Source organism: Ascaphus truei, chromosome 10 (genome assembly GCF_040206685.1).
Source record: "Ascaphus truei isolate aAscTru1 chromosome 10, aAscTru1.hap1, whole genome shotgun sequence".
Lineage (NCBI taxonomy): Eukaryota > Metazoa > Chordata > Amphibia > Anura > Ascaphidae > Ascaphus > Ascaphus truei.
This window is the reverse complement of record NC_134492.1, coordinates 808,392-940,715: the sequence shown is the minus strand read 5'-3', so window position 1 is coordinate 940,715 and position 132,324 is coordinate 808,392. Positions and strand designations below refer to the sequence as shown.

At 49.6% G+C, this 132,324-nt stretch overlaps 1 protein-coding gene across 1 annotated transcript; it reads left to right on the top strand.

Moving 5' to 3' along the window:
• The first annotated feature begins 12,372 nt into the window (after positions 1-12,372).
• EPHX4 (epoxide hydrolase 4) lies at positions 12,373-94,433 on the top strand. The gene is made up of 7 exons (XM_075617139.1): positions 12,373-12,492; positions 20,313-20,398; positions 42,795-42,952; positions 68,610-68,738; positions 69,865-69,968; positions 89,410-89,558; positions 93,182-94,433. Exons 1-7 carry the CDS (start codon positions 12,373-12,375, stop codon positions 93,414-93,416), a joined length of 981 nt encoding a protein of 326 aa, XP_075473254.1. The 3' UTR covers positions 93,417-94,433.
• Positions 94,434-132,324: the final 37,891 nt, after the last annotated feature.

Genomic DNA, 132,324 nt, shown 5'->3' with positions numbered 1-132,324 from the left:
CCGTCGGGGGTTCTGGGGCACGTAACGTCGGGGGTTCTGGGGCACGTACCGTCGGGGGTTCTGGGGCACGTACCGTCGGGGGTACTGGGGCACGTACCGTCGGGGGTACTGGGGCACGTACCGTCGTGGTTACTGGGGCACGTACCGTCGTGGTTACTGGGGCACGTACCGTCGGGGGTACTGGGGCACGTAACGTCGGGGGTTCTGGGGCACGTACCGTCGGGGGTACTGGGGCACGTACCGTCGGGGGTACTGGGGCACGTAACGTCGGGGGTACTGGGGCACGTACCGTCGGGGGTACTGGGGCACGTACCGTCGGGGGTACTGGGGCACGTACCGTCGGGGGTACTGGGGCACGTAACGTCGGGGGTACTGGGGCACGTACCGTCGGGGGTACTGGGGCACGTACCGTCGGGGGTACTGGGGCACGTAACGTCGGGGGTACTGGGTCACGTACCGTCGGGGGTACTGGGGCACGTACCGTCGGGGGTACTGGGGCACGTAACGTCGGGGGTACTGGGGCACGTACCGTCGGGGGTACTGGGGCACGTACCGTCGGGGGTACTGGGGCACGTACCGTCGGGGGTTCTGGGGCACGTAATGTCGTGGTTCTGGGGCACGTACCGTCGGGGGTACTGGGGCACGTACCGTCGGGGGTTCTGGGGCACGTACCGTCGTGGTTACTGGGGCACGTACCGTCGGGGGTACTGGGGCACGTAACGTCGCGGTTCTGGGGCACGTACCGTCGGGGGTACTGGGGCACGTAACGTCGTGGTTCTGGGGCACGTACCGTCGGGGGTACTGGGGCACGTAACGTCGCGGTTCTGGGGCACGTACCGTCGGGGGTACTGGGGCACGTAACGTCGGGGGTTCTGGGGCACGTACCGTAGTGGTTACTGGGGCACGTACCGTCGGGGGTACTGGGGCACGTAACGTCGCGGTTCTGGGGCACGTACCGTCGGGGGTACTGGGGCACGTAACGTCGTGGTTCTGGGGCACGTACCGTCGGGGGTACTGGGGCACGTAACGTCGGGGGTACTGGGGCACGTAACGTCGCGGTTCTGGGGCACGTACCGTCGGGGGTACTGGAGCACGTACCGTCGGGGGTACTGAGGCACGTAACGTCGGGGGTACTGGGGCACGTAACGTCGGGGGTACTGAGGCACGTAACGTCTGGGGTACTGGGGCACGTAACGTCGGGGGTACTGAGGCACGTAACGTCGGGGGTACTGAGGCACGTAACGTCGGGGGTACTGGGGCACGTACCGTCACGGTTACTGGGGCACGTACCGTCGCGGTTACTGGGGCACGTACCGTCGGGGGTTCTGGGGCACGTACCGTCGAGGGTTCTGGGGCACGTAACGTCGGGGGTTCTGGGGCACGTACCGTCGGGGGTACTGGGGCACGTACCGTCGGGGGTACTGGGGCACGTACCGTCGTGGTTACTGGGGCACGTACCGTCGTGGTTACTGGGGCACGTACCGTCGGGGGTACTGGGCACGTAACGTCGGGGGTTCTGGGGCACGTACCGTCGGGGGTACTGGGGCACGTACCGTCGGGGGTACTGGGGCACGTAACGTCGGGGGTACTGGGCACGTACCGTCGGGGGTACTGGGGCACGTACCGTCGGGGGTACTGGGGCACGTACCGTCGGGGGTACTGGGGCACGTAACGTCGGGGGTACTGGGGCACGTACCGTCGGGGGTACTGGGGCACGTACCGTCGGGGGTACTGGGGCACGTAACGTCGGGGGTACTGGGTCACGTACCGTCGGGGGTACTGGGGCACGTACCGTCGGGGGTACTGGGGCACGTAACGTCGGGGGTACTGGGGCACGTACCGTCGGGGGTACTGGGGCACGTACCGTCGGGGGTACTGGGGCACGTACCGTCGGGGGTACTGGGGCACGTACCGTCGTGGTTCTGGGGCACGTACCGTCGGGGGTACTGGGGCACGTACCGTCGGGGGTTCTGGGGCACGTACCGTCGTGGTTACTGGGGCACGTACCGTCGGGGGTACTGGGGCACGTACCGTCGTGGTTACTGGGGCACGTACCGTCGGGGGTACTGGGGCACGTAACGTCGCGGTTCTGGGGCACGTACCGTCGGGGGTACTGGGGCACGTAACGTCGGGGGTTCTGGGGCACGTACCGTAGTGGTTACTGGGGCACGTACCGTCGGGGGTACTGGGGCACGTAACGTCGCGGTTCTGGGGCACGTACCGTCGGGGGTACTGGGGCACGTAACGTCGTGGTTCTGGGGCACGTACCGTCGGGGGTACTGGGGCACGTAACGTCGGGGGTACTGGGGCACGTAACGTCGGGGGTACTGAGGCACGTAACGTCGGGGGTACTGGGGCACGTAACGTCGGGGGTACTGAGGCACGTAACGTCGGGGGTACTGGGGCACGTAACGTCGGGGGTACTGAGGCACGTAACGTCGGGGGTACTGGGGCACGTAACGTCGGGGGTACTGAGGCACGTAACGTCGGGGGTACTGGGGCACGTACCATCGGGGGTTCTGGGGCACGTACCGTCGTGGTTACTGGGGCACGTACCGTCGGGGGTACTGGGGCACGTACCGTCGTGGTTACTGGGGCACGTACCGTCGGGGGTACTGGGGCACGTAACGTCGCGGTTCTGGGGCACGTACCGTCGGGGGTACTGGGGCAGTAACGTCGTGGTTCTGGGGCACGTACCGTCGGGGGTACTGGGGCACGTAACGTCGCGGTTCTGGGGCACGTACCGTCGGGGGTACTGGGGCACGTAACGTCGGGGGTTCTGGGGCACGTACCGTAGTGGTTACTGGGGCACGTACCGTCGGGGGTACTGGGGCACGTAACGTCGCGGTTCTGGGGCACGTACCGTCGGGGGTACTGGGGCACGTAACGTCGTGGTTCTGGGGCACGTACCGTCGGGGGTACTGGGGCACGTAACGTCGGGGGTACTGGGGCACGTAACGTCGGGGGTACTGAGGCACGTAACGTCGGGGGTACTGGGGCACGTAACGTCGGGGGTACTGAGGCACGTAACGTCGGGGGTACTGGGGCACGTAACGTCGGGGGTACTGAGGCACGTAACGTCGGGGGTACTGGGGCACGTAACGTCGGGGGTACTGAGGCACGTAACGTCGGGGGTACTGAGGCACGTAACGTCGGGGGTACTGGGGCACGTACCGTCGCGGTTACTGGGGCACGTACCGTCGGGGGGACTGGGGCACGTACCGTCGGGGGGACTGGGGCACGTACCGTCGGGGGGACTGGGGCACGTACCGTCGGGGGGACTGGGGCACGTACCGTCGGGGGTACTGGGGCACGTACCGTCGGGGGTTCTGGGGCACGTACCGTCGGGGGTTCTGGGGCACGTACCGTCGGGGGGTTCTGGGGCACGTACCGTCGGGGGTTCTGGGGCACGTACCGTCGGGGGTTCTGGGGCACGTACCGTCGGGGGTACTGGGGCACGTACCGTCGGGGTTTCTGGGGCACGTACCGTCGGGGGTTCTGGGGCACGTACCGTCGGGGGTTCTGGGGCACGTACCGTCGTGGGGTTCTGGGGCACGTACCGTCGGGGGTTCTGGGGCACGTACCGTCGGGGGAACTGGGGCACGTACCGTCGGGGTTTCTGGGGCACGTACCGTAGGGGGTTCTGGGGCACGTACCGTCGGGGGTTCTGGGGCACGTACCGTCGGGGGTACTGGGGCACGTACCGTCGGGGGTTCTGGGGCACGTACCGTCGGGGGTACTGGGGCACGTACCGTCGGGGGTTCTGGGGCACGTACCGTCGGGGCTTCAGGGGCACGTACCGTCGGGGGTTCTGGGGCACGTACCGTCGGGGGTTCTGGGGCACGTACCGTCGGGGGTTCTGGGGCACGTACCGTCGGGGGTTCTGGGGCACGTAACGTCGGGGGTTCTGGGGCACGTACCGTCGGGGGTTCTGGGGCACGTACCGTCGGGGGTACTGGGGCACGTACCGTCGGGGGTACTGGGGCACGTACCGTCGGGGGTACTGGGGCACGTAACGTCGGGGGTACTGGGGCACGTACCGTCGGGGGTACTGGGGCACGTACCGTCGGGGGTACTGGGCACGTACCGTCGGGGGTACTGGGGCACGTTCCGTCGGGGCTTCTGGGGCACGTACCGTCGGGGGTACTGGGGCACGCACCGTCGGGGCTTCTGGGGCACGTACCGTCGGGGGTACTGGGGCACGTACCGTCGGGGCTTCTGGGGCACGTACCGTCGGGGGTACTGGGGCACGTACCGTCGGGGGTTCTGGGGCACGTACCGTCGGGGGTACTGGGGCACGTACCGTCGGGGGTACTGGGGCACGTACCGTCGGGGGTACTGGGGCACGTACCGTCGGGGGTACTGGGGCACGTACCGTCGGGGGTTCTGGGGCACGTACCGTCGGGGGTACTGGGGCACGTAACGTCGGGGGTTCTGGGGCACGTACCGTCTGGGGTACTGGGGCACGTACCGTCGGGGGTACTGGGGCACGTAACGTCGGGGGTTCTGGGGCACGTACCGTCGGGGGTACTGGGGCACGTACCGTCGGGGGTACTGGGGCACGTAACGTCGGGGGTACTGGGGCACGTAACGTCGGGGGTACTGGGGCACGTACCGTCGGGGGTTCTGGGGCACGTATCGTCGGGGGTTCTGGGGCACGTACCGTCGGGGGTACTGGGGCACGTACCGTCGGGGGTTCTGGGGCACGTACCGTCGGGGGTACTGGGGCACGTACCGTCGTGGTTACTGGGGCACGTACCGTCGGGGGGACTGGGGCACGTATCGTCGTGGTTACTGGGGCACGTACCGTCGGGGGTTCTGGGGCACGTACCGTCGGGGGTACTGGGGCACGTACCGTCGGGGGGACTGGGGCACGTACCGTCGGGGGTACTGGGGCACGTACCGTCGGGGGTTCTGGGGCACGTACCGTCGGGGGTACTGGGGCACGTACCGTCGTGGTTACTGGGGCACGTACCGTCGGGGGTACTGGGGCACGTACCGTCGGGGGTACTGGGGCACGTACCGTCGGGGGTACTGGGGCACGTACCGTCGGGGGTTCTGGGGCACGTACCGTCGGGGGTACTGGGGCACGTACCGTCGGGGGTACAGGGGCACGTACCGTCGGGGGTACAGGGGCACGTACCGTCGGGGGTACTGGGGCACGTACCGTCGGGGGTACTGGGGCACGTACCGTCGTGGTTACTGGGGCACGTAACGTCGTGGTTACTGGGGCACGTACCGTCGGGGGTTCTGGGGCACGTACCGTCGGGGGTTCTGGGGCACGTACCGTCGGGGGTACTGGGGCACGTACCGTCGTGGTTACTGGGGCACGTACCGTCGGGGGTTCTGGGGCACGTACCGTCGGGGGTACTGGGGCACGTACCGTCGGGGGTACAGGGGCACGTACCGTCGGGGGTACTGGGGCACGTACCGTCGGGGGTTCTGGGGCACGTAACGTCGGGGGTACTGGGGCACGTACCGTCGGGGGTTCTGGGGCACGTACCGTCGGGGGTACTGGGGCACGTACCGTCGTGGTTACTGGGGCACGTACCGTCGGGGGGACTGGGGCACGTATCGTCGTGGTTACTGGGGCACGTACCGTCGGGGGTACTGGGGCACGTATCGTCGTGGTTACTGGGGCACGTACCGTCGGGGGTTCTGGGGCACGTACCGTCGGGGGTACTGGGGCACGTACCGTCGGGGGGACTGGGGCACGTACCGTCGGGGGGACTGGGGCACGTACCGTCGGGGGTTCTGGGGCACGTACCGTCGGGGGTACTGGGGCACGTACCGTCGTGGTTACTGGGGCACGTACCGTCGTGGTTACTGGGGCACGTACCGTCGGGGGTACAGGGGCACGTAACGTCGGGGGTACTGGGGCACGTACCGTCGGGGGTTCTGGGGCACGTACCGTCGGGGGTACTGGGGCACGTACCGTCGTGGTTACTGGGGCACGTACCGTCGGGGGGACTGGGGCACGTATCGTCGTGGTTACTGGGGCACGTACCGTCGGGGGTACTGGGGCACGTATCGTCGTGGTTACTGGGGCACGTACCGTCGGGGGTTCTGGGGCACGTACCGTCGGGGGTACTGGGGCACGTACCGTCGGGGGGACTGGGGCACGTACCGTCGGGGGTACTGGGGCACGTACCGTCGGGGGTTCTGGGGCACGTACCGTCGGGGGTACTGGGGCACGTACCGTCGTGGTTACTGGGGCACGTACCGTCGTGGTTACTGGGGCACGTACCGCCGGGGGTACAGGGGCACGTAACGTCGGGGGTACTGGGGCACGTACCGTCGGGGGTTCTGGGGCACGTACCGTCGGGGGTACTGGGGCACGTACCGTCGTGGTTACTGGGGCACGTACCGTCGGGGGGACTGGGGCACGTATCGTCGTGGTTACTGGGGCACGTACCGTCGGGGGTACTGGGGCACGTATCGTCGTGGTTACTGGGGCACGTACCGTCGGGGGTTCTGGGGCACGTACCGTCGGGGGTACTGGGGCACGTACCGTCGGGGGGACTGGGGCACGTACCGTCGGGGGTACTGGGGCACGTACCGTCGGGGGTTCTGGGGCACGTACCGTCGGGGGTACTGGGGCACGTACCGTCGTGGTTACTGGGGCACGTACCGTCGTGGTTACTGGGGCACGTACCGTCGGGGGTACAGGGGCACGTACCGTCGGGGGTACTGGGGCACGTACCGTCGGGGGTACTGGGGCACGTACCGTCGTGGTTACTGGGGCACGTAACGTCGGGGGTTCTGGGGCACGTACCGTCGGGGGTTCTGGGGCACGTACCGTCGGGGGTACTGGGGCACGTACCGTCGGGGGTACTGGGGCACGTACCGTCGTGGTTACTGGGGCACGTAACGTCGGGGGTTCTGGGGCACGTACCGTCGGGGGTACTGGGGCACGTACCGTCGGGGGTACTGGGGCACGTAACGTCGGGGGTTCTGGGGCACGTACCGTCGGGGGTACTGGGGCACGTACCGTCGGGGGTTCTGGGGCACGTACCGTCGGGGGGTCTGGGGCACGTACCGTCGGGGGTTCTGGGGCACGTACCGTCGGGGGTTCTGGGGCATGTACCGTCGGGGGTACTGGGGCACGTACCGTCGGGGGTTCTGGGTCACGTACCGTCGGGGGTACTGGGGCACGTAACGTCGGGGGTTCTGGGGCACGTAACGTCGGGGGTACTGGGGCACGTAACGTCGGGGGTACTGGGGCACGTAACGTCGGGGGTTCTGGGGCACGTACCGTCGGGGGTACTGGGGCACGTACCGTCGGGGGGACTGGGGCACGTATCGTCGTGGTTACTGGGGCACGTACCGTCGGGGGTTCTGGGGCACGTACCGTCGTGGTTACTGGGGCACGTACCGTCGGGGGTTCTGGGGCACGTACCGTCGGGGGTTCTGGGGCACGCACCGTCGTGGTTCTGGGGCACGTAACGTCGGGGGTTCTGGGGCACGCACCGTCGTGGTTACTGGGGCACGTACCGTCGGGGGTTCTGGGGCACGCACCGTCGTGGTTACTGGGGCACGTACCGTCGGGGGGACAGGGGCACGTATCGCCGGGGGTTCTGGGGCACGTACCGTCGGGGGTACTGGGGCACGTATCGCCGGGGGTTCTGGGGCACGTACCGTCGGGGGTACTGGGGCACGTAACGTCGGGGGTACTGGGGCACGTAACGTCGGGGGTTCTGGGGCACGTACCGTCGGGGGTTCTGGGGCACGTACCGTCGGGGGTTCTGGGGCACGTACCGTCGGGGGTTCTGTGCACAACTGGCTAGATTTGTATTCATTCTGCTACTGCAGCTATTTTATGGGGTTATGGTGGAACTTCTCAGTCCTACAATATAACGGCTTCTCCCTTTGGGAAACGGTGCTCGTTATTTAGCCATTTCTATTAAACCACTATCACTTTGCTTAATGGAATTCATATAAGCCGTTGGCTGCTGCATATTTGTTTCAAACCAGTCCTGGTTCTCCTTAATCATTCATAACATTCCTTTATCACAGGCACTATATCATTTTGTCTTTCAATAATTCCCATATAATTGTAATTGATCTACAGTAGCAGCAGCTGGATTAAGCGAATAATATCTACTCAATGATTACCTTATTTACTACACCGTACTCCATTATCCTTAACAATATTCCTCTACATACTGTATACAGAACATATAAACTTAACTTGATTTTAATAACAAAGCCTTCACATATCCAAAGGGCTGTTATCATGATGTTGCTTTTAAATAATTCTGTATAACTATCCTCCTCTCCACCTAAATAAATATTGCTTTGTTAATGCTGAATGTTTTATTCCTGATTTGTTTTTTTTATGCGACTGTTTGGGGTCGGAGTAAAATATTCTTCAAATGTACATTTTTTAAATTCAGCCTTTACCAAGTATAAATAAATTAACCCCTAGCATACTGGTGGAGCTTGTCCTAATGCCCCCTCCAGCAATGAAGGGGTTAAGTAGACCATTGTGTAACATGTATATATCCAGTCTTGTTCTGATGTTCCTATTCTATTTCTCTACCTCAATGTGTATTATGTGCTTTTTCTGCACTGAGCACGTAGCAGCTCTGTAGGTCGCCTTATACTGTGTGTTCAACACCACGTTAGTTGAATAACAATTTCAACTGCCAAGTTGACTGGAAACATGCAGCATGCCTTTTTATTTGGCAATTACTGCACCCAAATAGCAATTATTTGAACAATTGGCATCACAAGTGGAATCCGGCATTGAGGATCTGATAAAAGGATTGGACATGTGGATCAAATTATTGGAAAGCATAATATGGCTTAATTCCGTGTTATTTAGGAAATCCCCGTGCTTATTCAAGGTTACATGTATGTTATCCAGCAGGGTGCTACTCTGAATCTAAATTAATTGTGATTCGGTACTACAGTATTTAACAAATGCTGAATCTTCCACTAAAAGAAGCTGCTGCCATTTAGATTACATTTAATAGTGGTTCATGGGCCAATTCAGGTAAATGCACAGTTGGCATCCAGATGTGGTCACGAGGAAATTATAAGAATTTGGGCAGTAGACCAAATTATTGGAAGTCATAATGGGGTTTCATTCAGTGTTACAGTATCTACAAAGCCGCATTTCTTTATACTTGTATGTAAACTGTGTCCATTCCAAATATACAAACATGTCCGTAATATCTTAGTAATGAAAGAAGATGCAAAGAAAAATCTACCAACTAAAATAATGTTACTTAATATTAAATGTATCCTTTTAATATTTAATGACACAATCCAAGTAACATGATACAACAAAAATAATTAGGACACTGTGTGCTCATTTGCATGTCATTACCCAGAATCCCTTGCTGCAGTGGAAGTGCTGTATGCTGGGTGATAATGGTGAAAGACAGGGTTGCAGACCTGTCTAAGACATGCAAATGAGCATACAGTAATATTTCCATTTGCTATATGCTTTGCTGTGGAGGGTTTTTGTCACTTTTTTTTACTCACCATAACTTAACTACATATACATATACATATATACACATGTAGAGGTATCAGTACCGTGTTAGCCGAGCTTCAATAATCAAAAAATAAATAGATGATACCGTTCTGTGGCTAACGAAATGCTTTTATTTGTGCGAGCTTTCGAGATACACTGATCTCTTTTTCCGGCGATGTTACAATGAATGAAGCAAGCAAAGGGTATACTTAAAAACAGTGTCTCTTGGAATGTTATCTGTGCTTGTCTCTTCCCCCCCCCCCCCCCCTTGTGTCGATGTGATTTATGGCTGGAGGTATTAAATGGTTCCTGAAAGTTAGTGATGTAGGAGTGTGTGTGTGTATCTGTGTGAATATAAATGAATGGAGAGCCCACAGTGTATATAGTGCTTTACAAAAGGTGTGTGTGTGGAGTGGGAGTTAATATAAATGGTGTGGGTAGGTGTGGAAATGTGAGAGATTGTAGCAAAACTAAAAGTGTGTGTAGATACTATATGGTCCCTATTGGTGTATAGGGATGGAAAAACAAGGAGTATATGTATGTGTAAGAGACAGCTGTGTTTTTAAGTATACCCTTTGCTTGCTTCATTCATTGTAACATCGCCGGAAGAAGAGATTAGTGCATCTCGAAAGCTCGCACAAATAAAAGCATTTCGTTAGCCACAGAACGGTATCGTCTATTTGTTTTTTGATTATATAGATGTAGCCGTGACCCCTGATTCACCCCTAAGAACGGGAGGTTGCGCTTGCAAAGAATAGTCGCAAAAGCCCGCGAAGGAGGAGAGTGAAATTGGCGGGAGAGGAGCAGTCCCTTGACCCAGCAGCCCTGCGGGGAGGGTCAGGTGAGCGAGTCTAGCCTATGAGTGGAGGAGTTGCCAGAGATATAGGCAGTGTTTGCGCGCACGTGGAGTCAGAGCTGATTGGAGAGGAGACGGAGAGACTGTGAGGGGAGGTTGACCCACCCCGGCACAGACCATGTGCCCCCGGCCCAGTTAGCCCTGAGTCACCTTAGAGACAAGCTGAGCTAGGGATCGCCTTAGTCAGGTTCCTGCCCCCCCCCCCCCTAAGTACTGTTGGTTTTGACCGGGACTATTCTGTCGAGAGGGAGGTCTGGGATCAGACCCCTTTGGAGTTGCCAGAGTCCGGGTGGGAGCGCCCCGGACCCCAGAGAGAGAGAGATAGAGCGGTGTCGACGCCCAGAGACCCTTTGTGAAGATCATGGCAGTTCCGAGCCCCGGAGGGCTCAGCAGGTATTTTATAAAGTGCACCAACTATATCTTTCATTCACCCGAGACATAGTGGCTGCGCAGTCACCCATACACACACATAGGGCCTGCTGTGAGCGGGAGGACTAAGCCGTACGGATTGGACACGGGGTGGGATCACCCGGTGGCGGGTGTGGGGATTATTGTTGGCGTCCACCGAGGCGCAAGTTGTGGTGCGTCCGCCGTGGCGCCAGGAGATAGTGACGTCCGCCGTGGCGTGTTGTATACTGTGTTCCCGTATACCGGAATGTTATGGCCTGTAATGTACCGTGAGTTTAATCTGCCAGTAAACGAGATTGGTTTAGAACTTGATTGTGTAAGTGTAATTCTTGCATATACGTCCTACGAAGAATCACTCCCCCTTTGGCGGGATCTGTCGCAGGTGGAGGCGCTGCACCCGTTAGAGATATTGCGCGCACCCCAGGCTCTCCGTGGCAGAGACTTAGGCCCTTGTGAGCCAGCAGGTAACACAGCACATAGTAGCAGCTTGCTAGTGATAGGAAGCAGGGATATATATATATATATATATATATATAAAATATATTATCTATTATATGTGTGTATATATATATATATGTATGTATGTGTGTATATGTGTGTGTGTGTGTGTAGCCCTGTTTCTCCTACCCCTAAGTGAGATTGGGGTGGGTATGCCTTCTCCAGCTACTTCTAGGTGTTGGGCTGTGTACCTGTTGGCAAATAGGAGGGCTGAGTGCTCCGCGGTGGTGTGGGGAGAAACAGGAGGGCTGAGTGCTCCGCGGTGGTGTGGGGAGAAACAGGAGGGCTGAGTGCTCCGCGGTGGTGTGGGGAGAAACAGGAGGGCTGAGTGCTCCGCGGTGGTGTGGGGAGAGCCAGAACAGGGGTGCAGGTTACCTTATTCCTCAGTGGTGCAGCGCCTCCAGTCAACACAGGTTCTCTGCAGGGGCAGGGGATGGGCAATTCTGACACCTTGATCTTCAGTCACAGCAGGCAGCAGACAATAATGACAATGATGCTGGGTACAACTGGCTTTATTGCAGATAGGTGTTATCAGACAGCAACACAGAAGCATCCCTTTTCTCTCCTTGCTCCCATCTCCTGGTCAGAGCCCTGACTCAGGCCTTTGGCCCCTTTCAGGCCTGTTCCCCCTCCCTCCCATCCCCTGGTGGGATGGAGGAAGAGACTCCTCACTCATTCTAGAACTTGAACTCCTTCTTCTTCTAGACTTGAACTTATTTAGGAGAGTGTCAGGATTTATAACCTGAGATAGGGGGTTGGAACCCTGTCCCATAACAGCACAGGTTGAATACTGATTGGCTAGCACTGCTTTTTGGATGAACCAATCAGTGTCCATCTCTCAGGCTGACACTCTCTGGTGGTTGCTAGGCCTGCCCTTGGATACCAGAATTGTATCAAAGGCTGTTATAAACATACACAGCCTACAGAAGGAATTAACCTTTCCACTGCCTGCACCTAACAGGACTGACACTGGAAAGGCCCAGGAAAAAGAAGTAGCGGCCAGGAGGCTAGGCTATATATTTTATATATATATATATATATATATATATATATATATATATATATATATATAACAGTGTTTACCTCACCCGGTGGGAGATTTGTCCATTACTACGGTGTATGGTGCATGTACCTGCTGGCAACAGGAGGACTGAGTCATACGCTGGTGGTAGTGGGGTCACAGGCCCAGGCTTCTGGGGTTCATATGAAAAACAAATGGAGAAAAAACGAAGCACCGAATCCAGCTGTAAGTACAGCAATAACACCAATAGGGATACGTACCAAAAAATAAGCTGTTTAATTGGATCAGAACAAAGTAACAAACACACCTACGCGTTTCGGACCTCTACAGTCCTTTATCAAGGTGAATACAACAATAACCCATGGAGTGCAATTTATACTCACCACATAAGCGTGTAGGCCAGTAGCGGATTCAAATATTCATTTAAGGGTTGTTTTCCATTTCATATACCTATTTTTGGCTTTAAGTATTGTCTTGAGAGCACCACACACATCCCCTTTTTTTTCTGGGGTTCATACCCCACATATCTCTTTAGCAGTGCAGCGCCTCCATCTGCAGTAAGCTCCAGGAACTGAAGGTGATCTCCCACGGTAGAACTTATGACCTCTCCCACCAGTAAGGTCACGCAACAGGCAGGAGGTATATAACAACAGGAACGGTTTATTGTTTTCTGTACAGCACAGTTACACGGCAGGCTTCTGTCCGATGCAGTACTCAGCTCTCACTGAAGGATTGTCCCTGGACCGTCACTACAGGCCAAGGGCACCCACAGCCATCCTAGCTCTTTCCCACCTCCCAAGCAGAGGCAGAGGGATGTTCCACACTCATTCTCCCCCAAGGGGAAGAGGACTGGAGAAGGCCCAATCTCAGCCTTTCCACTGTTTGACCTGCCTTCCTGAAGTGGGAAGGACACTACTAAATTTATGGCGGTTCCGCCTTTAAGTACTGCCAGGAGGAGGGCACCAAATCTGGCTCATGATTGGTCATGCCCAGGCCTGATGTCACCGCCTCCCGCTGTCACTCAAATGCAGCTCCTCAGAGGGGGAAAACCCCATAGCATCTCATGGCAACCTGATTGTACCCAAGGGCAGAATAGTAGCCATCAGGTGACCTGGCTACATCTACATATATATATATATATATATATATACACTGAGTTAAGTTATGGTGAGTGACAAAAACCCTCCACAGCAAAGCAAATATGCAAATGTAAATACAACTGTATGCTCATCTGCATGTCTTAGGCAGGTCTGCAACCCCGCCTTTCCCCATTATCACCCAGCATACAGCACTTCCACTGCAGCAAGGGATTCTGGGAAATGACATGCAAATGAGCACACAGTGCCACTTTTTGCTTCTAAAACCATTTTTAACATGGTTCCCTATAGGCTTAAGCTTGCTGCATGGTCACAGCTTTGAGCACAGCCAGGGTTAAGGTGCATACCCAGAAAACCCACCCACAGACAGCTGTTAACCCTGGCTGTGCTCAAAGCTGTGACCATGCAGCAAGCTTAAAACAGCCCCTGGCTGTGCTCAAAGCTGTGACCATGCAGCAAGCTTAAGTCAGCATGCATTGGCTTGAGGACTGGCTTGTGTAATACGAACTTGAGACAAAAGGTGGCCCTGAGTGCTCATTTGCATGTCATTTCCCAGAATCCCTTGCTGCAGTGGAAGCGCTGTATGCTGGGTGACAATGGGGAAAGACAGGGTTGCAGACCTGTCTAAGACATGCAAATGAACATACAGTAATATTTACAGTTTATATATATATATATATATATATATATATATTGTGACAAACGGCTTACTCCGGGGCTCCGTCGTTTGTCCGGGACTGTTTAGAACACGGTCTTTTAGGGTAGGTTAAATGATGAGGCGTCACGTACTGTTCCTTTAAACAGGCTATGCCTGGTTTATTCAGTCCCAGGCACTGAGACTGCCACAGTGCATACAACAGAAAACAGATCAAAATAAAAGCTGCTCACCTGAGCGATAACTTAACTTAGATATCCCTGACTCAGGGTTGGAAGTGGCTTTTCCACTTCCAACATCAAAACACGGTACTTTTGCAGTCTTACACAAATGAACAGAAAGATTGAACCTGTTTGGGGAAGAGGCTTCTCCCCTCTGTAGTTCAGCAGCCTTCCAGCCTCCTGGCTCTTGTGGGGAGACCAGAGCAAACAGGAAATCAGTCTTTCATACCTGATTCCTAATTAGCATGACAGGTGACAGAAATCAGGCAGCAGACAAACTCTGGTCTGGATCTCTCATCCCTCAGTTCCAGCGCTTGCCAAACTGTGGGATGGAGTGTATGTATTATAAGGCTGCACTCCCAGGCCAAACAGGATAGAAACTGTCTAGTATCCTGGGAGCCCTATATACGGAATTTATTACCATCCCCTGGTTTCTGTCACATATCCTCCCCCCCAGCTCAGACCTCGAGGGATGAGCGACCATGGATATTAGGGAGTGCATCCTTGACAACCCGTCAGCATTGCCATGTTTGTGCCCTGACCTGTGTTCCACAGAAAATTTAAAGGGTTGTAGGCTTAGGAACCACCTGGTCACTCTAGCATTCTTTTCCCTGTTTTGACACATCCAGGTAAGGGGTGCATGATCTGTGACCAACCGGAATTTTCTCCCCAACAGGTAGTATTTGAGCGTCTCTACAGCCCACTTTATTGCGAGACACTCTTTCTCTACTATGGAGTAATTTTTCTCCTGGGGATTTAGTTTCCTACTTAAATAAAGGATGGGGTGCTCCTCACCTTGAGACTCCTGGGAGAGTACCGCCCCCAGCCCTACCTCAGATGCGTCGGTTTGGACTACGAACTCTTTGGAGAAGTCAGGTGTGACCAACACTGGTTGGGCACAGAGAGCTTCTTTCAGGCTTCTAAAGGCCTGTTCGGTTTCGGGGGACCACTTTACCATTAGCGGTCCTCTTGCTTTTGTGAGGTCAGTTAGTGGGGTTGCCTTAGTTGCAAAATTGGGAATAAACCTTCTATAGTACCCAATTAACCCCAAAAAGGTCCTTACTTGTTTTTTTGTAACTGGCCTTGGCCAATTTTGTATCGCCTCCACTTTGAGTGTTTGGGGTTTGAGTAAACCTCTGCCAATAGAATATCCCAGATACTTGGCCTCCTCCAGACCAATAGTGCATTTAGCGGGGTTAGCAGTTAGTCCAGCAGACCGGACTGCGTCAAGCACAGCTTGGACCTTTGGAAGGTGGGATTGCCAATCTTCACTATGGATTACCACATCATCCAGGTAGGCGGCAGCATACCGAGCATGTGGTTTTAAAATTTTATCCATCATTCTTTGGAATGTGGCGGGAGCTCCATGTAAGCCAAAAGGCAACACCTTATACTGAAAGAGGCCGTCTGGGGTTGAGAAGGCTGTCTTTTCTTTTGCCCTTTCTGTGAGGGGAACCTGCCAGTACCCTTTTGTTAGGTCTAGGGTTGTGAGATATCGGGCTTTGCCCAGTCTCTCTACAAGTTCATCTACCCTGGGCATAGGATAAGTATCAAATTTTGACACCGCGTTTAGTTTCCGGTAGTCATTACAAAACCTTGTTGTACCATCTGGCTTTGGGACTAAGACTATAGGGCTGTTCCACCCACTTTGGGATTCCTCAATTACACCTAGTTTTAGCATTTTTTTAACCTCTAAACTTATAGCCTTTCTTTTGGCCTCTGGGATTCGGTACGGTTTAAGGTTAACTCGGACCCCCGGTTCAGAGACTAGGTCATGTTCAATTACGCTAGTTCTACCTGGCCGTATAGAGAAGATTTCTTTGTTTCTTTTCACTAAATTCTGAACCTCTCGTTTCTGATGAACAGACAGGGTTTCAGCTATGCTAACCTCTGGGTCAGTTTCTTGATTCTCTGACGGACCTGGGGGTACTAGGGTTAACAAGACTTCTCTATCTTTCCAGGGCTTGAGTAGGTTTATATGGTAAATTTGCTCAGGTTTCCTCCTACCTGGCTGTCTTACCTTATAATTTACTTCTCCCACTCTTTCCAAGACCTCATATGGCCCATGCCATTTAGCAAGGAATTTACTCTCCACGGTGGGAACCAGAACTAGTACCCTATCACCTGGAGAAAAAATTCTGACCCTAGCACCCTTATTATATGTATTCCTCTGTGCTTCTTGAGCTTTCTCCATGTGTTCCCTCACTATGGGTAGGACTGCAGCAATGCGGTCCTGCATCTGGGCAACATGCTCTATTACACTTCTGTAAGGGGTAACCTCGTGTTCCCAAGTCTCTTTGGCTATATCCAGTAAGCCCCTTGGGTGTCGGCCATACAATAGTTCAAACGGGGAGAAGCCTGTGGATGATTGGGGAACTTCCCTAATGGCAAATAACAGGTACGGTAACAAACAATCCCAGTTTTTCCCATCTTTATCAACCGCCCGCCGTAACATGCTCTTTAAGGTTTTATTGAACCTTTCCACTAAACCATCTGTTTGTGGATGATAGACTGAGGTTCTGAGATGCTTGATTTTTAGGAGTTTACATAGCTCTTTCGTTACTTGGGACATAAATGGTGTTCCCTGGTCAGATAGAATCTCTTTAGGAATCCCGACCCGAGAAAACAGAACTACTAACTCTTTTGCTATGTTTTTAGCTGAGGTGCTACGTAGGGGAACTGCCTCCGGATATCGGGTAGCATAATCTAATATTACCAATATATGCTGATGTCCCCTAGCAGACTTTATTAGGGGTCCTACTAGATCCATAGCAATCCTGTCAAATGGTACCTCTATTATGGGAAGGGGTACCAATGGGCTGCGGTACGCCTTGAACGGGGCGGTGATCTGACATTCTGGGCATGAGGAACAATAATTTGTAATTTCTGCCAGAACCCCAGGCCAATAGAAGCTTCGGAGAACCTTTTCTTTTGTCTTTTCCACCCCTAGGTGTCCCCCCAATGGATGACTATGTGCGAGGTGTAATACTACGTTACGGAATGTCCGTGGTACCAACAATTGTTTAGTTGTAACTGATTTCCTTTTATCAACCCGATATACTAGGTCGTTCTCTACCTCGAAGTAGGGGTAAGCAAGTGACCTATCTGGTTGGCCAGGAGTACTATTCTGGTCCCGTATATTTCCCCTTGCTACCGCTAATGTGGGGTCCTCCCACTGGGCCTTCTTAAAACTCCCAGGACTGACCTCTAGGTCAGCGAGGGTCTTATCCGGTTCTGGGTTGGTAAGTGTCTGCTCAACATCTTGATTTGGGGTATTCCCTACCAAAGTAGTGATGGGGAAGGGAATTTTACAGCACTCCTCCTTTTCCCCCTTCTTATTTGGGCCCTCGTCAACCTCCATTTCTGAAAAAGCGAAAGGATTTGTTTCTTCTAATACTTCGTTATGGTCCGCTATTGAACTCTGGGCGCTATTCTGAGCGGGGGACCACATTTTTAGAAAATGGGGAAAGTCGGTCCCTATTAACACATCATGTGCCAGTTTGGGTACAATACCCACCTTGAAATCTAAAGAACCAAACTCTGTTTCAAAAAAAACATCAACAGTGGAATATTCATGATTATCCCCATGTATACAACAAATTGCCACTCTTTGTGAACTGTTTCCCTGTTTCTTCTTAATGGGCAAGAGGTATTCGGACACTAGTGTGACCATGCTCCCAGAGTCAAGAAGTGCCCGAACCCTCTTACCATTAACCTTTACAAATGCCCACAGATGGTTATTCAAGGGGTCCTCTGGGCTAGGGCCCATACATTGGGACAACAGCGAATAAGGTTCCACGCTGTTGCATTGCATGGGCTCATCATTTAGTGGGCAGATTTTTGCTGTGTGGCCCCTCTCATGACAATTTACACATTTAGGTACATAGTCTGTGTCCCACTTAGAGCCTTTTCCCGGCTCCCCATGTTGGCTATTGCCCTTAGTGTGCGAACCACTGTTGCTGGTGCTGCGTGAAGGTGGTCGCCGCTCTTCAGCGCCCCTTAACCCCGGTACCCTTTTACCGTCTCTGGAAGAGTCCTGGAACCTCGGGTAGTGGGGTTGCTCCACGACTGTGGGTTGCGGGTGCTCTTCTGCTGCATTGTACCTTTCTACGAGGGCCACAAGCTCATCCGCATTGTGGGGGTCACTCCGACTGACCCAACGGCGTAAGGCAGATGGAAGTTTCCTCAAGAACTGGTCCATGACCAACCGTTCCACGATGTGGCTGGCTGAGTTGATCTCGGGTTGTAGCCACTTCCGGGCGAGGTGGATGAGGTCATACATCTGGCTTCGGGTGGCTTTATCCATCGTGAAGGACCATGCGTGAAACCTTTGGGCGCGAACAGCCGTGGTTACGCCGAGGCGGGCGAGGATCTCGAACTTCAATTTTGCATAGACGTTAGCTTCGGCTGGCTCTAGATCAAAGTAAGCCTTCTGGGGTTCGCCGCTTAGGAAGGGTGCGATTAGACCAGCCCACTCAGCTTCTGGCCATCCCTCTCTCTGTGCCGTGCGTTCAAACGTGAGAAGATAGGCTTCCACATCATCCGAGGGTCCCATCTTCTGAAGGTAGTGGCTTGCCCTGGTCATTTTCGGAACTGGGGCTGCCACTGCCAGTGGAAGGTTACTGATAGTCCCCCTCAGGATCTCGAGTTCCTGCTGTAAGCCCTGAGCGAACCGCTGTTGCTCCTCTCTCAGCAAGCGGTTTGTCTCTTGCTGGTTTGCATTCGCGTTTTGCAGGGCTTCATTCGTCTGTTGCTGGTTTGCATTCGCCTGTTGCTGGTTGGCATTCACCTGTTGCTGGTTGGCATTAATCTCTTGCTGGGCTATTAGCAGCTGTTGCTGGGCTGCATTCGTCTGCTGCTGGTTTGCATTAGTTTCTTGCTGGGCTATTAACAGCTGTTGCTGGGTTTCATTCGTGTCTTTCTGGGCAGCGACATTGCGTACCAGTGCACCCACCACGTCTTCCATCTTGTTTGCAGAGGATGAAAAAAACTTTTTTTTTTTTTTTTTTTTTTTCAAAGTTCTTCAACCCGCAGACCCCCTAGTGCTCTGCCCGCATTCTCCACCATATGTGACAAACGGCTTACTCCGGGGCTCCGTCGTTTGTCCGGGACTGTTTAGAACACGGTCTTTTAGGGTAGGTTAAATGATGAGGCGTCACGTACTGTTCCTTTAAACAGGCTATGCCTGGTTTATTCAGTCCCAGGCACTGAGACTGCCACAGTGCATACAACAGAAAACAGATCAAAACAAAAGCTGCTCACCTGAGCGATAACTTAACTTAGATATCCCTGACTCAGGGTTGGAAGTGGCTTTTCCACTTCCAACATCAAAACACGGTACTTTTGCAGTCTTACACAAATGAACAGAAAGATTGAACCTGTTTGGGGAAGAGGCTTCTCCCCTCTGTAGTTCAGCAGCCTTCCAGCCTCCTGGCTCTTGTGGGGAGACCAGAGCAAACAGGAAATCAGTCTTTCATACCTGATTCCTAATTAGCATGACAGGTGACAGAAATCAGGCAGCAGACAAACTCTGGTCTGGATCTCTCATCCCTCAGTTCCAGCGCTTGCCAAACTGTGGGATGGAGTGTATGTATTATAAGGCTGCACTCCCAGGCCAAACAGGATAGAAACTGTCTAGTATCCTGGGAGCCCTATATACGGAATTTATTACCATCCCCTGGTTTCTGTCACAATATATATATATATATATATATATACATAAAAAGGTTCATGGTATATTATATAGCACCGCCCCCGTGCGCTATACTGCACATAAAAAGGTTCATGGTATATTATATAGCACCGCCCCCGTGCGCTATACTGCACATAATAAGCGTCATGGTATATTATATAGCACCGCCCCCATGCGCTATACTGCACATATAAAGGTTCATGGTATATTATATAGCACCGCCCCCGTGCGCTATACTGCACATAATAAGCGTCATGGTATATTATATAGCTAACTATAGAGCTAACTTTGGCTGACCCACTTCAATGTTTCTTTCAACTACTGTAAGCTACTCCTTCAGCCCATTATCAGTGACTAACTATTATTTCTGCTTCCTGCAGGATTCTGGCTTAAGATTCCACTATGTGGCAGCAGGAGAGCGCGGGAAACCACTGATGTTGCTTCTTCATGGTTTTCCAGAGTTCTGGTAAAACACAACACTTATTATCTAGATTCTAAATCAGACGTGATTCAACCAATATTCTGCATTCTGTGTTATTTGTTATCTTCTCATTTCATAAAAAGGATGGTCACTGCTTGTCAAACAAATGCTACTCTCTGATTGGATCAGGATACTTCGAATAATGCAACAAAAATAAAGACAAAAGCGCCCAGAGGAAAGTGTTTGATAATGTATTGAAAGTATAAACAAATGTATTCTCACTTACACATCAGTGAATAGAAATGGACTCTGCTTATGATCTGCAAGTTGGATAAGTCAAGTAGGAGGGTGACCCGCGTTGTCACCGTGCAGACGCCCAGGAGATGAAGAACTACAGTGAACGTGTAGCAAGATTGGAGATGCCAAAAATGATGTCTCTAAAGCCCAGAATGCCTTAAGCCTTTCGCACAACGATGCTTCTTCAGGGGTTGGGGTTTAGAGACTAAGTGCTATGTATTTGTACAACATATGTTCCCCTGGTTGTCCGATTATAGCGGGGATCAATTCTTTGACAGCTAATTTATCACTTTATGTTGATTTTTATTTACAGGATATAGTGCAGAAATGACCTGCCTATTTACTAGATACCACAGCTGTCACTAATATTTGACAAACTATCACTTGGAAACACAGTTATATATTGGCTACATTGGATGTACAATCATTGTACATTTCTATCCGGCATGATGAAGGTGTCAATGCATCATGTCATTGTAACAAGGGGTTCCCCTGTCAGATTGTGAGACGGGGGAGAAGTGTAAAAGGGGGGATCTTGTAGACGGACGTTCACAGAGGTACACAATTGGAGACTTTATAAGGTGAAATTATAACAAGGCTTTTTTGTGCCTTTTCCTTAACATTAGGAAACCATCCAAACAAGGGTGAAACAAAGCTTCTATTCACTTGGGAGTGGTTCTAGTGAAATTCTATGCAAGTCACAACTCCCTTAGTTAAGCATGTCTCCCAGCCCCAAAACATATAGCATGAAATAAGCAGATATAAGAAGTCTCTTAAGAATGAAAGTCTTATCTGTTTCTTGGAGGGAAAATCTTCTCAGTTCCTGGTTCAGCTCCCTTCCCTCAGGGTGTGTCAGCATTCAGGTTAAGAAGTTTTCCCTGTGTCTTGAAATCAGCTCTGCTGTGTCTTCTGGCAGAGCTCAAGACAGGTCAGCTCCAGAGATCTGTGTTCTCTTGGTGAGTCTCTCCTGGGAGACTCAAGAACCTCTGCTCTGTCTCCAAAGGTCAGCTCACATGTGAGCTAAGGAGTCACTTCCTGTCTCAACAGACAGGCTTCTTGTAAGCAATCTAAATCAGGCAGGTGGTGTTTATTAATTGACTACCAGCAGTTAACCACCACACTGCTTGATTAAAGGCACATTACTTGAACAGGGATTACTCCCCTGTTACAGATCCCCTGTCATAAAGACGGGGGAGGAGTGTAACAGGGGGGATGCCCTGTCATAAAGATGGGGGAGGAGTGTAACAGGGGATTCCCTGTCAGATAGTGAGACAGGGGAGGAGTGTAACAGGGGGGATGCCCTGTCATAAAGACGGGGGAGGAGTGTAACAGAGGATTCCCTGTCAGATTGTGAGACGGGGGAGAAGTGTAATAGGGGGGATCCTATAGCAAATAACATAGCAAAATCGCTTGAAAACATCTTTTTAACAGCGTTAAGACTCTGGCTATTACAAGCTGTGTGGTAACTGAAAAAATGCCCAAACGCACATTTTTTGCCAGTAACTGCTATTCATAAAGCTCCACTATGCACGGGTTAAACACTCGCATTCAGCTGGCGATATCGGAATCGCGATTTGCATCTGACGGAGTTTCTTTTATTTTACTGCATAGGATTGATGCCGGGTGTCTCCAGAGGTGACCTGCATTCATTTCAGCTCCGGAGACCCTAGGATTCAATCATAGGTAATGAAAATAAAATGACAGCCAGCTTAATTGCCTTAGAAGCTAACCGCTAAGGTAATGAAGGGGTTAAATGGCAGGAACTGCTTTGTTGTTGGTAGAGGGGGTAGGTGAAGCTTGTATTTGACCCAGGGTGGTTGTTTAGGGTTGCAGTAGGAGTTAACCCCTTCATTACCTTAGTGGTTACAACTGCTAAGGTAATGAAGGGGTTAACCCCTCCTGCAAAGCCTAAACACACCATGGGGCAACTGCCCCCTTCACAAACCCCCTCTACCACCAACACCACATAGGAATGGGTAAAAGTGCTATTAGCCAAAGATGGCCAATAGCGATTTTGCCCATTCAAATAACCATTACAGTGCAATACAATGAAATACATCACTATTATATATACATTACTATAAAACAAAACTCTAGCCATTTAATCCATTGATTGTCACTGTGGTCATCTATGCCCTCAACAGGTCAAAGGTAGTTACATTGGCAAGCAATGGCCACCCAATTGTCCCCCATCCCCTCCTCCATACCCTCCTCACCCCCCCCCCCCCCCCCAACGCACACTGTAATGGGCAAAATTCCTATTGTCCAGATATGGATTATCGCGCATTTGGCCATTAAAAATTCAATATTGGGGGACTTCCGGTATGACTGAGCTCCAGAAACAGCCCCACTTTGCACTGCAAAATCGTGCCAAAAAAAATAATAAAAAAGAAGAAAAAACACTGATCTACAGTGCAGACACTGGAGCACCATGGCCAGCTATCTGGGAAGCAAATCGGTTGGGACAACTAAGCAGAAAGAGCAGAGAAGAGTGAAAAGAAAAAAGATTGTCATAAATTGCCCCTGAGAAAAGAGTTAAAATGCAGGGAGAGAGAGAACAACAGGAGTCAACCCTTAAAGAGACAGAATCTGAATATGCTGCCCCGGCACTTCCAAAACAGTTAATGCCTGCATTAAATTAGAGATTTGACGCCCTGCAAAAGTCCCTTGAAGATTTTAAAGAGGAACTCTCCTTGCAAAATGTAAGATTGGGGGAGGTGTAGACCAGAGTGCGAGATTTGCCAGATGATCTGGGAGAAACTCGGTCAGAAGTCCAGGAACTAAAAAAAGAAAACCTTGGAGGAAAAGGTAGACAACCTGGAAAATAGATCCAGGAGGAGCAATATAAGAATTGTTGGAATACCGGAGTCTGTAAAATCATATCAACTTGGATTTTTGCTTAAAATGGCTCCCGGAGACTTAGGGGTTATCTTCAGATCTGGCTACCATCAAAGTAGAAAGAGTCCATAGACTGGGTCCAACAAAAAATCAAGTAGAAAGACTAAGAGCAGTAATGGTGAAATTGCAGGACTTTAGTGAAAAGAAACAGACTTTTGCAAGCTTACAAGGACTCGAGGAATTGTATACAAGGGATCCAAGATATTAATTTTCTAGGACTATTCAGTGTCAGTCTCTAACAAAAGGAGAGTTTGGAAAACTTTTTGTAGTTTTTGGTTTCAACAAAACAAGAGATTTACTTTGGGGTTTCCAGCCACTGACTTTTCACTACGAATGGAGTAAAAATATTCACTGAGGCCAGGGAAGCTGAAATGTACACTCGTAATCACCACCAAGACATTGAGGATAGGCGAGTGGAGCGTGATCAGAGACGTGCGCAGGATCGTCAGTCATCAACCCGGAGAAAGAGGTCGCAGTGAGGATACGATGCGGAGCTAATTGCAGCAGAAGATACCAGGATTAAGTATTAAGACTTAATTATGGGTCTTTTTGTTATAAAGAGTATATATGGGGGGCTGATTGTTCCTTTATAGTCTGAGACTCTATGTAGATTTTAACCATGCAGATATGTATGTTCAATATTTGTAGGGTTAATTTTGCAAGAAATGATATAAATATAGCAAGCTGCTATAATATAATTATAAATAGTTTAATGTGTTAGAAGCTCAGGTGTTACAATTAGATTAGACCAGTGCACTGTATTGTTCCATAAGTAGAAGGGCAGGCTGGGGGGAGCTGAAGGGAAAGTAAAACTGGATAGAATTTGTACTTATGGAAAAAAGGGAAGTCAACATATGTTAAGATTTCTGTTATTTATTGGTATTTTGGGGGGTTAATTTTGTGTTTTTTTTGTTTTTCTGTTATGTATTTTACATGCCACACTTGGCTGTTTATCCACATGGTCTCTCCACTGTGCTAAGAATTATGAATCGCTCCACTGGATAGATCCTTTGAGAGTGTAAGTTCCCTATGAGAATTATTTCATGGAATGTTAAAGGAATCAATTCCTCTATTAAAAGAAATACAATTCTGAAGCACCTTAAGCGTCGTTAAGCCGAAGTTGCATTAATTCAGGAAAATTATCTACATGCGACAGAAGATGAAACATTTAGGAGAGACTGAGTGGGTAAATGTATATATTCCCCAGCATTAGGGAAAAAAGAGGAGTAGCCATCTTAATAAACAAATCTTTACCATGCGAAGTTATCTCCACTGGAGGGCATGCGGAGGGGAGGGTGGTACAATGCATTGTCAGAATATATAATGAAGAATTAAAAATATATAATATCTATGGCCCAAATTAATATGATTAAAATGTTGTCCAAATTCTGGATTTTAATTGGGTAATGGATCCATTTATGGAAAAGTCGCTCCAGATTCAAGGAAAATCAAAGTTAAAACCAGTGCAAAAAGGCAAACATGGGTTTACGGATATGTGGGGACTGGAAAACTGCTGGTGAATGTTTAATTGTTTAGAAAGGGAATACACTTTTTACTCACACCCACATAATTCATTCTCCAGAATAGATTATATCTTTGCCAATAGTCAGATAACATAGACAGTTATTGGAGAGCTTAGGATATATGTGAGGTTTGACTGCATAGGAAAGAACAAAGGAAATTTATAGTTTAGAGATCTAAACTTTTACAAGTTTGGAAATAAAGCAGGGAAACTGTTGGGCAATATGGCTAGAAAACCTATGAAGTCAAACCATATTCTAAGAATAAGGTAAAAATCGGGAGATCTATCTATATATATATATATATATATATATATATATATATATATATATATATATATATATATATATATATATATATATATATAAATAGAGAGAGAGAGCGAGAGAGATAAATAAGGGTTTTCAACATTATCTGGAGAAAATGGAGAAATAGAATCGCTATTATAAATTACATCTGAAAAAAGAGTCAGTGGCTTAATTTGCCTAATATTAGAAACTATAATCTGGCTTGTGTAGCAAGACATGTAGGAGATTGGATAACTGGAAACAGCTATTACTCATGCCTAGCATTAGAGGAGCAGTTGGTATCCTCAGAGAGTCTCCCGGGGATTTAACATGTAAAATGGAGAGAAATACCAATGGATGCCAACGGAAACCCACTTATTAAGGATACATGGGCTACTTGGAGAATATTGAGAAAATGATTTGGGCTATCATATACTTGCTCAAAATGTTTAACTATACAAGGGAATTAAGTTTTCTCACAGGAAAGATGCAGGCTTATTTTCAGATATAAAGAAACAAGGGGATTAAAATTCTGGGCCAGTTGGTAGATGTGAACAATGGTAGATTCTTGACGTTCCAGGAACTGAAAGAACAAATGGGACTGCCTCAAACACATCACTTCCCTTATATATGTAGCCAGGTCACCTGATCGCTACTATTCTGCCCTTGGGCTGGCAGTACACCCTGGTACAATCAGGTTGTCAGTAGTTGGTATGGGGTTTTCCCCCTTCCTTTGGTACTGCACTTGAGTGACAGCAGGGGGTGGTATATCCTGTTGTAGCTGCGACAACGTGGTGCCCGCCTCCTGGCTGTACTTAAGAGCAGGACCGGCCTAAAGTTAGTGGGTGTTCCTTTCCTCTGAGGAAGGCAGGTCATACAACTGGCAGCCTGAGATTGGAGCCTTTCCATGTGCTTTTGCCTCCAGGGGAAAGTGAGTGTGGACCATACCACTGCCTCTGCTAGGGAGGTGGGGAAGAGCTAGGATGGCTGCGGGTGCCCTTGGCATGTAGTGACGGTCCAGGGACCATCATTCAGTGAGAGCTGAGAGTACTGCATCCGGCAGAAGACTGTCGTGTAACTGTGCTGTACAGAGTGAATAAACCGTTCCTGTTGATTTATACCTCCTGCCTGGTGCGTGACTTTACTGGGGGGGGGAAAGGTAATAAGCTCTACCGTGGAAGATCATCTTCAGTTCCTGGAGTCTATGGCAGATGGAGGCGCAGCACTGCTAAAGAGATATGTGGGATATGAACCCCAGAAGCCTGTTCCTGTGTCCCCACTACCATCGGTGGACGACTCAGCCCTCCTGTTACCAGCAGGGTAACACCCTATAATGGCCCACATCTGCGATCAGTGGGGGAAACACTGTTACATTTGGAGGCGCTGCTGAGATCTGTAACAGGAAAGCTTTCAGCTAAACAAAGCTGGAAGTAACAAGATACGCTTCCAGAGCAAGTATTACAAAAAGAGGGAGGCTAGGTATAGTGTCATGGGGACCCCGGCATACCATAACCATGGCTCACTTTCCCCGCCATGGAACTATGGTATAGACTGTCCTATTGGGTGAATGATTTGGAGACAAAGGCTATTGCTGTTCTAAGTCATCCTGAGGTGGGTAGTCGGGATGCCTAAAGGGGATGCTCTGGTTTACTAAGTCCCAGGGACCACCGGAGAGGATCCGCGATACTGGCAGCCAAGTAGGGCGGCGTAAGGGTACTACATAGGGAGTATCTTAGGAGCGGTGCCTGACATACCAGGTGCCTGAACCTCCTCTAGAAGAAGCCCAGAGTACTACTAGCCGCATCCAAATCATGGAGCCACAGAGTGCTTGCACTGGACTATAATCTTGTGCAGCGTATCGAGATGGAGCGTTGCTAGCCTGGGGTACAACCTAATCTTGGTAGACCGCAACCATGTGCTGTACAGATCCACAGGAAATGAGTTCCCACCAGAACTACACAGACCATGTGGCGGAGTTGCAAACTGCAGAAACCAGTGTTGCAAGTATGTTGTGGAATGTCGCGAAAGCCATAACCGCGCCCTTTTTGTGCTGCATAGGACTTCTGGTTCCACCAGAGGGAGCAGACAGTGAGGACATTGTGCTTATGGGTGGGGCTGCAGACGACGTTCCTGCTCTTCAGATCGAGGAGCTTGTCATAACTGTCCAGGTTCAACACACAAGTGAACTGTTTCAAAATGGCGTCCGGCCTCCCGCTGACTACCAAAGATAAGGGAGGAGTCAGAAGTGCCCGACCGCAGCCTCAGTTCTTCGGAGCCAGAAGCGACGGCGGAGCTATCCTACCTGTGCTCCTGCCTCCACACACTTTAGTCCAATCCAAAATGGCGAAATGTGCAGCAGGACATTGCTCTTTGCCTGGGGATACCTAGAAATAATAACCGGGGATGCCACCTGCTTGATGTGTCTTTGGCCAAATTGTACCTATCCTGCTCAAGACCTGGAATGGGGAGCAACGTGCCCTGCCTGTGGTGCCAGTTACTTCACACCCGCCTGGCATCGTCTTGTTTGCCTGGAAACAGGACCGACTCTGACACCAGATCAGACGATGGGGGAGCTTTCTTTCCGTACAGTGGAGGCTGGCTCAGTATCCGAGATGGGTCCACAGCCGGAGCCGCTCCCTAAGCGAGCGGAAGGGCCTAAATCTACATCCACCTACGATTCCGAGGACGAAGGCAGCAATCTTGATCGGGATCCCGTGATGCCGGAACCTAATGATGTTCTTCCAATGGTGCTAAGGTAGGGAATTGGTTAACGCCGACCCACAGCCACGCAGGCCGTCTAGGATGTAGAGTAGTCGTTCAAGCCAGGTCAGGATTATAGATAGGAGAATGGTTAAGGTACTTGCCAGGTTCAGGAGCGGAGAGTTGTGGATCATCAGAGTGCATAGCCAGGTTCAGGATTGGAGAGTATCGGATTGTCGGGGTAAGTAGCCAGGTTCAGGATAGGAGAGTGTCGAATCCTTGGACTACTTAGCCAAGGTCAGGACTGGAGACAGGAGAATGGTCGTACAAGCCGGATCAGGAATGGAGAGAAGCGGAGTCCAAGGTACTAGCAGGGTTCAGGCAACAAGAGGTTAACAGGCAGGCAAGGCAAGGTCTCAGGAACAAGAATGCAGCAAGGCACGGTGTCACACTGACTATGCTCAGCAAGGATAGAGAGCAGACTGAAGGTATATAAAGGAGGAGCCTCCACTAGCCAGCCAGGGCGGAACCAGGAAGTGAGTGCCGATTGGCTGCTCGTGCACACAGGTGTGCCCTATGATGCAGCCTAATCGGGGATGAGGGCAGAACTGCTCGTGCGCCGTCCCGCGAGCATCACGGTGGCCAGGGGGCAGAGCTTGGAGCATGCGTCACTTCCACCACGATTCTTAGGGCAAGAGGGGGCGGGAGCAATCGTGCGCCGACCCGCGTGTGTTACCGAGGTCAGGGGGCGGAGCCGAGAACACGCGTCATTCTCACGGCGATCCTCTCACCAGAGCGGGACTTGAATCGCGCGTCAGCAGGGAGGCTGGCCGAATGCACCCATCGTGCGGCAGAGAGGGGGCGGAATCCGAATCCGCGGGCGGGGAATCAGAACACGCAAGGTCTGCGCGCACGTACTGGGACCACGAAACTGCACATCCTGAGTTTCCATCACAGAAGGCTTGTTGGGATGAGGAGACTGTCTGCGACCGCCAAGATGGCGAATCCTCACAGTACCCCCCCCCCCCCTTAGGAGAGACCTCCGGGCGACCCCATGATGGTTTCTCCGGAAATTTGGCATGGAACATACGGACCAGTTTGGCTGCATGAACCCTGTGATTCGGAATCCAGGGTCTCTCCTCCGGGCCGAAACCTCTCCAATGCACCAAACAGTGTAGCGAACCTCTGGAGATCTTAGAGTCAAGGATAGATTGGATCTCGTATTCAGGTTGCCCTTGAACCACGAGGGGAGAGGTGGGAGCCACCAGAACTGAGAATGCATTCTGGACCACCGGTTTGAGAAGAGAAATGTGAAATACAAAGGGAATCTTCATGGAAGGCGGGAGAGCGAGACGGTACGCCACCGGATTGATCCTTTCGGAAATCTCAAAGGGTCCAAGAAACCTAGGTGCAAACTTCATAGAGGGTACCTTCAGCCTGATGTTCCTGGATGACAACCAGACCTTGTCACCAGGTTTAAGGTCTAGAGTAGGTCTGCGATGGTGATCTGCCTGATTCTTTTGCCTAGTGACTGCTTGCGTGATGTTGACCTGAATCTTTTTCCACAGGTCCTGTAAGATTTTTATCCTGTCATCGGCCACTGAGACCCCTGAGGAAGGTAAAACAAGAGGAAGAGTGGAAGGGTTGAAACCGTAATTTACGAAAAACGGTGACTCCAGGGTAGAGCTGCTTCGTGCGTTATTGTGGGCGAATTCTGCCCAGGGAAGGAGTTCCGCCCAGTCATCTTGGGAATCCGACGTAAAGCAACGTAGATACTGTTCAAGGGACTGGTTGGTCCTCTCCGTTTGACCATTGGTCTGTGGGTGGTATCCCGATGAGAAGTGGAGGGCAATACCTAGCTGGAGACAAAACGAGCGCCAGAAACAAGAAATGAATTGCGATCCTCTATCTGAAACTATTTCCAAGGGTACTCCATGTAACTGAAAAATCTCCCTGATAAAGATGTCAGCTAATCTGGGAGAATTGGGCAGGCCCTTGAGTGGTATGAAATGGGCCTGCTTCGAAAAACGGTCTACTACTACAAGAATCGTGTCCATACCCTTGGAACTAGGCAAGTCCACAATGAAATCCATAGACAAATGTGTCCATGGCCGATCCGGGACAGGTAAAGGTTGAAGGAGACCTGCAGGAGGTATCCTGGGAGTTTTAGTCCTGGCGCACGTAGGGCACGCAGCTGCAAAAAATGTTATGTCCTTTTGCATTCCTGGCCACCAAAAGGTGCGAGAGATAAGGTCCAAGGTCCTTTTGGTGCCGGGATGGCCTGCAGATTTGGACGAATTACTCCATTCGAGGACCTTCTTACGGTGTAGGGGTGACGTGAAGAGACGGTCCTGTGGAGGCGAGATGCCAGGCGGGATGTGGCTTTGTTATTTATTTATAAAATATTTTACCAGGAAGTAATACATTGAGAGTTACCTCTCGTTTTCAAGTATGTCCTGGGCACTGTCACGGGAGACTCCTGTGGCGGGTAGGATCTCGGTGGCCAGAACAGCAGGAGCGTAGTAGGGGTCGCAAGCAGAGATCAGAGGCAGGCGGCAGATAGCGAAGTCAGGTAACAAGCAGGGGTCCGAGGCAGGCGGCAGGTAGCGAAGTCAGGTAACAAGCAGAGGTCGGCAACGAGGAGACTGGAACAGGACAGGCGAGCAGGGACAGATCTGGGAGCAGGGACTGAGAACGGGAACCAACAGGGGCAAGCCAGATTACCAGCAAGGGCCTTTACTGCGAACAGACTCAAATACAGGTACAGGAACAGATCAGTATCAGAGGCATGTGCATTGGAGTCTGACTTGAAACAGAGGCAAGGGAGGAACAGGAAAGGGAGGTTTATATATGCAGGCTGAGAGGGAGCACAGGTGCAGAGGTGTCAGGTATCAGAGTCTGGAATGTTCCTTAGTTTAGTAGCAGCAATCCCAGTGGACAAGTATAGGTACTGCAGGCTAGAACAAGACATTGAGAGTAGCAGCAGTCCCGGTGGCCAAGCATGGGTACAGCAGGCTAGAGAATATGACATTACTCCCCCCTCCCAAGAGCGTTCTCCGGACGATCCTCCAGGCTCTTCCCGGAGGCCTTGATGAAAAGTGGACTCCAGGTGACCCACCTCTGGTGGTTTGTCAGCGGGCAGAGGGTACTCCACAGGTACATTGAGTGCTGCAAGGAACCTCCGAATGGGTGCGTTCAACCCAAATGCAGGGGCAGAGACATCACAGGTTGCAGAGAAACAAACTTCAGGGGAACTTGCAGAGAAACAAACTTCAGGGGAACTTGCAGGTAAACCTGAAACCTTAGAACCAATCATAGGAAGAACTACAGATTGCAGGAAAAATCACAGCATGCAGTAACAAAATAATGGAAGCACTCTTGTCTTTTGAAATGGGAACCCTGTGAACAGCAGTGGTCCAAACAGCAGTGGTCCAACCAGGGATGCAGAGACAAGCCTTGTCCAGGGAATGAAAAGTCAGAGTCTAAAAAGGTGGCAACAGGTACTGCAAGGGTTAACCCAGGCACAGCACAAAAGAAAAAACCTCAAAGAAAGGTGCACTGCAGCAACAGTTCTAGTCTCAGCAAAAATGTTTTTTCGTTATGAACGCAATAATTCTTGCAGAACACTTAGCAGCAAAAAAAAAAAAAAAAAAAAAAAAAGATCCCAACTGGGATTTTCAAAAAAGAAACGAAAGTACTTATCTTCAACCATGCGGATGTGGTCTGCTGCAGCAGGCAGGAAAGGGTGCAGGCAGAAGAAGAATCTGTTCCAGCGAGGTCCAGAAGTGGCCTCTGTTTTCTGTCACGGGAGACTCCTGTGGCGGGTAGGATCTCGGTGGCCGGAACAGCACGAGCGTAGTAGGGGTCGCAAGCAGGGGTCCGAGGCAGGCGGCAGATAGCGAAGTCAGGTAACAAGCAGGGGTCCGAGGCAGGCGGCAGGTAGCGACGTCAGGTAACAAGCAGGGGTCAGAGGCAGGCGGCAGATAGCGAAGTCAGGTAACAAGCAGGGGTCCGAGGCAGGCGGCAGGTAGCGAAGTCAGGTAACAAGCAGAGGTCCGAGGCAGGCGGCAGGTAGCGAAGTCAGGTAACAAGCAGAGGTCCGAGGCAGGCGGCAGGTAGCGAAGTCAGGTAACAAGCAGAGGTCGGCAATGAGGAGACTGGAACAGGACAGGCGAGCAGGGACAGGTCTGGGCGCAGGGACTGAGACCGGGAACAAACAGGGGCAAGCCAGATTACCAGCAAGGGCCTTTACTGCGAACAGACTCAAATACAGGTACAGGAACAGATCAGGATCAGAGGCATGTGCATAGGAGTCTGACTTGAAACAGAGGCAAGGGAGGAACAGGAAAGGGAGGTTTATATAGGCAGGCTGAGAGGTGGAGCACAGGTGCAGAGGTGTCAGGTATCAGAGTCTGGAATGTTCCTTAATTTAGCAGCAGCAATCCCGGTGGACAAGTATAGGTACTGCAGGCTAGAGAATATGACAGGCACAGAGTTAAGACAAATAATACATGGTTACAAATAGTTACATAAATGAACAGGGTATACATTATATACAAGACATTGCATGCACAGTTAAAGATAATAAATATTATGGGCGTATGAAACAGTTACAGACCAGATTAAAATGTGTGACAGCCATTGATTTGAAAGAACTTAAACTGGTGGTGGATGTGAGAGTCTCACAATGTCCTTGAGTGCTCCAAATGATGTGGCCGAGAAAATACATTTGGGCGGTAAAATGGGTTTTTGCTGATCCTCAGTCTTGTCGTCCAGGGAGAATTGTCGAGAAAGAGCGTCAGCTTTAATATTATTGGATCCGGGAAGGTAGGAAATTATTAGAGAAAAACAGTGACGATCTGGCTTGACGGGCTCCCAGGCGACGTGCACCTTCAATGTAAAGCAAGTTCTTATGATCCGTGAGGATGGTTATCGGATCTTCAGTGTCTTCAAGCAGGTGTCTCCATTCTTCGAGAGCTAGCTTCATGGCCAAGAGTTCCTGGTTCCCGACATCGTAGTTGCATTAGGCCGGAGAAATTATTTTTGAAAAAAATGCACAAGGATGCAACCTGGACAGGGAATTCTTCCTTTGGGACAGAACGGCGCCTACACGTAATTAAAGAAAGTTATTTAACACTGCTGGTGAAGGAGGGATATAAAAGGAAGGGACACCAGGACCTACTATACTTACCCCTGACGAAGGACTACCTTTGAAACGCGTAGGGTTGCCGGGAGGACCAGTTTCAGTGTGACACAAGAATACCGGAAGTGACGTAGAACGCTGACCGGATCGGCGGTGGATGTCGCGGAAACCAGAGGAAACAGTAACGCATGAACTGGTCTGTCCCTGGGTGTTTTTACACTGTTTGTGTATGATTTTATGCCTGATTTTATAAAAGCGGAGCTTGAAAAAGAAGTCCCTTTGAATATTTTACGGTTATACGGAGGCGGAAAACAACCTCAAAGATACCTTTACGTGCCTGGTATAGGCACTATAATGTAAGTGCATATCTCACCACTTCTACTTATGGATCAAATGTTGTGAACGTACTTCACTATTGTATTTTTCTCTTTTATCTCGTCTTCACTTTCAACGAGGAGCGCTGAATATCTTGAATATTTACTACAGCTGGGAATTGGGAACAATTTCGAATATTCAAGCTGCACCACAGAAAATTTCTTCAAAAAGTTTGAACTTCATTTTACTTTGTTAGAGCGCTTCCTTTATTGTTATTATTTGACTGAACGACTGCGTTTGGAAACATGAAAAAGTGCAGAGGAAGCACATACCTTACGGCCGGGTGTATCAAACACTTTCTGGAATTTCCGGGCAAAGGCTCCGATATCCTGGGTGAGGTCGGATCTTCGCTCCCAGATGGGAGCAAGAGCATCATCTACAGGGAGAGAAAAAATGTACGCCACCTTGGCAGAGTGCTTAAAAACACATTTGAACATATGGTAGAGCACTGTGCCTTTAGGATATGAGACACCAGAAAATAACAGGTAGAAAGCACTGGTAAGCTATTCCACCAAACACAGCACAAGTAAATAACTGTGACCACAACGACTGGATAATAAAGAGAAAGCACTCAATATATTCTCATATCTAAAAAAAAGGCATGGCAGGCAGTGGGAACTCACAAGAAAGCCCCATGCAAGGGCATATTGTGTTATACACGCAATGATGTCCGGTGGTGGGGTATGGAGAACCAGAGGATGGCTTGCTTCTATGGAGGGTCCGCTGCGCCGGCGTTGTGACGATGGGGAGGATTTGGCCCGGGATTAAAGGGGTTACACCCCAATTGGCCACCCTCTAACCTCACCAGGGAGACAAGGAGTTAACTGGGCTGAGGCCCAGAAATGTGATTTAACCCTTGTCATAACCTGAAAATGTATATGCCACTGTTCCCTGTTTGATTGTTATATCAGTGTCTGCATCACGCACACACTAGGATCCATCCGGGAGCACAAGGGTTAATAGTTGTTTAGTGATTATAGCCCTTTGTGTAATTTTCCCGCCTTTTCAGGCACCATTTTGCAGGCTCCCATAGGCTGCCATTGAGCTCCATGTATTTCAATGGCGAATCTTGCTGTTGAGTCCTGTTCCTGAGAAGACCAGCAGATGGCGTCCGAGAGGGAGAGCGGCGGTTTCCCATTGTAAGTCAATGGGCTCATTGACTTCAATGTAGAAATCCTCGAAAGAGCTTTCCAGGAACGAGTTGGCTGCCGTCCAAACCGTTCAACCGCAAAGCGGATACATTTTCAATAGGAGAGCTTTGATCACTTACATGTCAAGTTCAACGACAAGTGGCGTGGGAATAAACAGTTCAAGGGCACCTAAAAATAAAATTCTTTCTGTCCCTAGTTCCTAGACCTCCCCCCACTCGACCACCACCGGGTCCCCGTATCCTGGACCCCCGATAAGGGTCGAACTGAGAAGAGCGGGCCGCGCCATAGGTTCCAATGGCGGCGGCAGAAACAGCTCAGGAAAACGGCTAAGTGTCAAAAGCTGAAATTTGGTAATCCATAGCTCCGGTTCCGGAGGGCCCAGAGGATCAGGGTTTGGGGTATCTGTAGCCACTGTTCCGGCATCGCTGCAGAACCATCCTTGACCCTCTCGGACCAACCCGACGGAGTATGGACCCCCTTGAATGTTCGGGACATTTCCCATAGACTCCAATGGCGGCCAAACCCCATTGACCGGCTACGGCGGAAAAACCCCATTGACTTCAACGGCGGCGTCGCCCCGTTGAAAGTCTATGGCGGGGATTCCCATAGCCGCCAAAGGCGGCGGTTTGCCATTGAAAGTCTATGGCGGCGAAGCCCGATGTTTTCAATGGGGATTTAGTGAAAAAACGTGATTTAATTTACAGCGGAGATTTGTGTTTTAAAATGTGAAACGGTTTTAAGTGTATTTGTGTATCTCCGGTCCCAAGGTCGTAACAGGTCGCAAATTGGACCATAGGGGGTCCCAGTTCCGGCTTTGAGAACTGGGAAGTTTGGACCTGCTGGACCTAACGGAACCGGATATTTTGATATGTTCATGTTTTATCTTCATACTGTGTTCCAAGGTATGGGTAAAACCCAGAGGAAATTCCTTTGCATATCAGGGTAGCATATGGCCAGAAAGGCGACCCAATGTCTAGGACATACACTGGCGACACACTTTATTCGAGCTTGGCTAGTCCCACGAATTCGGGAATACCCGGTTGTATTGAGGTTTGTGACTGTTTTCTGCCCGAGTGCATTGAGTTATTTTCCAAGCAGGGATTGAAGCATTTTATTCCTGCTGGCTGCAATACTGCACAGTATATATATATATACTGCATTACAATTCATGAATTTATGCCATCTGGTAGACACGCGAAGCATTGCAGCCTATTAAATCCTAATCATTATCATTTAACAGATCATCCGCCCATCAGCCAGGCATGAACCCAGGCTGGGAAGGCAAATGCAACGGGGCTTGTCAGAGGTGAGGAGTGGCGCATTCCAGGTATCTGCCAGGTACATACCGGGTATTTGCTCGAATAAAGTGTGTCGGTGCAGTAAGTATGTTTCAAAGGATTTTGTCACCTCCACTGTTTGTATGAGGGCGGAGATTACTCAAACGAGAGCAGTCTTCAAGTGTTCCATTTCACACCTCACAACAAAGGGTTTCCTGCCAGATATTCCGTGGGGTAGACTGGCTGGCATTCCTGATGCAAATGGGGGATTACAGAAATGAGACCCCAGAGTGCTACTGCGCATGTACCAACTAGCAGGGGGGCAGGGATCAAAATGTGTTCCCATGTTAGTGAGTGGCTGGAGGTAATTGAAAACCAATCACCTGTACTTAAGGTTAAGGATAGGACCACAAAAGGTATATAATCTGTGGTCAACCATTTATCCTTGGTTCTGTTCTATACCATCTTAATTGCTGAGAGAAACGCTATGCACTGTCTTCCTGCCAGAGGTTCTTTCATGTCCTTCATGTCTTCATGCAAATGGCTTCATGTCTGAATGTCCTGCATGTGTCTTCATGACCTGCCTGTCTTGCTGTGATGTCAGCTGAAATATGGAAGAAATGGCCCATTCTGTATCCTGATGGCTTTCTTGTCCTAATCTTAAAGTAAGTGTCTATATTTTGCCTATTATTTGTATATCTGATGTGTTCACCTTTATCAAGGAATAAATTATATTTTATTATATATAAGTCTCGTCCCAATTCAGACCCAGTTATAAATATATATTATCTTTTATATATTTATGTGTGTAACATACAGCCTGCCACAAAGTCACCGTGACTGGCGTCTCCTCCGTTGTATAAACCACTGGTCTTCCGGGTTCTCCTCCTCTCAATATTGCGGAGCCTCACGTGATGGCTCCACAGATCTCCAGTTTTTTCTATTCCTGTTATTTTCTGGTGTCTCATATCGTAAAGGCACAGTGCTTTACCATATGTTCAAATGTGTTTTTAAGCACTCTGCCAGTTCTAGGTCTGCATTATTGTCTCCTGCATATTTGTGTGCATCCTTTTTAACACTTACCTGCCGAGAGGTCTGTGTTTATTTATTGTAGGCACCCCTCATTTCAGAGAGGTGCATGTTTAAGTATTACACAGAGTTGCACTATCTCTTTGTGTTCTGTGTTTTTTATGTTCACACCGGTGTCCTGCGCTCCCTGACTTCTTCACACTCTACTCATGACTTTAACCCAACCTGAAACAGTTCAATTTATGACAACCCCCTGTTGTCTACCCTTCAACCAGTTTTGAATCCAGGTGCATATATTTTTACTGAGTCCAATTTGCTTTATTTTGGTTGAACTTGATGGACATACAGTACGTTATTTTTCAGCCTCATCTACTATGTAACTATGCATGTAACTATGTAACCTTTTGTGAGGAACCGTATCAAAAGCTTTTGCAAAATCTAAGTAGACCACATCAACTGTATTACCCTGGTCTAAATTCCTACTTAACTCCTCAAAGAAACAAATAATGTTAGTTTGGCATTAGTTTGGCATAAATCCATGCTGACTATTACTAATCATTTTGTTTTCCATTAGGTATTCCTGAATATTATCCCGTATTAAACCTTGAAGTAGTTTCCCTACTATTGAAGTCAGGCTTACAGGTCTGTAATTCTCCAGTTGTGATCTAGCTCCCTTTTTAAATATAGGCACCTCATCTGCTTTATGCCCATCTTGTGGTACTGAGCCTGTGGAAATGGAGTCCTTGAATATTAAATGTAATGGTTTGGATATTACTGAACTTAACTCCTCTTAAGAACTTTTGGATGTATGCCATCGGGGCCAGGTGCCTTATTTACTTTAATTTTATCAATCCGCTTATGAACTTCTTCCTCAGTTAACCAATTGTTCGTTAATATAGAGGTTGTGGCTTCCTCCTGCGGCACTACTATTGAAATTGATTCTTCCCTGGTGAACACAGAGGCAAAGAACTTGTTTAATACTTCTGCTTTTTCCTTATCGCCAATAATCTGCCTACCCATCTCACACTAAAAGGGTCCTATAGTTTATTTTCTGATTTTTTTTTATTATTAAAGGTACTTAAATAACTTTTTAGGGTTAATCTTATTTTCTATTGCAATCCTTTTTTCATTATCCATTTTGCTAATTTGATTTCCCTTTTGCAATTTATGTTACATTCCTTATAATTCTTATATGATGTCTCCGTCCCTTCTGACTTCAAGTATCTAAACACCTGTCTCTTCTTTTCCATTTCCTCCCCTACCTGTTTATTTACCCACACTGGTTTTGCCTTATTTATTTTATACTTATTACCGAAGGTGTGGTTTTCTAACAATGTTTTAAAGACTGCCCATTTACCGTCTACATTTTTCCCTGCAAAAACATAATCCCAATGTATGCCTTGTAGATTAGTCCTCAGTTTATTAAAATCTGCCTTTCTAAAGTTTAAGGTCTTTGATGAACCAAAGTAATCTGTTTTTATAATGTATTTCAAATGAGACCATGCTATGATCACTGTTACTCAAATGTTCCAGGACTTAAATATTTGCTATTACTTCTACATTGTTTGATATTACCAAATCCAGTACTGCCCCTCTCCTGGTTGGTTCCTTAATAATTTGGGTCATATAATTGTCTTTAAGCACCCCCAAAACCTGTTTCCTTTTGTTGTAATGCTAATCTCATTTCTCCACTCTGTCTGGATAATTAAAATCACCCATTATGCAAACATGACCCAGTTTTGATGCCTTCTCCATTTGCAAAAGTATTTTAGCTTCCTTAATCTCACAGATATTTGGTGGTTTATAGCATATCCCTACAAACATTTTCTTTATACTTTTACCTCCGCTGCTAATTTCTATCCACAAGGTCTCTACATTTTCATCATTCCCTTCATAAACATCTTCCCTTTTAATAGGTTTTAGATCCGGTTTAACATATAAACATACTCCACCTCCCCTTCTATTTGTTCGATGCTTCCGAAAAAGGGAATAACCCTCTAAATTAACTGCCCAGTCATGAGTTTCATCCCACCATGTTTCAGTAATGCCTATGATATCATACTGCTCCCTTGCAGCTATTAATTCAAGCTCCCCCATTGTAGTTAGGGGAGGGGGAAATCCAGACAGACAGCTTAATACCAGATAGAAAGAATGGTTAAAACCGCTGAGATGGATTGTTATGTTAAATAAAGTTAAAGGTTTAAAAAAAAAAGTGTGTATTCTCAAAATGTGAAATTGTAATGATAATGTTGTATTGAAATGTTCCAATAAAAAATATATTTAGTGGAAAGGTATACAGGAATTTACCTAATAAGTACATGGGAAGGATGTTGATCCAGGGAGTAATCTGATTGCCAATTCTTGGAGTCGGGAAGGAATTTATTTTCCCTTTATGAGATATCATTAGATGATATGACACTGGGGTTTTGTTTGCCTTCCTCTGGCTCAAAATACTCTAAGTAAAAAGATAGGCGAATGTATCTGTCGTCTAAATTTAGCATAGGTTGAACTCGATGGAGATATGTATTGTTTCAATCTCATCTACTATGTAACTATCTATCTTTGTAACTATCTATCTATGTAACTATGTAACTATTTATCTATGTAACTACTGTATGTAACTATAACCGTTTTCCTTTTGTTTGTTTACATACATTTTCTTGGCCAGTAAAAAATGTAAAAATAATTTAAAAAAATAAGCCTACATTTAGCCTATAATAGTAATAATCCCCTCAGAACAGGGCCTTACTGGCCAATAACGCCCTGTTCTGAGGGGATTATTACTATTATAGGCTAAATGTAGGCTTACTTTTTATTATTTTTACATTTTTCATAAAAAAGATAGACACTTTTGTAGTCATATTGATTTTTATCAGCATGATCATCTACATTCTTTTACTGCACGTGTTTATTAAAAGGAAATTGTCATACACACAGCCCACTCATATATATATATATATATATATATATATATATATATATATACATACACACACACACACACACACACACACACACACACACACACACACACACACACACACACTGCAGCCCCCCCTCTATATACACAAACACACCCTGCAGTTCCCCCTACACACTCTGCAGCCCCCCCTCCTCTACACCCAAAAAACACACTGCAGTCCTCCTCCAACCTCTACACTCACAAAACACACACAGCAGCCCCCCCTCTCCACCCACAAACTCACACTGCAGCCCCCTGTAAACCCACAAAACTGCAGACACACACACCAAAACACACTCTGCAGTCCTCCTTCACCCTCTACACCCACTGATACACACACACACACACACTGCTGCCCCCTCTACATCCACAAAACACACACCAGCAGTCCCCTCTCTACGCCCACTGCAGCCCCCTGTAAACCCACACACTGCAGACACACACACACAACACTGCACCCCTCCTCCACCCACAAAACACACACTGAAGACACACACACTGCAGCCCCCTGTAAACCCACACACTGCAGACACACACACACAACACTGCACCCCTCCTCCACCCACAAAACACACACTGAAGACACACACACTGCAGCCCCCTGTAAACCCACACACTGCAGACACACACACACAACACTGCACCCCTCCTCCACCCACAAAACACACACTGAAGACACACACACTGCAGCCCCCTGTAAACCCACACACTGCAGACACACACACACAACACTGCACCCCTCCTCCACCCACAAAACACACACTGAAGACACACACACTGCAGCCCCCTGTAAACCCACACACTGCAGACACACACACACAACACTGCACCCCTCCTCCACCCACAAAACACACACTGAAGACACACACACTGCAGCCCCCTGTAAACCCACACACTGCAGACACACACACACAACACTGCACCCCTCCTCCACCCACAAAACACACACTGAAGACACACACACTGCAGCCCCCTGTAAACCCACACACTGCAGACACCCTCAACACACAGCAGACACACACACACACACCAACAAAACAGACTCTGCTGCCCCCTGTACACCCACAAAACACACACCAACAGAAGACACACACACACACACACACTAATAAAACACTCTGCTGCCCCCTTTACACCCACAAAACACACACACACTAACACAAACCTTTCCCCTCACTCTCCTGTGCAGAGCTCTATGCAGGCTGGGAGGGGGAGGAGTCAGTGCCTGGCTGCAGACAGGGTGGGGGAGGAGTCAGTGCCTGGCTGCAGGCAGGGAGGAGGAGGAGTTAGTGCCTGGCTGCAGGCAGGGTGGGGGAGGAGTCAGTGCCTGGCTGCAGACAGGGTGGGGGAGGAGTCAGTGCCTGGCTGCAGGCAGGGTGGGGGGAGGAGTCAGTGCCTGGCTGCAGGCAGGGTGGGGGAGGAGTCAGTGCCTGGCTGCAGGCAGTGTGGGGGAGGAGTCAGTGCCTGGCTGCAGGCAGGGAGGGGGAGGAGTCAGTGCCTGGCTGCAGGCAGGGTGGGGGAGGAGTCAGTGCCTGGCTGCAGACAGGGTGGGGGAGGAGTCAGTGCCTGGCTGCAGGCAGGGTGGGGGGAGGAGTCAGTGCCTGGCTGCAGGCAGGGTGGGGGAGGAGTCAGTGCCTGGCTGCAGGCAGTGTGGGGGAGGAGTCAGTGCCTGGCTGCAGGCAGGGTGGGGGAGGAGTCAGTGCCTGGCTGCAGGCAGGGTGGGGGGAGGAGTCAGTGCCTGGCTGCAGGCAGGGTGGGGGAGGAGTCAGTGCCTGGCTGCAGGCAGTGTGGGGGAGGAGTCAGTGCCTGGCTGCAGGCAGGGTGGGGGAGGAGTCAGTGCCTGGCTGCAGGCAGGGAGGAGGAGGAGTCAGTACCTTGCTGCAGGCAGGGTGGGGGAGGAGTCAGTGCCCGGCTGCAGGCAGGGAGGGGGAGAAGTCAGTGTCTGGCTGCAGGCAGGGTGGGGGAGGAGTCAGTGCCTGGCTGCAGGCAGGGAGGAGGAGGAGTCAGTACCTTGCTGCAGGCAGGGTGGGGGAGGAGTCAGTGTCTGGCTGCAGGCAGGGAGGAGGAGGAGTCAGTACCTTGCTGCAGGCAGGGTGGGGGAGGAGTCAGTGCCCGGCTGCAGGCAGGGAGGGGGAGAAGTCAGTGTCTGGCTGCAGGCAGGGTGGGGGAGGAGTCAGTGCCTGGCTGCAGGCAGTGTGGGGGAGGAGTCAGTGGCTGGCTGCAGGAAGGGAAGTGGAGGAGTCAGTGCCTGGCTGCAGACAGGGAGGGGGAGGAGTCAGTGTCTGGCTGCAGGAAGGGAAGTGGAGGAGTCAGTGCCTGGCTGCAGGCAGGGAGGGGGAGGAGTCAGTTCCTGGCTGAAGGCAGGGTGGGGGAGGAGTCAGTGCCTGGCTGCAGGCAGGGAAGGGGAGGAGTCAGTGCCTGGCTGCAGGCAGGGAGGAGGAGGAGTCAGTACCTGGCTGCAGGCAGGGTGGGGGAGGAGTCAGTGCCTGGCTGCAGGCAGGGAAGGGGAGGAGTCAGTGCCTGGCTCTGCCTCTAGTCCAATCACCTCCCCTGTCTGAGAGCTGATCTCACTCTTTGTGAATTAGAACTGAAAGCTGATTGGCTAAAAACTTGGGAGGGTGCCAGAAAATCTGGGCCATTACTGATAATGCCCGGAATTTTAACGAATCAGAGACCAGGAATTTCAATAATGCCCGGAATTTACCAGCTTTAGCCTATAATTAATTGTTAACGCATGTTTCCTGGAAGTATGTGATGCCTCGCGCACATTAACTTTCTTTCTGTGCTCTATCTGCACGCAGGTATTCCTGGCGCCATCAGTTACGGGAATTTAAAAGCGAGTACAGGGTTGTGGCCCTTGATTTGAGAGGATATGGAGAAACAGATGCACCTAATTATAAGGATAGCTACAAGCTAGACTGTATCATTGTGGATGTGAAGGAAATTGTGGACTCTCTAGGTAAGTTTGTATAAAATACAGTTTTGTAAAAGAGATGAATATAGCTTTGTCAGGCTTTTTGTAGGGACAGTAACAAAAGAAAAATGTAAAGTTTGAAGTGATTTAAAAGAGCAGAACATGTTTTTATTTTAATACTTAGGTGAGAAGCAAGGGGTCTCTGGAGCCAAACCCCATTAATTTAATCTCTGGGGACATCTTGCCTCCTGAAATACTTACCTTCCTAAGGGGGATGTCTCTGTGCAGTTTAAAGGTCCAGGTCATGCAGGCCAATAGGATGCTGCACCAGATGACGTCACGGCTTTCTATTGGTCTGTGTGATGCGGGAAATTTAAGCCAACATTCTATTAAAGAACACAGTTTCTCTGCCTGCACGGATACCGGCGCCCCCACTACAGAGGTAAGTATCTCTGGCAACAGGGGGTCCCCAGAGCTGAAATGAACACAGTTCAGCTCAGGAGACCCCCTGCTTCAATCCCATACTGCAAGAAAATAAAGAGGAAAGCAGGATTGCGGCTTTAAAAGAGCCGTCTGTGCTTCTCTGTCTAAAAATATATATATTTTTTGTTCGATGGCAGCCAAATGCTAATAGGATATTATCCTCCTCACAGCCGGTAGGACGAGCACTTCTTGTGATCACTATATGAGGGGGCATTAACCACCTTATATCAGTTAGGCAGGTTCCCGGACAGATTTATTTTTTCATGTATACTTTTTCTGAGGGCTGCATTGATACCACCCTAAATTGAGTGGGGGGTGATTTTTCTACCTTTTCCCCAGCTTACCTCAAGAACATCTGCCCTCATGCCACCGTGGTAATGTGATTACAAGCCACATACAGCCTGTTTCAGCGCTGCTAGGCATCTTCCCGCCGAGGCTGCGGGAGCCGCAAATAAACCCCCACGCTCACTATCACTATGTCATCTGACGGCGCGGAAGTGCTGCATCATGACCCCACGCCTCCCCTCCACAGAGAAGCGGGGGGCATGATGTAGCGATTTGGCACCATCAGATAACATCGTTATGGAGAGCATGGGGGTTTATTTGCACCACAGGTCAGTATAACGACGCTAGTCTGCGATAGGAAGCAAACCCGCTGAGGTAGGGGTATATGATCACCAAACAGAGCCAGGGGACAGAGTCCTGTTAGAGAAATGATAGTCGGGATGCTGGGAGAGGTCGAGGCAGGCAAGAATTGTCGGGTCCAGTTCCGAGGTTGCCAACAGCGAATTCACAGACAACAGGACAGGTAACACGGCTGGAATGCAGACAAACAGGAACAAGAAATGGGACGAGTGCACAGGAACAGACTGGGTCCGGGAACACACGGAATAGATTACCATGCTCGGGCAGGGGCTAAGAGTTACTGTCTGCTATTTAAAGCCCTGCAAAAGGGGCAGTCAATTACCAATTCCAGGAAGGGAAGAGGTTGCCAGGAACCAAGATGGCCACAACGGCAAGTTCCAGCAAAATCTACAGACCAGATGGTAAGAAATACACTGACCCCGCTAGAGGGTGGATCTTCCTTTAAGGATCCTATGTTTTATGCAAACAATACTGTGCTATTGGCATGCCGCTGAAACCAGTAACAGCCATGGCCTGTATCTCAAGAACAGAATTTGGATATCAAATCTGCAAGATATGATTGAAGTAGGATATCAGGACAAAAACGCTTAAAGGAGCTTTTAAATTTTAGAGATTCAATGGACTTTTTGTGTGTACTTCCATGGACGTCAGTAGGCTAGCAGCTGGATCCTCAGCATATCCTATAGAAGTGAGAAGAGCACTATGGCTTAAAATATGGGTCGTGGAAGCCATGTCCAAAAATAGACTAGTGTCTTTACCTTATGTAGGTGCTTATCTCTTCAGAGAAACACTGTATAATATTATTTCAGAGATTGCTGGAGGGAGAAAACAAATTTAACCCCAGCAAAGAAGGTTGTGGCTTTCATCATACGTCAGACCTTCAAGGCGAGGTTTACAGAATGCAAGGACCAGTGAGAACTTATAATCGGAATTTGAATTCACTGCAAACCCTGGACCATCAAAAAGCAAAACTCCTGAAGCAGACTGAGCCCCACCCAGGATACAATGCCGATTGGGGGCAGACTGGTAGGATTTCTGGACTGCTGGGTTCAAACACCAACAGACTCATGGGTCCAGCAGATTATAGCCCAGGAGTATTCCTTGGAGTTCCTTGAAATACCAGGAGTTTGCTTCAAGGAAATTGGCCTTTCAAACGATCCAGCGAATAACCTGGCCTTAAAACAAGCGGTTCACGATCTGTTAGCCAATATGGCAATTCAACCAGTTCCGGCTTCTCAGAGAGGCGAGGGTTTTTATTCAATCCTGTTTCCAATACAGAAAGCATCAGGAGGATTCAGAACGGCACTTCAAAATGGAATCCTTGAAGGCAGTCATAACAGTGATGGTAAGTGGAACATTTCAAGCATCTATAGACTTAAAGGATGCTTATCTCCATATTCCAATAAAAGAATTGCACCGTTGATTCCGGTGATATTGTCTAAATGACCATCCCTACCCATTTATGGCTCTTCCCTTTGGATTGGTCACAAAGGTCCTGGCGGGAATTGCAGCATTATTGAGCCACAAACGCGTTTTTGTGGTCTCATTCTTAGACAACTGGCTAATCAAGGCCCCGTTAGAGAATGTTGCCGGGGATCATGTGCGCATGACGGCTTGGTAGATCACGGGTGAATTGTCAATGTTAAGAAAAACAGCCTGCGCCTTCAGATACTTCAATTTTTAGGTGTCATATTCGACACAAGGAAAAATCTTATATCAATCTCGACCTCCAATATCCACATGATTAGGAAGGAGGTCCGATTGTTCAGAAGCCTTGCAAGACCATCAAGGGCTCAATTCATGTACATAATAAGACTTCTAACTTCAGTCACAGACATTAGTACCTTGGTCCACTTTTTAACTCAGACCACTTCAAAGAAATGTCTTCTGTTGTGGAGGACACCTAAATCTTACTCCAGAATTCAGGCTACCATTGTTACCAAGCACAAAGCTCAGTCTACAATGGTGGACCTCAGTCAGCAACTTGCACAAGGGCAAGTCTTTGATATCTTCGGTCTGGACAGTATTGAACACAACACTGACGCAAGCCTCTCAGGTTGGGGTGGAGTTTTTCAAGATCAGGTGATCCAAGGACTATGATTACATCAAGTAAGATGTTTGACAATCAATGTATTGGAAGTTCAAGCGATGTTTTACGCCATTCAAGGTCTTCAGATCTCGTTGAGAGGTTACCGTTAATAGTAGCATCTTCTTGTATAGCGCTGCTAGTTTTACGTAATTAATTAAGGGTCCTATCCAACAACATCACTGTAGTAGCATAAACTAACGAGGAGGAACAAGGAGTCCAAGAGTTCTTTTGGAAGCCTCCAGAATCCTACGCTGTGTGGAAAAAGAGATTCCATGTATCTCCACAGCATTCATTTCAGGAGTGAGAAATTACGAGGCTGACTTTCTCAGCAGGCATTCCATTCACCCAGGAGAATTGGAACTAGAGAAGAAAATGTTCGATTAGTTTGACAAATGGGGTCAACCACAGTTCAACCTCATGGCGTCAGCTGTCAACAAGAAAGTATAGATGTATGTGTCAAGATGGCATGACCCCAAAGCCATAGCCAGGGATGCGCTCTTGATCATCTGGCATTTTCATCTGTTACATTTCCCCCTCCCACCCCCCCATTCCCTCTACTTCAGGGGGTAAAGAACATAATCAAAATAGATAAGGCTCAACGTTCTCCCAATAGCCCCGGATTGGCACAGAAAGACATGGTTTTCTTACTTAAAGAACTTGTCAGTACAGGATTCGTGGGTTCTTCCGACAATCCCGTAATTGTTGACTCGTTCTCATTGCTTCCCCAATCTTCAATTGCTCAAATTGATGGTGTGGAACTTGAAAGGATGCCATTACGGGCACAGGGTTTCTAATGAAATTATATCGACACTTTTGCATTCCAGAAATCTAGTGACTTCTAGAACCTATTATCGCATATGGAGGACATTTATACATTTGTGTAAATGACAAAATATAGACCCCTTGCAGCTAGAAATCCCTAATATATTGGACTTTCTTCAGAAAGGATTCCAGAAGGGTTTAAAACCAGCATCTCATAAGGTCCAAATATCTACATCAGGTGCATTTTATCATAAACAGATTGCCTTAGATCTTATGGTTTCAGTATAGATGTAGAGCATGGTAAGAGTGCTCTAGTACAAGGCAAATATAAACAAATGAATCCAGGTTATTGGAAAAATGGATGAGACCATCATCATATATGCAATAGAATGAGTATTTCCATGAAGTACTTCCAGTGACAGATGATCCCTGAAGAAGGGGATAAGTGAAAAAATCACACATCCTCTATTTCATTGGGAATATCCAATTCAAATGGAAAATAATGTACTCACAATCACCCACTTCCTAGACTGGAGGAGACGTGCAGCTGCTGATGTGAAGTCCAGAGTTGAAGAATAGGGAGTAGTGCACAGCCAAAAAAGGTGAAGGAGAGGGATCCATATGATGCCAAAAGAATTTATTGGAATAACAAAAGCATAGAGGAAAGCATTTTTTTTGTTTTCTTTATTAATTAATTATGTTGTTGTTTTCATTTTCTGCATTAATATGTTTTATTTGGGTATAGATTTATTTATTTAGCTATTATGGTTTAGGATTATTTCATATTTTTTTATTATTATTAATAGTATTTCATTTTCCTTTCTTTCTTTTTAGTCATTTTGTTATTAGTTAAAATGTACATATATTATTATTATTTGCTATTTATATCTATTCATCAATCAATGAGTCACTGGAGATTAAGCATGAGGTATACTTTTTTACACATATATATTTTGTTTTTAGTCAAGTTTGTTTAGGTTTTTGTTGTGTTAGTTTTGTGTCTCTGCAGTCTTTAATGTTGTCATTTGGATGTAGTTTTTTGTATGGTTTGCGTCACAGTATCATGTGTCAGGCATTTATTGTGGTTCAGTTGTCTTCATTTGGGTTTCCTCATGACCAGTGACGGCTGACGTTGCCTTCTGCGCCTGCTCTTGTAGCAGGGGGGCGGGCTCTGTCTTCCGTCCTGGTATTGGATGCTACAATAGAGTGAGTTACAGACTCACTTTTTTCTTTTTGCTCTCCTTGTGGCTCCGTTCTTCTTTTCTTCTCCAGGGTAGCACTGATGTCAGGGGGCGGTTCAGAACAATGCGCGTGTGCTTTGGTAAGGACGTCATGATGTCATTATGCTTTTTGGTGTTAAACGGAGCACAGAACAGAGATTGAAAAGACTGCAGGGTACAAGCAATTTTAACTCCTTGATAAAGTACTTAAGGTACGAAACGCGTAGGAGGCTTTTCCTCTATGCTTTTGTTATTCCAATAAATTCTTTTTGCATCATAGATCCCTCTCCTTCGCTTTTTTTGGCTGTGCACTACTCCCTATTCTTCATCATTAGATCTTATGGTCTCTAGATTTCTTAAAGCCGTGTCTAGGATTAGGCCTTCCATTTTAGTAATATCAACAGTATCTTCATTTCAGCAATATTACTTTATCAACCAGTATAAGATAGTGTTAAGATAGAAATAGTCCAGATAGGGATATGGTGCTCAGAGAGTAGAAAAGACAAGTATTGATATTCTTGTATATACAAAAAGACAATATCAGGAAGTTTCCCATCGAGAGACCATTAAGGCATGAAAATGTGGCTAGTTGTATAGAATATAGTGCCTATCTGGAACTTTCTAAATAGAAAAAAACAGCAGCCAGGAAAAAGCATCAGAGGTTTCTTCTAAAACCATCTGGTTATAAACATAGCTGATATCAAAGTAATCCAAATAATAGTTATAGATGACCAAATACTCATGTGCTGTTGTTTGAGAGTGGATTGTGGATAACTCTGTGTCACGGTAGACCAAGCTTAATAACACTTTATCATCTGGATCCTTTGATTGAATACAGCATGAAATAAAATAAATTGCTTTTATTCACATAAAGAACACACACAGCTTGAATTACAATAATACTATGAATAACACACTTGTTGGGAAGGGGTAAAACGAAATAAAATGTCCACAGAACGAAATCCACAGAAATTACGTCTCTAGGCAGTAATTCCCACACGTGGGGTTGCTGCACAAAAAGAGCCATGTGGCAGTCTTTGGCTAGGGGTGCTAGCGGCAACCCCTGTTTCTTCGCCAAAAGTAATATTTTCGTTCCCCCCAATGCAGGATTAATTAGCCAATCCTTAGTCCTTGCGAATACTGGAAGCTGGATACAAATCTTTAGTGGCAATGAAATAGTATCTGTACCGCCCGCTGTAGTTTAGATGAATCTGCTTACAAGATGGAAATTAATCTCAGATGACTCTTAGATGGAACTGATGGAACTGATGTTACCACTGACTGCACAAACTTTTAAAAACTTCACAGGTCCTATTTCCATAATGTGCAGCCAATCTCTGGCGTGGGAATTTTATCCCTGGCCACTCACATGCTTTGACAGGTGGATAACTTCTGGCATCCCTGGCTTCAGAAAAGTGACAGAGCATGTGCACGAACCACCGTTTTGATCACTCACTACAGTATTCGAAACCCCCCCACCTGTCACTGGGCATAGGGCATCCTGGTTTCTTAATGAATGCCGATCAGTCTGCCTCACTCCTGCCTGTGAACAAAAGGTTTAACACCTCTAGAACAAATGTCCCTTTGAACAGAGGACACAGCCTTTCCTGCTAACACAACAGATCGCACCTCTGGGACAAATGTCTCTTTCATCTATTAGCCATAAGCACCCCTCTGAACAAATGCTCTCGCACCTCTATTTCTTTGAAGCTCAGAGGTTTCCTGCTAAACATTTCAAAACCCAGGATTACACACCCTAAGTGTCATCTCCTGTCTATAATGTTAATTTCCTTACTCTTATAACTTTAAAATACCAAAATTATAGGGGACATTCATTTTATTCTGGGGGTGAACATTAATGCTCAAAAACATAACCCCTTTATGTGTTCGTACCTCAGTAATGCCCACACCAAATATCCTCTTTCTAGGATGCTCCTTACTAAAGTTAGCTATCGGCTTTCATATGGTTTTAATCTTTTATTTTAATAAAACAGGCTCAGCCTTATAACTGACTGGAGTGTGGGGATAAACAGTAACCCCTTATGCGCCGTGTAGGTTGGGGGGTATTTTTCACACAGTCACAGTAATGCATACACAATGCCCGCGCCCAAGAGCTGACATTCTACATTTTAACTTAAACCCTCTATAACTCTCTTCACCTTATCCCTGGTGAGAGATGTACTGAACCCCACACTGGGGTCTGGGGTTTGGGCATATTCCGAGAACCTTTAATGCAATTCAGTTCCCTGCTCGGTTTTACTGTACTGGTTTGTGCTGAAGCAAGGGGATTTGGCGGTGAGCTGTAAACGGCATTCTAGGGGGGATTTTGTTCGGTGATCTGTGTTAATCGGGTTCTCAGGAATCTGGTGGAAATCCTGAGTACATGTTTCGGGGTACCCCGCAACAATGGCCCCCGTCTACCCAAACACACCCTGACAACATTTTACTGTAAAATCACCCCTGAAACTCACGCCCTGCACATCCCCCCTGGCAGGCACTCCTGGAACAGTAAAACCACATGCATCTTTATTATACCCACAGTTATAGACCACAATTGGGTTGAAGAACTGACACTTCACAGTCACCTTTTATGACTCAGGGGCCCCCCAGCTGGGCATAATGCTTTAATTGGTGGTCTGGGGACCCCTTCATCGTCACACTCTGTAAGTCAGGAAGGGAGTCTCCAGAGTGCGAATCCGCAGGAACAGTGACAAAAATTGATTAAATGCGACGCACCACCAGATCAATGATGGAGAGAGAGGGTGACTGTCATAAAAATATTTATTTGGTCATGAGCAAAACGGAAGTACAGAAAGCACCACCTACGCGTTTCGTGCCCAAGCGCTTTATCAAGATAATTGATCTGGTGATGCGCCACATTTCATCAATTCTTTTCACTAAGATAGTGTTAAGACTATTCCACAGTTCCAAACCAAAGAAGTATCAGACTTTCATATCAATCAGGCTATTGTAGTCCTCTCATTTTGTCCAAAACCTATTTCTCACAAAGAACATCAGTGGCACAATTGGGATGTACTGGAGTTAGCACTCTTAACAACATATGTGCAGAGGACTGATAGTATTAGGAAAACTTTGAAGATGTTTCTCCTTTTATGATGGACCCAGAAAGGGTCATGCAGCCTCCGTAGCTTCCATATAATGATGGGTTAAGGCAGCTATATTTGAAGCATATAGAAAAGAAGGAGACAATTATCCTGTAGGGTTAAAGTCCCCACTCTACTAGGGACGTTGCAACTTCATGGGCAGAAAAAGCTCAGGCCTTTGCCCAGGAAATGTGTAAGGCAGCAGCCTGGTCTTCACAAACACTTGCTAAGCATTACCGTCTGGATGTTCACTCATCAGCAGATGGGAAATTTGATAGATGGCGTCTAGGGATGGCTCTGGTACATCCCATTTGTGTTTTTTTGCCTTAGGGGACATTAAAAAAAAGGAGACCTGCCTTCCGACATTTCTGTTATTTAAAGTCCGCAATGGCAGCGCATGTCTCTCTATGTCAGCGGACATCACGCTCTTGAATCTTATATTTGGCATATGAATATGTTTACAAGCTCTGACAGACGTTAACTGACTTAAGGTGGATGATGCCCCCTCATATAGTGGTCACAAGAAGTGCTATCCCATTAGTATTTGGCTGCCATAGAGGACTTAAAGAAGGTAAATGTCCTTTTTTTAAATAACCTTATAACACAATTCTTTCACCTTTTATTTGCTTTCTAATATTCCAGATGTGACGGTGCTCGTCTCAAATCAGGAGGCGAACCAGCAGGGCTTAGGTAGGGATACAAATAAATCGAACACAACCCAGTGACAGAGTCCTGTAAGAGTATCCGTAGTCGGTATTGAAGCAGAGGTCAGGGCTGGCGGCAGAGGTGCAAAGTCCAGGGGACAGTAACCTAGGGGGTGGGGGAAGGGGTATGGACTGGGATTGGGATGGGTCCCCTGCTCAGCTTGTTTAGTGGTCGAGTATGGTGCTACTCCCAGGGTAATATGAGATGGATACAAGGAGAGGACAAGGACCCGGATTAACTGAGAGCACTCAAATACTGAAATGTAAAGATTGGTAAAATTAAAAATATAGTTTTAATAATTAAAATAAACAGGGTATATAACACGAACACGACAAATGCTAGTGGTGAAGAACCAATAATTGGTGTATCACTGGTGTGAGAATCGTAAAAAATTCAGGATCCCCACAGAAATATATCCAACTTATAAACAAGTTGGAGGGGATATAGTGCTATGAGAAGCACCAAAAGGTGGCTCCAAACCAGAGTACCTGTTCTATAGTGTGATTACAAGAGTATTGGTGTGGCTGAAGTTATTAGTCACTTGAGTCATCGTACTAAGTTTACCAATATTAAAAGAGTGACAAAGGGAGTTTGAAGTCCCTATAGCGCTCATGCACAGTCAGTGTTAGTTAGCTCACTAAGGGCCTCATGCAGTAAACACCGTAATTTTTTCACCCAAAATGCCTTTGCGATTCAATAAGTGCCGACAAGCTGCCGAAAACACAAAAAAAATCGGCATTTTTTTTTGCCGAAAAAAAGTTATCGGCAGCCGCGTGGCGTTAAGCCCCGATAAGCCACTTTTCGGCACTCATCGGCACTTTTTGAAACCGGCTTAATTCTAGTAGCTCTCCAGAATTGAGATTTTCCCGCCAATCCGTCCCGCCAACTAAAGTTGGCAAGTTGCTGGGGAGAAGTATCGGCACGGGTGGCGGACGGCACTTAGAAAATATTTTGGCCTTTTTCCTGCCTCGGATTGATGCCGGTGGTCTCCGGAGCTGATACCCATTAATACCAGCACCGGAGACCCCCGGCATGCATCCGAGGCAGGAAAAATGCATTTACAGCCACTTCATTACTTTAGCGGCTAACCGCTAAGGCAATGAAGGGGTTAACCACCCGTGCCAGGTTTATTGTTGCTAGCGGGGGTGGGTGAAGGGGGTATTTGGCCCTTGGTGGGTGTTTAGGGCTCGCGGGGTGGTTGCGGGTGGACTTAACCCCTTCATTACCTTAGCGGTTAATACCGCTACGGTAATCAAGGGGTTATCCCCTCCCGCTACCCACCCGCAAGCCCTAAACACCCACCAAGGGCCAAATACCCCCTTCACCCACGCCCGCTAGCCACAATAAAAAAAAAACACCACTATAGCCCCACAATAAATAAATACATTTATATGTATATTAGGTTTTTGTGTCTTCTATCAAATAGAGAAAAATTATGATTTACTTACCTGCGTGCTGTCCCTTGATGTCGTGTTGCAACTGGTATCGTATGGTATATATATATATATATATATGTAACGGGTATTCCCCCACCCAATCGCATATATGGCGTATGTAAGGGGAACCTATATGTTACCAGGTGTGGTGCAGTATACCTGTCAGGCTCACAGGAGGTCTGAGCCTCCGCTAGAATCCTCTGGAACAATCTTCTAATTACAGCGCCTCCACCTGTGCAGGATTCTAGGAGTGTAGAATGCCCCCTAAACAGGACCCACATATATGAACCACATACACCAAGGTATATGACACAGGTTTACTATATGGGCAGATAAAACACAATACACATGCATCAACAATATGACATCAACCGTATATATCTTCAGTGTCACCCTGTAACACTACTAAGCACAACTATCCACACACCTCGCAGGGCCTTAGCCCCACACAGTATTCCCAAAGTCCTTGTACCCAAAGTCCCAAGAGTCCCACAACACCACCCACGTGTGGGACAGCGCTGCCCACTAAGATGAAGTGTATAGGTGGTGCACTTGGTGACTTGGATAATACCTGCCACGTGCTCCTGCTACCGGGTGCGCAGATGACCTTTACTTGGAATCCCTTGCTCCAGGAGATGATCCAAGATGCCGCCGCCTCAACGGTGGGTGGCTCCCGCATGGAGTGATCCACCTTTATAATGTCTCTTATCCTTGCTAACGCAGAGGATGTATCACCTTCACAGCAATTGCCAGGATAGTCACGTTTCCTGGCTAGACCCTCACCTGTCTAGGTTCTACAGGACCCTGTCACTAGTCTAAGGGGAGTCCCTGTAGTAACCGCAAGCTGAGGTGAGTAAGGCCTAGCTGGGGCCTAAGGGGAGACTTCTGGCCTAGTGCATGAGGCTTCTTTCCTCCCTGCACAAACACACCCTCCCCTCTCTGTGTCCCAGCTCCTAACTGACAATCCCTGTCTTCACACAACATTGTTGCAACTTTGCAGCATGAGAATCTGTCAGCCTTATTGGCTGTCTGGCTGCCTGTGACCAGGGTGAAAGTGCAGTCCCCAGAGGCTTCTGGGAATTGTAGTCCTTGGTGGCTCTCTTTAACATTGGGGCCTCGTGCGTGCTGTGTAATTGCCGCCACCGCTGCTAACTGCGCATGTGCGAACCTGGGGATGTCCCTGACTATGGAGCGCCTCCTCTCACTCCCTGTATTGGCTGCCGTATCGCATCTGGGGCTATACTGCGCGTGCGCGAGCTTCCGCCTATGCGCGAACGCACACAAGATGGCGCCCTGTAGCTGATGTCGCCGGGAGCCCCCGGTGACGCGATCACCCCTGCAACTGCCCTCACGCTGTCGCAGGTAAGAGAGAGAGAACCGAATGTCTGGGGAACCAGAGGGGACATGGCTACATATATATATATATATATATATCCCCTGATGAAATCACCCGTGTGAAGAAACGCGTAGGGATACTAGTTTTTACTAGTGATGGTCACTGTACCAGACCTGTTCTATATCTGGGACTTTCAATCAGACTCTGGGACTCTGCGACGCTGCCTTGCGCTGACGCGCTGTTTGTTGGGACTTTGGGACGCCACCTCATGGTGATACATCAGTGATTTGGTCCCCTTGGTCCTACCTTCTCCCTTCCTCCTATCCGGAACCATTGTTCACCGCAGTTTGTTTCCGGCTGAGAATAGGAGTAGCTGCACATCCCCTGAGTTCCTGCTGGATGGTAGCTCAGAGGTGTCATACAACTTGTGGGAGCAGGACGTGTGAGCGGAGCAGCAATTTCCAGCGTCTGGCGAATGAGTATTACTCATTACATGCTTGGGCCAATATTTCTCGCCCGGGGGTTAAATCCACTCGCCCGGGGCGAGCAAATGTATAGGTTTGTCGAACACTGTATATATATATATATATTACACCACCAACCCCTGTGTCCTCAACATATAGTACATATATGTAATTTTGTGATGCACAGCAATGATACTAATAGGCCGGCAGTGGCCCTCGGGTGTTCCCCGCAGGTGCCCGGGGGTCCCCACTTGCCTGCAGTACCAATTCTGTGCCCTAAAAAAATAATTAAAAAACACATAAATACTTATAAATAAATACACCCCCACCCCTAACACATACAGTATAGTAATCCACAAATGGATAATAATGCATTTGCCCATTTAAAATACATTCATCACAATAAATAAAATAAATACATATTGCACTCACCCTTGTCCGGCTGCCACGATGAAGGCCATCCTCCTCTTCATCACCGTTCATGTCCCCCTCCGATGCTGCAAAACATACACAAGAATAAAAAGAGCCAATGTAATGTCTGCCTGTTTCTATTTCCAGGCTGTGGGCACTTATTCTGTACTGGCCCAGGGTCTGTCTCTGTTTTGGGTCTTTTACCTTCAGTAGGTAGGGTGCCAGAGTGTATTCTCTCTGTAGGCTGTGGTAGGTCTCCAGCTTCTTTGAGCGTTGGATATCATTTTCCCACATAGTCACATACTACTTCTTCATTTCGTTGGAGATTGAGTTGATTTGTTTTTACGCAGGTTGTTAATCTGTGTGGGGTTTTGTCCTTGGAGTGAGAGGACAAGTTGTTTGATGGCACAGGGTTTAGTGAGGAGGTCCTGGCTTCGCATTGCTCTGTAGCAGTAAGACTGTGGGTGACTGTTGTTTAGGTGAGCCCAGAATGTCAGTGCTCCCTTCTGTACAGTGAGCAGTAGAGGAAAGCGTCTGTCTCTCTCTTCTCTCTTCTCTCTCTCTTCTAAAACAAACCAGTGGCAATCACCAAAAAGACCCAGGAACAGCCTGAATACGTGCCTTAAACTAGCCCCAGCATTTCTGCATTGATTAATGGCCCATCAGATTAACAGCGGGGGTCCCTGGCAGTCCCATTCAAACGGAATGGGACTGCCAGGGACCCCTGCTGTGTTAATCCTATGGGTCGTTAGTCAATGCAGAAATGCCTCAAACTAGCCCAGCACATACTCAGTACATACCCTGAATGTAACCCAGCTAGTTTAAAGCAAGCTTTAGGATAGTCGTGTCCGCGCCTGTATATATATATATATATATATATATATATATATATATTTACACACACACACATACATGATTAACCAATATACAAAGAAATGTTTAAGGATAACCAAAAACATGCACAAATAAAAATACCACATCTCCAAATCAATACATCACATTGCATATCAAAATTTAAATATTATATAGCCACATTAAAAAAACAGAACATTTCAAAAGAAAATAACTCTCATCTCCCAATCAATATCTAACAAATGGCAATCAAACCATTGAATTTTACAGTGTATACATGATGCAATGAATCTGGGTATCATGTACACTATGCCAATCAATGTTAAAAATAAAATAAACTATTCCAAACAAGATACAATTCCATCCAAACAAGTATAATATTTAAACAAAGCAAGTAAACAGAAATCAATTACCATCAATTAATCAAATCCCAAATCAATTGCAATCCAATCGAAATCAAGTACACAATTAACTATTCAAATCGTTAAACCAAACCATTCATAAAAAAAGTTACCATCAGCCAAAATATAACTACCACAAATAATCCACTATTAAAAAGCAAGCCCCACCCTGAAATAAAGTACTGCAAACACCACCAAAAATTACATCTATCTAAATAAAAATTACATTACACACACATTTGTAAGCATAGCAGCAAAATACATTTTAAATACATCAAAACAAGCATTTCCAAAACAATCATTTCTTACCCTGTATGTATATCGATCTAGACATACATACATACAGTGGCAAGAAATGATTAAAAAAAAATACTATCCCATTTAAAAAAAAAAAAACCCGTAAAAGTAAAAAAAAAAACATTTCTTTTGTTTACTTACCATTAGATGACCCACTCACCGACTCCCGGTGAACCGCATACTCTCGAACCAATCCACAACCATAAAATAAAAATCCATAAAAAAATAAACCAAGTCTTTCTTTATTTTTGTAATCCATACCGTCACCGGGGTCTGCTGGGTCTTCTGTATCTTCATCTATGTTCTTCCGTCTTCTTCCGGGGTCTTCTGGGGCTCTTCTTACCTTCTGCTGCCACGCCCTGGTCCTATTCTTGGGAGGGGAGGTCCTCCCTCCTCGGCGTCTGGCTTAAAAATGAGACGACATAGGCTTTTATAGGCCTATGATGTCACATTTTCGTCATATGGTTCCCATGACCCTGATTGGGCCATGAAAACCATGTGATTTTTTTTGGGGGGGGGGAAACGTGATGACGTCTGTAGAGGGAGAGGGGGGTTGGCCCGGTATTAAAGGGGTTGCACCCCATATGGCCACCCCCTGACCTCACCAGGGAGGCAAGGGGTTAACTGGAACTGCGGTCCAGGAATGTGGTTTACACCTTGTCATGTCATGAAAAATGTATGTTCCCCTGTTCCCATGTTTCATTATAATCCTGTATTTTAATGTTTTAAAGTGCATTTCTGTATCTCCAGTTCTGGAGGTCGCAGAGAGTTGATATTTGGCCAATGTGTGGAGTCACTGTAGGCATTAAGAACTGGCAAATTTCGACCCACTGAGCCCACCAGAATGGAACTTATTAATATGTGTAGATATTAAAGTATATATGTATGGTATTTTGGATCTGCTCTGAAAATGCAGACCATCTGCTATGCTAATAGGTCATGAAGGGCAGCTGGCTGATTGAGCCTAAGCACTGTGATCAAAAGTTAACTGCCCGGATTGTTTACACCAAGTACTAATCAACAGACCAGTACTAATCAACAGACTCTGCCACTCTAATTGTTACCTGAGGGTGGAGAATCATCAAACTGGAGTGGTTTGTAAGTGTTATGTCTACACCTAAAAACAATGCTGATACTTCATTTGGTAAACTGGTCGTCGCCCCTGATTTAATTATGGGGCTACCCATAGAGTCCCAGTACACATGGGCTAATTAGCTGGGGGGCATGGGTTAATCTGTGTCTCCACGTCAGGGATTGGATACAGATAATTGTTCACCAATAGTCTGTATTCAATGTTAAGAATAGGGTTACACAGGTATATAAACTGTGTCCACCCTACAGTTTTTAGTTCTTCTTCTGATACCATCTTGAATGTCACCGGATTGCTGGAGAATTGCTAGCTGATACTTCTCCATCCCCCAACCCTAAGTAAGTGTTACCTTCTTGTCTGTTAATTGTACTATATTGCTGTGTTCACCTTTTTTAAGGAATAAATATATTTTATTATATCTAAGCCTCGTTCAGTTCAACCCAGATATTTGGTGTTCGTTATATCTTGTCATAAGTTACCGTGACAACGTCATTGAAAGGAAATGACGCCAGCCAATCAGAATTGCTGTGCTTCATATGCCTTTAAGATGACGTCATCAAAAGAAAGATGGCTGCCGTCACATGGTACGGTAGCCAATCAGAGCGTGGGAACTAACTCCCAACTCTGATTGGCTCTAGTAGACCATGTGACAGAGGCTTTGGGGAGAACGGATGTGACGTCATCCAAAGGCTGTCACATGGTACGGTAGCCAATCAGAGCGTGGGAACATCCCAGCTATGGTAATGAAGCAGCATGAATGTATTTTTAATAATATTGTGCGGGAGCAGGGGGTCTCCTGAGCTGAACCGCATTGATTTCTGGCTCAGGGACCCCCTGCTTCCCGAGTTACAGGCCCCGGTTTTGGGAATCGGTGCCAGTGTCGCCGCCATCTTTATAGCGGGCACGTCGCATCTTGGACGCTATAAAGATGGCGGCGACACTGGCACCCGATGCCCCATACCGGGGCCTGTAACTCGGGAAGCAGGGGGTCCCTGAGGCTGAAATCAATGCGGTTCAGCTCAGGGGACCCCCTGCTCCCGTACAATATTATTACAAATACATTAATGCTGCTTCATTACTATAGCGGTTAGCCGCTACGGTAATGAATTATTATTTATTGATATGGGTGTTTTACTCATAGTGTAGATGTAGAGGGGGTCTCCGGAGGTGAACCGCTTTGGTTTTAGGTCCGGGGACCCCTGCTTCCAGAGGTACAGGCCCCTTTATGGGGAGCCGGTATCCCTCTGCTTTGTTTACATCCCGCGATCACGTGATCGGGACATTTAAATGCAGAGGGATATGGCACCTCATAAAGGGGCCTGTATCTCGGGAAGCAGGGGGTCCCAGGACCTGAAACCAACGCGGTTTAGCTCCGAAGACGCCCTGCACATCTACACTATAAATAAAATGTTATTAAAAATATTTTTTTTTGCCGATATTTGCGCAGAGAGAGTGGTGAATCTCTCTCTGCTGCAGGCTGATCTCGGCAGGGGACGCCTTATCGGCAGGCAGAACTTATCGCCACCGGCAACCTGCCGTGTTTTGAAATGTTGCTCTTGCACGTATTCAGCAGGGATTCGGGCCTTCCTGCATACTGCGAGGGCAACACGCCAAAAACATGCCGAGTTTGAACCCCTGCCGAGAGTGCTTTTTCGGCGCTTACTGCATGGAGCCCTAATTGTCTGATCAGGACACAGCGGTGTGAGCCACTAGTCATAGGATAAAATCTAAGTGAGCCAGATGTCTTAGTATAAATATCACGGCTTATTAAATAGTTTTCAATTGTCTAAAGGTTGGTGTGTCCCTATGGTAAGCTGTATAGCTGGCTGAAGGGTAGTGTCATGTTTCTGTTTAAAGGTAATTCTTTAAACTCACTTGGCTGCTTGTCATTGTAAGTATTTATCCAAGTAAGGAATTGGGATACCTTGAAAGTATGTATAGTTGTACAGCAATGTAGTTAAAATACAAACTGTTAAAGCAGCCAGAAGTAGCTACAAAGTATGCAGGAGTAAACACACAGCCAGAGAAGCTGCTGGCTAACACACGCCACTGAACCCTAGCAGATTGGAGTGAAGCCCCTGCTTCAGTAAGTCTAAGAATAAATAGCTCATATATTTATCTCTTTCAGTAATATGTCTCTTCAGTGAGGCCAGTATATATGCATTTATGAGACTGACTGTGTTAATGATTAAAATCTGAGCGCCGACGGCCATTTCGCGCGCATTCGCGTGCTTTCTCAAGGCAAGTGAGAGTGCAGGTATTTGAGTGCTCTCAGTTAATCAGGGTCCTTGTCCTTTCCTTGTATTCTAAGTCCAGGGGACAGACAGAGGTCAGGACTGGCGGCAGAGGTGCAAAGTCGAGGAGGCAAGCAGAGGTCAGGGCAGGCGGAAGGCAGCGAGGTCGGGGTCCTACGGTCTGGGGTCAGCAACAGGAATTCAAAACAGGCAAGAGGGTCAGGCGTAACTGCAAAGACCGACCGGAGCTGCAAACACACAGAGCTTTGCTCGGCGACTCCCTATGGCAACTGCAGAAAGGGCAGGAGAGACTGAAAACCTTGACCGAAGTGAAAACCCGGCACAGATCGAGCAGAATCCTTATAGTACCCCCCTCTTGAGGAGATACCTCTGGGTGATCTAAGACAGTTTGGCAGGAAATTTCCGATGAAACGCCCAGACCAGGCTGGAGGCATGGATATCCCTGGACCTGATCCATGAATTTTCCCCGGGTCCATAACCCTTCCAATGGACCAAGTACTGTAGCCCGCCATGGGATCTACGGGAATCCAATATTTGATTTACTTCAAATTCCTCCTGGCCATCCACCAAGAACGGTTTAGGAATGGGGAGGGTAGGAGGAGAGAAGGTGTTCTGGACGAATAGCTTGAGGAGGGACACATGGAACACTGGGGGTATTTTTAAGGTATCCGGAAGTTCCAGTTTGAACGCCACCTGGTTGACTTGTTTCAAGATTTTATAAGGTCCAATGAACTTGGGCCCGAGTTTGGAGGAAGGTTGTTTTAAACGGATATTTTTCGTAGCCAGCCAGACCTGATGTCCCACTTGAAACGGAGGTGGTGGTCGTCGATGTTTATCCGTCTGGGTTTTTTGCTGTTGAGCGGCTTTGGTCAGATTGACCTGGATTTTCTTCCAGAGTAACTGGAGTTCTTGGATTTTGTCATCGTGCTTCATAGCATTACGGGAAAACTCGGCTCACAAGAGCAGATCAACCCAGTCGTCCTGTAGCTCAGAAATAAAACAGTGAAGGAATTGTTCTAAGGACTGGTTGGTCCTTTCCGTGAGACCAATGGACTGGGTATGGTAGGAAGAAGAAAAATGTAAGGAGATACCCATTATTATGCAGAAGGCCTTCCAAAATCTAGAGACGAATTGGGGTCCGTGATTCAAGGCGATATACGTCGGGACTCCATGGAGGTGGAATATCTCTTTAATAAAGATCTCCGATAGTTCAGATGCTGTGGGTAGCTTCCTGAGAGGAACAAAATAGGCTTGTCGTGTGAATTGGTTGACCACTACCAGTATGGTAGTCATACCCCAGGAGGGAGGCAGCTCCACAATAAAATCCATGGAGAGGTGGGTCAATGGGCGGGTGGGGACGGGTAAGGGTTGGAGCAATCCATAGGGTAACGTCCTTGGCACCTTCGTTTGAGCGCGTATAACGCAGTCTGCCACAAACTCCTGTACGTCTTTGCAGAGCTCTGGCCACCAAAAGATTTGTTCGAGGAAATCGCAAGTCTTCCTAACTCCCGGGTGACCAGCCATCTTGGAGTTATGACCTCATTGCAACACCTCACTTTGAAATTGGGGAGGAACAAATCATTTAGACGAACGTGTGGACGTTGATCTAGGATCCTCTGCCTAAGCCTGTGAAATATGTTGCAGAAGTGTTGAAGATACGGCAGAGATGATCTGTGCAGGTGGGATGATGGGTCCCTGCTCTATCTCCTTGGAGCCATCAGGAGAGAATTGTCGAGATAAAGCATCTGCTTTGGTGTTCTTGGATCCTGGACGATAAGAGATCACAAAGTTGAACCGAGTGAAGAAGAGAACCCACCTCGCCTGACGCGTCCCGAGTCTTCTTTTCTCTTCAATGTATTTGAGGTTCTTGTGATCTGTAAGGATTGAAATCGGAGAAGCTGTCCCCTCAAGCAAATGTCTTCATTCTTCAAGAGCCATTTTCATAGCCAGAAGTTCCCGATTTCCATCATCATAGTTCCTTTCATCGGTAGAAAATTTCTTAGAAAAGAAGGCACCGGGATGGAGTTTCCCATGAAAATCCTTCCTTTGAGAAAGAACGGCTCCAGCTGCCAGATTAGATACGTTCACTTCAAGCACGAGGGGTTTTCGTAGAATCTGGATGGATCAGCACAGGTGCCGACAAAAAGGTGGACTTCAGCTTCTCAGCGGGCCATATCTTAGGATTTGTCTCTTTATTAGTATGAGTCGTAATGGGTGCAACCACCTTAGAAAAATTCCTGATGAATCGTCGGTAGTAGTTGGCGAACCCAAGAAATCATTGTATCAGTTTGAGACCTAACGGTAAGGGCCAGTCCAGCACTGCCTATACTTTCGCATGATCCATCTCGAACCCATGGGAAGAGAGGAAGTACACAAGGAAATAAATCTTCTTCTGTTCGAATTGACACTTCTCGAGGCGTAGAGGGAGTGGTCCCGAAGTCTTTGGAGAACCAATCTAACCTGTGCCTGATGTTCAGTCAATGAACTGGAAAAGATAAGGACATCGTCCAGATATATCATGAGAAATTGGTCCAATAGATCCCGGAAAATCTCGTTGATGAAATATTGAAATACGGCCGGTGCGTTGCATAAGCCAAATGGCATGACTAGATACAATATTCGTAGTGGCTGTCACGGGTATTAAAGGCTGTTTTCCACTCATCACCCTCTCTTATCCGGATCAAATTGTAGGCTCCTCGAAGATTCAGTTTGGTGAAGATGGTAGCCTTGCGCAAGCGGTCGAAGAGTTCAGGAATGAGGGGTAGCAGATATCGGCTCTTTACAGTGATTTTATTTAGGCCTCTTTAATCGATACATGGCCTGAGAGAACCGTCTTTTTTGGAAACTAAGAAGAAACCCGCTCCAGGGGGAGAACTTGATTTGCGAATAAAACCATGCTGAATGTTCTCCGAATTGTATTCCCACATAGCCTTGGTTTCTGGTTCCGAAAGGAGATAGGTGCGGCCTCGAGGGGGGGGGGGTGACCCCCTGGGAGTAGATCGATTGCACAATCATAAGGTCGATGTGGCGGTAACTCATCTGCCTGTTTTTTGTCGAATACGTTGGCAAATTCCTGGTAACAAACTGGAAGGCATGATGCAGGAGTCTCAGTAGTTAGCCGAACCTCGGAGATGGTGCGAGACACCCGAAGACACGATCCACAGCAATGTTGTCCCCAGGCTGTCACTTGATTGGTCGCCCAATCGATCTTGGGGTTGTGGTGCCGCAGCCAGGAAAGTCCTAGAACCACTGGCGTCGAGGGAGAGCAAATCACATAAAATGATAGTGACGCCTTGTGAAGTGCCCAACCGTGACCAGCAAATGATTAGACTTGAGAGTGATGGTCCCAGGTATCAGAGGTCTTCCATCGATAGCCACTACAGGCAAGGGAATCTCCCTAGTACGGAGAGGAAGGGAGTGGAGTTTCGCAAATGCGTGATCTATGAAGTTCCCTGCGGCTCCTGAATCCACAAAAGCCTGAGTGAAAATGGATGCTGCTCCCCAGGATAGTGAAACCGGCAGGAGGAGCCGTGAAGGTTGTGGTGATGGAAGAATAGAAGAAATGTCCAGAAAATATTCCTCTATCTTCACTGGGCATTAAGGTTTTCCTGATTTAGGACAGTCTCTGACACGGTGACCTTTGAGCCCACAGTACAGGCACTGTCATATCTCCTAGTTCTCTCCTGCTCATGTAACTTGGTATCACCTAATTGCATCGGTTCCTCCTCAAGGAAAGGTGTAGTAAGGGGGGTCTGAAAGTGGGAGACGGAATGCAAGACGGATTTTAGGGGTCCTTGAGAACCGGTCTCGCTCGGTCTGTCGTTCCCGCATCCGGAGATCATTCTGATGCAGAGAGCAATTAATTCCTCCAGATCTTTGGGGGTGTCACGGCAAGTTAGTTCATCCTCTAACCCCTCAGAAAGCCCCTGCCAAAATGGTGCCAACAAAGCTTCATTGTTCCAGCCTGTCTCTGTGGCAAGGGTTCGGAATTCAATGGCATACTGGCCACAGTACGGATTCCTTGCTGGATTCGATGGAGCGAAGCAGAAGCAGAAGAGACGCGACCGGGAGCATCAAAAACTCTTTTGAATGTTTGGAGAAAGGCATTAATCAGTGGAGATTCCTTTTCCCAGAGGGCAGAGGCCCAAGTCAAATCCTCATCTGTCAGTTGAGAAATTAGGTAGGCTACCCTGGATCAATGAGTGCTAAACATGGAGGGTTGGAGTTTGAACTGAATCAAACGTTGGTTCAAAAATCCTCTACAAGTCATAGGGTCCCCTCCATATTGTGGAGGTGTCGGGATCCGTGGCTCTCTGGCGTAGGAGATGATGGAACTGGCAATGGGCAAGCTGCCAGCAATGGCGGTGCAGGGGTTGAACCCACCTGAAATGCATCCAGCCGGATGATAATGCCCTGAAGTCGGCTGGAAATGAATGTCATCTGTTGGTTTTGCTGCTACCTCAGCGGGGTCCATGTTTGGCCGAGCAAAATGTGACGGTGCTTGTCTCAAATCAGGAGGCGGACCCGCAGGGCTGAGGTAGAGATGTAAATAAACCGAACACAACCCAGGGACACAGTCCTGTAAGAGTATCCGTAGTCGGTATGGAAGCAGGGGTCAGGGCTGGCGTCAGAGCGGCAAAGTCGAGGAGGCAAGCAGAGGTCAGGGCAGGCGGAAGGCAGGAGATCGGGGTTACAGTCCGGGGTCAGCAACAGGAATTCAAAACAGGCAAGAGGGTCAGGGCGTAACTGCAAAGACCGACAGGAGCTGCAAACGCACAGAACTTTGCTCGGCGACTCCCTATGGCCACTGCAGCCTTATAAAGCAGGCTGCCAGTACCCAAAATGGCCACAGAGAGCAGAAAGGGCAGGAGAGACAGAAAACCATGGATCAAGCAGAATCCTTACATCAGAGAACGGTTTGTATTGGTGATAATAATAATAATAACTTTTATATACAGTATAGCACGTTTCTCCAATGGGACTCAAAGCTCTACAAAAAGTAAAAGAGAACAAAACATTTAAGGTTATAAAAGAGACCAGATAAGAGGAAAGTTACAGGATCGAACGGTACTGTATCTATTAAATGCTCCACAGGTTGTGGGTAAACCAGAAGCTCTTGAGCCTGTTTTTGTAGATTCCCAGAGAGGGGGCCTCTCAAACTGTATGAGGCAGACTGTTCCAAAGACTCTAACTAGAGTCTACAAAATAGAGGAAGAAAGAAGTCTGATATTTTCAGATGTACTCTAGGAGGAGCTGGTACTTTTTTTGTTGTTAAATTGCATGTATCTAAATTACCTCTTATTCCATAAAAGTATGATCTATACTAGTATGGTGCTATATACTAAAACACACATTTGTGTATCTGTTGCTTTTTACCAGTATTTGTCGTGCTGTCTTCTATTTTTCTATCTTTTCTCTGATGTTTAGGCACTGCAGAGACATATACTTGGAGATCTTTGTTTTTGTAAGAACAAGTGTAATCTTAGGCTGAGTCCCCGCTGGCGCGGTCCGCGCTTTGCGCTTGGCGTGCTTACCTTATGCAATGTATATCGGAACATCCACTGTCCCGGTGTGAGCGCGCCCTCATGCGCGTGCACACACGCTCTCCAAAGCGTTGTGCTTGGGGAGACAAGCAAGCTATACTTTCGAGCACAGAGCAGGGTCACATGGCCCTGCTCTGACCAATGGGAAGAGAGAGGGTGTGTTCTAATGTCCTGTCATTATACACCAAACACAAACATGGAATTTAGCAGAGAAGTGGAAGAGAGAGGGGGGGGGGGGGCAAACGGACTGAGAGACAGGGGCAAACGGATTGAGAAAGGGGGGGCAAATGGATTGAGAAAGGGGGGGGCAAACGGACAGAGAGGTGGGGGCAAACGGACTGAGAGACGGGGGGAAAATGGACTGAAAGGGGGGGCAAACAGACTGAGAGAGGGGGGCAAACAGTGAGAGAGGGGGGGCAAATGGACTGAGAGAGGGGGGGCAAATGGACTGAGGGGGGCAAAAGTACTGAGGGGGGGCAAACGGACTGAGGGGGGCAAAAGTTCTGAGGGGGGCAAACGGACTGAGAGAGGGGGGGCAAATGGACTGAGTGAGAGGGGGGCAAATGGACAGAGAGGGGGAGCAAACGGACTGAGAGAGGGGGGGGCAAACGGACTGAGAGAGGGGGGGCAAACAGACTGAGAGAAGGGGGGCAAACGGACTGAGAGAGGGGGGGGCAAACGGACTGAGAGAGGGGGGGCAAACGGACTGAGAGAGGGGGGGCAAACGGACTGAGAGACGGGGGGCAAACAAACAGAGAGGGGGGGCAAACGGACTGAGAGAGGGGGGGCAAATGGACTGAGTGAGAGAGGGGAAAACGGACTGAGTGAGAGGGGGGGCAAATGGACAGAGAGAAGGGGGGGCAAACGGACTGAGAGAAGGGGGGGCAAACGGACTGAGAGAAGGGGGGGCAAACGGACTGAGAGAAGGGGGGGCAAACAAACAGAGAGGGGGGGCAAACGGACAGAGAGGGGTGGCAAACAGACTGAGAGAGGGGGCAAACAGACAGAGAGGGGGGGCAGATGGACTGAGAGAGGGGGGGAAACAGAGTGAGGGGGGCAAACAGATTGAGCGTGGAGGGGGGCGGGAGGAGAGCAATGGGGAAGAGAGAGAGAGCAATGGGCAGGGAGAGAGAGCAATGGGGAGGGAGAGAGAGCAATGGGCGGGAGAGAGAGAGCAGTGGGGGGAGAGAGGAGGGAAGGGGGGAGAGAGAGGAGGGAAGGGGGGAGAGAGAGGAGGGAAGGGGGGGATAGAGAGGAGGGAAGTGGGGGGGGGAGAGAGGAGGGAAGTGGGGTGAGAGAGAGGAGGGAATGGGGAGAGAGAGAGCAATGGGGGGGAGAGGGAGCAATGGGTGGAGAGAGCAATGGGGGGGGGGGAGAGAGGAGGGTAGGGGGGGAGAGAGCTATGGGGGGAGAGAGAGAGCAATGGGGGGAGAGAGCAATGGGAGGGGGGAGAGAGACCAATGGGGGAGAGAGAGACCAATGGGGGGAGAGAGAGACCAATGGGGGGAGAGAGGAGGGAAGGGGGGGGGAGAGAGGGGGGTCGGGAGAGAGCCGGAAGAGAGAGGGGAGGCGGGAGAGAGAGGGCGCAGGGGGGGAGAAAGAGAGAGCAATGGGAGAGAGAGAGCAATGGGGTGGGAGAGAGAGAGCAATGGGGGGGAGAGAGAGCAATGGGGAGAGAGAGAGAGAGAGCAATGGGGGGGGAGAGAGAGAGCAATGGGGGGGGCGGGAGAGAGAGAGAGCAATGGGGGGAGGGAAGGGGGAGAGGGAATGGAGACACAGACAGAGAGACACAGAGACACACACACACAAAGAGACAGAGAGAGAGACACACACACACACACACAGAGACACACTGAGACACACAGACAGCCCCTATACAGCCAATGACACGCCCCTCCCATATTAGTCACGCCCCCTCCCATAATAGCCACACCCCTCCGCTCCTGCTCTAAAAAAATTGCAGGACACCGATCGCTCATGCTTGGAGAGCTGGTGATGTCACCGCTCTCAAGCAAGAGCGAGCTCAGCAGCAGCGGGGCCGCAGCCTTAGGCTGCGCCTATAGTGCCGTCAATGGCGATGGCGACACGACAGGTGACGTCACCCGTTGCCACAGGCGAAAGTTATATTTCGCCGGGCGTCGGCGTCGCAGGTTTCCTGATATTTGATTGGTTTACGGGCTGTCACATGAGGCGACAGCCCTTGAAAAATCAAATTTTGCCGGCTACCAGTTTTCGCGACGGCGACGTCGCTCCGTGCATGGTCACCATCGCGCTTACTATAAGCGCACGTGGCGGCGGCAATGCATTTGTTTTCGGGTGACGTCGCCGGCACTTTAAGCGCGGCCTTAGCCTTGTTCTAAAATACTTAAACGGCATCTGCATTATGCAGCACATCGTTAAATAATAGATTCATTGTTATCAGCTTAATATTAATTATTGTCAGCATAATACTTTTTCCATGCAGATTGTGGATGGATAACATATAGAAGTGTTTAGAGGTAATAATACATATACCTAGATAATTTATTTTTGTATGGATGTATTTTGCTTTCACAAGATATTAATTGAATGTCACTGTGGTAGCAATGAATTGTCTATCTATATTATAGGGTACACCAAATGTGTCCTTATTGGCCATGACTGGGGTGGAATGATTGCTTGGTTAATTGCTATATGCTATCCAGAGATGGTGACCAAGCTTATTATTCTGAGCTTCCCACATCCCACAGTGTTTACAGGTGAGTGGTAGAATGTATAATATTTTTATCAGTGGAATATTAAAGAGCCTAAAATAACCTAAACTATGGTAAATAATTTTGTATATTGCCTGGAAAGCAGCAGTGCCACCTAGTAAGTTATGCAAGTACTGCAAGTAAGATTCCTTGATTTCCTTCCCCAAGTCAACATGTCAGCACCCTTCAGATATTTATGGAAAAGTATAATGTATTCCTTGCCTAAATAGCAGGGTGGAAACGGAGCTAAAATAAACAGGAAAGTCCACATTACCCCGTTACAAAACCAGAAACCCTGCTTACCGATTTCTAGCAAAGTCAACAAGACAATAACAGTCAATAGTGAACACGAGGTTAAGATTGCTAAACCTAACTGTTACTTACAGAGTGAAGAAGACACATGGTTGAGGTCAGAACTTAGGATTGACTTTATTCAGATCTCTAATAGTATACAGTCAATTCACAGATCTTTCATGGACAGATATAGTTGGATAATTGGGTACAGGGGATAAAGACCTGGTGAGTTTGAGATTGAAATAGAGCAGCTTTAACATCACCAAACATCAGCGAACGGCAGCAAACAGCTCACATCCTTTGGCTGTGCCAAAGGCTGTCCACCTTTGAGGCAACGCAGATGTACACAGGGGTGGTTGAGATTCAATGCAGCTGTGAACAAACAGTTCTTTGTGTCCTCTTGGCTCATTAACATTCCAGTCTGTGGGGTTGACTTTCCACAAAGTACAAGCAAAAGTTAACCCTTAGCATGCTGGTCCTGTGCAGAGGAAAGAAAAACTGGAGTTGTTATCTCCAAAAATTTGTAAATTTTTGTTCAACTTGCATGCTAGTTGAACAACAATGTACAAATATTTGGAGATGACATCTCCGATTTCCCTTAGCACTGCTTCATGGATCGGGGCCTTTGAATCCCTTTCCCTAAGTATGTAACAGTGAAATGTTCACATTTGTCTTGTTATGCATTCAATGTATTGTTATCCTGTCCAAATATACCTGGTGGCATTACTGTTTACAAATACATTCTCTTTAGACTATAAAACTCAATTAAACGAACTAATATTGAGTATTTATTATTCAATAGGGGTTTTAAAATAATTCATGGACATTTTTGTTTCAGAATATATCCTGCGACACCCTTCACAATTGATCAAATCTGGTTACTACTTCTTTTTCCAAATGCCATGGTTTCCTGAATTCATGTATACTGTAAATGATTACGAGGTGAGTGGAATGCAATGTTAAAGACATTGATTGGAGCTTATCACACGACTTTATCTTTACAATGTTGTCTAGTGACAGATGCAAAAACTCAACATTTCCATATCCATGTTACATCTCACTTACAGAAAGTTTTACATAATGTGCTTTGGGCATAACGTGCCCGTTATGACAGTTCCGCTCATATTACTTGTATTTAACTATTTTATAATTAATTGTTTATCATGTTTAAAATCGGAAAAGTGCATAAAGGGGCATGGCTCATTGTCTCCTTTTTTCTAATTGTTTGTTGTGATAAAATTACAAAAGTGTATGACCATAAATGACTTCATGGTATACAACAGATTCTGTGATGTTACATCACTTTTTTATTTTATTTTGAATAACTAAATAGGGATCCTGTAGTGTATTGACTTAGAATACACACTGCCCACATCTAAGGCTACGCTTATAGTGACAGAGACAGCAACGCGACGTCACGGCAAAACAAATGCATTGCCGCCCTCGCGTGCACTTATAGTAATCGTGACGCGGCGGAGCGACGGCTTGGTCACGATCGCTAGAAGTCATCTCAATTTGATTTTTCCAGCGACCGTAGCCTAACGTCCCGTCTCCGTCGCCGTCAGTATAAGCATAGCCTAAAGCATAACATTATATTGTTTCTAACTTAGGGTAAGTCAAATAGTATCTATGTGCAGCACCACCAGTTATATGAAGGTGCGTCAGAACCGCATGGCACAGCTATTTATCAAAGTCTCCCAGTTGTAAAAGTGATCAACCTGATGTTGTTTCTAAGCAGTATCGCTGATTCAGGCTGGGAAACTTTATTAAACCATCCCAAATGTGGGTGCTAATAATAGTTTGAGAGTATAATTTCTCTTTAAATACTTTTGGAAGAAGGAGTGGCTCAGTGAGTAAAGACACTGACTGGCACTGAGTGTGAAGCAGGGGAACCTGGGAGAAGGAGCGGCTCAGTGAGTAAAGACACTGACTGGCACTGAGTGTGAAGCAGGGGAACCTGGGAGAAGGAGCGGCTCAGTGAGTAAAGACACTGACTGGCACTGAGTGTGAAGCAGGGGAACCTGGTTCAATTCCCGATGTCAGCGCCTTGTGGCCTTGGGCAGTCACCCTATCTCCCTGTACCTCAGGCACTAAAAAACATATTTTAAGCTCCACAGGGCAGGGACTGTGTCTTCAAAATGTCTCTGTAACGCGCTATGTAAACCTAGCAGCGCTATACAAGAACATGCTATTATTATTTAAAAATGTATTTTCCTTATACAATGAGGTAGGAACTTACAGAGCTGCTGGAACAGGACACAGTCACAAAATAGTCACAAGGACAACTTCAGAAGAGCCCTGAAAAGCTTTATTTGAATTTAAAGCAGCTAACAAAATAGTATAATAACTAGAACATTCTTGTGCAAAATCCACAGCATTAAGATGAATTAGATTTATGCATTGATGCTGTTTTAGCTCTGTGAGCTAAAGAAAGGGGGCATGTGTTTGGAGAGGACATCCAGATAAAGTGATAAGAATGTGATTACTTGGAAGAGATGTATTTTCAGAGATCTATCTACTGCTGCTAAATGTGAAAATATAGGCTGGAATTACAGTTTTTGTGCATGCATAATTAAATGCTTCCATTCAAGAATTGTATCTTTTAACAAGTTCATGGTATAAAGTCTCGTTTAATGTTTTGCTGCAGTGAAAAAAAAAAATCATAGCAGCAATAACGCTTTAAAATATGTTTATGTCAGGAATCCACTCCTGGCTTTGCCTGGAGCCCATCCATCCGGAGCTTTGCAGGTTCCAGACAAACTATTCCCTGCTTCTGCAATCCCCTGCCTCCTGCTGCCTCCTGTGCAGCTCTGGCCTGATTGGCCTCCTGTGCCTCCTGCTGCCTCCTGTGCAGCTCTGGCCTGATTGGCCTCCTGTGCCTCCTGCTGCCTCCTGTGCAGCTCTGGCCTGATTGGCCTCCTGTGCCTCCTGCTGCCTCCTGTGCAGCTCTGGCCTGATTGGCCTCCTGTGCTATTTAGTGCCTGCCCCGCCCTCAGGAAGTTGCTGGACATATACTTTGCAATCCATCTTGCAAGTAACTGTGCTTGTCACAGACTCTCTGTTTGGCCTGCTAGGCCTCCTGGTGCCTTGTATCCTGCGCCTAGTCCACTGCTGCCCAAGGGCTTCTTGCATAGTAGCCTCGACGCTGCTTCCTTGTTCCTGGCAGACTTCGACTTCGCCGGGCGGAAGCGGCTACGCTGGTTTCCCCAGCGTTTCCTGTGGCGTGTCTGCACCTCTGGTTCCTGCTTCCTGCAAGTAGAGTTTACTCCTGGCCTTTTCCTGACGCGCTGCAGCACCTTCGCTTAATCATCCCCACTGCAGTGGCTTCTCTCAAGGTTCTAGCCTCCTATGTTAAAGTACCTTCACCCAAGATTTCCTGTTGATGACCTCGGCTTGTTTCCTCGACCACCGCTCCTGTGCCGCCTGCCTTGACCCCTGCCTGGATAACGTTAACCCTGCTTTGTCCAATCCTGACCTGGCTATGTCTGACCATGGAATCTGCACTCCGGACCTGACTCCGTGGCCGAAGGTCGGTGCTTATACATCACCACCTCAGCCCCTCGGTCCGGTATCAGTTTGGGGCAAGCACAATTGTTACAGTTTACATTAAGTACAAGGCCATTTTTTTTTTTTTTTTTTTTTTTTTATTAAAATATTTTATTGGGTTTTAGCCATCAGTGGTCACAATACACATGTGAGAAAAACATACTTTGTATATTTGGTGGGGGGTGGGGAGGTAGGGAGTTGGTACAGAAATAAGATGATGGATGGGAAGGAGGGGGAAGTGGACGTAGGTAAGTGATATCTGCTCATTTAAACAACAATTCACGTTCAACATCTTTATAGGACTAATCCCTTTCATTGCTTACTTTTATGTCTGTCGCAGTAAGGGTGCCCACGTCTTATACAATGTTAACATTGCATCATTGACATAACTGGTCATTCTTTCCATCTCCTTGACATATGTAGCGCACTTTCCACCACCCCCTGGAAGATGTGTGGCTACGGTATATGTGTGGTGCTATACCTGTGGCATACAGGAGATCTGAGCCCCCGCTGCTGGGAACCTGGGGTATACCTGAGTGATGCTTGGTAGCGCCTCCACCTGTACGGGACTCTAGCGTATGGAATTCCCCCATTACAGGACACATAAAGAATACACAGTTGGTAAAGCAGAACAGTTTTATTATATGCAGCTAATATAGTAACAGCCTACCCACCAGGCCTCGCATGGCTGTACCTCCCAATACTCCACCCCCTCTCAATAGAGTCACCGTCCCCCAAAGTACCTAGGTGCCCTTGGGCACCCAACCAACCCGGTGTCCACAAGGTCAATACCCCCACCCAATGTGTGGTACAGCGCTGCCCACTAATGTGTAAAGGTGAGTTGGTGCACTTCATTGGGTACCTGCCGGGTGTGTCCACACCTGGGCGCGCAGATGCTGTATCTGATGATGGGATCCATGGATCCGTTGCCGTAACCCACGAAGCATCAGCCTCTACTTTGGGTGGTGTCCCGCCTGGACGGTGTCACCATGAAGAGTGTCCTTTGCTGGAGGTTGTGATCTGGTCCCGGACCACTGGATGCCAGGATGCAGCGTGTCCTGGCTGTGTCCCTCACTATTATGCTACAAGGGGAGTGTCTCTATCTATGAGCCTGTCCCTGCAGCAACCACAAGCTGAGTGGAATCGGGGCCTAATAGGGGGTATCTGGCCTAGTGCAGGTGCCACAGACACCTGCACACATAACCTACCCCTTCCTTGTCCCAGCTCCGACTGGTGCGGCTTCTCTAGCGCGCCAAATGTATCTTCTTCAGCAGGGGAATCATTGCAGCCCTATTGGCTGTTGTGCCTCACATGATCCTGCAGCCCCAGTGGCTGCTGGGGGTTGTCTTAGCAATGGCTGCCACTCTCTGCTCCGTTGCGCATGCGCGACTCTTCCCCTACTGGCCGCCGTTGCCTTGGACGCTTTGCGCATGTGCGCGCTTCCCAACATGTGGCGCCCTCGGCACTTGCTCTCTCTGGAGCTCCGGCGATGTGATCGCCAGCATGACCGCCTGCAACTACCCCGCTATAGCGGAGGTAAGCGAGGAGACCGGGGGACCGGGGAAGACCCTGCTATGCTCTCCCCCTTGTGAAACCCCAACGTCCCCACTTGGGAACAGCATAACATATCAAATTATATAATAAAAATGCAATCTTCAAGAGTACAACTTAAAACTTATAATGACTCTACATAAGGTTATGCCTTTCAGTGAACATCGTTATGACAGATTTCACCCTACCACGGGCTCGCTGCTGAGCCTCATAATGGGGTGCCCCAATTTGGTCATAGGTCATCCGATTGGGTGGATGCCTAGCTCTCTGACCCCGCCTGAACAGCTCTTCAGCGACTCCCTCTGGGGAGTAGTACACACAGTCCTGAGGCTCAGCCTCTCCCATTGAGGGTGTAAATGTCTACATAGTCTCTGCTTGGGATGAAGCATGGACTTCTGGGGTCCAGGGGTTGACTCGTTGGAGCCACCCTTGTAGACGTTGTGTATCGGGGCCCTTTACCCGTAGCTCCTCTGGGAGGTGCTCCGTGACTTTGGGGTCCCCCCATAGGATCCTCTACAGTCTCGTTGACCGTTTCTTCACCGTCTGCATGATCATTGGTGGACTCAGAGATAGTTTCATTTACAGTCTCTTGGCTAGCATTGGATTGTTCCGGCTCACCGTCTAGTGGGGTAGCCGGTATCTCTGGTTCATCGTCTCTTACTTGTGGGATAGGAAGAAGGTGGTTACGGTGCTAGACCCTTTCCCAGACATCCGTGTCTTTTAAACGGTAGACCGGGAGACTCGGCATCTGTGACTCGACCTCAAAGACACTGTTACGCTGTCAGCGAGTTTATGCTTCCCGGGAATCGCTAAGTTGCGGAGAAGCACGGCATCTCAAGGACGAATTTTCCGGTGTCTGACCTTGTGGTCATAGTGCCTCTTGTTGGCATTGAGTTGAGCAGCGGACTTCTTGGCTTGCTGGTAAGCCTTTTGCAGGTTTTCCTGAAGCCTTTGAACGTATTTGAAGTGCGTTGCGTTGTGTATCCCGTCTGTTGACACTCGCTGACGTTCATCCACCGGCAGCCTGGCTTCTCGCCCAAACATAAGGAAGTACGGGGGGAATCCCGTGGACTCGTCTCGGTTACAGTTGTACGCATGTACTAGGGCTTCCACATGTCAGCTCCACTCTGTCTTCTGAGGGCCTTTCAATGTGCCGAGCATGTCCAACATCCTGTTGTATCGCTCTGGCAGAGCGTCACCCTCCGGATGGTCCAAGACATGGTGATGTCCAGAATTTTGAGTAGCTCCCAGATCAGTTTGCTTTCAAAATCCCGGCCTTGGTCGGAATGAAGGCGGTTGGGCAGCCAATAATGCACGAAGTACCTTTCCCACAGCCTTACACAACTAAAAGATATACAGAAAGCTGATAAACAAAGACATTCCCTGAAATATGGGAGGAATACGGCTTCCCAAACGCACATTTACATAAATATCTACAGTTGAGGCAGTATGTCTCTTTGATACAGTCAAACAAAAATATAAATAGGCCCTTTACCGACTTTGAGAGTCTGTACCTAGCAAGAGAGTACCACAAAGGGACAATTGCACAACTTTACCAGATTTTATTGCTACAATCCAACGAACAGACATATAAATACATTTCAGAATGGGAAATAGACATAGGTAGACCCCTGGAAGACGAGGATTAGGAAGACATATATGACGGGATAGCCAGAACATCCAGATGTTCAGCAGTTAGAGAAATCAATCTCAAAATATTGCACAGATGGAATTACACTCCTGCCCGCCTACACTTTTTTCCCCCAACAACCTCTCGCCTGTGCTGGCGCAATTTTGGACAAATAGGCACATTCAAACACATCTGCTGGTCATGCCCTCAGATTATTTTATCCTGGGGAAAAGTTAGAAGGTTAATAAAAAAAAAGTCACGGGAATAGATCTACCATGGAACATGGAGACAGTGTTAATTATAAGGCCAGTGGAAGATACGGAAAGGAATATTGACCTCTTGATAAAAGAAAATCTATCGGCAGCCAATACAGTGGTGGCGAAACATTGGATGCAAAATGATTCACTGACTCTCACAGCTGTCATACACAAACGAAACAATATTATGATTATGGATAAACTCTCCAGTTTACCAGTTTAACCCAAGGCAGATACAATAGATTCCTGACAATATGGGACCCATGAGTGAGCTACTGGGAACAAAATCAAATCTGACTTCTGACAGTTGCCCCTAGTGGATGATACACGATCTGAAAAATTGTTAATAAATCAATGAATGTCGGATTGTATGCTCCTTGTTTGGAGACTAATTGGATGTAACCCAGCCCCCCACCCATTCCCCCTTCTCTACTTTCTGTACCCCCCCCCCAACTTATAATTTGTAAAAAATAATAAAATACAAGTAAAAAAAAAAAAAGTAACCCTCTAGTTGTTCTGGATGTACGACTCTGGAATGCACTTTATCCGCAGGTTGTTATGTCAATTTTCGGTTTTCGGAATCCTCTGCTCTTTCTTCTAGATAATCTACCCTTCTGTTATGGGCCTGTATCTCATTGTCTGCCACTGATTGGAACTGAGCTGCTTCATCAAGTCTGTTTTCGACTAGACTCGTATGTTCTTCCAGGGTCGCATTTTCCCAGCTTGGTCATAGATTTTTGGAGCTCCCTTTGAAATGTGTTCTTTAGAACTCTCTGGCAGAGAAATTGTCGGAAGTAAAAGCCCGCCTGTTCAGCGTCTTCGCCTGCTTCAGAGTCTGGATCGGGCTCTTCTTGTGAATTGTTGCCATTTTCTGGCTGACTCGTGCCACGGGATTCCCTCCTGGAAAATTGGGAGACTTCTTGCGTATTGGGTTTCTTGACTTTAGGCGTCATAATGAAGAATTATAGTTGTTGGGTGTTTTATACCTATTGTCCTATGGTTTTGGTCCGATTGGACGGATTTGTAGGGCGTTTTTATGGTGGGTTGTCACTTCATGGGTTAGAGCAGGGGTGAGCAAACTTTTTATGCCGAGCCCCGCTTTTTATCCATGAAATTTCTCAGGCCCCCCTGCCTGATGTAATCAAAATCACATGACGTCAGCGCACGTTAACTGGTTCAGCCAATGAGGTCGAACCAGCTTTGTGACGTTTCCGCCACGCGTCTACAATCTCCTGCAGCCAAGTTCACAAATCGCTTTGGCTGCAGGCGTGCGCGCAAGCGTATACTAGTGTAGCCCCGAGGTAAATTTGAGCTTTCTGGCCCCCCTCCGCGAGTGCCGTGCGGTAGCGGGTGCCGCCGGAGGCTTTGACGGACCCGCCGGCACTTCGCGAGGGTGGGGGCCAGAGCAGGGAGCAGATCGGAGCTGTGGTTGCCGGGGACGCGATCGGGCCGTCGCTAGGGCCGCGATCGCGTTGCCACCGGCTGGGCGGCTTAAGCAGAGTGCGCCGCCATTGCGCGTTAGCTCGCGCATGCGCAGTAGGACAAAAGCGCGCGATGGGTTCCCTAGAGCAGGAAGAGATCGCGCGAGAGTAGGGAAGAGGATAGGAAGGTTGAGGCGGCCATTAGGGGTTCGCGCATGCGCGAGGGAAGCGCGCACGCGGCCCCAATGCATTAGGCAGCCCCTGGGAACTACAATTCCCAGGAGGCTTAGGGAGGCAGAGGTCAGGTGCTCCCTAGTGGCCAATAGGGCTGAAGAAAGCTCGGCCCGGGAATATAGATACATTTCCCGGGCTTTGCAACAGCAGTCAGGCAGAGGAGAAGGAAGGAGTAGGAAGGGTGCAGGGAGCGCGTGGCTCCTGCATCAGGTAAGGGTCCTCCCTAGATTCCCAGGCAGGCCCCAATTCCCGGGTAAAGGGCAGGGGGTAACTGAAGAGGGACGCCTTAGCTAGGGAGGTGACCCTTGAGTGTGGAAGGTGCTGGTTTGGCAGTGTCGCAGCGGAGAGAGCTGTGGGCACTGTCAAAGAGGCACAGTGTGCTAGCAGTGTGTTTGCTGCGGGATCCAGGGGCTGTGTGTGATTGCAGCTGTCTGTGAGTAGTGTCGCTGTATGTGCTGGGCGCAGTGCGTGCAGTGTGTGTGAAGTGTGGATCCCTGCAGGCTGACAGAGTGAGCTGTGTGTCAGCTGCAGGTGAGTTGGGAATAGCTAGTTAATAGCTAGTAGCAGTTACAGTTAGGACTGGGTAGCTAGGGGAAGGGGGGGCAGGTTATGTCCACAGGCCCTAGGAGTTTCCCTCAAGCCATCCCAGGTTGCGGTTCCTCAGGGACAGGCCCTAGGTTAGGGTTGCTGTCGCTCTAGCAGTGGTTAGTGATAGGGATAGCGGAGGTTGCTGTTCCCACGCGGTTGGTGTTGCCGTGGTTCGGTTGCAGTTCCCGTTGAGCGGTGGGACCCTCGTTGGGGTCCACCGGCAGAGTACCTGGAAAGGATCAGATGGACGTCTGACCCTTTTAGAAGAGAGTTGCGGTCCCGAGCATCGGAGTGCTCGGAAGGTATCTTCATTCTTATAAAGTGCACCAACTGGGCCCTAGCTTAATATAGTGACTGCGCAGTCACCCACGACCTCCGTAGGAGTTACGAGACATTGGGTGTGGGGTGATCACAGGACACTTGGTTGGGGAACACCAGACATTGGGTTGAGGTGATGCGGGTAGAGCATCAGGTTATGTTATGTGATGTTATGTAATGAGTTATATGTGTGTGCTAAGTAAAGTGTTAGTTATTGTTTTATCGTATACGAGTGTCATTGTATTTCTTACTCAGGGCTATCTTTCCTAACGGGGGATCCTGGGTAAGTGGAGGCGCTGCACCAAGTAAGGGTAAGGGTTTTCCCCAGGCTCCCAGCTAGCGGAGGCTCAGATCTCCTGGAGCCACACAGGTTATGCAGTACCAGTAGTCCTTTAGAGCAGGTGTGTTGCAGGGAAAGGGACCGGTTAGACCACGAGGGGCCAATGTGATATTGGATGGGTCGGCCGGTTCACAAAAAGGGCTACATTTGGAGGCGCTGCTGAGATATCAGACCTGGGGTGCCCTGTACTTGTTTTTGCTAAATTGTGTCCTATTTTTGTTCCACCATGTGGGTGCTCTCAAAGCAGGAGGTCTACGCGTGGGCCTTGAAAGTAAACGTGAATCCTAACCGCGTGGTTGCCGTGGGGGCAGTCCCGGCTGGCGTGCCCTTGTTAGAAGTCCAGGCGCAGGTTCGGAAGCTCCCTGGACTGTCGGGTACGTGGGTCAGAGGGCGAAGGTATGATGACACCGTGCAATGGAGTACTGTCCTGATATATGTAGGCCAGACCCTAAGCGAGGAAGATGGCCCTAAGTTCTTAAATTTGCCCGGGGGTCCGACTGATGGGTGCCCCTTTATCTACCCTGACTTGGCAGTTTCTACCTGCACCGAGAGCCCTATAGACATTGACCGTGAGCCCCACCTAAAATGGCGGCTCCCGCCAAATCAAAATGGCACGTGTGCGGCTGACTGCCAGCCTGCACAGGAAAATGTTGCAACCGGTTATCCAGGACTGGCGGGAAAGCCAGAGCCCCGCCCCCACACTGTGAGTGACTCAGAACAGAGTTTGCAACATTCCCCAAAAGACTGTGCTGCTTTTCCTCTAGAGTCCACCAGGGGGAGGGAGTGTCGTGAGCAGAAATCAGCCAATTCTGTTCCCACTAAGGAAAGCGAGGGATGCCGAGAAAAGCACCCTTGGCTGTATAGAATCGTACGGGCCCCCCATTTAGACTTGTCAATGGTGGTGTGCCCATGTGCATTAAGAGACTGGAAGGCGACTGGTGGCTGGGCGGACGGGTCCCCTGAGTTAGCCGTTGCCCTCACGATGACCGTGGTAGACGGGGAAGAATGCCTGCACGGCCGTCTGCATGAATGTGAGTGTCCTGTGGGTGAACTGACCCGAGGGCCCGAGTGCCCTGACTGTGCGGCGCAGTTCCTGCAACCCAAACTGCCGCAGCCTACCGAGCTGCCAGTGGGGGAGGACACTGTAGCAGAACTGGATTATTCTTTCCCTGAGAAGGAAGAGCAGGAACCTCTGAGGGCGGAACCTGCGGAGAAAGAGGCGCCTGATGGTGATACCGAGGTGGGTGAAGCCGCTACTAATTTTTCCACTTCAGCGATGGAGGTGGTGGAGGGCCCGTGTGCCCAAATGAACTTTCTAGACGCTGAGGCGGAGCCGCTGAAGGCGGAGCTCCAGAAGTTGGGACCCCAGATGTCGGTTCCAGACCCGGTTCCCGAGCCAGAACCACAGATCCCGGAAGGCCAGGGTAAGGTGGTTATACCCCCGCCCATGTGTGGTGATTCTAGCGACCAACCGAGCGTGGTGATGCGCCTGCCGGCGGACCACTCCAGTGAGGTGACTGAGGCAACCACCTCCACTGATACAGACCATGATGTGGGCCCGTGTGCCCTGCAACTGACAGTCCGGCCTATCAACGAGGTACCAGCGGTCCCAGGCTTGGGATCAGTACCTGGCGACAACGACAGGGGTAAGTTGACTGCCCCAGGGGTGTCGGGTGTGAGCTCCCCGGTGATCGTGGAGCCTGGTGACTCCAAAGGTAGGGTCACCCGGGCGATGGGCTCACCCCGGCATCGCGTCCTGGTGGAGGTGTCTCCCCCAGAAGATCTCTGCGGATCATGGAACGACTCCGACCTCATCAAGGGATCCGGTGTAGCGGACCGGAGCGACCCCTACTCCTGTGAGAGGAGTCTCCAAACGGGCCTACCCGAAGAAGTGGTGCCGTCCGCGGACGAAGTCACCGTTAAAGGGATTGTTGGAGCGGACAAAGACTCTGTTGAGACCGCTCTGGTAGTTGTGGCCTCTCCCAGGTGCGCGATGGAGCGCTATGTTCGCCATGTGGTGGATCGAGGCAAGAGACTGAACCTCCCTGTCTCCCGTGAGACGAGACCGGAGGATCCGGCAAGGGTCGATACCCAGGACCCCTTACTATTTTTTTCGCGAGGGGGAGGCGGTGTTTTGACAGAAGGGACAGGTCTTGAACTTCAAAAGACTCACAGGAGTCAAGGTGGGATACCCTCACCCAGTCTGTTAGGGGCACTCCAATCTGAGACTCAGCTGGCCTCGGGTATCCATGGGATGATGTTGGGTACAAATGGGGAATTGCTTGTATGTGATGTATCGGTTACAATGCATTTTCCATTATATAATCATCTGTTGCATGGCTGCTACCCAAGCGAGGGCGTTGGGATTCTGCGAGGGGGAGAGTGTAGCCCCGAGGTAAATTTGAGCTTTCTGGCCCCCCTCCGCGAGTGCCGTGCGGTAGCGGGTGCCGCCGGAGGCTTTGACGGACCCGCCGGCACTTCGCGAGGGTGGGGGCCAGAGCAGGGAGCAGATCGGAGCTGTGGTTGCCGGGGACGCGATCGGGCCGTCGCTAGGGCCGCGATCGCGTTGCCACCGGCTGGGCGGCTTAAGCAGAGTGCGCCGCCATTGCGCGTTAGCTCGCGCATGCGCAGTAGGACAAAAGCGCGCGATGGGTTCCCTAGAGCAGGAAGAGATCGCGCGAGAGTAGGGAAGAGGATAGGAAGGTTGAGGCGGCCATTAGGGGTTCGCGCATGCGCGAGGGAAGCGCGCACGCGGCCCCAATGCATTAGGCAGCCCCTGGGAACTACAATTCCCAGGAGGCTTAGGGAGGCAGAGGTCAGGTGCTCCCTAGTGGCCAATAGGGCTGAAGAAAGCTCGGCCCGGGAATATAGATACATTTCCCGGGCTTTGCAACAGCAGTCAGGCAGAGGAGAAGGAAGGAGTAGGAAGGGTGCAGGGAGCGCGTGGCTCCTGCATCAGGTAAGGGTCCTCCCTAGATTCCCAGGCAGGCCCCAATTCCCGGGTAAAGGGCAGGGGGTAACTGAAGAGGGACGCCTTAGCTAGGGAGGTGACCCTTGAGTGTGGAAGGTGCTGGTTTGGCAGTGTCGCAGCGGAGAGAGCTGTGGGCACTGTCAAAGAGGCACAGTGTGCTAGCAGTGTGTTTGCTGCGGGATCCAGGGGCTGTGTGTGATTGCAGCTGTCTGTGAGTAGTGTCGCTGTATGTGCTGGGCGCAGTGCGTGCAGTGTGTGTGAAGTGTGGATCCCTGCAGGCTGACAGAGTGAGCTGTGTGTCAGCTGCAGGTGAGTTGGGAATAGCTAGTTAATAGCTAGTAGCAGTTACAGTTAGGACTGGGTAGCTAGGGGAAGGGGGGGCAGGTTATGTCCACAGGCCCTAGGAGTTTCCCTCAAGCCATCCCAGGTTGCGGTTCCTCAGGGACAGGCCCTAGGTTAGGGTTGCTGTCGCTCTAGCAGTGGTTAGTGATAGGGATAGCGGAGGTTGCTGTTCCCACGCGGTTGGTGTTGCCGTGGTTCGGTTGCAGTTCCCGTTGAGCGGTGGGACCCTCGTTGGGGTCCACCGGCAGAGTACCTGGAAAGGATCAGATGGACGTCTGACCCTTTTAGAAGAGAGTTGCGGTCCCGAGCATCGGAGTGCTCGGAAGGTATCTTCATTCTTATAAAGTGCACCAACTGGGCCCTAGCTTAATATAGTGACTGCGCAGTCACCCACGACCTCCGTAGGAGTTACGAGACATTGGGTGTGGGGTGATCACAGGACACTTGGTTGGGGAACACCAGACATTGGGTTGAGGTGATGCGGGTAGAGCATCAGGTTATGTTATGTGATGTTATGTAATGAGTTATATGTGTGTGCTAAGTAAAGTGTTAGTTATTGTTTTATCGTATACGAGTGTCATTGTATTTCTTACTCAGGGCTATCTTTCCTAACGGGGGATCCTGGGTAAGTGGAGGCGCTGCACCAAGTAAGGGTAAGGGTTTTCCCCAGGCTCCCAGCTAGCGGAGGCTCAGATCTCCTGGAGCCACACAGGTTATGCAGTACCAGTAGTCCTTTAGAGCAGGTGTGTTGCAGGGAAAGGGACCGGTTAGACCACGAGGGGCCAATGTGATATTGGATGGGTCGGCCGGTTCACAAAAAGGGCTACACTAGTATTGGATCACTGTTTATTTTATTGTTTGCTGGCATCTGGTAATATGTTTTTTTCTGGTGCACAAAGGCAATTCATTTGAGGGGGCATTCACCCACCTCTTTGCTACATCCCTTCCCTCTCTTCCCCCCCCCCCTTTTTTTTCCCCTTCCCCTCCCTTTTTTCCTTCTCCCATTTGCTTTCCCCAGTGTCATCCACTCCTACCTACCAGTTTTATGTATTATTTATTTCCGTTTTAAATGTTGCCCAGGGATCAGGGATCCCCATAACCAAACTCAAGGGGGCTACTGATAGATCTCCCCTGCTGATCAATACTCCCAAGTGATCCCCCCTGACCCAAAGAATAACCCTCAGCCCCCCAAAACTCATCCTCCTCCCAAGCCCCTAAATTCTGGCATCTCTGCCTGACCTTCATCCCTCTGTTTAGCTGGGGGTAAGGGGGGATATTTGTCCAATAGCGTCCCCATTTATGCTGTATTATTAATCTCTCCCCACCACATCAGGACCTCTCTCCCCTCTTCCACAGTCTCACACTCCTCTCCCCCAGTCTCTCCCTCTCCCAGTATTTCTCACTCCCCCTCCAGTGTCTCTCTATCCCTCCCCTCAGTGTCTCTCCCTCCTCCCACTCTTTCACTCCCCCCAGTGTGTATGTGTCTCTCTCCCTCCCCCAGTGTCTCTCTCTCACCCTCCCCCATTGTCTGTCTCTCTCCCTCCAGCCAGTGTGTCTCTCCCTTCCCTCCAGTGTCTTTCTCTCCCCCTCCCCCCATTATGTCTCTCACCCCCATGTCTCTCTTTCACCTCCCCCCTCCATAACATACTTTCACCCTCCCCCTCTCCATGTCACACTGTCAAACACTCACCCTCCCTCCCCCTCTCCATGTCACACTGTCCCACTGTCACACACTCACCCTCCCTCCCCATGTCACACTGTCCCACTGTCTCACACTCACCTTCCCTCCCCCTCTCCATGTCATACTGCCACACACTCCCCCTCCCCCCTCTCCATGTCACACTGCCACACACTCACCACCATCCCCCCCCTCTCCATGTCACACTGTGACACACTCACCCTCCCTCCCCTCTCTCCATGTCACACTGCCACACACTCACCACCATCCCCCCCCTCTCCATGTCACAATGTGACACACTCACCCTCCCTCCCCTCTCTCCATGTCACACTGCCACACTCCCCCTCCCCCTCTCCATGTCACACTGCCACACACTCACCACCATCCCCCCCCTCTCCATGTCACACTGTGACACACTCACCCTCCCTCCCCTCTCTCCATGTCACACTGCCACACTCCCCCTCCCCCCTCTCTATGTCACACTGTGACACACTCACCCTCTCTCCCCCCTCTCCATGTCACACTGTCCCATTGTCACACACTCACCCTCCCTCCCCCTTTCCATGTCACACTGTCCTACTGTCACACACTCACCCTCCTCACTCCCACTCTCCATGTCACACTGTCAAACACTCCCCCTCTCCATGTCACACTGTCCCACTGTCACACACTCACCCTCCCTCCCTCCCCCTCTCTCCATGTCACACTGTCACACACTCACCTTCCCCCCCCTTGGCCAGCTTCCCGCGCACCCACCTCCCACGTGCCCCCCCCGGCCCACCTCCCGTGGCTTTGCCCCCCCCCCCGAGCCCACCTCCCGTGCCCCCCCCCCCCAACCCACCTCCCGTCCCTGGCAGCTGCCGCGGGGATATTGGGGGCAGAAGGGGATATCGGGGGCAGAAGGGGATATCGGGGGCAGAAGGGGATATCGGGGGCAGGAGGCAGAAGCGTCCGGCGACAAGCTGCACCCACCCGGTCAAGGTAAGTCACCCCACCCAGTCACTGTCCCCCACTGTCACGGTCACCCACTGTCACCATAACCCACTGTCACTGTCATCCACTGTCACCGTTACCCACTGTCACCATTACCCACTGTCAACGTCAACCACTGTCACTGTCACCCACCCACTCACTGTCACTCACTCAGTCACCCAGTCACTGTCTCCCACCCACCCAGTCACTGTCTCCCACCCAGTCACTGTCTCCCACCCACCCAGTTACTGTCTCCCACCCACCCAGTCACTGTCACCCAGTCACTCTCTCCCACCGTCATTCACCCACCCACATTCAACATTCACCCACCCACATTCAACATTCACCCACCCACCGTCATTCACCCACTGTCATTCACCCATCCACCCACTCACTCACTCAGTCACCCAGTCACTGTCTCCCACCCACCCAGTCACTGTCTCCCACCCACCCAGTCACTGTCTCCCACCCACCCAGTCACTGTCTCCCACCCACCCAGTCAGTCTCCCACCCACCCAGTCACTGTCTCCCACCCACCCAGTCACTGTCACCCACCCACCCAGTCACTGTCACCCAGTCACTCTCTCCCACCGTCATTCACCCAGCCACATTCAACATCCACCCACATTCAACATTCACCCACCCACCCACTGTCATTCACCCACCATCATTCATCCACCCACCCACCATCATTCATCCACCCACCGTCATTATCCCACCCACCCACCCACCGTCATTCAACCGTCATTCACCCACCCACTGTCATTCACCCACCCACTGTCATTCACCCACTCACCCACTCACCCACTGTCATTCTACTGTCATTCACCCACTCACCCACCCAGGCAGACAGACACATGTCTTTTGTTGAAAATATAAAAATAAACAGGTTGCATTGTAATGTTTTATTCTGTATCACAATAAGAAAACAGTTAAGTAAAAGTTTCGCTCTAAAAGATATTTTTTTGTGGTAGGTGCGCTATGGGTTCGGGGGGGGGCGCTATGCGTTCGGGGGGGGCCTGCTCCTTTCATTTGTCCTGGGCCCCATGATTTCTGTTGGCGGTTCTGCCTGGATCACTCGCAGTCCTGGGCTGTTTTTGGCATTTATGGCGCCGTACAGTACGTTTACGGCGCTATAAACGCCAAAAACAGACTCTGGGTGGACCGGGACGGAGGTGGGTGGACGGGACGGAGGTGGGTGCCCCTGGCGCCGCGACAGGCAGCTAGTGGTAGGCTAGCCTATGCTGCTACGCAGGAGGAAGCGCAGCGCACTGTCATTGGTAGCACTCGGGAGTGATGCGGCTCTCATTGGTAACACTACCTACCAATGAAAGCCGTCTCACTCCCAAGTCGGGACCAATCTGTGCCGCAGCCGGGACCGCCATTGTGCTGTGGTTATAAATTATGCCCCCCCCCCCCGAAAAAATTTCTGCGGATGCCCATGCCCCTCCCCCTCTCCATGTAACACTGTCACACTCCCCCTCCCTCCCCCTCTCCATGTCACACTGTCACACACTACCCCTCCCCCTCTCCATGTAACACTGTCACACTCCCCCTCCCTCCCCCTCTCCATGTCACACACTCACCCTCCCTCCATGTCACACTGTCAAACACTCACCCTCCCTCCCTCCTCTCCATGTCACACTGTCAAACACTCACCCTCCCTCCCTCCTCTCCATGTCACACTGCCACACACTCCCCCTCACTCCCCTCTATCCATGTCACACTGCCACACACTCCCCCTCCCTCCCCATCTCCATGTCACACTGCCACACACTCCCCCTCCCTCCCCTCTATCCATGTCACACTGCCACACACTCCCCCTCCCTCCCCTCTATCCATGTCACACTGCCACACACTCCCCCTCCCTCCCCATCTCCATGTCACACTGCCACACACTCCCCCTCCCTCCCCTCTATCCATGTCACACTGCCACACACTCCCCCTCCCTCCCCATTTCCATGTCACACTGCCACACACTCCCCCTCCCTCCCCTCTATCCATGTCACACTGCCACACACTCCCCCTCCCTCCCCATCTCCATGTCACACTGCCACACACTCCCCCTCCCTCCTCTATCCATGTCACACTGCCACACACTCCCCCTCCCTCCCCATCTCCATGTCACACTGCCACACACTCCCCCTCCCTCCCCTCTATCCATGTCACACTGCCACACACTCCCCCCCCCTCCCTTCTATCCATGTCACACTGCCACACACTCCCCCTCCCTCCCCCTCTCCATGTCACACTGCCACACATTCCCCCTCCCTCCCCTCTATCCATGTCACACTGCCACACACTCCCCCTCCCTCCCTTCTATCCATGTCACACTGCCACACACTCCCCCTCTCCAAGTCACACTGCCACACACTCCCCCTCCCTCCCCCTCTCCATGTCACACTGTCACACACTCACCTTCCCTCCCCCTCTCCATGTCACACTGTCACACTGTCACACACTCACCTTCCCTCCCCCTCTCCATGTCACACTGTCACACACTCACCTTCCCTCCCCCTCTCCATGTCACACTGCCACACACTCCCCCTCCCTCCCCACTCTCCATGTCACACTGTCACACACTCACCTTCCCTCCCCATCTCCATGTCACACTGTCACACACTCCCCCTCCCTCCCCCCTCTCCATGTCACACTGTCACACTGTCACACACTCCCCCTCCCTCCCCCCTCTCCATGTCACACTGTCACAATCTCTCATCTCATCGCGCTGCAAGCAGCAAGGCAGACGAGTTGCTGCATGAGATGTGTAGCACAGCGCCACCTAATGGATGGAAGAGAAATTGCAGCTTCACACTGCTTTGTTCTCTGCTGCCCCCAGTTTGCGCACTGCTGAGCTCTCCATTCATGGGACTGCTCTCATCTGTGCCACGCATGTGCCACGCATGTGCCACAAAGCCATTTCTAGTCCTTGGTGGCGTTAATTTATCATTCTTCCCATCATGTTTCAGAAAGAAGATCTAGTGGCCTTATCATGAAGGACAGCTCATCATTTTGTCATGGGTGAAAGAGTTGTTCGAAGATGTATCAATGTTGAACCTTTGTTTCTAGATTGGACACAATCCCTCCAAGAATATTACCATACAAAACCTATATATATATATCTCAAAAGTTTATTTTTTTGGTTGTTTGTCCGTGCCTCTGGACAATCTGATTGGTCCGTCCGCCCGGCCACGGCCCGACCCCCCACGGTTGTCATTGGCCTGCGGGGTTCGCTGACGTCACGGACACCAGCTACCCCACTGGCACACTCTCAGCACACTCACTCAGCTTTGGGAGTACACTTAGCCTGGAGATTTGGGACAGCAGCCTGCTCTCACTTCTGACTCTCACCACGGACATTTTCCCGCCTCTACGCCTGCTCTCACCTCTGAGGATCCGTCCGCTGCCGCATGACAGCCCTACTCTGTCACACCCCTCCCCTCCCACACACCATCCGGTGCCGCGTCTACCTCTTACCCCGCCCCCTCTCACCCTTGCGGACAAAAAGTTCAACACCGTCCGGTGCCACACCCCCCCCCGCACACCATTCGGTGCCTCACCCGTCCCCTGCCATACACCGTTCGGTGCCACACTCTCTCCCGCACACCGTCCGGTGCCTCACCCAACCCCCGCCATACACCGGTGTCCGGTGCCACAATCAGAAGTTCAACACTGTCCGGTGCCACCACCCCCCTCCCGCACACCGTCCAGTGCCTCACCCGTCCCCCGCCAACCAACACCGCCGAAACACAAAAACCCACCCCCCAAAACCCTCACCACTGTACATACACCGTCCGGTGAAAGTTTTTGGGTACTATGCTTCCCAACCACATTTTCCCGCCTCTACACCTGCTCTCACCTCTGAGGTACCGTCCGCTGCCACGTGTCAGCCCTACCCCAAAGCCCCCCCCTCCCCTCTCGCACACTGTTCGGTGCCGCGTCTACCCCCTACCCCGCCACCCACCCCCCCTCTCACCCCTGCGGAAATCTCACGTTTTCAACATGTGCCACAATCACAACTTCAACACAGTCCGGTGCCACGGGGGAGAAAGAGAGAGGGAGATGGGGGAGCAGAGAGATGAGGGAGCGGAGAGAGACGGGGAGCGGAGAGAGAAGGGGGAGAGAGAGGTGAATGGGGAGAGAGAGGGGAGGAGCAGAGAGATGGGGGAGCGGAAAGAGAAGGGGGAGCGGAGAGAGAAGGGGGAGCGGAGACAGAGGGGGGGGGGGGGCTGGAAAATTACATCCCGGGCAACGCCGGGTAAATCACCTAGTACACCATAAAAACTAGAGCTTTTAAGCACACTTCAGTTTTCATGGATTAGGTAGATGTGTAGACTGCAATCAGATGGCACCAACCAGTTTCATATTTGACAATACAATAGCTTCAATCATAGGGATGTTCCAACACAAATCCACGGTCACTGGATTAGACAAGAGACTACAGTAGGAAGGGAGAGAACATGCATGAGGACTTTTCTGTGAGCTGTTTAATATTTTTGGTGCTTCCCCCCCCCCCCCCCCCAATTTCCCTACAGATTATTAAAGAGCTTTTTAGCAGTGAAGCCACTGGCATAGGACAGCATGGCTGCAGATTCACAGAAGAGGATATGGAAGTGTATCTCTATATATTTTCCCAGCCTGGAGCACTGACTGGCCCATTTAATCACTATCGGAACATTTTCAGGTTAGTAGAGTAAGAATCATAACTATAAGAGCCAGAAAAAGCCATGCCACCCAAATGCTTTTTTTGCCAAGAAGGGAAGATAGCCCCCCCCCCCCCCATGTTAATTTCAGCACCGGGACCCCCCGGTTCCTGAGATATGTAATGGGAAAGGTGCCGCTGGTACGTCCTGGTCATTTCAATCCCTCGCATCATTCTAGGCCAATAGGATACAGCGCCAGGGGTGAGCAAACTTCATCCATGAAGTTCCTCAGGCCCCCCCTGTCTGATGTAATGAAAATCACATGACGTCAGCGCACGTTAACTGGTTCAGCCAATGAGGGCGAACCAGCTTTGTGACGTTTCCGCCACGCGTCTACAATCTCCTGCAGCCAAGTTCACAAATCGCTTGGGCTGCCGGAGTGCGCGCAGGCGTGCACGCAGGCGTATACTAGTATTGGATCACTATTTATTTTATTGTTGGCTGGTATCTGGTAATGTGTTGTTTTTCTGGTGCACAAAGGCATTTGAGGGGGCATTCATCCACCTCTTTGCTATAACCCTTCCCTCTCACTACCCGCTTTTTCCCTTCCCCTCCCTTTTTTCCTTCTCCCATTTGCTTTCCCCAGTGTCATCCACTCCTATCTACCAGTTTTATGTATTATTTATTTATTTCCGTTTTAAATGTTGCCCAGGGATCAGGGATCCCCATAACCAAACTCAAGGGGGCTACTGATAGATCTCCCCTGCTGATCAATACTCTGACCCAAAGAATAACCCTCAGCCCCCCAAAACTCATCCTCCTCCCAAGCCCCTCAATTCTGCCATCTCTGCCTGACTTTCAGCCCTCCGGTTCGCTTGGGGGGCGCTCCGTTGATCTCTTCCTGGTCCTGCTGGAGCTCCCTGGGGATAGGTGATCATGAGGCGGGGGCCTGCTCCGGCTCCTCCAGGTGCTGGAAGGCCCTGCTACTAGTGGGTGTGCAGCTCATTAGTCTGAAAGGGGAACCACCTTCTCCCCCACAAGAACTTCCCTCCCCTCCCCCCACACCCCCAGCAGCAGCAGACATGGCAAAGCGTGCAGCTGCAGCTGGAACATCAATCACTCCACGGTGCCGGCCAGACCTGCAGCGCGTTTGATGTCACTGCGCTGGGGCGTGCTCCTCCCCTGGTCTCTTTGGAGCCATTTCTCTTCAGCCGCCGTACCTCGGCAGCCCCGCGCGCACCATGATGTTGGCCGCCAGCTAGGGTGACCAGATTTTCAAAAGTAAAAACCAGGACACATCAAAAAAAAGTATTTATAACACAAATGACATCACTTAAAAATAAATATGATGATATTTGTCCAATAGCGTCCCCATTTATGCTGTATTATTAATCTCTCTCTCTCCCCACCACTTCAGGACCTCTCTCCCCTCTTCCACACTCTCACACTCATCTCCTCTAGTCTCTCCCTCTCTCAGTATTTCTCAGTCCCCCTCCAATGTCTCTCTATCCCTCCCCAGTGTCACTTCCTCCCCCACTCTCTCTATCCCTCCCCCCAGTGTGTCTCTCTTTCTTTCTCCCTCCCCCCAGTCTCTCACTCCCCCAGTGTCCCTCTCACTCTCCCTCCCCCCAGTGTCTCTCTCACACTCTCCCTACCCCCAGTGACTCTCTCCCTCCAGCCATTGTGTCTCTCTCACTCCAACCAATGTGTCTCTCCCTCCCCTCAGTGTCTCTCCCTCCAGCCAGTGTGTGTCTCTCCCTTCCCTCCAGTGTCTCTCACCTTCCCCCAAGGTGTCTCCCCTTCCCCCCCCAGTGTCTTTCTCTCCCCCTCCCCCCAATATGTCTCTCACCCCCATGTCGCACTTTCACCCCCTCCCCATGTCTCTTTCACCGTCCCTCTTCATGTCTCTTTCACCCCCCTCTCCATGTCTCTTTCACCCCCACCCACCTCTCCATGTCTCTTTCACCCCCCTCCCACCTATCCATGTCTCTTTCACCCCCTCCCCATGACACACTCTCACACCCTCGCTCACACACACACTCTCGCTCACACACACACACACTCTCGCTCACACACACACACACACACACACACACACACACTCTCGCACACACACACACTCTCGCTCTCACACACACACTCTCGCACTCACACACACTCTCACACACACTCTCGCTCTCACACACACTCTCGCTCTCACACACACACTCTCGCGCTCACACTCACACACACTCTCGCTCTCACACACACACTCTCGCGCTCACACTCACACACACTCTCGCTCTCACACACACACTCTCGCTCACACACACACACTCTCGCTCACACACACACACTCTCGCTCACACACACACACTCTCGCTCACACACACACACACTCGCTCACACACACACACACACTCTCGCTCACACACACACACACACACTCTCGCTCACACACACACACACACACACACTCTCGCTCACACACACACACACACACACACTCTCGCTCACACACACACACTCTCGCTCACACACACACACTCTCACTCACACTCACCTTCTCAAGCAAAGGAGGTTCTGCATGAGCTGTGTAGCACCGCGCCACCTAATGGCCGAAAGAGAAAATGTAGCTGACTGCTTTTCTCTCTGCTCCTGCCAAATCGCCGCCCGCCCGTGCGCAGCATGTTTTGGTGTCTGCCGCCTGCGCCCCCCTAAACAATCTTGCGCCCCCCCGTTTGCGCACCGCTGGATACGCCACGCTTCCTATTGGCTTGCATAACGCATGTTAGATTTAAACTGCGATTTGGTTTCCCCTGGAGGGGATGCTACCGGTGGAACCTTCCCTGGGAAGTATCTCAGAAACCACAGGGCCCCCGTAGCTGAAATGAACACGGATCAGCTCTGGGCACCACCTGCTTCCAATCTGTCCAAATAAAAAGGAACTAAGAATGTCAGGAGAATCCATGGCGCAAGAGAACATTTAGAGGGATACACAAAATACAACTTTAAACCTAAATAAAAAAAATAGAAACATTACTATTCAGGTTACAGTGAAATAAAGAAAAATAAGTATTTTAACACTAATTACATAGTAAATCAGGCATAAAAGTAGTCAAAGAAAATCACAGAGGGCAATGGCAAATACAAAAGTTTGAGGGCTACTGTTTTAAGTAAATATCCCAAGAAAGAAAAATTCCAATATTGTGCTCAGCCACATTTATTAATTTGCAATAGTTTCAAATGTAAAAGTATATATCTAATTATTTATAATTTAACTGATACATTCGCTTTTATGGGTTACTCCTAACTTGGCTTTCTTATCACTACATCCATTTTACATAATTAAAGTTGCTATTTATAAAATTATCCTTACGTAACAGTGTTGTAAATTATAGCATGTACTTACTGCAGGTGTGATACACAGGGGATATGAATGGTGTATCAGAATATCAACATAGTACATTTTATTAAACCAAATAAACTTGCAAAAGTTGTCGAGACCACATTCTTCATATGCAATAGCGTATTACCAGTAGGTCAAGTACTATTTAGTTATAACAGATGCTACAACCTACAAATAATCCAATATACTATAGCTGTTAACATCCTATTACAAAAATGAATGTGAAATGTAAAAAATTAATATCATTGTTTTATATTCTCTCTTTTTCTAATAAAGCTGCCTGCCTTTAAAACACCACCAGGTGACGATGGCAACCCTGTTATTATGGGGCGGACAGGATGCCTTTGTTGAAGTGGAGATGGCAGAACTGACCAGAGTCTATGTTACAAATCATTTCCAGCTATCGGTACTGTCCGAAGCCAGTCACTGGCTCCAGCAGGATGAGCCTGAACGGGTCAATGCGTTGATATGGACCTTCCTAGAGAAAGAAGAATTAAAGAAGAAAAACTGACTTCTAATGCTGTTATTTATAAAGGTCTACACTATACGCTCTTGTTTTTAACCCATTCACTGCTCGGTATTACAAACCGTCTGGCAGTTAGGGGTAAAGGGGTAAACAATAATGAAAAAGGCCATTACTGTATCTAACAAAGGGCCATATTTAGCTTGTCTCAGTGCACATGGTCTCTATACTGTGTCTATTATAATGTCACTGTGTAATCAGACAGAGCGGATCGGCCGTAAACTGTGATAATTGTTAATGCCAGTTTAAATTGTAGTGTTATACTTTGCACATGCACCTGCCTTAACATTTCTTACTTTACACTGTACAACAAAAAGATCACGGAAATCTCGGATATTTAACTTTCTTTAAAATTGTTGTGTGGTGCGTTGTACACCTTTATATACTATAATAATACAGGGCTGCTGTATGCCAGCTGGTCATATGGATACAATTTTATTTTTATTTTTTTACTACATTTTATAACATCAGTAAAAAAAATGCATATTATATTAACATTACTACATGAAAAAGGCATGTCCTGAAAACGTAAGTTCTTGTTCTGAAATGATTAATGGTATATTTGTGTTATTTCATTGTTATTATTAGTGGATATGAGGATGTGTGAATGACATATTGTACCTTATCTGAATCCTTAACACAATGTGCAGAAAAAGTGTTACCCAAAAGGCGCTTAGATCAAATACTTTCTTATCATAAAAAACATATCCCGTGATAGTTCAAGTGATAATAATACAAATCCAAATGGATAGTGCAAATAATGTGCAGATATCAGTGATATACAATTAGGCATACTTCACAGCTCAAACCCTTTTTGGATTGTTTTTTCTCTCAATCCCACGTAAGCAGTAGTCTGGATGTATGGGGAGCGCAGATGTATGCAAATAAAAGAAACATACAAAATATAGTGCGGTATGTATAAACAAAAATGTGTTCTGTTGATCTCGAAATCCTGTGAAGTGTGTACTCACAAATTTCCCATTCTTTAAAAGCATATCCAAAACATTGTCAGTGTTGTGTCTTTATGCTGTCTGTCTCAGATATTTCTTTAGCCCATAGGATCTGGTCACCTTAGTGGATGAAGTAAAGAACCCAACATAGTGTGTACTTGTAAAAACACTTTTATCTATAGATGAAGATAAAATATACTCACATGGTGTCAATGATAAAATCGCATTTAGAACAAATAGTAGAGCACAACCGGTCAGGGTGTATAGGCGTTCCCTCTGCCCTCCTCTGCTTGGCTCGCGTTGTTCTCTCACGTCCCGCACTTCCGGACACAATCTCCTGGCTGAATCACAGGGTGGGGGGGTTTTAGGCAGCGTGGCGTTCTGCGTCCTACACCAACAGATCAGGTTTCCATTCCATACGTTTCACCGGTTTCCTCAGGAGTGGTGCTACACATCTCAGCTGCTACGAAGTACCATGTTTCCTAATCTCATAGGTTGTCACAAGATGAGATCGTGTGTTCTTAATCAAACATTACTTACTCTGTAACCAATAGTCTCTTGTCTAAAAACTCACAATGTAACAAGAGACTTTACTAGAGTTAATACATAAATGCGTTTATACAAATGCGCTCCCCATACATCCGGACTACTCCTTAACACAAGGGGAGCGCAATCTTTTTCCCCTGCGTCCCCTGCCGGCTATCCCCCTCTCCTCGCGCCACCCCTGCTTACCTTGACTCAGACGTCCTGGCATCATGAAATGACGCGGCGTTGCCATGGTGACGCATCCCCGCCTGAATCAAGGTAAGGAGAAGTTTACAGTGGCCTTGCAGCTCCCCCGGCATTAATTTAAATGCCTTCGGGAAGCGTGCGGGGCCTCTGTAAACCTCGCACCCCCCCCAGCGAATCTCCTGCCTTAACACAATGTAATATAGCACATGTACCCCCACCCTCTGGAAGATACTGTTGTGGCTACAGGTGTCAGTGGTGCCGCCATACCTGTGAGGGTCCAGGAGAGCTGGGTTGTCTACGATGTAGTGAAGACGGAACAGGCTTTTGGTGATCATGATGTTCCTCAGGGTGTCAGTGCCTCCAGCTTCAGTGGCTCAAAGATGTCCATAGTTAGCCCCACCAAAGCATAGTTCTTTCCTTCCTTGCCCAATGGACTGAACACTCAGACAGGGTATATAAAAGCAAAGGGGCTTTATTGGAAGTCACTGCAGTTGTTATTCATACAGCGAATGCAGGGGTCTCAGGATCCCAGGCCTCTGGATGGTGCTTGCTCTCGCATTGTGGAGCCCTAGATCGTCCATGACCAGCCAGCCCATGAGGGGCTGACTGGCCTCTCACTCCCAGCAGGGAGGAGATAGCACACACTTCCACTCCTTAGGAAGGGTGTAAGCAGACTCACTCCAATTTCTCACTTCCTCTCTGAACAACCCGAAGAAGAGGGCTCAAGGTCTGTACCATGATAGGCTGTACACATACCATGAGTCACCGTCACTCAGAGAGTAGCATGAGGGGGGGTGGGGTGGGTGTCAAATACACACCGGATGGCCAGTCACAGCCTGTAGCTACAAAGGATTTATTTGACGGGGTAGAGAGGCAATCGGGACCAGGCCTGTAACAGTAACTTATGAAGAACTGTGTTTTTATCTGTCTCTTGTGGAAGACTTGGGTTTTAACCCATTCCCTGCTTGAGTGGACTGCAACACAGTGCAAAGCAATCTAATAACATGAAATGTATTTCAGGCCCTTCTTGCAGCAAAGGGATTACAATATATCAACGTGTTGCTTGTGGTTAAAGCAATAAATGGATTAACAAACATGCAGCTTTCCAATGTATATTCAGATATTACAAAAGGGTCCCGATTATTGGAGGTAATTTACAAATGTCATTTAGAAAAGTCTGTTCCCCCTGTCATGGGCATTTACAGCAAAAAATACATATATATATACCAGCTTGTTTAGGTTGCATTTAAGCTACTGAGTACAGCACAGTGTATACCAAGTGTAACGGGTATTCCCTGTGAATACAGACGCTACTGGTGATTATTTACCTCTGTGGCCCTCAGGAGCCTAAGCCTCTGCATGGAGAGCCTGGGGTACATATATATATCACAAGATCTCGTGGTGCAACGCCTCCACCTGGGAGGGATCCCGACGGAGCGGGAGGAGTCCCTCTCAGGACACAACACAATAATACTCACTGGTATAAACAGAACGGTCTTTACTGAACACAAGCGCATAAGTATACTTATACTCTATATGAATCACAACAATACTTGCTCTCGTTGAAAGTATTATCCTTTCCAACCACCATGTACCCCCACACCGTGTCCAAATGAACTATACAGGGCCCTTGGTCACTCTACCACGTAAGTGTCCCCAAGTAATACCCCCGCCCTTTAGGCGTGCTCCTTGCGTTGCTGTACAGTATTGGTGCACTTGTTGAATGATACCTGCCTGGGGCTCCAGCCCCGGGTTCCGCAAACTACAACAGGGATTTCGTCCAGTCCGACGTTGTCATCCGCCACCGCGTGGGGTGAATTCCGGCGTCGATAATATCACCGTAAGTCTCTGTGTCTTTGGTGACGTTCTGAGCCCAGAACCCACCTTGCAGCGCTGCGCTGCGTAACACTGTGTCCCTGACTACCAAACAGATAATCGGGCAGAGTCCCTATCTAGGGCCTGTCCCTACAGCACAACAAACTGGTAATATGGATCAGGACCTCACTGGGGCCTAGGGGGCTGGTGGCCTAATGCAGTGGGTCACAGACCCCTGCACTCACCTCCTACCCCTAGCTCTTCCTGGTCCTGACTGGCGTGGCTCAGCACGCGAAAATGTATCCATCCCTGAGGGCAGGGAGATACTTCAGCCCTATTGGCTCCCTGGCGTCATGTGGGTCGCTGCTGATGCTCATGGGACTTGTAGTCCCTTCCAAGAGCCTTCGCTGGTAGGCTAGCCCTTCGCGCGCTTGTCCTCGCGCATGCGCAACTGGTACTGCCGCCGGAGCTCCAACTGCGCATGCGCAAACTCGCGCAAGATGGCGGCGCCCTACACGGGAGCCGCCGGGAGTCTCCATCGATGTGCACACCCTGTGCAACCACCGGCTGACCCCTGCAGTCCCGATTTTTAAAATCATGGGCAGATGCGGGCCGTTTGACAATTTTGGGCGCCTGCGGGCAGTTTCATTTTCTAGCGCTATTAGCGCTATCTGGTGATTTCGGGGCCACGCGGAAAAGTCCGTGAGAGACGGAAAACATCCCCGAATTTTTGGGGGGATGTTCGAGGTTAAAAGGGGCCGCGACAGTATGTTGGAGGGGAGGCGTTCCTTACCTGTCTTCTGGGTTAGGGGGGATTCCGATGTATCCCGTGTGAAGCTTGAGTCAGATATGGAAGAAAGCAGTGTAGGTTATTTATTTCGGTGTAGGTATAGGGCAGTTAAGATATATAAAGGGTAAATAAGATATCCAGATCCAGAGTGGCAGACAGAGAGTGTGGGTGAGAGAGAGAGAGACAGAGAGAGTGTGGGTGAGAGAGAGACAGAGAGAGTCTGGGTGAGAGAGTGTGACAGAGAGAGACAGAGAGTGTGACAGACAGAGAGAGAAGGTGACAGAGAGAGAGAGGGTGACAGAGAGGGAGTGGCAGAGAGAGAGTGACAGAGAGAGAGAGCGACAGAGAGTGACAGAGAGAGAGTGACACATGGATAGAGAGTGACAGAGAGAGAGTGACAAAGAGAGAGTGACAGAGAGAGCGTGACAGAGAGAGCGTGACATAGAGAGAGTGACACAGAGAGAGAGAGTGACAGAGAGAGTGACAGAGAGTGAGAGTGACAGAGAGAAAGAGTGACAGAGAGAGAGAGTGAGTGACAGAGCGAGAGAGAGAGTGACAGAGAGAGAGAGGGAGAGAGTGACAGAGAGAGAGTGACAGAGAGAGAGTGAGAGTGACAGAGTGACAGAGTGAGGGAGGGTCAGGAGGTGGGTGGGTGGGCAGTGACGGTGGCTGTGGGTGGGCAGGTGACGATGGCTGAGGGTGGGCAGTTGACGTGGCAGTGGGTGTGTGTCTGTACACACACACTCATTCACAGAGTCAAACACTCACACACTCAATCACAGAGTCACACACTCACACTCAGTCAGAGTCACACACACACTCAGTCACACTCTCAGTCACAGTCACACACACACACACACACACTCAGTCACAGAGTCACTCAGTCACAGAGTCACACACACTCAGTCACAGAGACACACACACACACACACACTAACAGAGTCACACACACACTCAGTCACAGAGTCACACACACACTCAGTCACAGAGTCACATACACACCCACACACTCAGTAACAGAGTCACACACTCGGTCACAGAGTCATACACTCAGTCACAGAGTCACACACTCAGTCACAGAGTCACACACTCAGTCACAGAGTCACACACTCAGTCACAGAGTCACACACTCAGTCACAGAGTCACACACACACACACACACACACACACACACACAGTCAGAGTCACACACACACATTCAGTAACAGAGTCACACACACACACACACACTCAGTCACAGATTCACACACACACCCACACACTCAGTCACAGTCACACACTCAGTCACAGAGTCACACATTAGGTCACAGAGTCACACACACACACACACACACACACACACACACACACACACACACACACACACACACACACACACACACACACACACACACACACACACACACACTCAGTCAGAGAGTCACATACACACCCACACACTCAGTCACAGAGTCACACACTCAGTCACAGTCACAGTCAGTCACAGTGTCACACACTCAGTCACAGTCACACACACACACACACACACACACAGTCAGAGTCACACACACACACACACACACACACATGCACACACACCCTCAGTCACACACACTCAGTCAGTCACACACACTCAGTCAGTCACACACACTCACTCACTCAGTCACACACACAAGAAACGGAGCAGCGCGAAACATCAGAGGGCCGCGTGGGAGATCGGAGGGCTGCGCGGGACATCGGAGGCATGTAGGGGGGCATCAGAGGCATGGGGGGGGGGATCAGGCATGTGGAGGGGCATGTGGGAGCATTGGATGGGCAAGTGGGAGCATCGGAGGGGCATGTGGGAGTATGGGAGACACAAAGGAGGGGCATGGGGGGGTATAGGAGAGGCATGTGGGGGTATGGGAGACGCATAGGAGGGACATGGGAGAGACATGTGGTGTTGTGGGGGTATGGGAGAGTACTTACGTGCTCAGGAAGGATCAAGATTGAAAAGGAAGGCCGCTTCCATGCAAGCTCATATAGAGTCTGGATGCGCGCCAAAAAAAAAAAAATTGTCAGTGTGCCAAGTCGCGTCAAACCAATCAAATAGGAGGATTTTTTTTTCCAGCAGGGAAAATTAAAAAAAAAAACACGTGCGCTGCTTGGGCCAATAGAAGGTCGCCACGATGTCAAATCCAGTCGCCCGGGAGGTGCGGGCGACCGAATTTGTCAAACACTGTATATATATTGTTATGTCCACACCACGTTGTAGCATCTTTTAGACCCTTCTCTGGGAAAAACAGTCTCTCAGCATGGCAGCTTTCTGTCTGTCTTTTAAACCACTTCCTTGTTTACTCGGACCAGGCTGATTAACTCCATTAGTTAGCAGCTGCTGCTGGCTTCTCTTTGAGGAATTAACTTTCTGTGGACTGGAAAGCACACTTACTGCACTGTTCCAGCCCGTAGAGGACAGTGATGGTATCACATATCCCTCCCCCCAACGAAACATTGTCCCGTGAGCGGACCGTGCAATATTCCCGTGCACCAGCCTCTTTGTCAGAGACACCTGACATCCATCTTTTCTTTTTCCTTGCCTTACAGTTGAATACTTTTATCTTCGGTGCAAGTACTAGGCTTTCTTGGCCTGCAGATTGGTCCTTCGCTACCTCTTTATCTTGCGCTGGCTGGAGTCTGGGGTTGAAGCTCCGCCTTTGTTGTGTCCCCTTTTGCAAAGGTTCCCGAGCATTCTGCCGTCTGCCAGCTCTCTCTGCCAGTACTCTATGCCGCTCCGTGACCATGATCTGCAAATCCTGGAGATGTATCTGTTCTCTTTCTCTTGTGCTCAGAGTCTCCCTTACTCTGTAGAAGAGCCTTGACATTGTTGTTCCGCTCATTGCGTTCACTCGCTAGTGGCTGTTTGGCCTTTCCTTGTGAAGACAACTCTCTGTGGACTGGAAAGCACACTTACTGCACTGTTACAGTGATGTTATCACAATATATATACGTTTTAAGTTATGGTGGGTGAAAAAGGCAACAAGAAACCTCCACCGTATTGCATATAGCAAATAAAAAGATCACTTGTGAGCACATTCCCATATCTTAGGCAGGTCTGCAACCCTGCCTTTCACCATTATCACCCAGCATACAGTGTTTCCAATGCAGCAAGGGATTCTGGGAAATGACATGCAAATGAGCACACAGTGTCACCTTTTGCCTGAAAAAACATTGTTACATGGAGCCCATATAAGCTAATGCTCGCTGTTAACAGCTTTAAAGCACAGCATGGGAATCAGATGCAAAGCCAGAGAAACCATTCAAAGACATGTTTCACCCTTAATAGGTATCATCAGTGTGAGGCTGGGTGTACTGCTGGCTTTGCCATTTTCAAGGCTGTAGGGTTTACCATCACGTTTTAAATTATGGTGGGTGAAAAAGGCAACAAGAAACCTCCACCGTATTGCATATAGCAAATAAAAAGATCACTTGTGAGCACATTCACGTCTTAGGCAGGTATGCAACTGTGCCTTTCACCATTATCACCCAGCATACAGTGTTTCAACTGCAGCAAGAGATTCTGGGAAATGACATGCAAATGAGAACACTGTTTCACATTTTGCCTGAAAAACCAACATACACACACATATACGGTTGTGTGAAAAAGAAAGTACACCCTCTTTGAATTATATGGTTTACATATCAGGACATAATAACAATCATATGTTCCTTAGTAGGTCTTAAAATTAGGTAAATACAACCTTAGATGAACAACAACACATGACATATTACACCGTGTCATGATTTATTTAACAAAAATAAAGCCAAAATGTAGAAGCCATGTGTGAAAAACTAAGTATACCTTATGATTCAATAGCTTGTAGAACCACCCTTATCAGCAATAACTTGAAGTAATCGTTTTCTGTATGACTTTATCAGTCTCTCACATCATTGTGGAGGAATTTTGTCCCACTCTTCTTTACAACGTTGCTTTAGTTCATTGAGGTTTGTGGGCATTTGTTTATGCACAGCTCTCTTAAGGTCCAGCCACAGCATTTCAATCGGGTTGAGGTCTGGACTTTGACTGGGCCATTGCAACACCTTGATTCTTTTCTTTTTCAGCCATTCTGTTGTAGATTTGCTGGTGTGCTTGGGATCATTGTCCTGCTGCATGACCCAATTTTGGCCAAGCTTTAGCTGTCGGACAGATGGCCTCATATTTGACTCTAGAATACTTTGGTATACAGAGGAGTTCATGGTCGACTCAATGACTGCAAGGTTCCCAGGTCCTGTGGCTGCAAAACAAGACCAAATCATCACCCCTCCACCACCATGCTTGACAGTTGGTATGAGGTGTTTGAGCTGATATGCGGTGTTTGGTTTTCGCCAAATGTGGCGCTGTGCATTATGGCCAAACATATCCACTGTGGTCTCGTCTGTCCAAAGAACATTGTTCCATAAGTCTTGTGGTTTGTTCAGATGCAACTTTGCAAACCTAAGCCGTGCTGCCATGTTCTTTTTAGAGACAAGAATCTTTCTCCTGGCAACTCTTCAAAACAAACCATACTTGTTCAGTCTTTTTGTAATTGTACTGTCATGAACTTTAACATTTAACATGCTAACTGAGGCCTGTAGAGTCTGAGATGTAACTCTTGTTTTTTTTGCAATTTCTCTGAGCATTGCACAGTCTGACCTTGGGGTGAATTTGCTGGGACGTCCACTCCTGGGAACATTGGCAATTGTTTTGAATGTTTTCCACTTTTGAATAATCTTTCTCACTGTAGGTAGAATGAGGGACTTTAAATTGTTTGGAAATGGCCTTATAACCCTTCTCAGATTGACAGGCAGCAACAATTTCTTCTCTAAGATCATTGCTGATGTCTTTCCTCCTTGGCATTGTGTTAACACACACCTGAATGCTCCAGATCAGCAAACTGCTATAACTTCGGCTCTCCCCTGTTCATGATTTTGATTACTCCTAATGGTTCTATTTTTATTCCAATTCCTTTGGTTCATCCTTTGTATAGTCTTCCTCATCCCTTTTTAGTTTTCTCAATTTTATATTATTGATATCCCTTGCAGAAAGGAACCTTTCCTCTGCCAAAAGGGCTTGAGGTCTTGTGACTGGATACGAACACACAGCACCGCCCTGCTGCAGACTCCCCCGGGAAGCTTTATCACGCACTAGCACTGTTATCTCTAATCTGATTAACGTACAGGCCCGGGAAAACCAAAGAACCGACACACAGACAGTGTTTCAATCCTTCCACCTCAGTTTATTAAGCATAGGGTAAAGATTTTTATACAGAAAAAAGAAAGGTTTGGTTAGAGGTGTAACGTAGGTGTAACCTAGGTGTGGCTTGGATGTGGCTTAGATTAGAGGCGTGATTTATGGGCAAGACATATTAGTGGAATGATTTTGGGGCGTAATTCTCCCTATACAGGCACTGTCTAAATACATAGCCTGTTCATTGTCTGTTATAAAAAAAAAACCTTGAGCTTCTCTAGCAACTTTGTTAGACGATTTTACCTCTCTCAGAGAACCAGTCGATTGTTTATTAAAACAGCAGGAAGCTGACAACATAAAAAGTATTTTAGCAAAATCCTAAGGAAAGAGGAAATGTAATTTTGGCAGAAGCTGAATACATTAGAATTTATATTTCAGCAAAAGGCTGACTACAGAATCTTAACAGGTTATGAATAGACAAAATGGATGGTTTAACACAAATGCAGTTTCTGGCCTTACCTACTTGTCCCTAACACTCTCCAACGTATCTAGTTTCTTTTTCAATGAATTATCTTTTTCTTTAAATTCATTTATGTTTTCAAATGGGATCAATTTTTCTTTATGAGATTGATGTCATCGTCCAGCTTTCTCAAGTGTTTTTTGTTTATTGATTATCAGATCAATCAGTTCAAAAGAACATTTATCTAACACATTATTCAAGCTTGCTAGAAATTCATCATCCTCTAAATCAAATGAGGGACTTTTGATCATTCTTAAACCTCTCGGTATCCTGCCACAATTTTTATATTGTTCAAAAAAATAACATCTAACCACTTTTTAATATCTTTAACCATTAGTTTTTCTAATTTAACAAATTCATTTGTTATTACATTTTCTACATCATCATCAGTTATTTCTTCCTCATCAAGTGTTTTATCAAAATTCAAATTTCTCAACAATCTCTTTGAAAAAACATTAGAGGAAATCCCACTTCTTTCCATAATAGCATTTAACTTAAAGTGTGCTGCCCAATCACCAGAAAACAAGTGACGTATACAAGTAAAAAGTGAGAAAAGGCGCGAACTCCAATAAGTGCTCACTTAGAAATAAAGTGAGTATCTAATGATGTTGGATACAACCAATCATACAACGTGCAAGTGAAACAATAATTAGTATATATCTTTCAGTGATAAAATATGTGAAATATATAAAATACTCCCAGCTCAAACCCTCTGGTGGGACCTGTTTTCTCTGGTTCCAAAAGTGCGAATAGGTTTTACGTACAATCCAGGGGGAGCATATACTGTAGGGAAAAAACAGTGAAAAACACAATATAAGTGCAGATGTAATTCTAGTGTTGGAAAAATACTACACCTGCTTTTTTACATCTACCATCTTGTGAGTAGGCTGTGCATAGAGCCAAGTCTGCCGCAATATTTTTCCAACACTAGAACTACGTCAGTAATGTGGAAAGAGGCAGTAGGGCCAGGTTTGAGGGGAAATATGAGGAGCTCCGTTTTTGACATGTTAAGTTTAAGGCGGCGGAGGGCCATCCAGGATGATATCGCAGAGAGAGATTCAGAAACTTTGGTCTGTACAGCAGGTGTAAGGTCAGGGGCTGAAAGTAAATTTGTGTGTCATCAGCATAGAGGTGATATTTGAACCCAAGAAATGTGATTAGGTCACCTAGAGATTGCGTAAAGAGAAAAGAGAAGAGGTCACCAGGACAGAGCCCTGGGGTAACCCCACAGAGAGATCGATAGAGGAGAAGGAGATGTTGGCTATAGAGACACTGAAAGTACGGTGGGAGAGGTAAGAGGAGATCCAGGATAGAGCTCTGTTACGGATACCAATATGGAGTATGTGAAGGAGAAGAGGGTGGTCCACAGTATCAAATGCTGCAGAAAGATCGAGTAATATGGTCTGAGTGTAATGACCCTTGTTTTGGCAGCGTGTGTATGTGTATATGTATGTATGTGTGTGTATATATATATATATATAAATGAAGCCCTGTTTCCCCCTGAACACAGGAACTACTGATGCTGCCTTTCTACCTGTCGGCTCACAGGAGCCTAAGCCTCTGCCACAGAGAGCCTGGGGTGATACACTTACTAATCTGGTGCAGCGCCTCCACCTGGGAGGGATCCCAACAGAGGGGGAGGAGCCCCTCACAGGACACAATCACAGTGATCACACACTTGCATAAAACAGAAAGGTCTTTACTGAAACACATATATATCTTATTACTCTATAAGCTCCCAGAGTCAGTTACCCATGCCACATACAAAGCGTGCCCCCACCACCGTGTACCCCACACCGTGTCCACAGTACAATCCTTCCACCCTTGCCCCGTGGTTAGCGCTGCCACTATGTGTGAGTACTCAGTTGGTACACCTGTGTAACGATACCTGTCCAGTGCGCCAGCACCTGGGCCCGTAGATATCTTCAAAAAGGATCCGCCGATCCATGATATCCTCAGCGGCGTTCTGGACTGCTGGGCTGTCGTCCCTTAGGGTGGTCCCACCCTGAAGACAGTCTCTCTGAATTCTGAGTAGGCCTGGTCCCAGACCTCTCTAAGATCTTCAGCGTCCGCTGTATCCCTCTCTGCTACTGCAGTACTAATGGGGCAGGGTCCCTAACCTAGGGCCTGTCCCTATAGCAGCCACAAACTATAGTTTGACTCAGGGCATATATGGGGCCTAGGGGGTTCTGGCCTAGTGCAGAGGCTACTTGCCTCTCTGCACCTACCTCCTTCCCTTATCCTCTCCTGGCTCTGACTGCCTAGCGTGCTCCTGTATCAGCTTCCTACTTCCTTGCTAAAGAGAACTCTCAAGCCCTATTCACGATCAGACTGCATGTGACCTATTCTGAGGCTCATGGGACATGTAGTCCCTGCTTATAGCCTTTTCTGATTGGCCCGGCTACGCGCGAGAACCCCGAACAACATGGCGGCGCCCTGTAGCAGCTACCGTCAGGAGCCCCCAGCGACGTGCCCGCCCCCGTAGCTCCCCGGCACACAACAGGGGTCCCTGCTCTCAGCGGCGGTAAGGGGGGACCGGAGAACCTGGCTACATCCTCCCCCTGGTGAAAAATTCAACATACCCGCTTGGGGACAGCGTCACACAGGTTTATATAATAAAAATGCATATAAACTATATACAACTTATTACTCAAACTTTAAACGATATTATAAAGCTCAGTAAACATATTAATCACAGAGGCCAGCTTAGCTTTAGCAGGCTGCTGAGACACATAGTGAGGTGCCCCTAATTGATCGTAGGCCTCTCTACTAGGTGGACGCCTCACTCTTTGACCCCCGACGAGTCTGTCTCTGTGGTGTCTTCATAAGCAAGCAGTTCTGGGTCCTGAGACCCCATCTCTCTGACAGGAGAGGAATCGGATAGAACATAGTATCTACTAGGCACAAAGCTAGGACTACTGGTGTTGAGAGGCAACTTGCTGAAGTCGCTGGAGACAGGTCTTAGGCTTCAGGCCCATTACCCGGTGCTCCCTTGGGAGGTGCCCACCAATCATTAGTGGATTCAGTAGATGTTCCCTCCATAGGATCTAGACCAATTATAGGAACAGAAGTGCCTGTAGATTCTTGTGATTCAGAATTATTAGTTATAGTCTCTGATTCTGACTCATCCTTGTCAAATTGGGGTATTGGCAACAGATGGTTCCGATGCCAAACCTTTACCCTGCCTTCTCGATCCCGTATCCGATACACAGGGAGAACCGGCATCCGGGACTCTACTTTAAAGTTTCCTTCTCTCCATCGATCCGCCAGCTTTTGTTTGCCGGGGATCCCTAAGTTACGCAGTAGAACAGGGTCTCCAGGCCGAAGTTCTCGATAGCGTACCTTATGGTCGTATCTCCTTTTATTATTAGCATTCACTTGAGCTGTAGTCTTTTCTGCAAGTTGGTATGCACGATGCAAACTGTCTTGGGCCACATTGGGTACCCCCTCGGTAGATACCCTTAGACGAATGTCAACAGGCAGACGTGCCTCTCGCCCGAACATTATGAAGTAGATTTGTGCCGAGTGTAATTGTAGGCATGCACCAGAGTTTCCACATGCTTGCTCCATTCCCCCTTTTTGTAGCCACTCAATGTACCTAACATGTCCAATAAGGTGCGATTGAATCTTTCAGGAAGAGCGTCCCCCTCTGGGTGGTAAGGGGTAGTTCTGGATTTCTGAATATTCAGCATGGTTAACAGTTCTTTGATTAGTTTGCTTTCAAAGTCTCTCCCCTGGTTGGAGTGCATCCGGTTTGGCAGTCCGTAATGCACAAAATACTTTCCCCACAGTATCTTTGCTACAGTGGTAGTCTTTTGGTCTTTGGTGGGAAATGCTTGGGAGTAGTGAGTGTAGTGGTCGGTCACTACCAGCACATTACCAATGCCTCTGGAATCAGGTTCTACACACAGAAAGTTAATGCAGACTAAATCCATGGGACCAGAGCTCTTGAGATGACCCATTGGTGCAGCACAGGTGGGTAGTGTCTTTCTGCAAATTAGTTAGTGTGTGTGTCTGTCTGTCTGTATGGGGGAGAGTGTGTGTCCGTATGGGGAGGGTGAGAGTGTGTGAGGGGGAGTGTGTGTGTGAGCGGGAGTGTGTGTGTGTGTGTTTGTGTATATATATATATATATATATATATATATATATATATATATATATATATAGAAGAAAGAGGGGGAGAATAAGTGTAAGGGAGAAAATGTGGGGGAGAGGGAGCATAAGGGGGAGAGACATGAACGACAGGGGTGAGGGGTTCCCCAACCAAAAAAAGGTTGCAAACCACTGCATTTGGTCACTATCCCAGTAGCACTCCAATTGACACAAATACATGTACAATGTTGTGGGGTCTGGGTTTTGAGCTTGCAAGATTGTGTATGTCTGGATAACTATACCACTCAAAATGTGTGCTCTGCCATATTCAATTAACCGGTATGTTACATTAAAACAACAATGAAAGTAGGGTAAAAATAAGACATAAACCTGCAATGTCACAGGTTACTGGGCAGAATCAGATGCAGCATTGTTCCCCAGAGTATCTGACTTTGCAGGCAGCTGTCAGACAGGAAGGATCCAGTGAAGGAACCTGTGCGTGTGCTTAAGATGGCGTTTCACCCCTCTGGCGGCAGCAGCAGCAGCTTCTTGTTCACACCGGGTATAATATAATGGCGCAGAACGGGAGGCATCATACACCTCATCCGCTAGCCAGGCAATCACACCGGGTATAATATAATGGTGCAGAGCGGGAGGCATCATACACCTCATCCGCTACCAGGCAATCACACCGGGTATAATATAATGGCGCAGAGCGGGAGGCATCATACACCTCATCCGCTAGCCAGGCAATCACACCGGGTATAATATAATGGCGCAGAGCGGGAGGCATCATACACCTCATCCGCTAGCCAGGCAATCACACCGGGTATAATATAATGGCGCAGAACGGGAGGCATCATACACCTCATCCGCTACCAGGCAATCACACCGGGTATAATATAATGGCGCAGAGCGGGAGGCATCATACACCTCATCCGCTACCAGGCAATCACACCGGGTATAATATAATGGCGCAGAACGGGAGGCATCATACACCTCATCCGCTACCAGGCAATCACACCGGGTATAATATAATGGCACAGAGCGGGAGGCATCATACACCTCATCCGCTACCAGGAAATCACACCGGGTATAATATAATGGCGCAGAGCGGGAGCAATCACACCGGGTATAATATAATGGTGCAGAGCGGGAGGCATCATACACCTCATCCGCTACCAGGTAATCACACCGGGTATAATATAATGGCGCAGAGCGGGAGGCATCATACACCTCATCCGCTAGCCAGGCAATCACACCGGGTATAATATAATGGCGCAGAACGGGAGGCATCATACACCTCATCCGCTACCAGGCAATCACACCGGGTATAATATAATGGCGCAGAGCGGGAGGCATCATACACCTCATCCGCTACCAGGAAATCACACCGGGTATAATATAATGGCGCAGAGCGGGAGCAATCACACCGGGTATAATATAATGGTGCAGAGCGGGAGGCATCATACACCTCATCCGCTACCAGGCAATCACACCGGGTATAATATAATGGCGCAGAACGGGAGGCATCATACACCTCATCCGCTACCAGGCAATCACACCGGGTATAATATAATGGCGCAGAGCGGGAGGCATCATACACCTCATCTGCTACCAGGCAATCACACCGGGTATAATATAATGGCGCAGAGCGGGAGGCATCATACACCGCATCCGCTACCAGGCAATCACACCGGGTATAATATAATGGCGCAGAGCGGGAGCCGGGCAATCACACCGGGTATAATATAATGGCGCAGAGCGGGAGGCATCATACACCTCATCTGCTACCAGGCAATCACACCGGGTATAATATAATGGCGCAGAACGGGAGGCATCATACACCTCATCCGCTACCAGGCAATCACACCGGGTATAATATAATGGCGCAGAGCGGGAGGCATCATACACCTCATCCGCTACCAGGCAATCACACCGGGTATAATATAATGGCGCAGAGCGGGAGGCATCATACACCTCATCCGCTACCAGGCAATCACACCGGGTATAATATAATGGCGCAGAGCGGGAGGCATCATACACCTCATCCGCTACCAGGAAATCACACCGGGTATAATATAATGGCGCAGAGCGGGAGCAATCACACCGGGTATAATATAATGGTGCAGAGCGGGAGGCATCATACACCTCATCCGCTACCAGGCAATCACACCGGGTATAATATAATGGCGCAGAGCGGGAGGCATCATACACCTCATCCGCTAGCCAGGCAATCACACCGGGTATAATATAATGGCGCAGAACGGGAGGCATCATACACCTCATCCGCTACCAGGCAATCACACCGGGTATAATATAATGGCGCAGAGCGGGAGGCATCATACACCTCATCCGCTACCAGGAAATCACACCGGGTATAATATAATGGCGCAGAGCGGGAGCAATCACACCGGGTTTAATATAATGGTGCAGAGCGGGAGGCATCATACACCTCATCCGCTACCAGGCAATCACACCGGGTATAATATAATGGCGCAGAACGGGAGGCATCATACACCTCATCCGCTACCAGGCAATCACACCGGGTATAATATAATGGCGCAGAGCGGGAGGCATCATACACCTCATCTGCTACCAGGCAATCACACCGGGTATAATATAATGGCGCAGAGCGGGAGGCATCATACACCGCATCCGCTACCAGGCAATAACACCGGGTATAATATAATGGCGCAGAGCGGGAGCCGGGCAATCACACCGGGTATAATATAATGGCGCAGAGCGGGAGGCATCATACACCTCATCCGCTACCAGGCAATCACACCGGGTATAATATAATGGCGCAGAACGGGAGGCATCATACACCTCATCCGCTACCAGGCAATCACACCGGGTATAATATAATGGCGCAGAGCGGGAGGCATCATACACCTCATCCGCTACCAGGCAATCACACCGGGTATAATATAATGGTGCAGAGCGGGAGGCATCATACACCTCATCCGCTACCAGGCAATCACACCGGGTATAATATAATGGCGCAGAGCGGGAGGCATCATACACCTCATCCGCTACCAGGCAATCACACCGGGTATAATATAATGGTGCAGAGCGGGAGGCATCATACACCTCATCCGCTACCAGGCAATCACACCGGGTATAATATAATGGTGCAGAGCGGGAGGCATCATACACCTCATCCGCTACCAGGCAATCACACCGGGTATAATATAATGGCGCAGAGCGGGAGCCGGGCAATCACACCGGGTATAATATAATGGCGCAGAACGGGAGGCATCATACACCTCATCCGCTACCAGGCAATCACACCGGGTATAATATAATGGCGCAGAGCGGGAGGCATCATACACCTCATCTGCTACCAGGCAATCACACCGGGTATAATATAATGGCGCAGAGCGGGAGGCATCATACACCTCATCCACTACCAGGTAATCACACCGGGTATAATATAATGGCGCAGAGCGGGAGGCATCACACACCTCATCTGCTACCAGGCAATCACACCGGGTATAATATAATGGCGCAGAACGGGAGGCATCATACACCTCATCAGCTACCAGGCAATCACACCGGGTATAATATAATGGCGCAGAGCGGGAGGCATCATACACCTCATCTGCTACCAGGCAATCACACCGGGTATAATATAATGGCGCAGAGCGGGAGCCGGGCAATCACACCGGGTATAATATAATGGCGCAGAGCGGGAGACGGGCACTCACACCGGGTATAATATAATGGCGCAGAGCGGGAGCCGGGCAATCACACCGGGTATAATATAATGGCGCAGAGCGGGAGACATCATACACCTCATCCGCTACCAGGCAATCACACCGGGTATAATATAATGGCGCAGAGCGGGAGGCATCATACACCTCATCCGCTACCAGGCAATCACACCGGGTATAATATAATGGCGCAGAGCGGGAGCCGGGCAATCACACCGGGTATAATATAATGGCGCAGAGCGGGAGGCATCATACACCTCATCCGCTACCAGGCAATCACACCGGGTATAATATAATGGCGCAGAGCGGGAGGCATCATACACCTCATCTGCTACCAGGCAATCACACCGGGTATAATATAATGGCGCAGAGCGGGAGGCATCATACACCTCATCCGCTGGGCAATCACACCGGGTATAATATAATGGCGCAGAGCGGGAGGCATCATACACCTCATCCGCTACCAGGAAATCACACCGGGTATAAAATAATGGCGCAGAGCGGGAGGCATCATACACCTCATCCGCTACCAGGAAATCACACCGGGTATAATATAATGGCGCAGAGCGGGAGGCATCATACACCTCATCCGCTACCAGGCAATCACACCGGGTATAATATAATGGCGCAGAGCGGGAGGCATCATACACCTCATCCGCTACCAGGCAATCACACCGGGTATAATATAATGGCGCAGAGCGGGAGGCATCATACACCTCATCCGCTACCAGGCAATCACACCGGGTATAATATAATGGCGCAGAGCGGGAGGCATCATACACCTCATCCGCTACCAGGCAATCACACCGGGTATAATATAATGGCGCAGAACGGGAGGCATCATACACCTCATCCGCTACCAGGCAATCACACCGGGTATAATATAATGGCGCAGAGCGGGAGGCATCATACACCTCATCCGCTACCAGGAAATCACACCGGGTATAATATAATGGCGCAGAACGGGAGGCATCATACACCTCATCCGCTACCAGGCAATCACACCGGGTATAATATAATGGCGCAGAGCGGGAGACGGGCACTCACACCGGGTATAATATAATGGCGCAGAGCGGGAGACGGGCAATCACACCGGGTATAATATAATGGTGCAGAGCGGGAGGCATCATACACCTCATCCGCTAGCCAGGCAATCACACCGGGTATAATATAATGGCGCAGAACGGGAGGCATCATACACCTCATCCGCTACCAGGCAATCACACCGGGTATAATATAATGGCGCAGAACGGGAGGCATCATACACCTCATCCGCTACCAGGCAATCACACCGGGTATAATATAATGGCGCAGAACGGGAGGCATCATACACCTCATCCGCTACCAGGCAATCACACCGGGTATAATATAATGGCGCAGAGCGGGAGGCATCATACACCTCATCCGCTACCAGGAAATCACACCGGGTATAATATAATGGCGCAGAGCGGGAGGCATCATACACCTCATCCGCTACCAGGAAATCACACCGGGTATAATATAATGGCGCAGAGCGGGAGGCATCATACACCTCATCCGCTACCAGGCAATCACACCGGGTATAATATAATGGCGCAGAGCGGGAGCAATCACACCGGGTATAATATAATGGCGCAGAACGGGAGGCATCATACACCTCATCCGCTACCAGGCAATCACACCGGGTATAATATAATGGCGCAGAGCGGATGGCATCATACACCGCATCCGCTACCAGGCAATCACACCGGGTATAATATAATGGCGCAGAGCGGGAGTCATCATACACCTCATCCGCTACCAGGCAATCACACCGGGTATAATATAATGGCGCAGAGCGGGAGGCATCATACACCTCATCCGCTACCAGGAAATCACACCGGGTATAATATAATGGCGCAGAGCGGGAGCCATCATACACCTCATCCGCTAGCTGGGCAATCACACCGGGTATAATATAATGGTGCAGAGCGGGAGGCATCATACACCTCATCCGCTACCAGGCAATCACACCGGGTATAATATAATGGGGCAGAGCGGGAGGCATCATACACCTCATCCGCTGGGCAATCACACCGGGTATAATATAATGGCGCAGAGCGGGAGGCATCATACACCTCATCCGCTACCAGGCAATCACACCGGGTATAATATAATGGCGCAGAGCGGGAGGCATCATACACCTCATCCGCTACCAGGCAATCACACCGGGTATAATATAATGGCGCAGAGCGGGAGCAATCACACCGGGTATAATATAATGGCGCAGAGCGGGAGCCGGGCAATCACACCAGGTATAATATAATGGCGCAGAGCGGGAGCCGGGCAATCACACCAGGTATAATATAATGGCGCAGAGCGGGAGCCGGGCACTCACACCGGGTATAATATAATGGCGCAGAGTGGGAGCCGGGCAATCACACCAGGTATAATATAATGGCGCAGAGCGGGAGCCAGGCAATCACACCGGGTATAATATAATGGCGCAGAGCGGGAGCCGGGCAATCACACCAGGTATAATATAATGGCGCAGAGCGGGAGCCAGGCAATCACACCGGGTATAATATAATGGCGCAGAACGGGAGGCATCATACACCTCATCCGCTACCAGGCACTCACACCGGGTATAATATAATGGCGCAGAGCGGGAGGCATCATACACCTCATCCGCTACCAGGCAATCACACCGGGTATAATATAATGGCACAGAGCGGGAGCAATCATACCGGGTATAATATAATGGCGCAGAGCGGGAGCCGGGCAATCACACCGGGTGTAATATAATGGCGCAGAGCGGGAGCCGGGCAATCACACCGGGTATAATATAATGGCGCAGAGCGGGAGCCGGGCAATCACACCGGGTATAATATAATGGCGCAGAACGGGAGGCATCATACACCTCATCCGCTACCAGGCAATCACACCGGGTATAATATAATGGCGCAGAGCGGGAGGCATCATACACCTTATCCGCTACCAGGCAATCACACCGGGTATAATATAATGGCGCAGAACGGGAGGCATCATACACCTCATCCGCTACCAGGCAATCACACCGGGTATAATATAATGGCGCAGAACGGGAGGCATCATACACCTCATCCGCTACCAGGCAATCACACCAGGTATAATATAATGGTGCAGAGCGGGAGGCATCATACACCTCATCCGCTACCAGGCAATCACACCGGGTATAATATAATGGCGCAGAGCGGGAGGCATCATACACCTCATCCGCTACCAGGAAATCACACCGGGTGTAATATAATGGCGCAGAGCGGGAGCCGGGCAATCACACCGGGTATAATATAATGGCGCAGAGCGGGAGGCATCATACATCTCATCCGCTACCAGGCAATCACATCGGGTATAATATAATGGCGCAGAGCGGGAGGCATCATACACCTCATCTGCTACCAGGCAATCACACCGGGTATAATATAATGGCGCGGAGCGGGAGGCATCATACACCTCATCCGCTACCAGGCAATCACACCGGGTATAATATAATGGCGCAGAACGGGAGGCATCATACACCTCATCTGCTACCAGGCAATCACAACGGGTATAATATAATGGCACAGAGCGGGAGGCATCATACACCTCATCCGCTGCCAGGCAATCACACCGGGTATAATATAATGGTGCAGAGCGGGAGGCATCATACACCTCATCCGCTACCAGGCAATCACACCGGGTGTAATATAATGGTGCAAAGCGGGAGGCATCATACACCTCATCCGCTACCAGGCAATCACACCGGGTATAATATAATGGTGCAGAGCGGGAGGCATCATACACCTCATCCGCTACCAGGCAATCACACCGGGTATAATATAATGGTGCAGAGCGGGAGGCATCATACACCTCATCCGCTACCAGGCAATCACACCGGGTATAATATAATGGCGCAGAGCGGGAGGCATCATACACCTCATCTGCTACCAGGCAATCACACCGGGTATAATATAATGGCGCAGAGCGGGAGCCGGGCAATCACACCGGGTATAATATAATGGCGCAGAGCGGGAGACGGGCACTCACACCGGGTATAATATAATGGCGCAGAGCGGGAGCCGGGCAATCACACCGGGTATAATATAATGGCGCAGAGCGGGAGACATCATACACCTCATCCGCTACCAGGCAATCACACCGGGTATAATATAATGGCGCAGAGCGGGAGGCATCATACACCTCATCCGCTACCAGGCAATCACACCGGGTATAATATAATGGCGCAGAGCGGGAGCCGGGCAATCACACCGGGTATAATATAATGGCGCAGAGCGGGAGGCATCATACACCTCATCCGCTACCAGGCAATCACACCGGGTATAATATAATGGCGCAGAGCGGGAGGCATCATACACCTCATCTGCTACCAGGCAATCACACCGGGTATAATATAATGGCGCAGAGCGGGAGGCATCATACACCTCATCCGCTGGGCAATCACACCGGGTATAATATAATGGCGCAGAGCGGGAGGCATCATACACCTCATCCGCTACCAGGAAATCACACCGGGTATAAAATAATGGCGCAGAGCGGGAGGCATCATACACCTCATCCGCTACCAGGAAATCACACCGGGTATAATATAATGGCGCAGAGCGGGAGGCATCATACACCTCATCCGCTACCAGGCAATCACACCGGGTATAATATAATGGCGCAGAGCGGGAGGCATCATACACCTCATCCGCTACCAGGCAATCACACCGGGTATAATATAATGGCGCAGAGCGGGAGGCATCATACACCTCATCCGCTACCAGGCAATCACACCGGGTATAATATAATGGCGCAGAGCGGGAGGCATCATACACCTCATCCGCTACCAGGCAATCACACCGGGTATAATATAATGGCGCAGAACGGGAGGCATCATACACCTCATCCGCTACCAGGCAATCACACCGGGTATAATATAATGGCGCAGAGCGGGAGGCATCATACACCTCATCCGCTACCAGGAAATCACACCGGGTATAATATAATGGCGCAGAACGGGAGGCATCATACACCTCATCCGCTACCAGGCAATCACACCGGGTATAATATAATGGCGCAGAGCGGGAGACGGGCACTCACACCGGGTATAATATAATGGCGCAGAGCGGGAGACGGGCAATCACACCGGGTATAATATAATGGTGCAGAGCGGGAGGCATCATACACCTCATCCGCTAGCCAGGCAATCACACCGGGTATAATATAATGGCGCAGAACGGGAGGCATCATACACCTCATCCGCTACCAGGCAATCACACCGGGTATAATATAATGGCGCAGAACGGGAGGCATCATACACCTCATCCGCTACCAGGCAATCACACCGGGTATAATATAATGGCGCAGAACGGGAGGCATCATACACCTCATCCGCTACCAGGCAATCACACCGGGTATAATATAATGGCGCAGAGCGGGAGGCATCATACACCTCATCCGCTACCAGGAAATCACACCGGGTATAATATAATGGCGCAGAGCGGGAGGCATCATACACCTCATCCGCTACCAGGAAATCACACCGGGTATAATATAATGGCGCAGAGCGGGAGGCATCATACACCTCATCCGCTACCAGGCAATCACACCGGGTATAATATAATGGCGCAGAGCGGGAGCAATCACACCGGGTATAATATAATGGCGCAGAACGGGAGGCATCATACACCTCATCCGCTACCAGGCAATCACACCGGGTATAATATAATGGCGCAGAGCGGATGGCATCATACACCGCATCCGCTACCAGGCAATCACACCGGGTATAATATAATGGCGCAGAGCGGGAGTCATCATACACCTCATCCGCTACCAGGCAATCACACCGGGTATAATATAATGGCGCAGAGCGGGAGGCATCATACACCTCATCCGCTACCAGGAAATCACACCGGGTATAATATAATGGCGCAGAGCGGGAGCCATCATACACCTCATCCGCTAGCTGGGCAATCACACCGGGTATAATATAATGGTGCAGAGCGGGAGGCATCATACACCTCATCCGCTACCAGGCAATCACACCGGGTATAATATAATGGGGCAGAGCGGGAGGCATCATACACCTCATCCGCTGGGCAATCACACCGGGTATAATATAATGGCGCAGAGCGGGAGGCATCATACACCTCATCCGCTACCAGGCAATCACACCGGGTATAATATAATGGCGCAGAGCGGGAGGCATCATACACCTCATCCGCTACCAGGCAATCACACCGGGTATAATATAATGGCGCAGAGCGGGAGCAATCACACCGGGTATAATATAATGGCGCAGAGCGGGAGCCGGGCAATCACACCAGGTATAATATAATGGCGCAGAGCGGGAGCCGGGCAATCACACCAGGTATAATATAATGGCGCAGAGCGGGAGCCGGGCACTCACACCGGGTATAATATAATGGCGCAGAGTGGGAGCCGGGCACTCACACCGGGTATAATATAATGGCGCAGAACGGGAGGCATCATACACCTCATCCGCTACCAGGCACTCACACCGGGTATAATATAATGGCGCAGAGCGGGAGGCATCATACACCTCATCCGCTACCAGGCACTCACACCGGGTATAATATAATGGCGCAGAGCGGGAGGCATCATACACCTCATCCGCTACCAGGCAATCACACCGGGTATAATATAATGGCGCAGAGCGGGAGCAATCATACCGGGTATAATATAATGGCGCAGAGCGGGAGCCGGGCAATCACACCGGGTGTAATATAATGGCGCAGAGCGGGAGCCGGGCAATCACACCGGGTATAATATAATGGCGCAGAGCGGGAGCCGGGCAATCACACCGGGTATAATATAATGGCGCAGAACGGGAGGCATCATACACCTCATCCGCTACCAGGCAATCACACCGGGTATAATATAATGGCGCAGAGCGGGAGGCATCATACACCTTATCCGCTACCAGGCAATCACACCGGGTATAATATAATGGCGCAGAACGGGAGGCATCATACACCTCATCCGCTACCAGGCAATCACACCGGGTATAATATAATGGCGCAGAACGGGAGGCATCATACACCTCATCCGCTACCAGGCAATCACACCGGGTATAATATAATGGCGCAGAGCGGGAGCCAGGCAATCACACCGGGTATAATATAATGGCGCAGAGCGGGAGCCGGGCAATCACACCAGGTATAATATAATGGCGCAGAGCGGGAGCCAGGCAATCACACCGGGTATAATATAATGGCGCAGAACGGGAGGCATCATACACCTCATCCGCTACCAGGCACTCACACCGGGTATAATATAATGGCGCAGAGCGGGAGGCATCATACACCTCATCCGCTACCAGGCAATCACACCGGGTATAATATAATGGCACAGAGCGGGAGCAATCATACCGGGTATAATATAATGGCGCAGAGCGGGAGCCGGGCAATCACACCGGGTGTAATATAATGGCGCAGAGCGGGAGCCGGGCAATCACACCGGGTATAATATAATGGCGCAGAGCGGGAGCCGGGCAATCACACCGGGTATAATATAATGGCGCAGAACGGGAGGCATCATACACCTCATCCGCTACCAGGCAATCACATCGGGTATAATATAATGGCGCAGAGCGGGAGGCATCATACACCTCATCTGCTACCAGGCAATCACACCGGGTATAATATAATGGCGCGGAGCGGGAGGCATCATACACCTCATCCGCTACCAGGCAATCACACCGGGTATAATATAATGGCGCAGAACGGGAGGCATCATACACCTCATCTGCTACCAGGCAATCACAACGGGTATAATATAATGGCACAGAGCGGGAGGCATCATACACCTCATCCGCTGCCAGGCAATCACACCGGGTATAATATAATGGTGCAGAGCGGGAGGCATCATACACCTCATCCGCTACCAGGCAATCACACCGGGTGTAATATAATGGTGCAAAGCGGGAGGCATCATACACCTCATCCGCTACCAGGCAATCACACCGGGTATAATATAATGGTGCAGAGCGGGAGGCATCATACACCTCATCCGCTACCAGGCAATCACACCGGGTATAATATAATGGTGCAGAGCGGGAGGCATCATACACCTCATCCGCTACCAGGCAATCACACCGGGTATAATATAATGGCGCAGAGCGGGAGGCATCATACACCTCATCTGCTACCAGGCAATCACACCGGGTATAATATAATGGCGCAGAGCGGGAGCCGGGCAATCACACCGGGTATAATATAATGGCGCAGAGCGGGAGACGGGCACTCACACCGGGTATAATATAATGGCGCAGAGCGGGAGCCGGGCAATCACACCGGGTATAATATAATGGCGCAGAGCGGGAGACATCATACACCTCATCCGCTACCAGGCAATCACACCGGGTATAATATAATGGCGCAGAGCGGGAGGCATCATACACCTCATCCGCTACCAGGCAATCACACCGGGTATAATATAATGGCGCAGAGCGGGAGCCGGGCAATCACACCGGGTATAATATAATGGCGCAGAGCGGGAGGCATCATACACCTCATCCGCTACCAGGCAATCACACCGGGTATAATATAATGGCGCAGAGCGGGAGGCATCATACACCTCATCTGCTACCAGGCAATCACACCGGGTATAATATAATGGCGCAGAGCGGGAGCCAGGCAATCACACCGGGTATAATATAATGGCGCAGAGCGGGAGCCGGGCAATCACACCAGGTATAATATAATGGCGCAGAGCGGGAGCCAGGCAATCACACCGGGTATAATATAATGGCGCAGAACGGGAGGCATCATACACCTCATCCGCTACCAGGCACTCACACCGGGTATAATATAATGGCGCAGAGCGGGAGGCATCATACACCTCATCCGCTACCAGGCAATCACACCGGGTATAATATAATGGCACAGAGCGGGAGCAATCATACCGGGTATAATATAATGGCGCAGAGCGGGAGCCGGGCAATCACACCGGGTGTAATATAATGGCGCAGAGCGGGAGCCGGGCAATCACACCGGGTATAATATAATGGCGCAGAGCGGGAGCCGGGCAATCACACCGGGTATAATATAATGGCGCAGAACGGGAGGCATCATACACCTCATCCGCTACCAGGCAATCACATCGGGTATAATATAATGGCGCAGAGCGGGAGGCATCATACACCTCATCTGCTACCAGGCAATCACACCGGGTATAATATAATGGCGCGGAGCGGGAGGCATCATACACCTCATCCGCTACCAGGCAATCACACCGGGTATAATATAATGGCGCAGAACGGGAGGCATCATACACCTCATCTGCTACCAGGCAATCACAACGGGTATAATATAATGGCACAGAGCGGGAGGCATCATACACCTCATCCGCTGCCAGGCAATCACACCGGGTATAATATAATGGTGCAGAGCGGGAGGCATCATACACCTCATCCGCTACCAGGCAATCACACCGGGTGTAATATAATGGTGCAAAGCGGGAGGCATCATACACCTCATCCGCTACCAGGCAATCACACCGGGTATAATATAATGGTGCAGAGCGGGAGGCATCATACACCTCATCCGCTACCAGGCAATCACACCGGGTATAATATAATGGTGCAGAGCGGGAGGCATCATACACCTCATCCGCTACCAGGCAATCACACCGGGTATAATATAATGGCGCAGAGCGGGAGGCATCATACACCTCATCTGCTACCAGGCAATCACACCGGGTATAATATAATGGCGCAGAGCGGGAGCCGGGCAATCACACCGGGTATAATATAATGGCGCAGAGCGGGAGACGGGCACTCACACCGGGTATAATATAATGGCGCAGAGCGGGAGCCGGGCAATCACACCGGGTATAATATAATGGCGCAGAGCGGGAGACATCATACACCTCATCCGCTACCAGGCAATCACACCGGGTATAATATAATGGCGCAGAGCGGGAGGCATCATACACCTCATCCGCTACCAGGCAATCACACCGGGTATAATATAATGGCGCAGAGCGGGAGCCGGGCAATCACACCGGGTATAATATAATGGCGCAGAGCGGGAGGCATCATACACCTCATCCGCTACCAGGCAATCACACCGGGTATAATATAATGGCGCAGAGCGGGAGGCATCATACACCTCATCTGCTACCAGGCAATCACACCGGGTATAATATAATGGCGCAGAGCGGGAGGCATCATACACCTCATCCGCTGGGCAATCACACCGGGTATAATATAATGGCGCAGAGCGGGAGGCATCATACACCTCATCCGCTACCAGGAAATCACACCGGGTATAAAATAATGGCGCAGAGCGGGAGGCATCATACACCTCATCCGCTACCAGGAAATCACACCGGGTATAATATAATGGCGCAGAGCGGGAGGCATCATACACCTCATCCGCTACCAGGCAATCACACCGGGTATAATATAATGGCGCAGAGCGGGAGGCATCATACACCTCATCCGCTACCAGGCAATCACACCGGGTATAATATAATGGCGCAGAGCGGGAGGCATCATACACCTCATCCGCTACCAGGCAATCACACCGGGTATAATATAATGGCGCAGAGCGGGAGGCATCATACACCTCATCCGCTACCAGGCAATCACACCGGGTATAATATAATGGCGCAGAACGGGAGGCATCATACACCTCATCCGCTACCAGGCAATCACACCGGGTATAATATAATGGCGCAGAGCGGGAGGCATCATACACCTCATCCGCTACCAGGAAATCACACCGGGTATAATATAATGGCGCAGAACGGGAGGCATCATACACCTCATCCGCTACCAGGCAATCACACCGGGTATAATATAATGGCGCAGAGCGGGAGACGGGCACTCACACCGGGTATAATATAATGGCGCAGAGCGGGAGACGGGCAATCACACCGGGTATAATATAATGGTGCAGAGCGGGAGGCATCATACACCTCATCCGCTAGCCAGGCAATCACACCGGGTATAATATAATGGCGCAGAACGGGAGGCATCATACACCTCATCCGCTACCAGGCAATCACACCGGGTATAATATAATGGCGCAGAACGGGAGGCATCATACACCTCATCCGCTACCAGGCAATCACACCGGGTATAATATAATGGCGCAGAACGGGAGGCATCATACACCTCATCCGCTACCAGGCAATCACACCGGGTATAATATAATGGCGCAGAGCGGGAGGCATCATACACCTCATCCGCTACCAGGAAATCACACCGGGTATAATATAATGGCGCAGAGCGGGAGGCATCATACACCTCATCCGCTACCAGGAAATCACACCGGGTATAATATAATGGCGCAGAGCGGGAGGCATCATACACCTCATCCGCTACCAGGCAATCACACCGGGTATAATATAATGGCGCAGAGCGGGAGCAATCACACCGGGTATAATATAATGGCGCAGAACGGGAGGCATCATACACCTCATCCGCTACCAGGCAATCACACCGGGTATAATATAATGGCGCAGAGCGGATGGCATCATACACCGCATCCGCTACCAGGCAATCACACCGGGTATAATATAATGGCGCAGAGCGGGAGTCATCATACACCTCATCCGCTACCAGGCAATCACACCGGGTATAATATAATGGCGCAGAGCGGGAGGCATCATACACCTCATCCACTACCAGGAAATCACACCGGGTATAATATAATGGCGCAGAGCGGGAGCCATCATACACCTCATCCGCTAGCTGGGCAATCACACCGGGTATAATATAATGGTGCAGAGCGGGAGGCATCATACACCTCATCCGCTACCAGGCAATCACACCGGGTATAATATAATGGGGCAGAGCGGGAGGCATCATACACCTCATCCGCTGGGCAATCACACCGGGTATAATATAATGGCGCAGAGCGGGAGGCATCATACACCTCATCCGCTACCAGGCAATCACACCGGGTATAATATAATGGCGCAGAGCGGGAGGCATCATACACCTCATCCGCTACCAGGCAATCACACCGGGTATAATATAATGGCGCAGAGCGGGAGCAATCACACCGGGTATAATATAATGGCGCAGAGCGGGAGCCGGGCAATCACACCAGGTATAATATAATGGCGTAGAGCGGGAGCCGGGCAATCACACCAGGTATAATATAATGGCGCAGAGCGGGAGCCGGGCACTCACACCGGGTATAATATAATGGCGCAGAGTGGGAGCCGGGCAATCACACCAGGTATAATATAATGGCGCAGAGCGGGAGCCAGGCAATCACACCGGGTATAATATAATGGCGCAGAGCGGGAGCCGGGCAATCACACCAGGTATAATATAATGGCGCAGAGCGGGAGCCAGGCAATCACACCGGGTATAATATAATGGCGCAGAACGGGAGGCATCATACACCTCATCCGCTACCAGGCACTCACACCGGGTATAATATAATGGAGCAGAGCGGGAGGCATCATACACCTCATCCGCTACCAGGCAATCACACCGGGTATAATATAATGGCGCAGAGCGGGAGCAATCATACCGGGTATAATATAATGGCGCAGAGCGGGAGCCGGGCAATCACACCGGGTGTAATATAATGGCGCAGAGCGGGAGCCGGGCAATCACACCGGGTATAATATAATGGCGCAGAGCGGGAGCCGGGCAATCACACCGGGTATAATATAATGGCGCAGAACGGGAGGCATCATACACCTCATCCGCTACCAGGCAATCACACCGGGTATAATATAATGGCGCAGAGCGGGAGGCATCATACACCTCATCCGCTACCAGGCAATCACACCGGGTATAATATAATGGCGCAGAACGGGAGGCATCATACACCTCATCCGCTACCAGGCAATCACACCAGGTATAATATAATGGCGCAGAGCGGGAGCCAGGCAATCACACCGGGTATAATATAATGGCGCAGAGCGGGAGCCGGGCAATCACACCAGGTATAATATAATGGCGCAGAGCGGGAGCCAGGCAATCACACCGGGTATAATATAATGGCACAGAACGGGAGGCATCATACACCTCATCCGCTACCAGGCACTCACACCGGGTATAATATAATGGCGCAGAGCGGGAGGCATCATACACCTCATCCGCTACCAGGCAATCACACCGGGTATAATATAATGGCACAGAGCGGGAGCAATCATACCGGGTATAATATAATGGCGCAGAGCGGGAGCCGGGCAATCACACCGGGTGTAATATAATGGCGCAGAGCGGGAGCCGGGCAATCACACCGGGTATAATATAATGGCGCAGAGCGGGAGCCGGGCAATCACACCGGGTATAATATAATGGCGCAGAACGGGAGGCATCATACACCTCATCCGCTACCAGGCAATCACACCGGGTATAATATAAAGGCGCAGAGCGGGAGGCATCATACACCTTATCCGCTACCAGGCAATCACACCGGGTATAATATAATGGCGCAGAACGGGAGGCATCATACACCTCATCCGCTACCAGGCAATCACACCGGGTATAATATAATGGCGCAGAACGGGAGGCATCATACACCTCATCCGCTACCAGGCAATCACACCAGGTATAATATAATGGTGCAGAGCGGGAGGCATCATACACCTCATCCGCTACCAGGCAATCACACCGGGTATAATATAATGGCGCAGAGCGGGAGGCATCATACACCTCATCCGCTACCAGGAAATCACACCGGGTGTAATATAATGGCGCAGAGCGGGAGCCGGGCAATCACACCGGGTATAATATAATGGCGCAGAGCGGGAGGCATCATACATCTCATCCGCTACCAGGCAATCACATCGGGTATAATATAATGGCGCAGAGCGGGAGGCATCATACACCTCATCTGCTACCAGGCAATCACACCGGGTATAATATAATGGCGCGGAGCGGGAGGCATCATACACCTCATCCGCTACCAGGCAATCACACCGGGTATAATATAATGGCGCAGAACGGGAGGCATCATACACCTCATCTGCTACCAGGCAATCACAACGGGTATAATATAATGGCACAGAGCGGGAGGCATCATACACCTCATCCGCTGCCAGGCAATCACACCGGGTATAATATAATGGTGCAGAGCGGGAGGCATCATACACCTCATCCGCTACCAGGCAATCACACCGGGTGTAATATAATGGTGCAAAGCGGGAGGCATCATACACCTCATCCGCTACCAGGCAATCACACCGGGTATAATATAATGGTGCAGAGCGGGAGGCATCATACACCTCATCCGCTACCAGGCAATCACACCGGGTATAATATAATGGTGCAGAGCGGGAGGCATCATACACCTCATCCGCTACCAGGCAATCACACCGGGTATAATATAATGGCGCAGAGCGGGAGGCATCATACACCTCATCCGCTACCAGGCAATCACACCGGGTATAATATAATGGCGCAGAGCGGGAGGCATCATACACCTCATCCGCTACCAGGCAATCACACCGGGTATAATATAATGGCGCAGAGCGGGAGGCATCATACACCTCATCCGCTACCAGGCAATCACACCGGGTATAATATAATGGCGCAGAGCGGGAGGCATCATACACCTCATCCGCTACCAGGCAATCACACCGGGTATAATATAATGGCGCAGAGCGGGAGGCATCATACACCTCATCCGCTACCAGGAAATCACACCGGGTATAATATAATGGCGCAGAACGGGAGGCATCATACACCTCATCCGCTACCAGGAAATCACACCGGGTATAATATAATGGCGCAGAACGGGAGGCATCATACACCTCATCCGCTACCAGGCAATCACACCGGGTATAATATAATGGCGCAGAACGGGAGGCATCATACACCTCATCCACTACCAGGCAATCACACCGGGTATAATATAATGGCGCAGAACGGGAGGCATCATACACCTCATCCGCTACCAGGCAATCACACCGGGTGTAATATAATGGCGCAGAGCGGGAGCAATCACACCGGGTATAATATAATGGCGCAGAGCGGGAGGCATCATACACCTCATCCGCTACCAGGCAATCACACCGGGTATAATATAATGGCGCAGAACGGGAGGCATCATACACCTCATCCGCTACCAGGAAATCACACCGGGTATAATATAATGGCGCAGAACGGGAGGCATCATACACCTCATCCGCTACCAGGCAATCACACCGGGTATAATATAATGGCGCAGAACGGGAGGCATCATACACCTCATCCGCTACCAGGAAATCACACCGGGTATAATATAATGGCGCAGAACGGGAGGCATCATACACCTCATCCGCTACCAGGCAATCACACCGGGTATAATATAATGGCGCAGAGCGGGAGGCATCATACACATCATCCGCTACCAGGAAATCACACCGGGTATAATATAATGGCGCAGAGCGGGAGGCATTATACACCGCATCCGCTAGCTGGGCAATCACACCGGGTATAATATAATGGCGCAGAGCGGGAGGCATTATACACCTCATCCGCTACCAGGCAACCACACCGGGTATAATATAATGGCGCAGAGCGGGAGGCATCATACACCTCATCCGCTACCAGGCAATCACACCGGGTATAATATAATGGCGCAGAACGGGAGGCATCATACACCTCATCCGCTACCAGGCAATCACACCGGGTATAATATAATGGCGCAGAGCGGGAGCAATCACACCGGGTATAATATAATGGCGCAGAGCGGGAGGCATCATACACCTCATCCGCTACCAGGCAATCACACCGGGTATAATATAATGGCGCAGAACGGGAGGCATCATACACCTCATCTGCTACCAGGCGATCACAACGGGTATAATATAATGGCACAGAGCGGGAGGCATCATACACCTCATCCGCTGCCAGGCAATCACACCGGGTATAATATAATGGTGCAGAGCGGGAGGCATCATACACCTCATCCGCTACCAGGCAATCACACCGGGTATAATATAATGGCGCAGAGCGGGAGGCATCATACACCTCATCCGCTACCAGGCAATCACACCGGGTGTAATATAATGGTGCAGAGCGGGAGGCATCATACACCTCATCCGCTACCAGGCAATCACACCGGGTATAATATAATGGTGCAGAGCGGGAGGCATCATACACCTCATCCGCTACCAGGCAATCACACCGGGTATAATATAATGGCGCAGAACGGGAGGCATCATACACCTCATCTGCTACCAGGCGATCACAACGGGTATAATATAATGGCACAGAGCGGGAGGCATCATACACCTCATCCGCTGCCAGGCAATCACACCGGGTATAATATAATGGTGCAGAGCGGGAGGCATCATACACCTCATCCGCTACCAGGCAATCACACCGGGTATAATATAATGGCGCAGAGCGGGAGGCATCATACACCTCATCCGCTACCAGGCAATCACACCGGGTGTAATATAATGGTGCAGAGCGGGAGGCATCATACACCTCATCCGCTACCAGGCAATCACACCGGGTATAATATAATGGTGCAGAGCGGGAGGCATCATACACCTCATCCGCTACCAGGCAATCACACCGGGTATAATATAATGGTGCAGAGCGGGAGCCGGGCAATCACACCGGGTATAATATAATGGCGCAGAGCGGGAGGCATCATACACCTCATCCGCTACCAGGCAATCACACCGGGTATAATATAATGGCGCAGAGCGGGAGGCATCATACACCTCATCCGCTACCAGGCAATCACACCGGGTATAATATAATGGCGCAGAGCGGGAGGCATCATACACCTCATCCGCTACCAGGCAATCACACCGGGTATAATATAATGGCGCAGAGCGGGAGGCATCATACACCTCATCCGCTACCAGGCAATCACACGGGGTATAATATAATGGCGCAGAGCGGGAGGCATCATACACCTCATCCGCTACCAGGCAATCACACCGGGTATAATATAATGGCGCAGAGCGGGAGGCATCATACACCTCATCCGCTACCAGGCAATCACACCGGGTATAATATAATGGCGCAGAGCGGGAGGCATCATACACCTCATCCGCTACCAGGAAATCACACCGGGTATAATATAATGGCGCAGAACGGGAGGCATCATACACCTCATCCGCTACCAGGAAATCACACCGGGTATAATATAATGGCGCAGAACGGGAGGCATCATACACCTCATCCGCTACCAGGCAATCACACCGGGTATAATATAATGGCGCAGAGCGGGAGCAATCACACCGGGTATAATATAATGGCGCAGAGCGGGAGGCATCATACACCTCATCCGCTACCAGGCAATCACACCGGGTATAATATAATGGCGCAGAACGGGAGGCATCATACACCTCATCCGCTACCAGGAAATCACACCGGGTATAATATAATGGCGCAGAACGGGAGGCATCATACACCTCATCCGCTACCAGGCAATCACACCGGGTATAATATAATGGCGCAGAGCGGGAGGCATCATACACCTCATCTGCTACCAGGCAATAACACCGGGTATAATATAATGGCGCAGAGCGGGAGGCATCATACACATCATCCGCTACCAGGAAATCACACCGGGTATAATATAATGGCGCAGAGCGGGAGGCATCATACACCTCATCCGCTACCAGGCAACCACACCGGGTATAATATAATGGCGCAGAGCGGGAGGCATCATACACCTCATCCGCTACCAGGCAATCACACCGGGTATAATATAATGGCGCAGAACGGGAGGCATCATACACCTCATCCGCTACCAGGCAATCACACCGGGTATAATATAATGGCGCAGAGCGGGAGCAATCACACCGGGTATAATATAATGGCGCAGAGCGGGAGGCATCATACACCTCATCCGCTACCAGGCAATCACACCGGGTATAATATAATGGCGCAGAACGGGAGGCATCATACACCTCATCTGCTACCAGGCAATCAAAACCGGGTATAATATAATGGCGCAGAGCGGGAGGCATCATACACCTCATCCGCTACCAGGCAATCACACCGGGTATAATATAATGGCGCAGAACGGGAGGCATCATACACCTCATCCGCTACAAGGCAATCACACCGGGTATAATATAATGGCGCAGAGCGGGAGGCATCATACACCTCATCCGCTACCAGGCAATCACACCGGGTATAATATAATCGCGCAGAGCGGGAGCAATCACACCGGGTATAATATAATGGCGCAGAGCGGGAGCCGGGCAATCACACCGGGTATAATATAATGGTGCAGAGCGGGAGCCGGGCAATCACACCGGGTATAATATATGGCGCAGAGCGGGAGGCATCATACACCTCATCCGCTAGCTGGGCAATCACACCGGGTGTAATATAATGGCGCAGAGCGGGAGCAATCACACCGGGTATAATATAATGGCGCAGAGCGGGAGGCATCATACACCTCATCCGCTACCAGGAAATCACACCGGGTATAATATAATGGCGCAGAGCGGGAGGCATCATACACCTCATCCGCTACCAGGCAATCACACCGGGTATAATATAATGGCGCAGAGCGGGAGCAATCACACCGGGTATAATATAATGGCGCAGAACGGGAGGCATCATACACCTCATCCGCTACCAGGCAATCACACCGGGTATAATATAATGGCGCAGAGCGGGAGGCATCATACACCGCATCCGCTACCAGGCAATCACACCGGGTATAATATAATGGCGCAGAGCGGGAGGCATCATACACCTCATCCGCTACCAGGCAATCACACCGGGTATAATATAATGGCGCAGAGCGGGAGGCATCATACACCTCATCCGCTACCAGGAAATCACACCGGGTATAATATAATGGCGCAGAGCGGGAGCCATCATACACCTCATCCGCTAGCTGGGCAATCACACCGGGTATAATATAATGGTGCAGAGCGGGAGGCATCATACACCTCATCCGCTACCAGGCAATCACACCGGGTATAATATAATGGCGCAGAGCGGGAGGAATCATACACCTCATCCGCTGGGCAATCACACCGGGTATAATATAATGGCGCAGAGCGGGAGGCATCATACACCTCATCCGCTACCAGGAAATCACACCGGGTATAATATAATGGCGCAGAGCGGGAGGCATCATACACCTCATCCGCTACCAGGCAATCACACCGGGTATAATATAATGGCGCAGAGCGGGAGCAATCACACCGGGTATAATATAATGGCGCAGAGCGGGAGCCGGGCAATCACACCAGGTATAATATAATGGCGCAGAGCGGGAGCCGGGCAATCACACCAGGTATAATATAATGGCGCAGAGCGGGAGCCGGGCACTCACACCGGGTATAATATAATGGCGCAGAGTGGGAGCCGAGCAATCACACCAGGTATAATATAATGGCGCAGAGCGGGAGCCAGGCAATCACACCGGGTATAATATAATGGCGCAGAGCGGGAGCCGGGCAATCACACCAGGTATAATATAATGGCGCAGAGCAGGAGCCAGGCAATCACACCGGGTATAATATAATGGCGCAGAACGGGAGGCATCATACACCTCATCCGCTACCAGGCACTCACACCGGGTATAATATAATGGCGCAGAGCGGGAGGCATCATACACCTCATCCGCTACCAGGCAATCACACCGGGTATAATATAATGGCGAAGAGCGGGAGCAATCATACCGGGTATAATATAATGGCGCAGAGCGGGAGCCGGGCAATCACACCGGGTGTAATATAATGGCGCAGAGTGGGAGCCGGGCAATCACACCGGGTATAATATAATGGCGCAGAGCGGGAGCCGGGCAATCACACCGGGTATAATATAATGGCGCAGAACGGGAGGCATCATACACCTCATCCGCTACCAGGCAATCACACCGGGTATAATATAATGGCGCAGAGCGGGAGGCATCATACACCTCATCCGCTACCAGGCAATCACACCGGGTATAATATAATGGCGCAGAACGGGAGGCATCATACACCTCATCCGCTACCAGGCAATCACACCGGGTATAATATAATGGCGCAGAACGGGAGGCATCATACACCTCATCCGCTACCAGGCAATCACACCAGGTATAATATAATGGTGCAGAGCGGGAGGCATCATACACCTCATCCGCTACCAGGCAATCACACCGGGTATAATATAATGGCGCAGAGCGGGAGGCATCATACACCTCATCCGCTACCAGGCAATCACACCGGGTATAATATAATGGCGCAGAGCGGGAGGCATCATACACCTCATCCGCTACCAGGCAATCACACCGGGTATAATATAATGGTGCAGAGCGGGACCCGGGCAATCACACCGGGTATAATATAATGGCGCAAAGCGGGAGGCATCATACACCTCATCCGCTACCAGGCAATCACACCGGGTATAATATAATGGCGCAGAACGGGAGGCATCATACACCTCATCCGCTACCAGGCAATCACACCGGGTATAATATAATGGCGCAGAACGGGAGGCATCATACACCTCATCCGCTACCAGGCAATCACACCGGGTATAATATAATGGCGCAGAACGGGAGGCATCATACACCTCATCCGCTACCAGGCAATCACACCGGGTATAATATAATGGCGCAGAGCGGGAGGCATCATACACCTCATCCGCTACCAGGCAATCACACCGGGTATAATATAATGGCGCAGAACGGGAGGCATCATACACCTCATCCGCTACCAGGCAATCACACCGGGTATAATATAATGGCGCAGAACGGGAGGCATCATACACCTCATCCGCTACCAGGCAATCACACCGGGTATAATATAATGGCACAGAACGGGAGGCATCATACACCTCATCCGCTACCAGGCAATCACACCGGGTATAATATAATGGCGCAGAGCGGAAGGCATCATACACCTCATCCGCTACCAGGCAATCACACCGGGTATAATATAATGGCGCAGAGCGGGAGGCATCATACACCTCATCCGCTACCAGGCAATCACACCGGGTATAATATGGCGCAGAGCGGGAGGCATCATACACCTCATCCGCTACCAGGCAATCACACCGGGTATAATATAATGGCGCAGAGCGGGAGGCATCATACACCTCATCCGCTACCAGGAAATCACACCGGGTATAATATAATGGCGCAGAACGGGAGGCATCATACACCTCATCCGCTACCAGGCAATCACACCGGGTATAATATAATGGCGCAGAGCGGGAGGCATCAT

Bases quoted from the DNA above. Each gene is read 5' to 3' on its own strand.
- EPHX4 (XM_075617139.1), top strand. From the start codon at position 12,373: ATGTACCTGCTGGCAACAGGAGGACTGAGTCATACGCTGGTGGTAGTG. The intron at 20,399-42,794 runs GTAAAACACAAC...ATCTGCACGCAG, and splicing joins CATGGTTTTCCAGAGTTCTG to GTATTCCTGGCGCCATCAGT. The intron at 69,969-89,409 runs GTGAGTGGAATG...ATTTCCCTACAG, and splicing joins ATACTGTAAATGATTACGAG to ATTATTAAAGAGCTTTTTAG.